At 44.4% G+C, this 116454-nt stretch overlaps 1 protein-coding gene and 1 long non-coding RNA gene across 2 annotated transcripts; one reads left to right on the top strand and one right to left on the bottom strand.

The window, feature by feature from the left end:
• Positions 1–2089: 2089 nt before the first annotated feature.
• SKI (SKI proto-oncogene) lies at positions 2090–105305 on the top strand. Its single transcript, XM_084274458.1, has 9 exons — positions 2090–2256; positions 2371–3292; positions 29422–29532; positions 95753–95878; positions 96370–96485; positions 97813–98087; positions 98388–98689; positions 101206–101436; positions 104818–105305. The coding sequence occupies exons 2-9, from the start codon at positions 2381–2383 to the stop codon at positions 105004–105006; spliced, it is 2262 nt and encodes a 753-aa protein (XP_084130584.1). The 5' UTR covers positions 2090–2256; positions 2371–2380; the 3' UTR covers positions 105007–105305.
• Positions 105306–106312: 1007 nt separating this feature from the next.
• LOC311200516 lies at positions 106313–109978 on the bottom strand. Its single transcript, XR_014617827.1, has 3 exons — positions 108225–109978; positions 107800–108076; positions 106313–106788 (listed from the first exon to the last, which is right to left on the bottom strand). It is a non-coding gene; the product is annotated as an uncharacterized lncRNA (long non-coding RNA).
• Positions 109979–116454: the final 6476 nt, after the last annotated feature.

Below are 116454 nucleotides of genomic sequence, written 5' to 3'. Positions count from 1 at the left end.
AACTGATGACTTGCAGCAACGTGCGTCTGGCTCTTGCCTTCTCTGAGCTCCCCTTTTGTACTGTAAAGCTCGATGCCTACAACAGGGTATGAGAGAGCAGGTTCCTCTCTGGAGAAACACTGAGTTCGTGGCGAGATCAGAGCTCTTTTGCAACTCTGTGACGCCTCTTTACTCTGAATAGGATTTCAGAATACAGAAATACAAGTAAGGGAGCTTGCTGTCTTCCCTGCCCGTCACGGTGATCCTGAGTAAACGGCAGCTTACGTTTTCTGCTTGCTCTTCGAAGCAGCGCTTGGCGAGTTGTGTTTGTTCCTCCCCTTTTGTCCCCATCTACCTGTTTTTTCTGGTTTATACTGGTAACCTCAGGGGAGACTGTCCATCCGAGCACTCGGTCTCTGCGCTGCTCAGCGTGGCAAGGTTCCCTCACGGTTGTTGGGGAGTGAAACCGCTTTCCACTGTCTCTTGGCAGGCGCAGCTGATGGAGCCAGAGACAACACACATACCCTTTTAAGGTTGTTTCTGACGTTTAGCACCCCGCGCTCGAGTTCCAGCTACGCAGCCCACGGGGAAAAAAAAAAGGGGCTGAAGCCAAATTCCTGCCTTTGAGGCGCGATACCGATGGAGGCTGCAGAGCGCCCGGTTCCCCATCGGCCCAGTCCCACCGGCAGAAGCTTCGCAGCGGGTGTCCGCGCCCCGCTCGCGGCTCTGCCTGGGCTACGAGCCGCCGACGCTCGGCAGAGGGCGCTCGTCTCCGGGGCCGCGCGGGTCCGTGCGCCCGCCGGCCCCGGCGCTCCCCCGGCGCCCCGCGTGGAAGCGGAGCTGCCGACTCGCCCGCGTCTGGGACAGGGAGGGGCGTTTCTTGTGACCCCGCGTCACAGCCTCAGCCGAGGGCTCGGCGAGTTCACCGACCTCCTGCGCACCCGCGCTGCAGTCGTGCCTCGCGCTCCTTCCACGTGGGAGCGGGACGCGTGACGTGCGCCGAACGCATGTGCGCGTCGCGCCGGGTGATTTCCGTGCGCGGCTCCTCGCCTTGAGCCTTCGAGGATGCGCTGCCGGGGTGTGCTGCTCTCGGCCATAAACCGCTTTCGTACACGAGCGACTTCTGCGCCTGGGGAGGGGCGTGTGCCCCGAGCCGAGTTGGGGCGCCGCGGGCCGGTTTCACAGCCGGCCGCTTTCTGCGGTGCGCTTGCCCGCCGCGTTTTCGCTTTGCTGCCTTTCTGCCGCCGCGCAGACAGCAAGCGGCGAGAGGAAAAAGCCCTTGCCCTACCGCCCCTCCTTGGCGGCGCGGCGGTCTGTGAACCAGCAGTTTACCCTCCCTCCTCCCTCCCTCCTCCCTCCCTCCCCGGCGCCGCCGCCCGGGGCAGTGCTGCGCGCTTGCCTGTGCAGAAGCTCGGCGCAGAGCGGAGGGGGGAGGCGGCCGCTGTTCCTGGAAGAGCCCGGCCTGGGGAGTTGGTCACATTCTTGGCTGGGATTCAATGACTGAGGCAGACACCAACAAACAGAGGGGGGGAGGAGGAGGAGTGAGGGAGGCTGAGCCAGCCCGCATTAGCTCAGCTCTCAGGCACTCTCAGTCTCTGCTGGAAAGAGGAGCTGGGAGGATGTGCGCTCTGTTACCGCGGCTCCCCACGGCACGCCGAGAAGACCGAGCGAAATAAGGGAAGAAAGGCGAACCGAGAGGCGAGGCGTCCTCCCAGACCGAGCTGAGGGACCACGAGGGGGAAGGGAGCCAGCTTTATCGCCGGTCCGAAGCCCCCGCGCCGTTTTGGAAGTGCCAGAGATTTGGGCCTTTTCCTTCTCTCCTGCGTTGTTCCCTTCCACAGACCAAGCTTTCTTTCTCCTCCTGCTTTTTACTTTCCTCCCCCGCGCCTTCCTTTCGGTGGATATGGACAGGAGGGTGATTACTGCAGAGAAGCAGCAGCCGCCAGAACATATTTGAGCCCCGGTGCTCGGAGCGTGGCACAGACTTTTTGTATTTCTGTGGGTGGCGTGTGTGTGTGTGAGTGTGTGTGTGTGGTGGAGGTGTGGGAGGCGGGATTGGTTTGCCTGGGGGGTTGGCTGAGGGGGTGAGTGCTCGGATGAAGACCTCTTTTTGGCGTGACTCTGTGCTCCATCGGGGCAGCTTGGAGACTTGGAGGTTTTGAAATTGTAACGAGCCAAGAGAAAAGAAAGAAGAGAGAGACACGCATACAAAAGGATTTATTTCCTATTCGTTACCGGATTGTTAAACCTGAGTGGGAAGGAGAAAAAAAACCAAGGGTGGGTTGTTTTATTTTGTTCGTAATTTTTTTTCTGAAAAAAAAAAATCCCATAAGTGGATTTGTACCAGGGTGGAAGATAACTGGGGATTTTTCTTGTTTGTTTTGGGAATAGAAACTAAAAAATGGAGACTGTAAGTAGAAGCAGCTTCCAGCCTCATCCAGGACTGCAGAAGACCTTGGAACAGTTTCATCTGAGCTCTATGAGCTCCCTGGGTGGCCCTGCTGCTTTCTCAGCACGATGGGCACAGGAGATGTACAAGAAAGACAATGGCAAAGACCCAGCAGAACCTGTACTGCATCTGCCCCCTATCCAGCCTCCTCCGGTAATGCCTGGTCCCTTCTTCATGCCCTCGGACAGATCCACAGAGAGGTGCGAGACCATCCTGGAAGGGGAAACCATCTCCTGCTTCGTGGTGGGTGGAGAGAAGCGGCTTTGCTTGCCCCAGATCCTGAACTCGGTGCTCAGGGACTTTTCCCTGCAGCAAATTAATTCGGTGTGCGACGAGCTACATATTTACTGCTCCAGATGCACTGCTGACCAGCTGGAAATCCTCAAAGTCATGGGCATTCTGCCCTTCTCCGCTCCTTCCTGCGGGCTCATCACTAAAACTGATGCCGAGAGGCTTTGTAACGCCTTGCTTTATGGTGGCACCTATCCTCCCCACTGCAAGAAGGAATTCTCTAGCACAATTGAGCTGGAGCTTACAGAGAAGAGCTTCAAGGTGTATCATGAGTGCTTTGGGAAGTGTAAGGGACTCTTGGTGCCAGAGCTTTACAGTAACCCCAGTGCAGCCTGCATCCAGTGCTTGGACTGCAGGCTTATGTATCCACCTCACAAATTTGTGGTCCACTCTCACAAATCTCTGGAAAATAGGACTTGCCATTGGGGCTTTGACTCTGCAAACTGGAGATCCTATATCCTCCTCAGCCAGGATTACACTGGGAAAGAGGAGAAAGCTAGACTGGGCCAGCTCTTAGATGAAATGAAAGAAAAATTTGACTATAACAACAAATACAAGAGGAAAGCCCCCAGGGTAAGTGATGCCTTTAATTTTAAATTTAAAGAGGGTGGGGGGAGAAAAGGAATTTTCTGTCGTTTCGGTAACATCCGTTGATATACCCAGTTGTAACCAGCTGCTTTTCCTTTGAGTCATTTAGCAGTCTAATCGTGTTCTTAATTCTCACCACGTGTGTGTTAATATAGACGAGCAGTGTTTGAGATGGCACCTTTTCCCCCCCGGTCGTTGGAGTTTGTGTAAATGCTGTATGTGTGTTTGTATACCTTACTGCAGATGGAACCTGCTCTTTGAAACCCACCACACTACCCAGACTTTAGCAGCGAGTATGTGATTTCGGGTCTTAAGAGCTTCAGTTAAGGGTCAAGGCAAGGAAGAAGTCAGAAAAAATAACGTTTACTGATGGCTCCAGACACAAATATATATACAATTTTCTGCTCAACTGCATGCCACCAGGGCTGGAGGTGGGGCTAAACTGTCTAAAGACTTTTAGTGCCATAAAATGTGGCTGCTAAGAAAATCCTGACAGTAAAGCAGGTTACTGGTGGTCAGATTACGCGTGTGGAACGTGAATGGCAAAGTCCCTGCTTTTAGTGTATCCCTGCGGAGTCTGAATCTCCCCACCAGACAGGCTTTTGTATATTGGATTATGTATACATTCAGTAAATGAATCAGTCTAGAGCCAGCTGCAGCAGTTCTCGAGGTATGCCACGCCGTGCTGAGCCAGACAGCTAAAGCACTTGTATTTAGGTGTCTTTTGTTTTTCTTACAGTCTGAGCTGCCTTTAGATCCCAGAATCCCTGGTGTGTGGGTGGGAGGCTGCCTGGCATCTGGCAGCAGTCCTGGTCAATGGGCACCAGTGCCACGAGGCCTTGAGAACTTGCTTGCAGACACCAGGATGTCTGGCTAGCTGGCAGTGGTGCGGTTGGCTGTGGGGTGAGCAATTTGCTTTACCCTCCTTCCCCCTCCCCAACGTAAGGTTAAAGCAAACTCTTCCCTGCGGAGTTTTTACCCTGCAGGTTTGTTGGTTGGATTCTGCCTCATCTGTTAGAGATTTCTGAACTTTTACTCGGGTTTACGTACCTGGAGTGGAAGGGCAATGACACAAGCTTCAGAAACAGCAGCAACATTTAAAGCCCACTGCGGCTGTTCGGTAAAATTCTTAATTAGCTTACCAAATACCTGTTAAAAGGGGCAGACGCACACTCAGCACTTAAATAGAGCTTTTATTTCTGAAATAGCCTGTGCAAACAATGCAGTGATTCCTACAGCTACTCTCGGAGGCCCAGTTAGCCCATTTGATTGGCATCTGTGTTTCTGGATTAAGGCGTGAGTCTCACTCGTTCAAGTTCCAGTTTTTCTCCTGGTCTTGTGCTTAGTCCCGGTTTCAATCCTTGCCCTTACCCCTCCTTTCCCTCCCGCCTGAGTGTCAGAATGCTGTGACAAAGCTAGGCTGTAATGAGCCACATTATCTCCGTGGTTGGAGGTGGATGTGTTTTTAATGGCTTGTCTATTCTCCGTCAGTCATGTGCTAAGATGGAATGGTGGGCTTGGATGTATATGAATGTCTCCGGGAAGAGAATATGGCTCTGAAAAGTGGAGGCAGTTTTCATCTTGGGAAATGAATTTTCTAGGGCATGATTCGTTTGGGAAGCAAAATTAAGAAATCTCCATATTCTTGCCAGGGAAATGTACTGTGTGTCTGTAGCTTGGTCATTTCTAGAGTTAATTAAAATGAATGCTAGCAGTTCTGTGCTTTGGTTTTCTTACAAGGTTTTTATGGCATTCTCTGCAATTCTGTGATTTATCCAGCACCCCAGGTGAGGTTACAGGTGGAGAGCAAGTAAAGACCTGTAAATCTTGGCTGTCCCTGACTTCTTTGGGTCACCTTTTTATAGGTCCTAGTACAGAATGTGGCAAGTGCTCTTGGCCCACCTTCCAAAATCTGCATGGTGCACTGCCTGCAGAACGAATTCAAGATGCCAAAATTAATATATGGAGACTGTGACCATCTACTTGTCAGAAAATGCTGCCTGAATTTCATTGTTGTAAAATGCTACGTTTCCTGCAGAGGTTAATTTGGGAGGTGGCAAGGAGTTTGATGGGGAAGAACAGAGTGGTAAGTGTGTGCTCAGACAATGGGGTAGGAAAAAACACTTTATCACACATCCTATGCAGAACTGGGCTTAAGTTTCAAGGCTTTGAGGCTGTCTTAGGGCTCTCCTGGTAGCGTGGTGCAGTCCTGAGGAGACCCTGGCAGTGCTGGCAGAGTTTTGTATGCTTATCCTTCCTTTTTCTGAAGTCTTTTTTCCACTGGGCTTATCCAACGGATATCATACGCTAAGGTCATTTGTGTTGTAGCAGTGTGTGCAGATAATTATGGAGAGATTTAATCAGGCTCTAAGATTGGTAGACTGTGGCCAGGGGCAAGTAACAGTGGAGTAAAGTTTAGATGCCTAGTAAGGAAACAAAAGGATGGGCCTATGTCTGCTGCTGTGTGTTTGCGTTAATTACTGTCAGTCTGTGTGGGTTTGTGTGTCTGTTGGGCTCTGTGTCTGTCTGTCTCGGTGGATGAAAGGGTGTAGCATATGTGTCTTTGTGGTGGTCTTCCTTTTTGATCTAGATCTTTGTGCAGCTTTGTTGTATTCTGTACAGAGGTGTTTGTGTGTTGTATGCTGTAATCTGCTGTGTCAGGTATTTGGTCTTATGCTTCCAAGAGTGGGCTTTTTAATCAGTTTCCCAATTTATTTATGTGTGTGTGTGCACACGTTGCTTTTGTGCTGTGTTTTCCCTGGGGCTCTGTCAGTATTGGTAGCATGGGATGCATATGACCATTTTAATGGCTGTTTAAGCAGCAGTGAATTTTTTGACCTTTTTTTTCACGTCTTTGAGGTTTATGTGATGAGGTATGTAGATTTCTGCCAGCACAGCTCTGCTGTTTAAGGGTCTGACTTAAATGGAGGAGCTGGGTTGGCACAGGCCCCCAGTGCAGATTCACTGTACTGGCAAAGCTGCCTTTTCTCCTTTTTTTTAATTTTCCTTTTTCTTCCTTTGTAGGGTTTTAAAACATTGCTACAATGCATAGCTTTACCTAGATACTTCATTTCCAACATATTTTTCTATATGCATCAAGTATCTCTTGTATATATGTATCCAGATAGCTATATTGAGAGGTGGATGCATAGATGGGGCTATATTGTCTCTGTCAGCCTGGCTGGCTGAAGGAGTGTTTCCTGGTCTTGCCACTTGGAGAAGCAGCTTTTCCCTAGGTCTGAATGAAGTTAGCAAAGGGTGCTAACCAAAAAACTGGTGAGACGTGATGATTGGGGTTCCCACTAGAGCAGGAACCATAGAACCTTCAGCCACTTTCCTTACTCTACTGTAAAACTTAAATTTTTATATCCTCCCTGTTCATCCTGAGATGAGTGATTGACCTCCATGAGCTTCTTCACCTTCCTGCCTCTTGCCAAAGCTCAGTCTTTTCCTTGAGCCACATAACATCTGTTTTCCTTTGTATCCTTCACTGGGTTCTCTACCTTTTTGCATGCTCAGGCAGTTTTTTTCCTGCTTAGTTCTGCTCTGGTCTTTCAGAGGCTCCATGCACCAACACAGCTTTTACTTGAGTGGGTGTCCTATTTCCCTACCTGTCTGTCGCTTCATCCACCATTACTGGCATGATTACTACCATTACTTTCTGGGGTATCTCTAGAAATGTGAATAACCTGACAGGGTTGCAAAACAGGGTCCTAGAAATCCATTGTTGGTGCCAAAGCGTTTTTCTTGAGCTCAGCAGCTGGTGCATGCTGAGTGTTCACTTGCTGGTGTAGATCTGGCCTCAGTGTCTCTCATGCTGTCTTTCCACTTGTGTGTGATGGGCAGCTCTCAGCTCTCAACATCAGTGTGCCTCCATTGTGACTGAACTAGTTCAGAAAGCAGGCCTGAAGGCTTTGTTGGTTGCTTTTCCAGTAAAGGAGGGTGGGTTTAAATGTCTCTCTCGAGCTCTTTTTTTAAATACTGAGGTGAGCAATGTTTGACAGTGCTTTGCTATTTCCTACCTGTGTGCCAGACATCTGTACTTGTAGCGAAGCTGTGTGTGACCAGACACTAAGAGAAGCAGCAAGCTTTACTTGCACACGTGTGAGCACACCCACACCCACTAGCACTGCAGTGTTCCCACGGTTCAAGTCCCAGCAGCACTTCTATGAAGTAGCTGGAAGCTAGAAGCAGCATTCTGGGTACTGACACACAAATGAGCACGTAAGGCCTCCCACTTTTATTTCACAATGCCAGCGCTGCCACAACATGCAGCTCTCAGCTGGAGTAAGGTTTAGCCAGGTCAAGTGTGCAGCCAAATCAAAGAACCAAAATTGCTGAAAGTAGTGCAGCACTGAGCTGTGTGGCCACCTGAAATGCTGCAGTAGTAGATCTAGAGTGTGTATCATTCTAACTCCTCAAGTTCTGCCTCCTGGCAGTAGTAATCTTTATTTGTTAATAATACATATACTCTGCTAGGTAGAGCAGAGAGCTTCTGAATTTATTCCCAGGTGATGGTGTTCAGACCACTGGATGGATTTATTCTTTTTGGTACAAACTGACTTGATAAATACACTTGGAGAATTTTGCCTAAGAATGAGTCTTCAATTATTTTTCCATGGAGCAATAAAGCAATTTGTTCTTCTATCTGATGTTCGATAGTTGTATTAGAGATGCTCAAGAGGAAGTTGTGAAGTCCCTAAAACAAAAATGTTGAAGTCTTGGGGAAGCAGTTTAGTTCAGAACCCTTTTACAGCTTAAAAGTTCAACTTCAAAAATGAAAACCGTGCTTCCAGAAGGTCCTGTGTACCTGAGGAGATGTCAGCATTTGAGCAGACATCAGCATTTTTTCCCAAGCGTGCAGTTTTACAGATGTAGATTGAGAACAAAGAAGCAGGTACGTGCATGTGTGTTAGACAAAGAATATGCTGAAAATAATGATCTAATGATGTTGAGTCAACTGTGGCTCTCTGTTGCCCCAGAATAGCTCCTAAGTTCCTGAATTCAGTCCTCTTGAATTAGGGAGGGAATTACATGCAATCTTCCCTTTTGAAAATCTCTGCCTAAAATGTTTAAACATCTGCCTCTCCCTTCATTGTCTGGGCTGTCTCCTTGCCTCTCCATTTCTGTGGTTTCAGGCTTGGGCGTATGTTCTGCCCCAACAGTAGCATGCTTTGAAGATGCATGTAAATAGAGTGTATTTTTGGGATGTCTTAGGAGCCTAACACCTGATCTCCCTGCCAGGTTATCCTGGATAACCGTGGTTATCACCAGCTTGAGCAGACTGACCCATGCGGGTGTGTTTTCACTTGCTGAGAGGTGCATTTAGATCAGTGTTGTAAAAGCATCTGGAGGCGTCTGAACGAGGCTGCTCAGAGCATGTCTAGACAACACGGCAGGTAAAATCCTGGCAGCCACTTGTTACCTTATCTACACCTTCCTTGATTCTCAAAGCTGCTACAACAGGGGAAACTTTGGGGCTACATCTAGGTGGTTGAGCCCAAGAAAATTTGGGTAGCTGAAGAGATGGTGCGTTGTCCATTCTTAGTGAGAACTCACGTTATTTTCATCCATAGGCAGAGTTGTTTTGCCAAAGGGAAGGGGGTTGGATGGTACTGACTGCAGAAAGGAGTGGGCTGGCTGGCTGTTACTGGTGATAACTGATGATTGGAACTCACATTGCTGGCTTAGCTGGCCAAACTGCTTTGCTATCGCACAAAGAGTTGTGTCTCAATGTGCATAGTACTTACACCAGAAAATATTTTAATCTTCGCATGTTTGTTTGTTTGTTTTCTTTTATTTGTTTGTTTTTAAAAAGGAAACTTTGAACTTGACACTGTAACTATTATTTAGAGGGAACTGTCATGGAACAGTTATGCTAAATCCAATGGGGGGTTCTTGGAAAGAAATTGGAGTTTCGACAAAAGTAACTTAGGCTGCATTGTGGACAATCTATCAATAGAATATTGTCAATTCCTGGGTTAATCTATTTTAGCTGAGTGGCCATAGAGCACTTAATTCAAATGGATCTTCATGTACAGGAAGCATTACTTTAAAATGTAGTAATTTAGTGTGGTTTTGGTTTAAATTTGTCAATTATAGTATGGGTGTTAATGATACATTTTTATGAGAGAATATCTAATTTGTTTACAGATTTTTCTGAATCTGGGTAATACAAATTAATAAATCTGCACCATGTTTAAAAATGCTCAGTCTTTAATACAGTCAGTATGTTTTATGGAGAAAACAGCAGCAGAGAAGGAGGTTTGCTCTGCAAAGATGTGCTCAAGTCCTTTACCTTCCTTTTTTACACCGTGTATAGTCTTGTATGTCTTCCATTGTTATTGTAGAGATTCAGATTATTACTAAAATCACCTGATCCCATCTCTTCTGGAACATACAAGGTTAATTTGAAGGTCTGGGGCTTGGGGGCTAGTTCTGCAGTTCTCACTCCAGGAATCAGCTGGCACAGTAATTGGAAGCAGTTCACCCACAAACCACAGAAGGCTTGTATGTGTATCAGACGTCTTCCTGTGTGTTGACTGGCAGGACTTGCACTCACGGAATAGAGGGACAGGCTCTGAAGCAGAAGATACTGCAGTTGAGACAGAGTGGCCTGGCTAAGCTTGTGGCCTTACCTGGCATTTACAGGGCTGTGCTAAAGCTGAGAGCAGAAGCTGTTTTTCTGCTACTGCAGTATTTTAATTTTGCTCGTTAATGAGGTTTTTGCTTTCATAGATGTTTGATGGTGCTTCTGATTCGGACAGATTGGTCTGGATGGGGCAATAGTTTCTGGAATTGGGAGCTGACTTCAGACTGAAAGGGCTTTCTCTGGTTGCTGTGTGCAAGTTAGCATTTTTAAGGTTGTGGTAGATACCTAACAGGGTGGGATTTTTTTGTTCCTGTACTTAGGATTTGTCAGTTTGGGGCAGGGGCGGGGGGGGGGGGGGGGGGCGGGTATTGATGAGGAAACATGCCTGAAGCTGGGATAAAGGCCAGCTGGTTTTTTGTTGTTTTTTTTTTTCCTGATGCAAATTCAAGGACCATAAACTCAGCTTCAGGATGGTATTGGGTGCAGTTCTTGCTGTTTTTTCAGCATTGGGCAAGCCTGCTGGCTCATAGAGATTGCCCCTCTGTGCAAATTATTTTGCTTTGACTTTTGGTTGGATGAGGTAAGAAAAACACTGGTACAAATTCAAGCTCTGATCCTGCCCATGTTTCATGGAGAGTGCTTTTCTAGAAGCCAATGGGAATTCCCATGAGTGGAGTTCTTATCATTGGCTCCATCTATGGTTTGGTTGCTATCATATGAAGTTGGGCTTCTCCAAACAGTGGATGCATATTAAAACAACCTGATAAGCTGCATAGTCGTATTTTCTGTTAAGTGAGACAGATCCTGCCACCCTTACTCATGTTAAGTAGTCTTTAGTTGTTTTAATGGTCTTAATTAAAAAGTCAGGGAAAACATACATGAGGATAGAGATTCTGTGCATATGTAAAAATTGCAGCATCATTTTGTATACTGGAGATAAACAGCAAATTTGCCAATCAATAACTCGGTTTCTGGCTTTGTTGTTTATTGATTTATGTGGGGTTACCTTTGCACATGCTTTGTAGGAAATGTGATAGTTGTGGCTGGGTCTCTCTTTAGGTGTGGGCTGTGTTTGCCTTATTTTTTTTAAATTGAAGCTGTTTCTTTTCTGGTGTGAGAATCAGTTGCACTGGAATCACAAGAATTGTTAGGTTTTAAGGATGAAAAGACAGCAGTGATATTAATGAAATAAGATGCAGCCTAGTGCTTGTCTTTTCCTGTGGAAGATTTCAGTGATAGATTCAGAAGACATGTACCCCTGTGCTTTGTTCTCCATCCTCTGTTCAGTCAATGGTATCATTTGATAGAATAAGGTCATTGACTTGGATTGCTCCTTGGTTTCTCAACCCTTTTCACCAGCCAGTTTGTGTAATGTCTGTCTGAAACATTGAGTAAGGGCATTGAAATAGCAGACAGGATATCAAGTGTTAGGAAGTCTGGGTTAAGTATAACAGACAGTTCTGGCTGGTGAAAGGGGAGCAGCCCCTTGAGCTCGGTTACAGATCAGTCTCTGTGGAAACAGCAGACTGGTCTTTGCATCCCTGCCACAGCTTTTCCCCTCTGCTCCTCCACGCCCAGATAATTAATTGTGTGTGGGTGCACCTCTTTTTCTAGAGATGTCTTCCTTGTTTCTTAGTGGCACAGAATTGTATGTAATAATGTCTCTTTCTAAGGATTACATAAGTTGGAGATGATTTCTCCACTGGGAGAATTATGCAAGTTTAAACTGAAATGTATTTAGAAAGCTTTTATGTATGTGTTTTCTGACTTGGAATGCAGAGGGTGATTTATTTGCATCCTTAATTGGACAACATCTGTTAGGGTTGGAAGAAAAAAAGGTTTCTTATCTTTTCACTGTCATAACCTTCATTTTTATGAAGTCCCCAGCCCCTTCTGCTCCCTACATTACCTGTGTTGCAGGCTCAGATTCTTCATGCCCAGGTACCATCAGTCAAGTTGGACACCCTTCTGGGGAGGCGCTTGGAGAATTTTTAATGCATATCTGTGTGGTGTTGTGAGCCAGTGGTACTGTTAGAATCAGAAATAATACCACCTCTTTTCATTCAATCTTTAGATTTTCTCCTTCTATAGCAAACTCTTGACTTTACTACCGTTTCACAGAAGATAGTGATGGCGAGGCTTCCCAATTCTGCCAGTGACGAAAAGTCTAAAATATTTCTGTAATCCTGCTCTTAATAATCTTATTACCATTTTGTAAAACTTTTCTTGCTGCTTTTCAGCAAAATTCAGCTGGTTTATGTCACAACTCAGGAGAAGAAAGCCGCTGTCAAGTGCGTTTATTGAACTTGAAGAGGCCAAAGTAACTCCTCGCTTAAACGTGCGCTTCTGCATGAGGCTGTTTATGTGACAGCATCCTGCAGCCCCAAATCCAGCAGCTGACCTGTGCACACAACCCTTATCGATTGCAGTGGGGGAGATGCACAGATCTAAAGAGCTGTCTGGGCAGTTCAGATGGCAGAAATGGGATCATGATAGTGATTTACTTTCTATTATTATGTAATACTGGAGTGCTCTGGATCTTGCACTGCATATGTAATGCAGAGATTGCAGTAGTACCTATTAGAAGCTGCCAATTACTTTAAATATTTTTTTAAAATCTCTTAAGTATTAAATTTCTCTAGGTCAAACATTTTTTGACAAATATCTTTGAAAAAGAACCCCAAAAAAGTCCCCAAGATTGTTGAAGTTTACATCTTTATAGCAGTAAAGGAAGCTTTTTATACAGAGTAATGGGCTAGAAAGGCAGATAATAGACAATATTAAGGCTACAATGTGGCCTGGTTTCAATAACCTTCGTTGACACAATGGATTTCTGATTTACACTTCTCCTGTTAAGAATTCCTTATGAAATTATATACTAAGCATGCTTTTCTAAAGTACTATCGTTCCACAGTTGAAAAACTTATATGAGTTGAAAGATAATGGAGTGTCATTCAAGAGAAAAAAAGAAAAAGAATTTGCCATTCCTAACTCCCCACGAGCAGTTTCGGTTTATTCAGTGGGTGTGAATTATCTCACCCATGCTGGTATGATTTAGAAATATTCCTTTGAAATAAATGTATTTTGAGTGGTGCAGAGCTGCTGTGAGAAGTAAATCAGATTCAAAGGAGTGCAGGCTGCAGCCTTAGGTCCATTATTGATATGTCTGTGTTCCCATTCATTCATCAGTAAGAAACATGCCATACAATGAGTCCTTGCACTAATATAGCCAGAGATTTCGTTTTGTTTGGCTTTTTGCCTTTTTCGTTTGCCACAACAGTGTAGTTTTTTGCAAAACTGGTGAAGTTAAATAGTCCTTGGACCATATTCAGCAGCAGATAGTGATGTAAGTGGTGTAAAGTGCTCCATTCTACCGTTCAGTGGTTATGCAGACCTACTCTTCGAAGGCCTTTGCCCTCACAGCATAGCAAATTAGGAGTTCCTTTTCAAAACCCTTGATTTCCAGAAACGTTTTTATGTGAAAAGCTTTTTTAATAATAGATTTATTGACTCTTCTTTACCCTTGTTGATTCTAGAGCAAAGATGGTGTGTGTAATACTAAATTCTGAAGAAGAAAATTAAATTACATATGTATTATTATATTTTAAATTATTATGTAATTTTATTATGTGCATTTATGTGCATACAAATAAAAGAAAAAGAGAAATTAGTAATTTGGATGGGAAAAGGGGTAGAGGGAGTTGGCGGCTCTGTAACTATTTGCTTTTGCTTGTATTTACCATATGACTTGCATCACTATTTGTAGCGTTAACTGCTCCATGTGTCTTTAGTAAATTGGGTCTTTTTGCAGTGTTTTAGCACTCGCCCTGGCTGCGATGAGCCTGGAATGGGTATCATCTGCACACCTGCTTAATATTAAAGATGGGGCATTCAGGGCTTTGTGGCTTTAGCTTGAAATTCAAGTTGCTTTGAGTCATCCGTTTCGTCTTTTGTTTGGGTGGAAAAAAGGAGTGGCAGTAAACGGCCTGCAGCTAAGAAATGAAAGAGTTGAATTAGGTTTTAGAAATGTTAGTCTTGGCATTTGGGGCATTTGCATTTGTACAGATTGTCACGCTTTGCTTTATTTTGAGTTTAGCAGTTCAGTGCTCAGGATGAAAAATGTTACATATCTCTTTCCCAGTTAGGAGGCACTTGCATGCTACACTGGAAGAGTAAAGGAGGAGCTGGAGTATGAGCTGTGCCTTTACATTTCGACCGGATTACTAGCAGTAGCAGCCTATGGATTATTGCCCCACCTGTAGTTTCCATGCTGGGCTGCACAAATGACTCGGGTTTTTTCTGACAGCAGCTTCAAATTCTATGAACCAGAGCACAATCCAGTCTTCACACACCGAAGTGAGTCACTGAGACAGAAACTGCAGAGGAACAATTGCAGTGGCCTCTGTTTCCCTTGGGTTTGGGTTAGTTGGTAAAGTTTCATCAGTTCAAGTGTAGCTGTAGGAGGGGATGGTGTGGGGGGGAGTTATGTCAGGAATATCTTCCCCTGGTACCATTGCTGAACGTTGTGCAGCCAGCCAGGGCTTGTGTTACGTTACTGAATTGTGTTAGTGGGTAGAGTTACATATTTATAAGTGTCCAGATGAGGTTTAACTTCTACCATTATAGAAAAGAGATAATATTTTAAGTGACTCTGTGGTCTAGACCTTGAGGGTTTATTTTGCCTGGTGTGCAGCAAGAATAATCCACTTGCCATCACTGTAGTTGTGCTGTCAGGCAAACCATGCCAGGAACTGCTTCGAGTAAATGGAAGAGATAGGAACTTCTTTGAAAAGGACCCTGAAGTGTAGTCATAATCAGACCTAATGCTTAGCTTTAATTCAGGGAAGTAAGGTTATTGAGGCAGTGCTCTGCGCTGTGGTTTGACTCCAGTGAAGTGAATGGACTTGGTCCAACTTTATCAAAAGGCATCTTAGTGTGGAAGTCACTTATTAGTGTCTGAAGCAGCTGTTTTTTTCTCACTGGTTACAATTTGTGGGTCAAATTTTGCTGAGAATTAGTATGTGAAAATGGTAGAGTAAAACCGGGATTTCAGTGGAAGTCATCATGTCAGGAGTCAGGTGGAAATCCTGCTCTTAGAAATTTACATACAAATTTATAGTCCAGGTTTCTAAAAATTTATCAAGTTTGCCCTTGTAAGCTGAAACTAAATAATATGGTTTTCTTATTATAACTTGAATCGATTTCCATAGATTCACACTAAATATCTTGTATTTCTTTGTTTCTAAGAGGGATGTTCATTCATGTTCTTAAAGAGCAGCTGGATCCCATCTTGACAGATGTGAAAACCCTTACACTGAAGTTTCTGGATGTTTGGGGGGTGTGGGATGATTCCTGGAAACAAAAATATCTTTTTTTTAATTAGACCCCCTCCCCCCTTTGAATGTTTTTACTCCCTTAGTCATAATCATAATCCCCTGTGACATCAGAATTAATTGCTATAGACAGTTTTGATGTCACAAAAGTGAGCTTTAGGTCTCAGGGAAGAGAAATACAGAGGTGCATAGATCTTGTTTCAAGCAAAGTTCATAATTAAGAAAAGGTTGTATGATTTTTGTTTTCATTTTAAAAACAGAAACATATTTTGTTTTAGATTGCAGTTGCAGAGTAACAATTGAGTTGCTCCAAATTCACCTTACTAAATCTGCCTCGGTGATCATGGAAAAGATTCTCTGAACCGGCAGTTTCTGTTCTGGCAGGGGAGAACTCTGCAGCCTGTGGGTTCTGTTACCGAGGGGCCAAGACTGAATTGCTACCCTGGAAAAACTTTTGAAATGCCTGGCATGGCAGATCCCTGTCCTGAAGTAGTAGTTTGCAGAAGCGAGTTCACATTACCAGCTCAGTTGCTCCTCTTCCTGCGCTTTTGGACACGCTGCTAGCTGCTCTTTCTTTTCGGGGGGTGGGGGTGGGTGGCTGGGTGTGTGTTTTGTTTTCTCGTTTGGGTTTGGGTGTGTTTTGTTTTGTTTTTTTTTTCTCCCCAAGTCCTTCTGTAGGCTTCTTGCCGAGTGCATCTCGGGATTTCCCTTTTGCTGAATGAGCTGCTTGTTTGAGAGGGAGGAAGTAAGGTCCCTTCTGGATTAGGAGGGAATGGGGGTGGAGGGTGGGGAAATGTCCTGTTTCAAATGCAAAGCACACTGAACTGAAAAAAAAAACCCACATGAAAACCTTTTAACAAAACCATCCATGTCACAGACTGGCAGAGCAGCTGCTGGCTTTGTTAGGGAGAATATTAATGTTTCAAAGACTTACAGAACCTTTAAAAATGAGATAAAGGATGGGTTGTTGTTTTTTTAAGATATGAACTGAAATTTAAAAACAAAAAGTCTTCTTGGTATCTGTGAATGGAATGTGCTGTCGACTTCCACAGCAGAGTCATGAGCTAAGGAGATGCGTTGTGAGGATCTGTGCTCATTTCTGAGATCTGAGTGTAGTATCAGCCCGATTCTTCAGTTGGTCACATCAGTAGTAGCTGTGGGTGATTAGATTGCAGTGAAGTTTCTCCTGCTTGGCCTAATAAGTGAGCTAGCAAAAGATCATTTCACTTAGTGTCTGCAGTCCTTATTCCCCTTCCTGGTCAGGTCAGCAGACGATCAATTTAAAACCAGTTTAGGGTAAAAACGACCAGACAACCAAAAAGCTGAACACTTGTTTGTAGTTGTCTTGTCAAAGATGTGTAATAATTATTTGTGTAGAATCCTGTTTAATACAATGCAGATGTAAACACACACACACAGCCCCTACCATTTTATTACTCTGTCTTATTTGTTAAATACTAATGCAGGGCACTGCAGTGGTTTAAGGCTGCTGTGCCTGTTGTAGTTGATGGCAGTTTGGAAGCGATACCAGCATCGTCTGTAGTAGCATGGATAATGTGAGGCTGACCCTGTGGCCATTCCTGTTGCTGATTGCATGGCTGTGTGTGTTGTAAGACATGACTGTTTCAATTTCTGGAATAAATGGGAGCTGCTGTTAGATTAAAAAGTTTGTTCTTGGATTATTGGCATAGGAAGCATCACTGTAAAAAGCAGACTATTAAACAGAACAACTAGAACTCGCCTTTATTTTCAGGATATTTACAAGTAGTAAATGTGATGGCAACCTCATGTAATCCTGTTTGAGTAATGGTGCAACTCTGACCATCAGAAATGTTCTGATGTTTTTATCAGTGCCTATGTAAAATCCTTTTGCCTTGGGATAAATAAGCTAAGTATCTTTTGTATTTTTATTTTTCTGATTTAGAAGATCAGAAATGACAGAAGTTGATAATGTAATTGCACCACCACCACTTTCCAGTCGCCAGTCTCTCTGCCACACAGCTAGAACATTCAGAGATAGAAGGAAGTGCTCTATTGCAGGCCTAGCAGATTTCTGGTTTGTGTGCTGAACTTGTTGTCTTGCACAACACTTTGAAGTCCTACAGTCTCATCTTTTTAAAAGGGAAGTGTGTTAGCATCATTTCTGCAGTGATAACCTTCCAAATGCGAGCAGGTATTGACCTGTGCAGTGGTGTTTGCCTGTGCCTGTTAACCAGCCTGAAACAATGAGTCTAGTTTATGTTGTGGGGAGGTTGTGTTTTTGAGTCCTTATCCACTTAAACAGCAAACTCATGTTCTGATATCCTTGGAGCAGGGCTTTTAACAGCCTGGTTTCACCCTGCATGCTTTGGGTCACATGTGAGCAGCGCAGGCTGGCAGGTAATTGTGTTTTCCTTGACTCCAGTTGATCTTGGTGTCAAAGGGCTTTTTCCTGCTACGTGTCTGAAAGTTTGCTCAAACCTTTTTTTAGATTTCTCTTAAATTTAGTGGTAGAGAGGGACAGACACTGATACTTTCTTGGTTTTTTGGATTTGAAATGGATTCTCTTGGATGCAAATGGTTCTTTGAGAGTGCCTGAGCACTGTATGTCTGAGCAGGCAGAAGTGAACCCAGGTTGAAGCAGGGCAGTAGTTAGCATGGATATAAAACACTTGCTGTAGTTCGGCTTATTACTATTGGAATAGTAACCGATTGGATTGGTTTTGTTCTTCAAAGTGTTGAAAATCTTAGTTGAAAATTTCTATTTCATTTAGAACTTGACACTGCTTTTCCTTATTACCTTTAGCTTATTTTCCTTGGATGCCTTCCTCACGAGGAAGCCCAAGCCATTCCCACCCCTCACTGAATGATATGCAAATCTAGTCAATTAAGCAGGGGGGATTTAATTAGCAGTTTAAGTTCATGTGTGAAGTGTCTTGCCTTAATTACTTAACAGTTTTGTTGCAAATTTGCTAAGTTTTTTTCCCCACAGAACTATCAAAACTGTGATTTGTTTTTGGTGGGTTTTTTGTAACATTTTCAAATACTCAGGGTTGCCTGGTACATTTGACCTTTGTTCTGCTTCTGTGTGTGTCCCCATCTACTTATAAAGCTCTTTTCAGAGCAGTGGGGACGAAGCAAAACTATGTTTATTGTCTCAGAGCACAACAATACATTTTAAAAAAAGAAAAATAGGGATTTTTATAGTTAAAATTTGGCGGGAAAGGCCATTTCTTTGTTGTTCTTTGTAGCTGGATGGCATCGATACAGTAGTATCACAACTGCGTGATGTGCATGTCAGGCATTACATTAAATGGTTGCTTTTGTTGCACGTTCTGCCTGGGCACGTTGCTTTCTGCACTGTCGGTATGTTGCTGTGTCAGTGGGGTTGCAGTGATGCAAGCAACTCAGTAATACAAACAAGAACACTTTGCTGTTGGTGCAGAGTGTGCATTTGGTTTCAGATCTTCTCATTTGGAATATCTGAGTGTGTGTGAGTGGCACCATTTAATTCTGTGCTACTCAGAAGGCCGTCCCTGCCATTCTGACTAGGGATGGTGGTGTCTTGTGGCCTTGTCTTTGGTTTCTTAAAACATTAGGGGTTGGAAGGTGTGCTATGGAATGACATGGTATTACCGCTCATATGACTTGTATGTTCATCAAGACTCTTAAGACAGCTTATTGATCGCTGAGGTTCAGATTTTATTACTACTTAGTTTCAAATTGATGGTTGCTTTCTATTCTTGAACTGGTATCCAAAGCAAGAGGACTATTTCTGAGAAAATGCTTTGCTCAAAAGGCCCTGTGTGTGTTTTAGATTGGCAGATCACAAGAGAAATACTTCAAGTTCAAATGGATCCCTCCAGAGTCTGGCCCAGGACCATCTGAATTAAAACATCTAGAATCCAGCTAAATTTGTTGGTGGTTCTCTTCCTTATTTTCTATACTTAATCCCCCTTCTCCCAGCCCACAGTGTGAGAATCTCTGGGAATAGTAGAATTAAGGCAAAAAACCTGAGAGACAGTAAACAAGATTAATTTTCTTTCATTGTAGATGTGTTTTTAGTGCAGCTTGACTCCCTTGCTGTAGGACTGAGCCATCGTGAACTCTGGTACATCAAAGAGCCATTCTCTGATAGACTGAGAGTGTCCATCTGTTTGTGTCCCAGCAATATGCTGATTGTGGGTCCTTTTACCATTTGTTGGCTACAGTTTTGGATTGGTACATGCATGAAGGAAAGGCCAGGAAGGAAAAAGAACATTTTCACTGGCCCACTGCATCACAGACTTACAGATATGTTACTCAGTGATTGTTTTAAAGGATCTTCTCTTTGGTATCTGACTTGACTTGGTGGCTTTCCATCATCAGTACAGTGAGAAATTTTGCTCATTTAACTTCCACAATAAACTACCTTTCACTTCACTGTGTGGTTGATGGTGTAATAGTGAGATGCACAGTTTAAAGATTTTAAACTTGAAAATGAGGTTTCTCTTAATGGTGAGTTTGAGACACGTGGATGAGGAAGCACTGCATTAGTGCTGGTGGCCAGTTTTGGCATCTGTGCATCTTGTAGGGTATAGATTTTAAATAATTCAGCACCGCGATTAGAGTCTCTGCAGTAGCAGTGTTAGAATCACTTTAGTCAGCAGACGCACAGTCTGGGCAGAGGGCTGGGATGCTCATGTTTCCTTCAGATCCTTTGATTAAAGGATCATGTTTAAAGATTTACTGTAGCACCATATGATGGGAAATTTACCTTATTAATAATTCTTTTTATGAAAACAGAAGAGACGTTTCTAAACTCGAACCCCTCATTTCATAGAACTGCTTTTTGTAAACAAAGCTGTGTTAGAAAGAAAAATCCCACTATCTTTCTTACACTTAGGATTTCAGTTCTTGCCATATTTCTACCATCCCACCCCCAATGTTAGTGGAAATGTCACAGAATACTGCAATAAAAAGTGCTCTCCCTTTCCACAGAGTTGCAGCACAGTTAATAGAATCCTGTTGAGGTTTTGCTTCCTAATCCCAATGTAAAGGGATCAGGAAAGGAAAACTTGACAAAAAACATGGCGTCAACTGACTTGTTTGGTTTCCAAATAGAAATGGAAATGCTGTGATTCAGAGTTTTCATTTTTTACTTCTAAATACCATACCACTTCTGAAACTGCAGTAATAAATAACATCCACCCCTTGGACATGTTCATGCCTTCATTTTTTCTGTGCTCTTCCAAGCTGGGTTCTGGAGGCGCTTTCTTGCAAATTTATTATTATTATTAATCTTATTAAAGTTCTGCATTGGTGCCAGGACATTTTTAAATAGAATTTCTTTCCAGTTCAGCCAGGGCAACCCTTTTGTTGAACCTTCTTTTGGATAGTGTTCCCATGTGCTGCGAAGGCGCTGACACATGACCTCGTTACACATAGAAAATCCTAAATGTCCTGCCCCTTGCCAAACCTATCACAAAACTACCCATCACCCCCTTTTCAGGATCCCAGATGGTAAATAGCAGCAGGAGGTGAAAGGGGAGCTTTGTCTCCATTCTGAGTCCTGTTTTAAGTATTCTGTGTCTGTCTGTATCCCTCTGCTTTTCCCACTCTGCCCATAAATTAGCAAGCCAGCTTTTCTGATGAGGGAAGACAAAATGTCCATAAGCTGCAGTAGCATCACCTACTTAAGATAACGTTTTTGAACAATCTTCAGTTTCATTTCATCTGACTGGTCTCTCTTCATTGGGGCAGAACTTCTGTCTGTTTAAGGACAGCAGATTTTACTGAGTATGCGGCTGTGGTTTGTAATTTTTGTGGCATCTTCAGAAAAAAAAAAGTATCCTCATGTGAAGTTTACCTAAACTCTGGGTGGCTGATGGATGAATATTAAAACCAAAACAAAACCAACAAGCAAGGAAAAACCCAAACCCCCAAAGGAAAAAAAAACAACCCAAAACACCCACACCAAAAACCCCAAACCCTACAAAGGAGGTCTGCTTGTCTTTGTAAAGCCAGAGTTGCAAGAGGAGCAGCAGTTGCGGGTGGATGGGGTGCCCTGGGGGCAGCTGCCTTTATGGAGGTATAAAGGGAATTATCAGACAGGCAGTGAAAGGAGCAGGGAGGGGACATGGTCAGTGGATGCAGCAAGGCAGATAGAGCTGCTGTGCAAATCTGTGACCATTTTTAGAAGCTGTGCTTTGCTCCAAGGATTTGCCAAGCAGGATATTGTCTCTGCACACTCTTCCCATGGAGTTCCCCTAAGTGGCAACAATTTCCTGCCACTTTGTGCAGGGAAGATGATGTGGGCTTTTGTGCAGGGAGGGGAGTTCTGTAGTGTGAACTGTGCTGGTGTTGCTTCTGGCATAATCCTGGCAGTGTCTGGTTGTATTGAGATGATAGCTAGGTGTTTGTGACCTGCTTTGGCTGGTAGCTGTGAAGGATGTGTAAAATTATTACACCCATCACCTCTCCAAATGAGTTATCAAATCCAAGTATATGTACAAGGAATGGACACTTGGTCATATTGTGTGGATCTAATGGCTTCTACTAAGAAACACTGATTTAGCCTAGTTAAGTGTATGTCCTTGCTTGTTGGAGTCAGGTTTTCCTTAATTAAGATACCTGCGTTCTCCTTAGCCCCTCATAAGTCCAAACCCAACCTGCGTTCATCCTGAACCTGGCAGCTTTGTGAGGTTAGTCTTTCCTCTGACCTGGGCTGCAGCTGAAGTAATGACTTTCCAGTTTCAGCTGATTGGAAATCAGCGACTAGTGAACTGAAATACTGAGGACTTAATGAATTCCCTGGATTCCCTGGTGGGTTTTTGGTACATCTTTATTTTAAACTGTTGAATATTAATGAGGAAAGGGGAGTGGGAGTGCAAGGACTGTTTACTGTCTAGTACTTGAAAGGGGTATTCATGTTTGTTTGTTTGTTTCGTTTTATGTTGCAAATATTGTAGAAATCCTGTGTAGTTGCCAAGTTCCTACCTAGCCTTTGGATGCCAAGTGAGTGTCAGCTGGAAAGCTTCTGGGACGGATTTAAAACAGTCTTGCCTTTTTTGTAAATGTCGTGGCTCTCAAACCTAGAGTGAATGCACCTTTGACCATTTTTTAATGAGCCTTCATTTTTAAGTGGTGAGAAGGATTATGATGAAGAGAGAGAACAGCTCATGTGTCTTTTGCTCTGCTTTCTGGGTAAAAATACTCTGCTTCCCACATTGTAAGTTAATTAGCAAAGGTTTTTTCCTCCTCTGGGATCTCCTGTGTTTCTCCTGACCTGTAATTCTATGTATAGTCATCAAGTAAAATAGATCTGATGGGCTCAGTTCTGACACGTTGTGTTTTGACAGCACATTTTGTTCATACTGAGTCAATACTTCTGAAGCTGTAGTTGCTTGGTCACTTTAATTTGACATATACCTAGTTACTGCCAAAACTCCGTTTGGCTTTTGCCCTAACACCAGCCCACTGTTCCTGTCACCTTCTTTGACTGTCACTACTGCTTTTATGGCTGCTCAATGTGCAACAGCTCACCAGGGAATCAATCTGCCTGAAAATTAGTCATTATATAAGGGAGAGTCACAAAAATTAACTGAACAAATGTGCTGTTGAGTGTACAGAAAAAGCAAGTCGGGTGGGTTGGGTGGGTTGTTCGCTGGCGTTACGTATTGTTACTTGAGGTTGTCAGAGGTAGGACAGTTTCGGTTAAAAGCATAGTTTGCATGTTGGTGCTTTGTCCTAAGAACAAACAACACAGAGAACAGGCTAGCCATGGTGGGAGTGTGAGTTAGAAGCAAATAGTACTTCTTCAGCCATGGCTTCTGTAATTTGTTAAACTTTTGTGTAGTAGATGTGGCTGCTAAAGATTAGGTCAGTATCTTTTATTTAACACCTTATTAGGCTGTTGCTCTAAACCATGAGCTGCTGGGAACGCATTTTTCATTTTTTTTAGTAAGGCTTTTGATGGATGAAGCTGTAAAATGAATAGAAACAGTGTCTCCCTCTTCCTTTTTCCTCCTACTCAACGCTCACACACAGTCAGCCCTGGGGTCTTTTCTTTCTGTGTGGTTGGCAGAACAGAGAAAGAGAGAGAGAGGGAAGGAGACTGTCTGGGCCCCCAGTGCCGTCATGAGAAGAATAGTGGTGCTGTTACCGCTAAATCTAAAGGGACAAGCTTGTGTATGTATGCTGCAGCAGCCAGCGGGCTGAATTAGTGGCATTTAGGCACTGCTAAGAGGCTAATTGAGTCGCTGGTACTTGCTGATTAAACCAGCAAATCCAATAATGTATGGATGCGCATGTTTGTGTTTGGTTCTGTGCTCTCTGAAAAATAAGCATGCTGGGTTTTCTTTAACTCTTTCCATTTTGGTCAAGTTACTCAGTAGCTTAAGGAATATCAAAGCTTCTAAATCAATGTTTTGGGGAGATGTGTCTTTATTGCGTTATTTTCCTCCTGGCCTATGCAGCAGGATAGGATGAGAAGGCATTGAGGCAGTTCCATTAACAGTTGCTGAACTCCACCAGTTTTAAAAATACTATCTTTTTGAGCCTTTGGTTTAGTAAGGGATAATCCAAATTGTGAGGTGACAGAAAGTAGAGAACTGAGGCTATCCATGATGGATGATACATCCGTGCTGCGTAGGTATGACAGATGAAGCCTGTGTTGGAATTTTGGTTGGCATCCATCTCAAACCACTCCACCTTACTCAGAATTGTGTTAGTAACACGCAGGTGGTGGTTGCACCACTGCTTCTGAATATCTAATCTAGTAGATGCATAAACAACTCAACTCTCATGTATAATGATGAGGGTTATAATGTAGGTAAAGAAGATTCTAGTTTTAAGTGGATTGTAAGAGGACTACAGAGAATCTGTAAAGCTGACCTAAACTTTGATACACCCTTGCAATACATGTTTTAATCCAGTGTCGCTCTTGAAATCTGCCCACAGGCAGGCCTGCTTTGCTTTTGCTCACAGTGTTTTTTATAATGATTGTGGCTTGATTGATTTCAGTAGAATTATTTCTAATTTACAGCACTAACTGGAGAGCAGAATTAGATTCTTGTGTGGTAGTGTGGGGTTTTTTTTGAAGGATGCAGTGCTCTCGGGGAGGCTGTAGTGCTGAGGGCATACTGCTTTCAGTGATTCTTTTTAATTTTGTTTTTAAGGTTTAAGAAGAATAAGACACCTCTCAATCTAAACCAGAAGGATATGTATAAAAAAATAGTAAAACTCATAGAGGCGAATGGTGGGTTCAGAACCTTGTGAGTCACTGCAGAGAGATTGACAGTTTGGGAACATGAACGCGGAGGAGTGAGGATGGGATGCTCAGGGGCTGATGAGATAAGGGAGTCTATAGAATGTCAGCAGAGGGGTCAGCAGCAGCGTGCATCTCATTCCAGAGTTAAACTCAGGCATTGGGAAATGGCATTCCTTGATGGCAAACACAATCTGACAGTTCTCAGCTAGCTACAGTATTCGCCGCCTCCTCTCCCCACTCCTCTCCCCACTCCCCCCCTCCCCAAATGCATATCAGTGGATGCTTTGGAGATCGTGTCTATTCTTGCCTTCAAAGCGGCAACAAGAAAATGCTTAAAGCCACAAGCACACCTTGGAGGCTCTGTGGGGTAGGTCAGGTTAGCAAGACACTGTGTACTTCAAAAATTGAGACCCTATTCAGGCAGCTGAGTTTGTGGGGCAGTCAGTCTGTTCTGTCTCCTATTCATGGATTACAAAACTTTGTATCTAGCACTTCACTTTTGTCTGTCTTCCTCTTCTTTCCTTCTTCATGTGCATGTGAAAGAATTTCCTTCTGTTCGTGGGCAGGCCTGGACTGGATCAGCCCCTGGAATTAACAACATAGGAGTTTGTTCGTTCCTCCTCTGAAATTACTTGGTGTTTGCTAGGTATAACTTGTTCATGGGTGGTGGGGAAGGACCTGTCCTCCCCTTGTTATTACCAGAGGTGCGGGGAGGTAACACTGCTTTAGTGGGTAGGGCAGAAGATTGAGTCAAGAGAACTTTTTTATGATTCCAGCTCTTGACATGGTTTAACTGGGTGACCTTGGGCAAGTTACTTCACTCCTCTCAAACAGGACTGGCAGTGTTTACCTCCCTGCCCAACAGGGGTGTTAAGGGGATTTTTGTCAAGCCTTTTACATATATACAGGATTGTATTATTGCTGAGTATTGTTGTTTCTTTATGAATATGTATGAAAGGTGCTAAGCTGTTACCTCACCTTGGCCTTCACATGCAACTTAATCCAGGCTAGAGGTTGCAGTGAATTTAGGTAATGGAAGAGACACAAGGAGTGTTGTCCGCAGAAGCTGTTGACATCCTCAGAAGAGAAAGTGGCAAACCCAATTTCTCCTTCCCTGAGCAGCACTGTGTTAAAAGAAAAATGTGGTCCTTTTGCCAGCATTTTGGGATGGGGCCTAGGAAGGCTCTTGTCTAAGGGTGTATTTTTTTTTTCTGAAGATATTTCTGTGGGATCCTATAATACACCCTTGCTGCTGAGGGAGAAGAGGAGAAAGAGTGATGAAACATTGTGCTATAGTTTAATTTTTGAATCCTGACAGCTGAGGTTGGACAGGGCAGTCAGCAGCACGGAGCCCCATGTGAAGGTTGCACAAGTGCCGTCTCCAGGGTGTCACTCTTGTGTCCAGGAAAACTTCCTCTTTTTATCAGCACCACAGTGCAGCTGTGCTACTTTGGAAGAGTGGTCATGGCTGGGAGGGTTTCCCGCTTGTACGGGAAGGAGAGATGTGGTCTTCCTCATTTACGGACTGGAGGAAGGGCAGTGGCATTGTGAAGGAGACCATAGCGACCTGTTTTGTTGGGGGAGAATTTTCTGTGGCAGAAACTGAAAAATATGGCCATAAACTTGGCTTATACACTCTTCTTGCAAACTACAATGTGCTGAGGATGGAATTGTGTCTCGGAGTGACTTGATACGGCCATGAGCTTAGTTTAAACCATTGCACTGATTTGTGCTGGTACCCATACAGCTGGACACCATTTGTTTTTGCAGATATTAGGTGTTCCCAGGTGCCAAGTGAAGAATTAGTGACATTTTTCTAAGCTTTTATGGATGCTACCCTTGATCTATGGCAGCATTTCATTCTGGTGTGGTTGTCCTGGTTGGTTGTAGTGGTTTGGGGGGGGGGTTATTGGTTTTTTTTAAGCCTTTTTGCATTGAGTTGTAACAGGGCTTTGTGTTTGGCTTGCAGTTGTTGACAGACAGATGTAGATGAGTACCCAGTGCTCTATAATAAATGTTCCCGCCCTGTAGTTTGTAGGTCTTCTCAGGTGGTGTGAGTTAATTGTGTAATGACAGCTATCAGATAACATCTCCTGTCCCTGCTCAAAGCCAGCAATCAGATTTCAGTCTACTGTGTTGGCAAGGCAAGTTTAGGTCAGATAGAAACTGTCGAAAGCTCCGCTCTGAATAAACAACTGTGCTTCCTCCTACTCTGATGTCTTGTCTGTGCTTTCTGCCCAGCGTGTTAACACTCATTTCTAAAACCTCATCGTATCCACTCAACACGTTGTGGGTACAATGTATTAAAAAGTGAACTCAGTCTCTTCTCTAAGTCCTATCTATTTGAATGGTTCAAGAGATGGAGTGGATTTTCACACGTTAGGGGAGCTCTGTGATAAAATAATTAGGTTTAATTACTCTAGTAAAACATCTGGTGCTTGTTCATCCCCAAAAAAACCTCCTGAAAGCTCCACATGAGTGGATTTCTGTGCTAGATGAAAATATTTGGGCATGCATGGCTACCCATCTCCCTGTCCTTTTTGTGGGACTCAGTCTTGCTTCATAGGATCAGGTAGTATCCAGCCTTCAGACGAATCCCCTGGAAGGTGCCTAGTTAGCATCTCTGTGTAGTGATTGCCTCATTTGCAGGGCATCCCTTGTGTGCTTGTGTCGTGGGTTCCTCAATGTCCTTAAGTCATATTTGTCTCACGTAAGTCTTTGAAAGAAATAATGGTATCATTAGTTAGGTGGCTCTGAGCAGATAGATGCCTGTATTCACAGCAGCATGCTTCCATATTTCACATGGGGTATTCAAAGTTGTGTGTGTGTGTGTGTTAACATCTGCAGGGATGGAGGTTCTGTGTGTGTTCTTATCAAGGGCTGCATTTTTATAGTGTAAGATGAATACTTTTTACCTTTTCAATGAATGAGTGTGCTGGTATCAATGGCTTGTGAATTATAAAACGTTCTTTATGTAACTCGCTATTTATAGTTTTGGCCCCGTACTCAGATTATTGTTCAGAGAAAGGAAAGTCAGTTGCAGTGATAGGGGATGGAATGAAATGAAAACTTCTTGCTAATTGTTGTTTTGAGGGAAGTGGATGTATTTCTTCGATACCACATAACCTTTCCCAGCTTACAAGGGATGTGGTACATACAAAACAGAAAAGTCCAGTTGATTTTCACTAGAGGCAGAAGTTGCTGCCCAAATTCTCTTCAATTAAGGTTGGGGAGGGCTTTGTTGTTTGTCATGGCTCTGTGTGCTCTTTTACCCCTGACGCAACCCTGGTCCTGTAAGGGTCGTGTGATCACAGTGGGGTGACCTGTACTAAACTGCCAGATGTTACATGGCTGGTGGTAACTACTTAAAGGAGTACAAAATTTTGCTTAACCTGTTCCTTTGTCATCCAAGCCTCCTCCTCTCCTCTCCTCCTCCTCTCTAGTTTGTATTGTAAGGATAGATTTGAAAAGTTTTTACACATCTAATTCATTTTAAAATTGCATTTTCAGTAGGATCCAGGTTGAGGATTTGTGTGGATCAGAATAATTCCATCACTACAGTAAATAAATTTCACATACAGCAAGTACTTCGCTTCTGTGTTATAAACAAGTCTTCTGTGTTCTAAACAAGTGTGCTGATGAGCACTTCCTCCCTGTATTTGTGGCTGACTCTGTTGTCAGATTTGTACTTGCAATAGGTAGTATGTCATTTAGCACCTGATTCTCCTGTGCAAAGGTCTTGGCAGACAGCCTTCATCAAAAGCATCTTCTTGTGAAGTACAAAAGATACTTTCCAATACACTGACATCCATTTCATGTCACTTGTGCATTACTGTTCTAGAGAAGTGACAATGGGAGTTTAATGTAAATACAAAATAGTTTGTACATCTCTTGCTAGGAGTGATACTGCCTTGAAAGCAGCGCTCCCAACAGTGCCTGTGGTTACTGGAATGGTCTAATTCTGGTTTGGGGTTGGAATTCTCACCTTTGAAAGCAAGAGGGTGGTGAACATGAATCTGGGCAATTATTCCATATTAAATGTGCTTTCTTAATTTGTGAAGCGCTTGAAGAAACACTGGTGTGGATGGTGGGATACAAGAGTAAGTCTGTGGCAATAAAAGGACTTCTGCAAATTTCTGTTCTGTGAGAAGGCGACTTCTGATGGAATTGAATTATTTAGTTGAAATAGTTCTTGTTCCAGAAAATTAGAAGGGCTTCATTCCCATCGTTACAAAATTGGGTCATTGTCTTCTTGAACTGGGTCATAGGAGTTTCCAGCAAGGGAGGCCTCTTACCACGTTTGATGAGGGTAATGTGTTACATCAGCCTGGTCCTGTTAACTCTCGCTGCAAGGCATTATGCTTTCTGCCTGCAGTAGTCACAAGGGAGCTTTATGCCCTCATAAATGCAAGGTACTGTCTGTTACAAATGTTTTCTGGTAAGTTAACTGGAGCCTGGTCCAGTTGATCTTTACTGGTATGCATCTGACCTGGGCTGGAGATGCGATGGTCCAGCCTTTCCAAGTTACCCCTGTGTTTCGACTTCTGTTTTGGCCAGAGGCTGTCATCTATTTCATCAGAGGGGAGGAAAGATACAAATGTATGGAACTGTGGCTTGGGTGCTCTGGGCTCTGTCAGTTCACTCACCTATTGAGTGAATCCTGCTTGAGAAATACCGTGTTACTGTAACACTGTGCGAGGGTGGCACCCGCCCGCAGACCACGTAAGAGTTACAGAGTAAACCCCATCTCCTTAGGGATAGAGAGAGTCTTCCCTGTTTGTCTGCTTTGTGTGAAAAGAAGCAGTGTCTAAAAACCAAAACAAAACCCCCATAGCACAACAACTGGCCTCTTTCCATGAACTAGCCCTATTTCCAGCCTGTCCGCCACGGTACCAGGGGCACAGTCTGTTATTGAGAGGCTGCTCTTGTATGTACATAAAGCCTTGTGATTTGTGTTCAGAGCCCAGAGTCTCCTAGAGTTCAGCTCTGCTGGAACAAAATGTTCAAGACAATACTGTGGGATCCAGCTGGAGGTTTAGCATTAATGCAGTGTCAGCCAGATGGAAATGAGGTGGAGAGGCTTGCAGAGGGCTGGGGGATGGGGAATCTCTTCTCTTCGGAGGGAAAACAATAGTAACTCTGAAATACATATACACATGTATCTACAGTGCTGAATGCTAGCTATGATAGGCATGTTCTCATTCAGCTTGGTGCCAGTAAGATGTCAGTTGTGGTTTGTGTGTTGTTGATACAGTAAATAGGGCAGAGACTGCTCTCAGTAAAAGCCAGCATAACTCTGCTGATTTTTGGATGTACATCGACATAACTAGAGTATAATTTGCTCGTTGCCTCTGATTTTTCAAAAGGCAGTAGTGAGTTTTGCGTACTTCTGGACATGCCTACTGGCCTGCTTTTCAGAAAGTACCAAGCATATACATTCTAAAATTACCAATATTGAAAGATACAAATAACTTTTTAAAACTTTAGATTTGTTTCTAGATGTAACATGCAGCTGGTAGGCAGTGAAAGCCTAAATTTGTCCTTTCTGACACCTTTTATTTCTGCTGATGGGAATGGACCTTGTTGTGCCCTCTGCTATCCATGAGCATGTCCATCAAGTTTTTCAGCCTCTTTTTACAGGCTTGCTGTGTTAAGTCCTAGTGGTTCTGTCCAGGAGGGTTGAAAGAAAAGGCAAAAGAAAAAGGAAACCCAAGGCAGCAGCAGTTGGGGAATGCAAGGTAACTTTATTTTGTGTTTCTTGGACATGGAGCCTTCTGCTGCTCTCCTGAGATAAAATATTCAGCAACCTGCTCTCCTCCATGTCTTGTTCCAAATGAGCCAAAATCCATGGTGTGCATCTAAGGATATTTAAAGGAGCTTGGTAGGTGGTGGATCTTTTATGGAGCCACAGAGACTGTTCATATTGCTTCTCTTTTTCTACTGGTTTCCCATTTGAACTGAGGAAAAGCAGAACTACCTGAATGCAGAGCCTAAGAGCCAGTTCTGCTTTCGCAGAAAAAGGATTTAGCAAGAAAGCTATGCCCTCTTTTATTGGCATATTTTCTCTTTCCTCTTTAAGAGGGGAGGTCACCAGCGTCTAGTGAAATCTGCTTGAAAAGACTGAGAAATAATTCATGCCCCGTTCCTGTAAGCTATTTTGGTTCAGCTGTAGCTTCTAGAAGATCTCTGGAAGTGCCCATGTTTCAGGGCCCCTCTGAGTGACATCAGGTATTAATTGAACATCACAGAGCCTCGATGGCTGCTGCTGGGTGGGCAGTAGTTCAGCATTGCATTTAGTCCTCTGAGGAACATCTTTGGGAAGAGAAAATTTCCTTTGTGTAATAAAGGAAAAACTTTAGAATGAGGAGAGGAAACACAGTGGTATTCCCCTTAGTGACCTTGTCTGGGAGCTATCAGTAAGCGAGAGGAGACATCTTCTCTTTTCTGGGATATTCATAGGTCATTCTCAAAGGGACTGAAGACCTGCAGTATCAGTTGGCTGTGGTCACGAGTTGGATGCTGAACTAGTAGTTGAATTACCCACAGCACGGGGTAAAGCCTTGAAAAGTGTGTTTAGCATGTTCATCTGTGCCCTGGTATCTTCTGGGAGCAGCTTGCAATTAAATTTAGATACAGGTAAAAACTGTCGAGGTTCTCAAACAGGGCGACACTAGTAGTAGCAAAAAGCCAGGAAAGTCAGTGATTTACTGGTGGTGAGTCAGTTTTGGGGAAGCCTGTGCTCCCTCCTTAAAAATCCCCCTTTTAAAATTATCCCAAGCATGCAGTTCCCAGGCTCCCATTCACTACTCATTTAGAGAGTGAATGTCTCTCTTTTCTCCTCTTTTGTATGTTCCTGTGGTCTGTGCCATCAGAAGCTGCATTGCTGTGCTCCATTTTCCACTGCCTGTGGCTTCTAGGCTTTTGTGCGGCTTCTTTAGAATTTCACAAGTACATCACAAGATGCTATTTTGGGTCGCTACAGGATAAAGAGCATTTAAGATCTTCAGGGTGCCCTTTGCCACTTTCCATTAAGACTCTGTAGATACTCAGAAAACAAAATGAATAAATGAACCTCGTGGTAGATCTTAGTCCAGCCTGTTCACTTTTACTCGTATGATCAGTTCAAAAGGTGTAACTTGATTTATTTTTTTTCCCCAAAGTTAATTTTGATCCTGACATACAGTTTTTCCAGAGGCAGTTCTCTTACTCCCTGAGTCAGGACCATATGCTTGATCAACCCCAGAACTGAAGATACACACAGTCCCTCAGACAGCATTCCTTAAACACTGTCCTTAGGCAAAGGAGTTGGACCAACCAGGAACAAACATGCTGCAGGTATTTTTACTGTCTGTGGCTTCTGGTGGCTGTGAATGAGGGATACAGTCGGCTGTATTTTGTGATGGTGTAACTTCTCAGGTCTAATACACGGGAAAGGCTGTACTTTGCTTTGAAATGTTTCCCTTCTATTTGTGGTGTCACTTCTTTGGAGTAGGGTGGCCAACTGATAATTAGTGTTGCTGTTAAAGGGCAGGCTGGTGCCATCAGAGTGTGTTGGAGAAGTACCTGCCTGTAAGCAGCCAAAAGGAGCCTGTTGGCAAGAGAGCTCTGTGTTGTGCCGTGCCGCGCTCCTGTCGGCTCCCACTCCTGCATGAAGCTTATGTAACTGTCTCTGAAGCAGGAGAGGTCACCTCAGGTGGCTGTTTAGAGCTGGTCATGTCTCCTCTCTAATGCTGTCTGGAAGGATTTGTTAGATTCTGTTTTCAAAAGGAGAGGCCAGGCATGCATGCACTTCCCTTCCACACACCGTGCCGCCGCTGGGATTGAAGGGCAATGGGAAGCCAGGGCTGTGACAGGAGGCGTGATGAGGAATACAATCCTTTCACAGTGCTTTGCTTTTGCATTTAAAGAAACTTCTGTGTGCTCAGCATTCAGATTTGCTGGCCCAGTGACATCACACGGTGTCGGGACTGCAGTTACAGCCGTACCACCAGCAGTGCTTTGCCTTTCCTGCTTAGTTTGCCCGAGACTATTAGAATCATTTACATATGTTAAACAGCTATTGTGTGACCCTGTGACAAAGAGTTTTATTTTATCTGCTCCTTCGCGGAGTAAACTGAGATAGAGAACGACCTGATGGCTTGTCTGTGGCCACACAAGAAGTTATCTGGTGGACCTGCAATTAGAACCCCGGAGTCCAGGCTCTGCTGCGTTCTGATGACTTGATAAGCTCTTCCTCCTGGCGTGCAGCCTAGGAGCAGTGAGTCTTCACCTCCAGTGTGGTGTTCTGACCTCCCTATTGTATCTCCAGACCTGGGAAGAAAAGCTGGGTGTCATGACTACCAGTTTCTTGTTTTAAGCAGAAAGCTGCAGAATGAGTGCCCAGAGGAAAGAGTGTAGTCAATGAGGAGGTTGACCTGCCAGCTTCCACTGAACCAGTGCAGCCTTGAATAAACTGAGCTGAGGCTTGGTAGCTGCCCTGCGACTTGAATCCCTACCTAGACACTGCTAGAACTTTGTATTTCTTTGGTCAGTACTGCTCTAGATAACAACAGGTACTCTCCCTTCCATTTATTTTAAAATAAACATGGGTTCTGTGTTGCAGGCAATGTTACTTTCGACTCATCTTCACGTGCTGTGCTGGTGTGTTTGATAATTATCTAAATTTTAAAATAATATCTTAATTTCTCGGTGCTAACTTTGAATAAATGCTGCAATTTTAATGGAAAAAGAAATGTGCAAATGCTTTAGAGATTCACCAAGATAAGAGAACCCATGATAACACACGTTATTTACACAATTTAGATAAATATATGCTTTGTTGAAATGCACATGATGGGAGAAGAAGAAAAAAGGATATTTTTAAGAGTTGGTTTTTGTAATGCACAACTAGATGCCATTTATTTAATCTCTGGTTTGTCTTTGTTTCTCCCTTCTTCCTCTCAGTCATTTCCCGGGGATAAAAATAGATGTTAGGCCATTTCACTTTGGAGATCCCAGTTAATGAGGATATAAAGGAAGCTTTGTGTCTGAGATCTTGTCTGTTGCAGTGTAGGGTTTTCTCTTAATGGGCCACACACTTTAAGTTACTGCTCTTCCTTAGAAGGCTTTTGGGACTGGTCAAAAGTTAGTGTGAAACACCATGCATGTATAGTTTCAGGTTATAAATGAACAGTATGTAAGAACCCTGCTCTTTTTGTGGTTCCTCACCATATAAATTGGCACATGAGATTCTGACTGATGTCAGTTGAATTTCTGAGTCAAATTTTGGTTTGTTATAGGTGATACCATTAATGTAACTCAAGGAACACATAGGCCACAGTGTAATCTTCAGACCTGTATTGTTCCACTGCCCTCTCAGCGTGCCTTTGCCTTGACTGATGTGCAGCTATAACCAGTAACCTGTTAACCAGCGAGCATAATTCTCAAGAAATGTAGAATTTACGTGTATCGGATCAGTTTTAGGTAATGTACAGCTCTGGTTTTGTGTGAAGCAATCGTTTCTCTCCCCTCTGTGGCACATTTGATGTCTTGCCTCTGAGCCTGCCAGTTTTCCCAGTAAGTGCTGGATCTGTGTGCTGCTCTTGGTGATGGTTTGGTCACTTGTTTTTCTTCTACTCAACGAAGAGAACACCCAAGGGAGAGGGGAGAACAGTAAAATCCAACTGAAGTATGGGAGGTGAATCCATCCCCTAATTAAATCTAGGTGGCAAAAATTAACATACCTTCTGAGCTCCTGTCTGTGCATTTCCTAGTAAAGTTCATGAGAAGTTAAAGATGTGCGTAATTGAGAGGAGGGAGTTGAGGCTTTCTCTGGCTTTGAAAGGCTGAATTCTTTTCTTTTTCATTTTCTTTCTTTCTCCCCCTTCTCTGCTCATTAAAAAGGTGCTATTCGTGGTCATTAAGAGGCACCCAGAGCAATTAGGTCCAACTGACCTTCGTGATAGCTATTCAAGACAGAAGCTAAAGCAGGACTGTATTGTAAACAACAACAGAAAGGGGGTCACACTAAACTTTATGGCTTGTTGGTATGTCGGGGAGGGGGGGAGATTAGAGGATGATGCAGTCGGCATCCCTGTAAATCTTGTTTATCACTGATGTGGGGGAGGGTACCATATCTGAGGCGAATCCTAGGACAGTGAGGTTGTGAACTTTGGGGCTTTATCAGTTAAAATGGCAGAGGGAGTAATGGAAGAAGGGATGAAATAACAGAATAAAGGGAAGTGATTCAGCTCTGAGTGTGAGCTGCTTGTGGGCTGGAGTTAGAAGGAAAAAGTACATTATTAGCTGTGGTGTGTAAGAATGACCATTCTGTGCATCCATCTAACCCAGTATTCTGTCTCACAAAGTGGACAACAGTAAGTGCTGAAGGGAAGAGATCCCTAGTCCTATAAACAGATCTTAAACAAAACCTACTGGCTTATATCACTCCCATGGCGTTTGCACTGGGATAGCAGTGTACCCACCAGCTGCAGTGCAGAGTAATTGGTGATAGTAGTTCCCTTAGCTTCATAATCCTGTCTGTTCCTGTTAGGACAACTTTGGTGTCCATGCTTTTTTAGCAATAAAGATCTATGCAGCTGCATCGCTGGGAAGAAGTTGTGCTGATTTACAGCAGCCCTTGAAGCAGAAGCAGCATATGACATTGCTCAGCCAAGCAAGTGTCTAGAGAAACATGGTTGGGGTATACCAGTAATCAGATTTGTTAATACCAGTCATAGATGGGTCTGCTGCCTCCCCAGTAGCAATTCCTACTTCTCTGGAAAATGAGTCCATGAGATTTTTGGGAGTTTTGGGGGGGTGGGGGATGTGTCCCAGTTTCTTTGGTATCTGCTTGGGAGAGATGAAAGTTCTTTGTAGTGTATTCCCAATTTGAATGGTTGCAGTGGTGGGTTAGAGTGAGAGGAATAAAAGGACTCAAGGATCTTCCCTGTCTGCCTGGGCTCTGCAGTATTGCTTAGTTTTAGCACCAGCATCTCCAGTTGGAAGTCCCAAACCCACCCATGCGGGGCAACTTGGATGCGATGGAAAGACAAGTTGAGAGTCCTGCACTGCACCTTCCTGCTCTGCATTAAAAGGAGTGTGTCCAGAGCTCTGCTGGGGAAGTCACTACAGTATAAAATGGCTTTTATTCTAGAGCATATCTGCATGGGAGCTGTTCTGGAATAGGCAGTGTCAAAGTTTAAATCTCCTTCTCAGGGCAAGGAGAAACTCCTCTTGTGTTGGCCTCTTAAACATGTTCTCTGCTCTGGGTATAACGTCAGAGTTTGACGAACAGCTAACGCGCTGCTGGCTCTAAATCTGGGCACGCATTCCTCGCGCAGAATTGGAAACACATTGGTACGGGTGGGATCAGCTGCTTTAAGGTTTGAAGGTCTCTGCATCCTCCCATGGCGGCATGGGTAGGGAAAGGTTTGGCTCCTTCCAGTTTTTATGTGGGGTCAGGCAGTCACCGTGGATGGAAGAAGGTTCTCAGTGGAGTCCACCATCTGGCAATCATAAAAAGAGCAATCAACATTTTTTTGAGGAGGATGGTGAGGAAACAAGCTGCAGACGATTGTCGTGAGATCGCAGCCCTGCACAGACACCTTTATGACTCTTCTCTGTTCTGGTTGGGTGTCTGCACTACAGGTCAAAAGTTCAGGCTGTCCTCTCCCCCTTCTTTTTTTTTTTTCTTCCAAAGATGGGAATTAGGCTGGGACTGGAATGTGAGAGACTGTAAAATGGCTTGTCCTGGGAGCCCCTCCTACCCTGTCTTTGTGTGCAGCCTGCCTTGTGGGTGGAGGCTGGGCATGCCGCTCGCTTGCTGGAGCACTTGGGCAGCCCAGAAATTAAACACAGCTTGAACTTTGTAAAATGCTCTGGTTAGATGAAGCGACCAGGCAGCCTCCCAAACAATGGACTGGCAAGTTCAGGCTTTTTGGGTACACTTTTTTTCTTTTTTCCCCCCTGAACACAATTAATAGCTTATAAACTGTTATGTTGCTGTACCAGACCTTGGAGACAAACGAGAAGATGAAGGATTGGGAGACTGCTGTTTAGAACAGCATGCAAGATCTTTTCAAAAGAGGGGATGCGTTGTCAGTAGAGCCCCTCCAGGCAATGCTATCGCAGAAGCAGATGACTTCAAAGGGGAAAACAGGTCAATGATTGGGCAGATCTGGTACTTCTTTGAGTTATACTTTAGAACAGTGAAAGTTGGAATGACTAGGTGGGGTTTTCTCTTCCTCTGACTCGTGTGTTGTGTAGAATTATAGCTCCTCCCACTCAGCCACTTCCCCTGGGATGTACCACCCTCACTGTAAGGGTGAAAATTCCAGGTTCCCAGATGTGACAGGAGTAACATCTGAGAGATATGCTTTGTGCCTTAAATGCCATAAATGTTTGGCATGATCCTCCTTCGGGATGAAAATAAAGGAGCATGAATGCAGAACCAGCAGGCAGGCAGAATGGGGCTCCGGTATTGGAACAAGAAGATTGAGAGAAATGTCTGAAACTAGGAGCAAATGCAAAATATCAAGTAGGTTAAACTGTGAATAAGGGATTTCTTTAAGGTGATAGTTGAGCTTAGCCCTAAACAAGAGAGCTCAATTTCTTTTTCCGAAGAGCAAAGACCATTTTAAGACAGCCATACCTGGTTACTGGGAGCTGTTCTGTAAACTGTTCTTTCACTGCACAGCGCAGAACCTCCAGATTAGCAAATACACTGGAATGCAGAATGCACATCTGGTCTGCATTACCGTGGACCTGGCTGTAATCACAGGGAAAAGCTACCTTGGGTTTTATGTAGAAATGTTTGTATTATACAAACCCCTGTTGCCAAGCAATTTTTATTAAAACGGCCAGTTTATGCTCAATATAGTGTCCTGCTGAGGAGCTCAGAATACCATGAAAATCTATGCACAGCTTCATTCCTGCTGTTAAAGTTCCAGGGACTGAGTGTCACTAGTGTACTAGGTGATGGGTGAACGCTGTCTTGAGTTTTTGTCTACACTAACACTTTTCCTTTTGGAATACCCAGTTGTTACTGCCATCTTGACAGCCTTCCCTAGCCCAGTCATGGAGATTGCTAAGGAAGCTGGAGTTGTAACCACTGCTTTGCCTGAATGCTGCAGCGGGTCTGAACGACACAGAAATTAAAATATCACTACCTAGACTGAGCTAGTACTCCTGGTGGACCTCTACTCTGAAAGTCAGGAATTAAACCAAAACGTATAGTAGCCGAGGGGAGCGTGTCAGGGGTTAGTTTTGAGGGCTGGAGGGTTTCTAATGATGCATGGAAGATTAGAAATGCTTACTCTGAAATCCCAATTCTCAGGACATAATTTTAGAAGTTGCTTAGGATAATTCTCTTAGGGACTTAAAATGATTAAGATTTATCATGTGCTTTAAAGATGCTTCACATAAGAATACTGATCTGACCTGACTAGCAGTGCTTTCCAGAACTTGAGTCTGAAAGTGTTACTCTAAATCTAGAAGTTTGGCTCAGTGAAACTTCGGTTAATAAATATCTGTGAAACTTCACACACACAACACACGTTCATCTAGACATACTGGGGGGAGGTGTCTAGTGGTAGAAATTCAGAAGTAATACTAGCAAAACTCTGTACTACTTTTATTACCATCCAGAAGGAGTTAGAGTTGGTTCTCTTGGTAGATTAAACTTGGTTTTGACTGCATTTTTTGAAAAACCATCCTCATCTTAAGGGTGGTGTTTTGCATTTCCAACTAGAAGTCTGCTTCATGAACTCTTACAGACAGTAAACCTTAACAAGTGGCACAAAGGTCATAAGACAGGAAGAGGAAGGAGGAGGGCTGGTTTCTTAGCATTGTGTCAGTCACAACTGTCTACCGGAAAACCACAGAAACCTACCTTAATCTATGTAGACGTCCAGTCACAACATACTTTGTTGGCCAAGTGGTTTTTTCCTGTCCAACAATTCTGTGTGTCCTCATACAAAGTCTGTTCTTCTTGCAGCCAGCGTGTCCACTGGGAAGTGGAGGAGCTGTAACAGAACATGTGCGAGTTTGTCCCCTGCTCTGGCACAAATTGTCTGCTTTTAATTTGGTTTAAAAGGCTGTTACATAGAGAAGCAAAGACTCTGATGGACAGAGAGGCTACAGGTAGTTCTTCTTCCAGTGCCATTTTCCTCATTACATAAGAGGCAAATTTGCATGCAGACAAATGAAAACTTACGTAGTTCTCGTCCAGAAGATGATCCTTGAAGGTTTTTGTCACTGTTGTGACTTGTGTCAGTATTTTTTTTCTGGTGCACAGAGGTTTGCCCACCCTGGAAATCAGTTTGATCTTGAGGTGCTCTGCTCACTTGCACAAGTGTGCATAGGTGATGCAGCAGTGCCGGGCGTGCAGGGTGTCACTGCGCCTAGAAGCGGGTGGCGAGCATGCTGGTAGCTTGGCAAAAGCATCTGTGGTTGAACAACAGTGGAATATGGCATGTTAAGTGCCTGGAGGGCAGTGCTGGGGTCATGTGCCTGAGCATCTTCAGAAAAAGGAGCATTACCCTGCTGTAACTGCTGTGCCTGAGGAGGAAAAGCCTGCAGCTGTGTTCTTCTTGTTCAGCAATGGCCAAAGAACTGGCTTAGTAGACTAGATTGAGACCTTAGTAGACCTTTTGTAGATACTGCATGCAGATCCAGAAGTTCCAGGCCCTTTTTATTATGTCTCACTAATATTTTCTTCTTCAACAATTTCCTCTGCCTGTGGAGCTTTTATCAAGCTTTTGGCATCCACCATATTTGGTGGCAGTGAATTCCCCTATATTTTCTATGGGATGTGTACTTGGGATATGGCAGAACATCCCCTTTGCTTCTTCCCTGCGCATCTTGGAGAACCAAGTAATAAGGGAGTCTTGTCTCCTTCACCTTATAAAAGAAAAACTGCATTTTCTTCACAAAGTAGCCTTTGCAGGCCCTTGCTTATTGTGCTTATAAAAGTTGCTTTGTTAATATTATCTTTTCAAGTGGTGGTTGAAATAAGAGAAGTGCAAGCGAGGAAAAGAAAGTATATTGTGAGCTGTTTAGCATAACAGCTAGTGGCAACAAACTTCCATGAAGCCTTCCTTAAATAAAGGAAGGGGTCAGAATTTTTCTTTTTCCTTTTTTTTTTTCTGATTTTTTTTTTTTCTTGACCCAAGAGGAGAAAATAGTATAGTTAAGCATCCCAGCTAGCCCTGGAGCTCAGAGTGGGCTCTGGACATACATAAAGTGTGGAGCAGTTCGTAGAATCAGGTCCTAAGATTTTATGCGTCTGGGATCCACAACATGCTGTGTCCACATGGAAAATCTGCGTAGTACTTTAACCTAATGGGGGAATTTAAGCTCATGAAGCTAAGTCAGTGCAGCTGTACTTGGTATGTGTGCAAACAGACCTGGTAAGAATGGTCTTTTTGTTTAGATTTGTCACTTAGGAACATCTTAAAATCAAGTATAACCAACCCAGAATACCTTTCTGTTGCAGTTGACACCAGTTTAGTTTGAAACTAGTGCCGTTTTTCAGTGCAGAAATGATGCTGTTCCTTTCCTCATGCACAATTTAATTGCTCTCCTTTAAAGAGGAAGTTTAAAACTCCAACTGAGTCTATGCCAGACTCCTGACATGCATGACAATTGAACTGTGTCTTTTTCTGCCGGCTATTTAACAACACTATTGGCATATAAAAATCACTTAAATTGAATGCTTTGGCCTAGCTGAAAGTGATGCTGGGTGCAAAGATAAAAAGGAGGTAATGTGAAGTTGTCTTGTTAGCATAAAACTGAATTTTGTCCTGACAGTCATATTAGAGTGGTGATTTAAAAATAAGAAAAAAACCCCTCTGTCCTGTAACAGTATTTTGTGCAGCTGATTAAATCCATATACATCCATGCCATGAGGTGCTACTTTCCATTTATTTATACTGAACTTGCTCATTATATTTAAATTTTTTTTGTTATTGCAGGAGCCCTGTTAGAGCTTTAGATGTACCACCTTTTTTTAACACATTTTCCTGGCACAAATTGGTGTGTTTTGTTGGTCTGTCACATCAAGCAATATCCTTGTCAGTGCCAACTAATTGCTATCAATCAACTGCTGAGCATGAAAGGCTGGTCTGAATGTTTATTAAAGCATGTTAAAAAGCACAGGACACATGATTTCTTGTAAAATATGAGGCTAGAAGGGTGTTTCTGTAGGAAACAGGCTGACACATCTACATTTCTGCGTTTAGGAATTGCCATGCAGGTGGGTAGATGGAGCAGGCGTGAGTGATTTATGTCAGGATTTAGTGCCTGTCACTTGGGAGTGAGTGTGAAAGTGGTCAGGAAGAAACCGTTCCTCCTTGATTGCTGCAGGGACCATCAGGGACCATCTGCTTGCTTACAAACTCTGCTGGCACAGTTGTTACTGATAGAATGATAGGATAGGGCAGCAGAGGAATGCAGGTGATACCTCACATAATACAGCTAAAATGCTCCACTAGCATCCTATTTAGATAATTTAAGGGATAATCGACATGAGTCTGAATTTCCCCCTCTCGTTAATTCATTTGTTTGCAGGCTGTTCATTCCAGCCTATGCGTGCCTCTCTGATTGTTTTGGCATCCAGCTTGGCATTTAAATGGCTTGTAATTTAGGGAGATAGCAGCACTTTGTAGCCTCAGTGTCCGGGGCTGCTGTTTTTTTCTACCTTGCTCCTGGGTTCAAACCCAGTGATCTCTGAAGAGGCTTGCAAGCTAGGAGTAAGGAGCTGTAGGCACTGCCACCACCAGGTATCTTCCCTCCCAGTGCAGCTGTCATGTCTAGTACCTTTGTGTAGATCCAAAGCCCAAAAGGTCATAGATCTTCTGTGCATGTGTTTATTACCTTCCGTTTAGTTCTCAAGAGTCCCATTTCATGACCATCATCAGGCCTGGCCAGGGCATCAGGCAGGTCAGGGCTGTTATCTCCTTTTTTATGACTCTTAGATGTTTTGGGGTTTTTTTTAGGAGTAGTCGTCATTCTTCTGACTTCTGAAAAGCTCATTGGAAAGTTCAAGAAATAATGTTGTCTGTCAATGTTTAAAACAGGATTATTCTCTGAGAAGCTAAATGTTTCTGTCCATTTAAAAACAAGACAAAAATTCAAACCCAGAAGCAATTGTGAGATGTCGCAGCTGCCTGGAGCAGCAGCCTCAGTGTAGGAGAAATTGGGGAGAACCAGCTCTGCATCATTTTGCCTCTCTTCTAACAGCAAGAATCCTACCTCTTCCCAGGAAGGACTTGCACGCTGCTGCCAGTACATTCATAAACCATTTCAAGGGCCTTCAGGATTTGAGGGTTTTTTCCCTTTGAAAATGTTAAACAATTCTGGGAGATGTGAGTTGCTATGACAGGAGGCACAAGGCAAACACACCCAAATTCTGACAGACTTGGGGAGAAGGAACAAGAATCACATGTATGTGCAGCCCTCGCACACACACACCCTTTATTGCTCTCTGTGCTGCATGGTGGAGTAGGTAAGTAATGCATAATTTGCCTTGTATTTAAATGGAGATGTTAGCTTTGGAAGCTTCTTCCCAGATAAATGTCTTGCCTTCTGACTGGAGGACATGTTTTGTCCTTAGTGTGACCTTCGCAAGGTGGAGCCATATCTGTTGTTGTGTCCCAGGTTCCTTGTGGATTTGGGACTTTTATTCTGTCATAGCAGGAGGTTACTTCTGCCCCTCCCAATTTATTTAAAGCAAGCAAACAAGCAGAATGTAAACAAATGATCATGAAAGCACTCCAACACCAGAGCTATGTATTATTCCTTCTTGTTAGAAGACATCTGTCTTACCATTTCTATGCATTGTGATCAAATTACATTTTAATTTCCTTGTAAACAGTATAGGAAAATATTTCCCAAACAGATTCCTCTAGGGCTTTGTTGATAGAAGACAGTAATGGGGCATTTTGTTACAGAAGTGTGGTGAAGCTGCTGTTCTCTATTACAGAATTTGTGTGTATCTTCAGAGAAATATCAAAGAGCACTGATTACTCTGCCCAGGTGGACTGTTTGAGAAGTCCATTTTCCCCAATTACATATTAGCTTTCATAAGTCACTGGGATCTTTTCTAATCCATCGCAGACACCATCTAAGAAAAATAGCTGAACAGTGAGTAGAAGGAGATCTGGTCTGTCACTGGGGTAGCTGAACTAAATATGGAATGGAAAATAGCCTAAATATTGAAATAGGTCTTTTAATTTCATGGGCTACATTAAAACCAGGCTAATGTTTTGGAATAGTTAGGTTTTTTCCTCCTTAAAAATAAAAAAATAGAGGAAACATTGGCTTATCAAATTGTGAAAAAAATAAGACTATGAATAGACAAAAAAATATGGTTAGTTAAGAGAAGGATCTCTATAGGAAAAGCAGGAGGGATTGTACTACAGTTCCAGTTACAGTTTTTGCTTTCTCTTCTCATGCTTCTAGGGAAACCTCAGACATCTCGATTAGAAGTGGTTGGCTTTCTGTTTCAGTGGAGTTGTGCTTTGCAGGTAGTGTTGAAATACAGTGTTTTGCTGAGGCACTGTTTTAGAAGCTGTCCAGGAGGGGTAAGAAGCACATACTATATTAGTCCATACAACGTTAGTGTTGTGGTATTTTGGTTTTTCATTGTAACCCGTTTTCTTGAGGAACAAGGCTTCAAGTCGGTTGACTTCAGGCCACAGGGCTTGTAATATGGGTTTCTCTGGGGTTTACCACTACCAGATAAAGCTTTGTTCTCTGCAGGCTCGAACTTCATATTTTTAAAGATGCTAATTCAGAAGTATTTACAATACACATTTTTTTCTTCATAAGGAAAATTAAACCACCTTAAAATTTGTCTGAGCTCAACGGCCTTCATTAGATAGCCTGTCCACCTGGAGCTGAGCTAGATCTCCCCCAGAAGTTCCATGCTGCTCCTTGATAGTGTTTTAGTGGAATGTGATGCTGCCCTTGCTTAGCCACTCACAATCAAAGTTCAGCATCTTGGCTGCTGTTGAACTTTTCCCTTTTTGTCAAAAAATGTTGAAAGTGAGGAAGTGAGTGTTTGTTTTTGGCTGTCGGAACCAAAACCACCTCATAAGGGTTCCATTTCTGGGAAGCAGTGAGCCCTTCTGTAGGTTTCTAGTTATGCCACACAGCATTCCACAAACTGTTATTCACTCATTGCATGTATTTTTAGTTAGTTTATTTGTATTCTGGTAGAAACTGGAGGTACTAAAGACAGAGATGATGTTCCTGCTCCTGAGAAATTTAGTATGTAAACCCAAAGAAAACTAATTGGATGCAGTAGAGAGGTGGAGGAAGAAAGCTGAGCTCCCAATACACAGTGTATATGTCAAAACCAACCAGAAATACTCGCCAGCTTCCATTTGGCTCTCAGGCTGGAGCTGCTTCTGAACTGGAGGAAGCAGAAGTGCCATTGTGAGCGCGCGGGCATTGTGTCCCGGGAAGCAGTGATACTGCAACATTCAGATCACATCAGATCCGCCTGTCACTCTTTGAATGTGGAATAGAGCTGATTCCCAGCTGCACTTTCAGAGGAGATGGGACAAAGGAGGGGGGGTCGGGGGAGGTGTCCCTGTTGGATGCATAACTAGTTAGGAGATAATCTGCTTTTTTGGTGTGTCCAGTGACAAGTGCCTGGTCCGTATTCATATCCAGCTTGAAAGCAGAATGATTTACATTAGCACAGACACAGGAATGGACATATGGATTGTTTTCAAGGAAGTCAAAATTGTTTTGTTTCTGCAAACTGGTGCATTTAAGAATATGTTCTTCAAAAAATTCCAAACCTGCTTTTCCTTCAAACAGTTCTGTGAAAGCTGGTTTAGGGGTTAATATTACAGGCTTGAGTGACTTGGATGGCTTGAGGTTGTAAGAACCCTTGGAATGTGTAAAGAGGGGAAGGATTCCGCAGATAAGGCTGAACTCTGAACTCGGGGCACAATCCAGTTTATACTTTAATCTCCACCAATAAAAGCAGCATCAGCTGTCTGACTGAGTCAGGACAGTACTCCTCCCTTTAAAGTTGTTCAAATAAAGAAAGTAGGGTATTACACCTGAGAAGAGGGCAAAGAAGGTGTGTTGTGTTATTCTTGAGCTTTGAAACACATAAAGCAGTAGTATAAAAAAATAAAATAGAGGAAGTGTTCTCCTGAGGTTGCATAGTCGATTCAGTCTGGTGAAACTTGGTCCTTTGTTTGTTTGGGTTGTTTTAATTAGCTCATTGCTTTGACACCACTACCACTCCCCCCAGCCCATTTCTATTCCTGTATAGCTCAGCATTTGCAGCACTGCAGATGGACAAACAGTTGTGTTAAAAACAGCATGAAGAGAATCAGGTACTTTAAAAAAAAACCCCACAAAAAAACCCCAAGCAAAATAAAATGAAATGTGGAATTACTACCTATTTCAAAATCTGCAAGAAAAAAAATGAAATCACATAGACTTTAAAGCTGGGTATTTACACTGTCTTCTAAGAGATCCTTGTGAATTTGGGTGGACTAGTGACAGTAATGACTGGGCAGCTGTTGAAAATTAGTTCTCTTATCTTCATTTTAGGACCTGATTTTAGTTAAACTTCACTCTTGCCACTCAGAAGTGTGGGAATGTAAAAAATAATTTGTTCTCAAATTTTAAACTGGTAGAAAATTGGTTTTGGTTATTCCAGCTGGAGCAACATCCCGTGACCTTATGAAAACCAGGAGGTGCTATGTCATTCTAGTTCTCGTTTACTCACTCTCTTTCCTCTCTACATCATTCCAAATGATTTTCCTACCTTGGCCATCCTTTATTTTCTTACAGTCAGAGTATGTTGTGATCTTAGGAACTGGGTGCAGGCGTGAAGGTCAGAACAATTGGTTTCTATTTCCGTCTCCTTCCGAGTGATGGATTCAAAATCCTTTCCCTCTGTTAACCTATCTGCAGAAATGGAGATAATGCTGCTTATAGACTTATATGAAGCACTTAGAGGGTTATCTTTTTTGATAGGCTGCTTGTTAGGGAAGGATAAAATGGCTTGAGTGCTTGTGCCAAAACTAGACTGCACTGAACATTTGGAGAAATTGATTTTAATGTAAATTTTCACTCTTGCTGCTAGTGAAAGCCAGAAGGGAAGAAGTACTTCAAACTGCAAGTCTGTTTTTTACTCTTTTAGGGCTCATGCAAAGCAGGAAGTGCAGCAACTCCCATGAAAAAGGTGCAACCCATGTTTTTAATGAATAAGGTAGGAGTATCACTGACAATACTGCATTCTGATGTAAAATACGTTTCAAACCCCACTACTAGTGTTGACCAACACAGTCTTGAGGTGCAAAAAACACTCTTTTTCTCCATACCTTTTCAAATAGGGACTGCTCAGCACGCTGCTAACTTGAGCTTAGGCTCTTGCTTAGAAGATTCCTGGTTAAGAGATTGGATGTTGAAGCGAAGACCAGAAAAAAATACTCTAAACTATACAGTGCTTTTAAAGGGTGTGGGGCAGTGCTGGTAAAACTCTCTATTGTCAGATGGAAAAGCTACTCTTAAGAGATTATTAGTAGGAGTACCAGCTTCTTTTTAGTGCTAAACTTGGTGGTGGTGTTGAGGGTTCACTGTTCTCTTGAAATGACACATTTCTGAGAAGACTCCTGTACCACGCTGGAATTGATGTTCATAGTTACTGTGTTATGGGGATGTGGGTAAAGTCTGCTTTACCAGTGGCTATTTTGCCCTGCCTACTTCCTGCTTTGCCCTTAAGAGCTCTTGTAGACAGTTGAGAGTTAGAAAGGAGTAGCAGTTGAGGTAAGGGAGTGTCTGCTTGGTTACACAGAAACCTGTCCCTTATCACCTGCCACCACTTCTTTGAGAGGTTGCTCAAGGTTTAAAGTTCTGGCTTTGAGTAATCAGTCCAGCATAAGACTTTACAAAGGGAAACAATGGCTGAATACAGAGCTATAAATGCTGCACTAAGGAAGTGGCTCCGTTTGTCTGAATTTACAACCTTCCTGAGACAATCCAAAATCTACTGCTTAGATTCTGCCTTTAAAAGAAAAGTGTCCTCTTGGCTCTATTTTTCAGCCCAGCATCTGCCTCCTCTCCTGTATGTGTGTGTGTGTATGGGTGTATAAGCCACCATCTTCTTCCTATCCTTGTTCTCCAGGGTTTTTTCCCCCATTATATCATGTTTCTCAGTAGAGATGCTCCCCCACCCCTCAAAAAAAAGAAAAAAAAGCAGCCTCTTGTCAGAGAAATGTGCAAGTAGAGTACATTTAAGAGCCACATTCTGTGCTGCCATGGCAACCAGAGTTTTAAAAATGATACCGTCGGTGTTCCAAAATGATTCAACCTACAATGAACATCAGGAATAATTAAGAGAAGTCGAGTGTGCTCTGTGCACAAGGGAACATGCAGTGGGGAGGGGAGGGGCATTTTTCTGTTGCCCCAGAGTGACATCTCTGTTGTTTTTGAGGGTTTTTTGTACTGGCAGTACTCTGACAGTGCTCAGTGACAGGTTTGTTGGAGACCATAACGTTTTGTCCCTGAGTGGCTTTAGGAGGTGGCCTGCTGGTGATGCTGCTGAATCGATTTATTTTAGTAACTGCAGTTCGGGGACGCAGCCCTGCTTGGTAATAAGGGCTTGACCCCAGGGCCCACTGCTAGCTGCCTTCCAGGCAGTCGTGGTATCAACAGCAAGGTATTCTTGTCACAACATGCAAGTTCTGTCATAATATAAAGACCACACATTTGGTGTCGTCCTTTTTTGTGCTTTGTTTCCATCTTTACTACTGGTGATGCAGAGTGAGCAGTAAAAAATGGAAGTCCCAGGGGTGGGTGGATGATGGTGCATGTGCATGGAGGAGTCAGGATGGCTTGGAAATGGCAAAGGTCACAGGTTAAGTGTGACCTTTACTGAGGAAAAAACAGAAGCAGTCTGAACTTGTTAATGAAATGACTGGGATTTTTTAGCATTGGGTAGAGAAAGTGAGGAGGCTGGGAAAGAGCAGCAGCCCAAGCCTCCTGTGAAGGTTCCTGAAACCTAATTGTGAATACTGCTGCTAATCCAAGGAACCAGGTACCTTCCAGCTCATCTTTTTCCAAACCAGAAATTAGCTTTTTTCCAGATAAACTGTTCAGTCTGTTGGGGTGAATAAGATTGAATCCTTCTGTTTCCCAGACACCAAAGAAGAAATCATATCTGCTAATCAAATTACTAAAATCCAAATAGCCATGAAACTTCCCAACCAGGATTGCTTACTGTGGAGAAAACTACTACATCTCCAGTTTGAGGGCAAACATTCCTTTAATGGACAGTGGAAGGTTCTGCTCTTCTCCTGGTACATCAAGATCTTCATTACCAGCCAAACTATCTTATGTGTAGGTTTGTACCTGAAGGTGCATAAAACAATGGAATTGCCCCCAACTTCAACTTCTTCAAAAGCTGTTCACTTTGTCTTTCCTTTTCCTGCCATGTGCCTGCTTTCTGTGCCTGGCAGCCCAAAGACAGAGGAGCCTTCAGAAACAGACTCTGTATTCTTTCAAGGCTGTTTAATGATGTTTCTGAAGAGCAATAATAATAATAATAATAATAAAAAAAACCCAACCAGCCAGAAGTGAATAGTACAAGGACAGCTCACTCCCCTATGTAAGAGAATTAGTGCGATTACACATCCCAGCAGTGTAATTGCCACCCGCAGCTGTACCTCCACACCCCCACCCTCCCTTCCCCCTACTTCCAGCACCCCCACCTGGGAAGTAAGCAATGCATGTCTTCATGGTAACGTGGGGTTTCTTGCTCTTAACTGTTCGAGGTGAATCCGTGAAAGAACACGCGAGTTCATGCCCCAACCACTTCCCAAGAGTCTGGTATTATAAGAATCTGATTTTTCTGTTTTGCTGACAAGACAGGTTGGAAGTGTGTTTTACAGGCACACCCTTTCAGGTTTCTCTATCTCATAGCTTGCATTAATTTTTAATCACTTCCTCCAGTTGGTATGCAACAACGCCTCTAAGGACTGGCTGGATTTATTCTCAGGCAAGCACTACTCAGCCTTTATCAAAAAATCTAAGGTGACATGACCTTAAAAACTTCAGAAAATGGATTCTAATTTCAGATATGCTGGTATGCCTTGGCTTCAGGGGAGCAATACGAGCCTCTCTGAGATTGGAATCTGTCCACCAAAAAAAAAGCCCCTTGCATTGTAGAGCAAATTCAGGCCTCTGGATTCTCTGGGCTATCGTGTGTGTCTGTCTGTTAGTAGAGGATTTGTTGTGAGGTTATGGAGTTACAGAGCTGCTGCCCAGTTTTCAGGCAAGAGAGAAGGTTCTGGCAGTCATTAACCCTGTTGTATTTATGTTTTAAACTCAGCATACTTCTGCAAACAAAGTAAATACTTAGGAGGATGCAAATGTCTGCGTATGGGTACATATTCAAAAGGTCTATGTGTGCAGTACTAGGTAGATGATCAAAGATACTGTTTCATTTCCCAGGTGATGTGCCAAATTGATTCCAATTAGAATGTGTAACTAGAAAACCAACATGAGGGAAGAAGGATCTATAGGTATTGAGTGTGAGAAACCCTTCCATGTGAAGTAGATGTCCGTGGTGCTTTGAAGAGTAGCAGGCACTATGTTTGTATTTTTTTAATATTCTTTTCCCAGGTGCTGTGGTGGCAGCTTTTTGTGCTAGAACCTGGCTGGCTGTCTAACAGCCTCTGCTGCAGGTTCGTAGGCTGAGAATTGGGGTCAGAATCCTGAAGGAAGCTGAAGGTGGTGTTTAGGGTGGAGCACGTGGGCACGTGCGCGTGCACACACAGCAACACAGAAAGCAGCAAGCTGCTTCCATGCAAATACTTCTTTAAACCACTGGTAGGGGGTTGCCTGTCCTGGAGGCATAAGAGGAAGTCATGCGGTGCTGGTGAATGGATTCGCCTTGGACATAGTCCCAGCCAGGGAAATTGTGTGACAATTTTAGGGCAAAGGTTCCCCTTGGGTGACATTCGACAGTATTTCAAACGCACTGTGAGCGTTACTGAGCCTGGGCGCGTTACTCCTCTGCCCTGAGACAAATAAGGCTTCGGAGAATTAATGATCTGTTCGCTGGGGATGACCCTGCTTGTCTCTGAATGACAAAGGAGTGGCTTATGTCTGCGGGCTGGGTCAGCGGATGCCGTCAGCGCAGGGCCGTGCTGTTAGACTCGCAGCCAGGTCTGCAGGTTTCAGGCAGCTTGCCCTCAAAGGTTGCGTTTACCCAGACGCGCCTCCAGGTACGCACGGGCAGAGCAAGCTCCGCGTGGAGCCTGTGTAGCGCAAATGCCTATTAAAGGACATGCGACACGCATCTTGCAGGCCGGTATGTCATGCCGGAAAACCACATATGGATTCACTAGGCCATCGAGGGAAAACAGCGTCTCTTTCCCGGGCCTCCCTGCTGCGGCTTCGAGAATGCCTGCGAAATGCGTCAGTCCTGGCGCGGCGACGGCGAGCCGGGCAGACAGGGCGTGCGATCGCAGGACGGAACAGCCGCAGTCTGGGCTCCCAGCCTCCTGGCTAGACTGGAGAAACTTATAATTGAGTTCCTGAGCCTCCCCTCCCCTCCCTGCAGCTCGGCTGAAAAACACCCTGGCTCCCAGCCATGCCCTTTCACAGTGACCTTGCCCGCAAATAGCGAGCAGGAATTTTTACAGGCACTGTGCACTTGGAAAAAAGGCTGGGGGGCGGGGGGGGTGTGTGTCAGTAGGGAGCTGCGAAGGGGGCATGCTGGTCCCTTCGGCTTAAAAACCCAACCTCATCAGCTTCCCTTGTCCCTCGCCCCCCACGCGCCCTCCCCCGAAAACCGCGGAGCTCATGAATTGCAAATTTCCCTTCCTTGTGCTTGTTCTTTTTACAATGCTATAGATTAATTTCTCTCTTCTGATGGTATGACAAATTATAAGTCTCTGAAGATTGATGTAATTGATTGGTTTAAAGGAAATTTTTTAACATAGTGGCAGGAAGAGACACTATATGCTTAGGTTCCTTGCACATATAATTATTCTTTGGCATATATATATAAATTCTGTACATAAAACACAGGGAGAGTATGTATGAATGTGTAAAAATGTTCATACATCCAGTTATGCATGAACATAACGTAAAATGATACTGGTAATGTCTGTCTACTTAGTATATATACATAAAAAGCAGCAGCAGCCACTGGCTAAAAATAACCCCAAATTCTTCTCTCAGGTTACATCAACTAAGCTGAGGACATTTGATGTAAAAAGTTGGGCTGTTGAATTCTGTTTAAGAATTACTGGTTCTTCTGGGGCACTGCGGTGTGGGCTGTAGAAATCACTGGGCGAGGGACACAGGAGCCATGTCTACTTTTGCCTCTGACCAGCTGTGTGACATTGAACAAGCTGCCTTGACTCCTCCACTGTCTGTCACCAATATTATTTCAAATTATAAGCTTTTCTGAGAGGGGTGAGTAGGGCCAATGCCAGCCTAGGCATCCCCCAAACCCTTGTGGGGGCCTTTGGAGGTGCTGCTTTAGCACTGTTACCACCGGTGCATTGTCACTGAGAGCTCCCAAAGTACCGGGGAGCTCCTTGTGCTGCTCTCCTTTGGTGTCCTGAGAGATCCTGCTGTAGCTGCCTTGTGCAGTCTTGGACTTAAAGGTGTTCAGCACTTCTCAGGGTCGTGCTTTTAACGCGTTGCCACCTTGCTCTCCATCACTGACTCACCTTCTGTAATGTGTCAGTTGTATCACGGTCTTCAGACAGATATTAGAACTTGATGATACAAAAGGGAAAATTGATTATCTAGAAGTGGCTTCAATTAAAACTTGTTTTTCTTGTCTACTCTCCTGTGTTTCTGTCTGTGGCAGCCCACTCCCTGTAGTCAGCGAGGAGCTGCTTTTCACCGCTCTCTAAAGTTCAGCTGTTGCAATCAAAGGTAATTTTGTTTGTGCAAGATACTCATCTCCAAAGGAAGGGCCAAAAATAGGGGTGAAAGAGAGGACAGAAGGCAGATGACTTAAGTGTTTCTATTAGGCCTTTCTGACAACCCCAATAATTCTTTAATGGCTTCCTAATACAGTGTAACATCATTATGTCTGAGAGGTTTTTTGGACTGCTTTTCTACTCATTCACTGAGGGGTATGAAAAAAAAGCAGTGGCAATCAGAAGACCTCTGTGTGTGTGTCTGAGCTGTGCTGATACAATGCTGCAACAGTGTCCAAGATTTTTATCATTATACAGAAAGGGAGTAACAAGCTAAGTGTTGTCACAGGTAAATTCAAATGTGAGATTCATCAGTACGTTTTATACTCCTGGCACCATTCACATGAGCAACCCAGAGTCTCCCCAGGGGGTTGATACCTGGGGGATCAAAAAAAAGAACCCCAGACCAAAAAAGGGATTCTTCTGTTGCAGGGTAGAATTTGCCTAGTGTGACTTTCTCTGAGACATATGGTGCAGCAGCACCTGTTTTGTAAGTATGATCTCAGTGCAGAGAGAGCAGATCCTCGAGAATAGAGGAAATTTCATATCTCCTTCTCATAATTCCACCTGGCTGCCACCTGCTCCCACATTTAATTGGCCCGGGTCCCTTGGCTCCCCACATCGACCGCAGGGTAAGCAGGAGGAAGCAGAGACAGACAGTGAGTATGCAAAGTGTTGTGGGGAAACAAAAGGGACTTCGAAAGAGCAGCTCAGCTAGAAGCAGGGCTGGTTCATGTCAGGCTTGTCAGTCACCGTGGGGCGGTGACTGGCCGAAGTGCCTCAGCCTGTCACTTGGTGTGAAGACACAGCACAGTCTCTTGTCTGCCTGGGCCCAGTAATCTCAATGACTGGGTGTAAAATGTGTGGCAATTCACGCTGGATGAGAGAACCCTGCCATTCGATACTGGACGGAAGTTTCCATCCTTCTAGATTTGTAGCACAAAATAATGGTGATAACAGCTGGAAGTATCCAAATGTAGTTGGCAGCGATATCCACACACCAGGGATAAACATCCTGACAGAACTCAAGTGTTTATTTGCATGTGGATGTCACTGCTTGGTAAATTCCAACACATCTGGTTATCACCGCTGAGATTTGCCAATGAAAAGGAGGGTGTTTTGCCTCATTTCTCCCAGAACAAAGTGAGCACGGCTGCTCATGTAAAGAAGGCTTGAGAAGCTGATAGGTAACAGATTTCTTTCCTCCTTGTCTGTGTTTACCCCATCCTCTACTGAGTTCAACCACCTTCTTTCACTTGCTTAGTATGACCACAAATATATAACCACGATTTCTTAACTTAATCTAACCACACTGGTAACCGTGGTAAAGACTAGCAACTTCGGAAGGAAAAAGCTGTAACAGTTGAATGTACCTGTGTAGGTCTGTTTTGTGAGCTGAGCTCTTGTTTTGAAACACTCAGACTCCGCTCATGTTGGGGTAAGCTATGAACTGGGCCTGTGTGCTTCATTACTCAGAAGTGACTTTGTAGATTGTGGAATGTCTGACTCTGAAACGAGTTAACAAAGCAAGTTGTTTAGTAATAATTTTAAAGCCTTGTATGTTTCACAGGTCAGTGTTTTATAATGGCAGGTCACTATTTCTCCTTTGGGAAAACTAAGGCAGAGAGGAACAGCTCGTGGTCTTTCACTGAATTGATGTATATGGAAGAAAGACCCCCTCGTTACTACTGCTGTGGCTGTAGGACAACCTGTTCGTGCTGTTTTGTTGTTATAGATCATAGAATCCTGGAATGGTTTGGGTGGGAAAGGACCCCAGCCCCCCCTTCCACGAGCGGGGGCACCCCCGACAACCCAGGGTGCCCAGAGCTCCATTCAACCTGGCCTTGAACTCTGCCAGGGATCCCAGCTTCTCCGGGCACCCTGTGCCACGGCCTCCCCACCCTCACATGGAAGGGTTTCTTCCTTATATCTAATCTAAATCTACCCTCCTTCTATTTTAAACCATTACTCTTATCACTACGTGCCATAGCAAGATCATTTCTCTTCTCTGCACGTGCACAGGACAGCAAGGTGGAGCCACAGGCTCGCAACGTGTGTAATAAGGACTTTCTCTGCAGATGGGCCATGAGTTACTGGCATAGCTGGTATGGCTCAAGTACTAATTTTCTTGGTAACAATTATACAGCTTACCAGGAACTGTCTTGGTAAAGTCAAGATTTGCATCAGTATTGTGCTGTAAAGTGAGCAAGGTTTCCCGTTCTGAGTGAGGCCTACGGCTCCTCACTGCCCCACAGCAGCTTTCTGAAGTGTTCTCCATCCATTTCTGACGCTGAAAATAAGTAGGGCTGAACTAGTCTCACTTCTTGAAGGCCAGAATTTCCCTGACACGTGTCAGGAGGTGCTTCTCATACAGCTCAGGGGAGCCGACATAGTATTTTTCTTTTGCTGTGCAACAGAACTCTGGATTTCATTTTGGCCCCTGGTTGGTGGCTTGTGGATGGACACCTTCTCTTCTCAACACAGGAAAAGGGAGCAGAAGATCACCCAGGGGAAAAAAAAAGTTGCTTATGTGGTCATGGCATGACTGAGCACTGTCTGCAAAGAGTTTGCTTGATAATACTGTGTGCTGAGGCTACAGGAGACAGTGGGGTGTAGCTCTTGCTGATTTGCAGCATTAATTTAGGCTGCTTTCTGTGTTACTGCGTTTTCACTTCCTTTTCTAGACAAGTGGCAAACTGTAGATGCAGCAGCAGTGGGGAGAATCAGTGGAAGGGGGAGATAAGAAAACCCCCTCTGTTTAATGACAATGCTTTTGCTTTGGTTCCAGAGTGTTCCTTTCCTGTGTACAAGGCTCTAACAGTGACTGTGATACGTAGGGCAACTTAGGAAATTGTCTTTTACCTTATACTCTGGGAAGGTTTGAGTGCTCTGTAGTGCATGCCTACATGAGATGTCAGAAAAATGCAGGAAGCAGCCCTTACTAAGCTTTCCTGTAATTTGTACTGCTTGCGTGCACTGTTCCTTCAAGTGCAGTGCCCTGTTGCCAGTGTTTGGGACACCGTTGAGTTTAGTGGAGGGAAGCAGAGGCCAAGATGAACCTTGTTCAGCTGTCCCTCAGTATTCCATCTTGTAGCTTTTGCCTCTCACCTCTCAGTTCTGAATTTACTTTAAAACATTGTAAATATTCAGAAGTGGGGGCTCAGATGTCTGTATGTCAACGAGTGGACATCTACAAAGACCATCCTTGGATGTCATTCCAAGGACAGCTCTCTTTCTTGGTCAATTAGAACTTCAGAGCAGCCTCAGGGGTGCTCTGTCTTACTGTTTCTGGGTATAGGCATATCTTTGAAGCATGCAAACACAAACACAGTGCCTTGTTACACCTGTGGTTGGGCTGAAGCAGAACTTGCAGCATTACAGGAACCATTTGTATGAAATCTGTTCTTACAGGGCCTTTTTGTTTACTTTGAGGCTCCTTTATGCTGCTGTAAAGAGGTTTTAATGCCATTTTGAATGCACTGCACAGTCCGTCACCCGCTTCCCAGCACACAAATGGGAAAATTAACAGCTGTTTTCAAGTGTGGCTGGTTTCCTGAGGACCACCTCTCCCCCACTCTAATAGAACACAGAGGTGACAGTGAAATGCAGTAGCAGGATAGAACGGCAGGAGCTGACCCTCTAAATCATCTTGAAGTCAAACAGCATTAAACAGTTCCTGATGCCGCCTGCCAAGTGCATATTATCACCGTGTCTGAGTAGTGCAGCCATTTGCAGATAAGAAGAGGTTAGTGCCCTTGGAGGAGGGGGATAGTGCTTACAGAGGTGTGGGTACCGATTTAGCAAATCAGTGCAGTTTCTGCTGCTTTGCCTTTTTTTCACCATTAAGGGACAGTCCAGCTCCAGGTAGAACATCTCTTCTGAACAGCGACCTGTGGGCAGCCAGGCAACGTGTCTTGAGTGTTGTAGATGACCCATGCACAGTGCTTATACCATATGTCTCCTCCTGGTATCTAGATACAATTTTCAGTGTGGTGTTACCCTGCAGTGAAGTTTTGTAGTTGCTCCAGCGGAAGGTGGGACTGAGGATCTATAAATTTAATTCCTTTGCCACGTAAATCCTCTGTAAGCATGATCCAAATCGTGTTAATCCAGATTTGTTAAAAGGAGCTTTCCTTTTCTGCCTCTTTAGGTTGTAAACTCTTTGGGTTAGGAATTGCTTGTACATGGGTGTGTTTGTAGCACCGTGCTCTTGTTTGAGTTATGTAAAAACTTTTGCAATGTTTATACCGGAAGAGTGGGATCAGTTGAAAGTTTTTATAGAGAGCAAGGTCTGGTCAGCAAACTGAGAATTCTTCCCCTCTGCCAAGGAGGAAGCAAGGGTATAGATAGCCTAGTACTGTTATTTGATTGCTGAACAAAGAAGGAAGTAATTAGACCACACCCTTTATATGTTCCCTTCCCCTGCACGGATGTGAATTTCGGACTGAGACTTAGAGGTAGGGGTGTACTTGTTACCTCAAAAACCAGTCAAGATGGTACAGAGTCCATTGAGCTGTTGTGCACCAGCCTAAGAAGGTTTGGCTGCCAGCTGAAACAAGAAGTTACGTATGATTCTGTTTTTCTCCTTTCCATATTTCTTCTTTCCATTAGCTTTAGAGTCAGTTAATGTTTATACAGACTGAGTCACCCCATCCCTACCCAGGCACCAAAGAATACATTTAATTCACATCTCAAAGCAGCAAGCTGAATGTTTAAATTGACTCAACCTTTGTGGAGGCTTTGATCCATTCTGCAGAAGAGTGACTAAATGAAACCAGGGGAAGTCGGCTTGCGATACCCCAGCGTACGGCTTTTGCCGTAGGATTGCTTTCACAAAGAACACTGAGTGTTACAAGCAGTTTGGGAGTGGCATTGGGAATTCTGGAGCTGGGACAATGGCTGCTTTTTGCAGTGCACAACAGTGCAAAATGACTGGGCAGCAGCCAGTGTCACAAAACGTTTGGGCTTCTTCAGGCTGTTTTTAGAAGTGCCAGTCCCTTTGAGTGTTGGGATTTGGATGCCTTAGAAGGATTTAATTTTCACAAAGTCCTGAATACACATGCTCTGAAAAATCAGGGCGCTGGAAGCTTGTCCTGTGAAAAGCCTTGCTTGTCCTTTTTAAAACCTGTGCTCTTCGGTCAGTTTTTCAAAGGCCAAACCAATGGTACTCAAAAAGTTGATCATATACAGCCTGAGACCATAGTGCTAAAAGAGGCCTTTTTTCTCTGTTGTGTGCCTTCTTCATGTGGGGGGTGTGGGGGTGTGTCGATTGTGTTGTGTCCAACCCCCTGTGTTATTTGCTATATTTTGGAGCTCTGAAGGATTTTAACATAGCTGGGTTTAAGGTGCAGATACCTAAGCTGTGTGTGGCTGGTTCTGGGAAGTATCCTTCATCTCTCCTCTAGAGCCTCTCCAGTATCTGGAAAGTATCCTTTCCAGGACCTAGTGCCATGCTCATGTCTGACCTCTAGTCCATCCCTAACCAAGTGCTTCATCAGCTTGGTTTCGGGGTCCTGGAGAAAGGAGGTAGGTTGTGTCTTTGGAGTCATGCAATTCCTGTTGTATGTTTCTGGTGAGTAGCCAGCAATCCCTGCACACTGCCTCTCTCTTCTCCCTCTTATGCACGCTCTGTCTCTCTAGCTTTTCCCTTGCCTTTTGTGCCAAGAATGTGGTGGGGGAAGGGGGAACCGCACAGGAAATGCCTCTTCTTTTCTCTAACGACATTTCCAGCTGCATTTGGATGGGAGAATTCGAGGAGGGGGAAAGCATCAAATCAGTGGAAAATTGTTCAGCTGCCAAGTCAAACTGGTACATTTTAGCTCTGGAGACAGTAGAGCCTTTTCTCCTGAATTTTGGCCCATTTTTAAAGTTCCGTTTTTGGAAAAGCAGGGGGAAAGAAGTCAGTGACATCAGTGCTCCTGGGTTTTATTTATATGCATATTTTTTTCAGTAAAATTGAAGCTAAATTGTAGCTTCACTTTTAAAGGCTGTAAGCACAATTAGTTCAGGAGGGCTCAAGAAGGGTGATGCCTTTTTCTTTCATAGCATGGAGTATCTGCCTGCTTATCCATCTCTTGTTTATCTATCCACCCACCCACCCACCCACCCACCCACACACAGTGCTGGAACCTCCTGCTTACCACCCTCCATCCTTCTCCTTGGTATTATTGTTTAGTACAGTGCGTGTCAATACATTGCAACGCAGGATCAGCCCTTTTTAACTGGATTGATCAGTACGGGGATAGCCTTACAATTTATGAGGTGCCAAGGAAGCAGGGGCGTTAGTTGCAACATAAAGAGATGGCAGAGATGGAGATAGGACAGATGAAAGGTGTTTGAACCAGATAGCATGATTTCTTTTCTTCATCTCAGTCCAACAAGAGGGAGTTCTCTGCAGATTGTTCAAGTGTTGCAGGAAGAGATGGGCTTTGCCTGTGGCATGCTAAATTTGGAGTTCTCCTTCTCATTTAGTTCAGCACCCAGCATCTGAGATCTTTTGTTCAATTCATGTCCAGATAGCGTGTTTCTTGTGCCCTAGAAGAGTGTAATTTGTGGTGGTCCTAACAGAAGTGGCAAGCAAGCGCTGGAATCTTTCTGATGGTGAATGTTTCAGTCGTAAGAGTTCAAGTGCTGTGTATTTTGCAATTGTTTGCCATATAAACTGTGTTCCTTTGAGTAAGGTGTAGTGAGACATCAAAGCTCTGCAGCAGCTTTACCTTGTGGGGAATAAAAAAGGAGGAAAGAAGGGGGGGAAGGTTGTTATTAGCAGCCTGGTTGTCTGCATTTAGAAAACCTATTAAAAATGCATCATGCTGAGGAGACAGTCTGCACAGTGTGTAAAAAAGATGGGTTGCAATAATTCTGTCTGGGTGTTTTCAACCACAGCCTCAGACAAAATACACAGGATGGGAAAGGGGGGTTGGGAATAAAATTCTGAGAAAAGTTGTTTATTGCTAGTGCAGTGGCATTCTGGAGTCAGCCCAGAGATTTGACTGTGGGGGTCACAGAGGAGCTGCAGCAGGCAAGAGGAAACATGGGAGCGGGCTGGTGAGAGTGCAGGAGGAGATCTCTCTTGTGATGCTGAGATGAGATACTGACGAAGTTACAGAATGAGAGCTGGACTTCTGCTCAGCTGGACTGAGCCCAATCTCCTGAGCTAGGGTAAATGAAGGATGGCTTTCTGGAAGTCACATGGCAGTACGTTGATGGGAATCTCCAATATGACTAAACCAAAACACAGGAGTTGTTTGGTTCTTCTCTTTCCATTTGTTAAGGTTAAAAGGAGTGCTCAGAGGTAGCAGAGCGTCCTGAGGAAGCGCACGGGGGCAATGGAGAGTCCAGTCTTTTAATTCTCTGCATTGGAGTGAGTCTGCTTGTCTCTGCTTTCCACAGCAGATCACAATTCGTGTCCTGGCACAAAGTTTCAGGTCCCCACAGCATGGAAATCGAGTCCCTCACTTGCGTATGCATCCTCGTGCATGTGAGCGCTCTAACTGCCATCAGAGACACGGTGTCCTGTGGGGCTGGCCAAGTTACAGGCACAGTGTGCAGCATCTCTCAGAATCCAGCTGTTGGTCCGAGGGCTTTCCCTCCCCCCCCCCAAGTTCTGCGGTTGTTGCATTTACCACATAACCATACTCCTTCTCTGACAGCATGGAAGAGCAGATGGGGTCTAGTATAATGCCAGCTTCTCAGGTGGTGCTCTACAACCTTCTGTCTCACTATCCTTAAAGAGAGGAGAGGGGAGGGAGTGTTGGAGCTTCCTTCTCTCCAGGGTTGAATCACCATGTGCCTTGAGGGGACCCCACAAAAGCAGGGCTCACCCGACTTGCCCGGCACGTGCTGTTTTCACAGCCTACAGGATAATGTCATTTGCTGTAAGCAGCCTCTGCCCTTTTTCTTCTCTCTGAAAAGCTGGATTCCTTTAGCTTGCTCCCAAGCCTTCTGCAGCCTGTTCTGTTGTCCATTACAGCTTTCTGAGGGCACATGGGAGGCCAGCGAGTTCACTGGGGAGGCTAGTGTTTCCTGCAGATTGGGAGGGAAGGAGCAGCCAGGGAGCTTTGAGCCTGCCTCTTTTGATAGCAGGAATTGTTTTCAGTTGGCATTTCCATACTCTGGAGCTATGTTGTTTTTCTTACCTAATGTTGCAGAAGAATAACTGTAATTCTGCAAGGCTGGAAGTTTGCTCACACTGACCTTCTGGAATTCTTTTTCTTCAGAGGTTTGAGGCTTCTAGCATTGAACATAGTGAAATAGTGCACAGACTCCTGAACTGTGATAAATAATTTCTTCCATTTATTGCTCCTTTGTCCTCTCATGTCTCTGTTTTTTGAGGGATTTTTGAGTGAAATGTTGTGCAATGCTGAAGCAGATCAGTACACAGCAAGGTATTGTCTCACAGTTCCTCCACTCGGAACTTCATTTTAACACTAGAAAGAGTCTTCTCCTTTTGCAAGCCTAAGTCCTTGTATGCATTTGTGAGGTCTACAAACTCATACAGGAGTGACCTATGCTGCGATGCTGTCAACTGTCATGACAAACTCAGTGTGATTCTGTGCACATTGGGTTTTTCTGCTGTGTTTGAGTTAGTCCTTGATGATCTGTGCTAGGCACTGTTTCATATTATTATTACTATGCTTATTTCATATATGCATGAGAACATGCTAGATAGGTTCAGAGCTCTGTCATACATCAGGGTGGGTGGAAAAAGAACTCCAGAGTCCTAATTTGCAGTATTGCACACTAGTCTGAAGATGGTGGACCTTTTCGTGTATCCTTCTGGCCATCCTTGGTTTCCGCTCATAAAGTGTTGTGGTTTAAGGTGTGAAGCCTTCTATGTCCCCGCCTTCTGCTGCTACTTGTTAGCTGCAGCCGTTGACTTGGTGTATTAGAAGGATGTGACCCAAATAAAACAACAATTTAAGGTCAGTTGGTGCTTTTCAAGTGTCTTTTTTGATACTTAGCTTAAAGGGATTTGTGAAAGGCTGGGGCAGCATGTGTCGTGCTGTGTGCCGGCTCTGACAGTGGTCCTTCAGAAATGCTTCAAAGGCACTGGAGCGGTGGCTAGTGGGGTTTGCTGTGACATACACCCTGGGCCAGTGAGCACTGAGGAGCTGGAACAGAGCAGCAAATAGCCAAAAAGACTTAATTTTCATTTGCTTTCTGTTTTCTTCCATATGTCTCAACTTTGGAGTGAGCTGTTATTTTTATTGGCACATGGAGATTGATGAGGCTCGAATAGTTGTATGGTTATGTGAAAGGTGATGAGGCTATTCTTTTAATTGCAAAATTGTTCTTAAGATGACTTGAGGCAGTAAAAGTTCCAAAATAAGATACTGTGCTTGTGTCAGTGGAGCATGATGCACATTAAAACCTTTGACCTCCCTCATTAAGTTCACCTCAATACTCTAAGGGAAAGTGAGAAAGGAAAAGACAATATTTACTATAAGAGATAAATATTTACCGTGTTTGGGTTGGCACATGGTGCTGATAGAACCTTCAGAGCTGCGTAAGCATCTTCCAGAGCAAGGGCAGTGCCAGTCGGTATCAGGCTTCTTGTTGCTCACTGGTATAAAGACCTCTCAGGGCTGGTTTTACACACGGGAGTCAGCCCATCCCAGGGAAATCTCCCATGGCTTCTAAAGGCCACCTCATTCAGGCAGCCCTGCCCCATCCAAGAGGAAGACAAAGTAGCTGTACTAGCTCACCACTGTACGAAACAGCCTTGTGGAGCTGCTGGCATTGATAATCCTTTTCCAGAAACATGGGTGTTTTGCTGTGGATGGGAAGAGGACTGAAGGCATGGCTCATGGATGGATCTCTGCAGATACTCCCTGGTGATTTTGCTTTCGTTGTGTTATCACTCAGAACCAGGAAAGATAACTCCTGTGAATTAGTGGTTCCCCTGAAGGGTTGTTGTGTGGAGCAGAGTTTGGGGGAGAAATGTTACTTTTAGAACAGTCTCATGCTGAAAATCTCTGGTCTACTATTGCCACTAATGTTATTTCTCTTTGGAAACCAGCATAACCTTTTTGAGAGTTGTCTTCGTATTTAGCCCATGTCACAGATGTCTTTTTAATAGGGAACAGAATGTATTTAGGTCGATGTTTTGAGCAAATACCATTTGCACAGAAATGTGAATGAGGTGTTTGGGTTTTATTCAAGGGTCTTGGGATTATGCAGTGTGGTTAGTGTTCTGGAAGACACTATGAGCCTGGTACAATCTGCATCCGGATACCTGATCCTTCCTCTCCTTCTAAGGGTTCATTCCCCTGCTAACTGCTGGGGAGGGGGGAGTGTGTGTGTGAAGAAAAGGAAGCAGATAAAGAGCAAGAAGTTAGAAAAACCTTTGTTGCTGTAAAACCGTATCTATGGTGCTGCATAGTGGGCACAACATTCCATTACTTTCCTGGACAGGCATCACAGTACTGGATAGATGGGACTGATGCCTTTAGCCGAGCAGTTTAGAACAGTCCCTTGAAGGATCAGATGTGCTTGGCAGCCTGCGGGTATCCTGGACATTTCTTTCCATGTCTCTGTGTTTCTCTTGAGTCTGCCTTGGGCCAGGCTGTGTTTGTGGAGCTGGAGGCTGGCTCAAACTTGCTGTTATGTCGGTTTCTATGGAGGAAAAAAAAACATAGGGGTTGCCAGACCTTGAAGAGTATTAAAAAAGGAGAAGGAGGAAGGGGTGGGGGAGGGTGGTGAGGGGAGTATGAGGTGGAGAAGAAATGCGATCCTCGTGTGCTCTGAAGGTGAAATCTTGATTTCACTCCTCTTTCCCCATTTGTGAGTTGTACACGGTGGTTTTTGACTTCCCAGGCTTGCAAAGTCAAACTGAAATACATGTATCTGTGGGCTTGCAGCAAGAGTGGTTTCTGACCCTGCAGCCGGTCAGAGCTGAAGCCAGCTGGTATGTCCAGCGGTATGGGAAGCAGCTCAGGGCTCACCCATGGTAGATCAGAGGTGCTTTAGGTTGTGTTTCTGTCAAAGCCTCTGGATGATTTGCAGAATTAGATGTTAATGGAGCGAGTGTTTCATGCAAGTGGTTCCAAACTCTCCCTTGCCTCTGTTAGATTTTTAAGTCAATCTCTGCAAGCTTTGTGCCCTGCTTTTACCCTTTGCTTTCCATCTACATGGTAGGTTGCATTTCAGTTGGTGTGTTTCCTCTGGCATCCGATAAAAGCCCCTGCAGCTTTGCCGTTAATGGAAGCGAATGGGTTTTATCATCTTGTGCTCCATCTGCCTGGTACAGGAGGCGTCTCTTAAGATCCTGACTCCAGGGAGTTCTTGTAGCTTCCTGTAAAGTGGCAAGGCATTACGTGTTCTGATCGGGATGCAGAAGGAACCAAAACAAATCAAGAAGAAATTATCTGCCCTCAGATTAATATAATACTCTGGGCTCCATCCTCATGAGAGACGTCAGCCTTTAAATATATCGCTTCATAGTTGTGTGTTGGGATGACTTCTGAAATTACTTGCATCTCTGTCCCTTTTAAACAGACCAACTCCATCCAGCTGACCTGTCCTTGTAAACCCTTTACATGTGGTCTGTGTGCAGTGGGAATCCGTGAGTCTGGCAGGATTTGGTCCTCTGTTTTGTAATTTTGGGCTGTTGTACAACTGGAGCTGAGACCCTCACCCTCATTTTGCTCACGACAAACTCAAGCAGTCTTAAGCAAGAGCTGGTGGTGTCTCTCTGCAGTGTCCCAGACCTCAAACTAGAAGCAAATTTAGGGTCTTCAGCTGTAATAATTGAAACTTGGACCGAGGACACTGACATTTGGCAGCTAGTTTTCTGACCAGACCTGGAGCTGGGTTTCAGGGAAGCTGGGAGCAATTTATGGTTTGGTGTAGAAACCAGACACAATTTCTGGGTTTTTTCCCCCGATGGTTGGTTTTATTGCCTTCAGAAATAGTCAAAGGACATATATAGGCATATATAGCTGAAGTAAAAAAAAACATCAATGCAATTTCTCACGGTAGAATATCGAGTTGTTCCTCATTATAAGGAATTTCCCTCTTTTTCAGACCTAAAGGTACCTCCCTCAGCAGTGCTGAGTCATACAACTCAGTATCATTGTCTTTAAAAAGAAATCATTAGTTCTTGGTTGTGTGAACTTTCCTGTGGTGACAAAAGTGTGTCACATTTTGGTCTCTTCTTGCGTCCGCATTTTACATTCGAAATCAAGGAAAAATTCCCTACTCCGTGGGCATCGATATTTGCACCTTAGGGCTCAGTATAATTGCTTTTACAGGTAGATAATATTCTCAAAAATATTCAGAAAGCATTATTTATATTCTATATTGTTTTTACAGATAAAAGATTGTTTTTTAAAAAAGCAAAGCAACCCACCAGTGTTGCACATCGAAGGCAATCTCAAGATAATTGCATATGTGCTTCAGGCACTCCAGTGTATCTTTCTTTTTTTATTAAACAGAGATAGTTTTCTTCTCAAACAATGTTGTGGCTGCCTGTTGTATGCTGCTAATTTTACCTGGGGTAAGACAGGCAAACGTACAGGACAGTGCACAGACAGAGGCAGCGGATCACCATCGTGTCTGGCCAAGGTTAGACAGGGATGGACATGGGGCTTTGTTAGAGTTCAAGTTGGTTTTAATCATCCATACATACCTTTCTTAAATCTGGCTGTTCCTGGTGGATGAGCTGATGTCCTGTAGGATGCCCTGACATATTTGCACAGTGTCAATCTGAAGAGCGTTTTAGCTGGGGACCAAAGGTCAGCATTGAAAAGAGCGTAGGAAATGAGGATTTTCTCCAAATAGTTGTTGGTTTTAGAACAAAGCCGAGAACACTTGGGAAACTTAACCACATTTGCCCTTTTTATTTTGACAGGGCAGACACTGACTACAGGAAAGGCAGTTTCAAATATCTTAATTGCAACATGGGCTGGAGGGTGAGACATTTCTGTTGTAATCCTCCTTATTTCAACAGCCTGGCCCGAAGGATGACGGCCGAATGGTCTTGTGCCATTGCGCACAGAAGGATGTGTCTCAGCGCTGTGCTTGGGCTGGGGGGGTTGAACGTGAACAGACCCTAACATACCAGCCAGGCTGCTCCAGTTACCCTTGTATATGACCACAATAAATACATTTCTCTGTAATAACTCTGCTGATAATGTGAAGCTGGAAGCATGATAAGGAGGCATGCACGTGCAGAGAAAAGCAGCGGTGGGTCCAAGCTGCTTGCTTGGAAACTCTGTGTGGTGGGGGGGCACAGGCCAGCAAGTCGGCTGGAGCTCTTCCACCCTAAAATCTCCTTGGTTCCTAGCACTCCCCTCAGTAAACATTGGCCTCAGCTGGCAGCCAAAGCAGGGCAAGAGTTTATTTTTATTTCTTGGAATTCGGTAGACCTGAAATCTCTGTTAAATGTTAACTTTCAAAAGACACATGCATCAGCATTCTGAGCCACCGCTGGGATGGAAGGAGGAGAGATTTAAGGCAGTAGAAATAGAGCTAGATTTTGTCCCTTCCCAGTCCTCCGTCTCTTCCTTTCCTCTCTATGCATTTATTTCTGTGACCTGTAGAAGAGTCTGCAGACAGCTGTGCACCACCTACTAACTCTGATTTTTTACTTTTATTTTGATCACAGAAGAAACTGAACTGGCAAGGAACTTGCAAGGATTTAATCCCATTCCCCTTTCTTGTTTTCCCTTAAAGAATGTTTTCATTTAAGTGATTATGGTGGTTGCTATAGGAAGAAAACCAGCCGTTTAGAGAGACAGTTGCTGAAGTGTTGACTCATAGATTGAGTGCTAAATAGGTGTTTAAATCTTCGCTGAACTGTTATCAAAAATGGCACAAAATGTCTTTCTCCACTCAGTTTGTAAACTGCATATGCATATATAATTAACAAAGAGACCCTGTTAAATAGGCAGTTTTGACCTTAGAAAGAGGAAAAAACCATATAGAATTTTACTTTAAGCAGTTTCTTATCGAGATTAAGCTTCATTCTACAAAGACCTGAGGGAAGAAATGTCTTCCTATTGCGTTAGTTAATTTGTTACTTTGAAGAGTTTTCAGCCAGTCATTTTAAATTTTTTCTCCTCATTCTTCCCAACAACCATTTGGAATTACTCCAGGTTTGTGTCAAACTAGGACATTGCATAGACAATTGAAAGAATTGAACTTACGTTGAATCCTCTCCCACTTTGGAGTATTCATGGTGCAGGGGGATATTCTGTGTGAGTGAATGGGCTGATTTTTTCCCCCCAAGTTTCAGGTTTGATTTTCTATGACAGCTCTGTAAATCAGGAATGGCTCTGCTTACATCCCCTTGGCATTCATGTGTTGACGTTTGTTTCTTTCTATGCTAATAGTAGTATGTCACTTTCTGCTCTTACCTCCTGATTACAGGCTCCATTTCACAGTCATACCAAGACCAGATTCATTATTATTCCTACTGTAGTGGGGGCTGGAAACCAGACTCATGACCTTCCGTGCTTAGCGCTCTGTGAACACAGAGAGAGACATTTACTTCCTTACTTCTTGAAATCTAATTTAGTAGAAAATGAAGCAAATGAATGAGACTGTTCAGAGGAGGACATAGGTAATGAGGAGGTGTAGCAGTGGTCAAGAGAGCTGTTGTGCAACCTGATTGTGTCCTCGCAATACAACCTATATGTTTATAATGTAAACCATATCAACTCTATTCACTCAGTATAGTCTTCCAGTTTACTGAAATCATACTAGGCATAAGAGCAGGAAAGCGTTTAAAATCAAGGGATACAGAGGTTTCATGGCTAGTAAACTCAATCAGGAGAATTCCATCCTGGGAACATCTTGCATGCAGAGATGGCATGTCCCTGCAACGTCAGTTCACACATACCGGTTCTGTCCCCTTTCCCCAAAGATTCCTCCACAGGTCACAGACTGTGCCCCAGATGTTCTCTATGCTAGATACTTTGTGAAATAAAGTTGTTTGTATTTGGGGAAGAACAGAAGTGATGGGATAAGCAGAGTTTTGGAGTTTGGGGTTTTTTGCTGCTGTTAATGTTTTGAAGCTGAATTCCAAAGCACATCAGCCATGTAGCAGAAATAACAATACCTACTTTGCCCTCTCTTGCTTCTCATGGTATCTGTGTGTTCCATCCTTCCAGCTGTTCGCATCCAGTCTGGGCAAAAACATTTGCTTCTCAAAAAGCCTGTTTATACTAAAAGCATTTCCTACCTTACTGTAAGGCTAAATAGCAACAGTAAACTAGATTGGCAAAATATAAATGCAGAACAGCTGTCTTGAAGTTAGCCCAAACTATAGGAGTGCTGCCTTGAGTGTTTATAGTGCACCCTGAGATCTCAAGTAAGGCTCCTCTGGCTGTAAGTATCCTTTTAATTTACACAGATGTTTCTTCATCATCTATTCTTTTCAGGCTGTTGGAATGATCAACAATTTAGTCTAATTGTGCTGGATGTTTGGGTTGTAAGGCTGTTTATTTTGTCTTTATGTCTGGAATATTCACTCTTTCAAGGACTTGACTCCACTCCACAGACCGCACATGATTTAAAGAGGAATGGGTTGTGTGTTTGTTAAACCTTGAGGATGATGTTACCAGGGTTGGTGGTTTCAAGCACTGTTCTTCTGTTCCTTCTCTGCCACGTGGCAGGTTGCTTCACTCTCCGTATGCCACGTGTGTAAAACGTAGCGGTGATAATAATTACCTGTTGGGATAATGGCTTGAGATCTGGGGATAAGAAAGTGCTGCTGTTCTGCTCACGGAGAGTCATTTCCCTTCTCTGGAGACTAAAATGCCTGTAGTCAATTCCTGACTTCTGGGCCTGATTTTCATAAATGAAGCCCAAATTTGGCAAAATAACGAACTGAGCTCGTTTTGCCAAGCCATGATCATGTTTGTTGTTGAACAAATGAATGATGGTGCAGATAATGGAGGAGCTGGAGCGTTTTACTGGCCCAGCCCAGCACTGAGAACATGGGCATCAGGGCTCAGGGCTGTCAGTGGCAGGTCTTGCACAGGAAAGGTGTGAAGGCTTTCCTTGAAGACAGTCATGGCATGATTTTTCCTACTGCTTGATGAGTTTATACTGAACTAACTCTTCATGAAGGGGATTTATAGAACATTTTGCCTGCTCTGATTGAATTTGTTTTCCACATTAGTTTGTTTTCATGCTGTAAATAACTTCTGTATACCATGCAAATACCTAGAAGTTTACAGAGGTAAATATTTGACTTTTGTGTTGTTCTTGAATCCTTTATGCATAGTACACATGGGAAATCATTTTAACATCTCCAGTCTGTGTATGTCTGGCCAGAACAGTTATGTCTCAAGTAATCCAGTACAGCTGCCCCCAGGTTTTGTGTTAGCCTTGACTTCATGGCTGTTACGTTTTAAGGACATATCCTTTCAGGTGCATTAGCTGCAGTGAGGTGGGTGCGTTTGGGTTTTCTTTTCTCTTTTTTTTCCCCCAATAAAACATACATTATTATAGTATGTTCTTTGTTTCATAATTAACATATTGATTATAAGTAAAACCAGCTTGGTGGGGATGGGTGGTTGTTCTTGGCAAATCCAGCCTGGCATGCCACAGTCAGTGATGGAAGCTGTGGGAGATCCTGGCTGGTGCCTGTGAGCCCTGATAGAAATAAGCTTTCTTCTAACCAAGGAAGGCAGGGTGAAGAGAAACTAAAAAAACAATGGAGTAATTATTCCCTTTTTAACAAATCCTATGGATCTTTAATAGCTGTAGTCAAACAACCCTTCTTCACCTCCCTTGATCATGATAGATAATCAATTGTCTAGGACAACTGATGTGTAATAAAATACCAGTTAGTGCAAGAAAACTCAATGCATGGAGAAGCAAAGAGCCTTTAATGACTATAAGACTATTATTTAATCCCAGTATGTTCCTTGGAGAGTTCCTGTGTTTATAGAAGTGTTTCAGTCTACAATACATTAGGTTTGCAATTAATAGCTAGTTTTCACTGATTAAAAGTATTTATCAAGTGATTCAAGTATTGCATTCTAACACAATGAGTGAGTGTGTGTGGCATCTTGTGTTTATAAGGGTAGTGGTTTTGTTGTGGAGTTACTAGTGTTTGTAGTGTACACACAGTTGCACTGGTGGAGATGGGGCAGAGGTGAGCAGAATGTACGTTTTTTAGGCGTGCAGTCTCAATTCTTCCCTCGATATGACAACTTTATCCAGTAAAAGTCTTGGGTTTCATTATTACCAGCAATTATAATTTGAAAGGCTGCAGACAACCCGATACAAGCTGTCCAGTAAGTACCATTTGGAGTGCATAAAGCCAGTGGGTGGTTTGCCACTCGGTGGGTTCTGCAGAGTCAGCGATGGGCCTTTGGGAGCTTCTGGTGAGATGCAGAGCTGTGTGTGTGGTGTGTATGCTTCCCACCACAGAGCTGCCCAGTTGCTTACATGTTTTCCGAGTTATTTTCAGAGTAAATCCATTACCTTGGTTTGTGTTTTATTTCTGACAAGTACTTAGACCAGATTTTCTTGGTAATATTGTGGAAGTGATTGATGGTTGTGTAGGTTGCAGTTAGGTCTGATTACTGGAGCACAAGGAGAGTTGTGTACTACATGTTTACTGTTGGGACTTGGGGCTCTCCAGCCAATGTAAGCAGGGAACATAAAGAGTGATCAGTAATGAGGCTTGACCTTTTCAAGACGAGGGCAGTCATGAAGCGTTACTGCAGCCGGATATTCCAAGTCAGGCAGCACAGGACTGTGGGCAGTGAATAATGATGGTGTGGTACATGGCTCTGTGCAAGAGGGGCAGCCAGTAATGTTAGTGTAAGCAATGCTTTTCTGATATTGCAGCTCTCCACCCCCCAGTTGCCAGTTGTACATCTGCGAGCTGGCAGCTGCTATTAGCTCTTCTCATTACATGACCTGTTTTGTGAACTGATCTGGTTTTTAGGTAAAACCCTTAGAACAAAAGCGCTAAACCAGCCTGTAAAAATTAGGTTGTCTCTTTACTAATGGTTTTTGGTTGGGTTTTTTTTGGTTCTTTTCTGGGGGTGAAGTAGGCAAGGCAATGCTTTAGTGGAACATCACAGAGTCTCATTGCCTCCAATTGTGTGTGCTTCTGTGGCTTCTGATACGTAACATTTTGGAGAAGAGTTAAAAACTGGTAGCTAAGCAGTAGATCTGTGAAGGGGGCAATCTTTGTACGAGATGTTTGTGGGAGGAGGAAATCACAGCCCTCCACCCCACGCCCCCCCACCCTCCATGCCCTGGGTAATTAATGTAACTGCAATTATGTCATACAGTGTCCATGTGGAGAAGAATCCTCAGTGCCATAATGAGTATTGTGGTGTTACCAAGTGTTTCTGAATCTCTTCTCGCATGGATCCATCAGCACTCCCATGGCTGGGACACGTGCCTTTCCATGGACAGCAGGCAGTTCCTATGGAAAGGGAAGTGATGGAACACAGTAACTGGCATTTTCATCTCCCACTGCAGATAACTTCCATTTCAGATTGAGGTTTGGTAGTGAAGTTAAACAGCCACTTCCCCAGGGGCTGCACATGCTCCCAATGAGCTGGGTGGGACTTGAGTAACCTGTAGGGTAAGCACGGCTCTGGATGCATTTTGATGTCTGACTGAGGACTGGTATTGGACATCTTTGAAATCTTTCGTTCCCTATTCTGTTTTATTTGGCTTTTCTTCTAAAACTGTGAGCAGTAGCACGTCCTACCCTTTCTTAGCTTTCCAAAAGTTCCTTGAGTTCCCTTTTCTTCTTACTTTACCTAATGTACTCTTCCTTCTTTCCTTCCCCCCTTTGATCCCTCCTTAGCATATTTCAGCATAATTAAACTCTAATGTAATTCATCCTTCCATGCCAAACCATGAATCTTTCACATGGGGAGGGGGGGAAAGAGAGAGAGAGAAAATTTGAACAAATAAAAGGTTTTATTTTGCATGGAAACTTGGCAGGCTTTCACGTGCCAGCTTCCAGACACAACTAATACTGGGCTTATTTTGCACAGGGGGGTGATTTAAAGAAATACACCTCTCGCTAGAAACAACAGAACATATTTTCTTCTTGTTACTCCTTCTCCTTTACCACCTTCAAAACTGTATTTTGCAACAGATTACTTTTACTAACATTCCTCTTGCAGCTCTTTAAGCAGTTGCTCTTTTTTCTGTGTGTGCAAATAGCGATAATGCTTTGCAGTTCTACCTATGGATCTGGAGCCCTTTGCAAATATGTGTTAATTACAGGCTCCTCACGGGTGGTCTTAAAATGTTGCTGCCATAAACAGAAAATACTGGCAGTGCCATTCAGCATGTGGCTCTCCTCCTGCTTTATAAACCCTGTTCACAGTACAGTCTTCAGCTCTGATTGCGTACTGCCCAGAAGTTGCCCTCTTGCTCTGGTGCATGGCCTCTTCAGACAGAAACCTGGGTTTCTGGATGGGTACATCTGTACCCACCCTGCAGCCTGTCAGTATTCACATCCCATCAAAACGTGGCCAGCTGTCCCACAGCAGGGTAATTCCAGACCTCAGGAGGAACAGCACTTTAAAATGCCTAATGTTACTTTGCTGATTGTTAAGGTGCTGTAGTATAAAACACAACATCTTGTGGTTTCAGATCTTTCTGTTTTTCTCTGTTGGTCTCCCATAACTCTGAAACGGCTCGGTTTAAAAATGTTTTGCAGGCCCCTTATGTATTTCATTTCATTGAAGGTGGGAAAATGTCCAGCCAGTGACTGACATTTTTTTGGAACTTGTTCAGACATTTTACTTAGCTGGGATGGAGAGGGTTCTTACATTTGAATCGGATCCAGCATTCCCTGTGCTGCAAAGCTCCTGCTGGCTTCTTACTGACTTTTTACTCTTAAATTGATAATGAAAAAAGAGAGAAAAAGAAAAAGCACCCAAAAGTATGGCAGACCTGAAGTATTTTGGTTGATTCTGTGTTGAAGCTGAAAGTTAGAACTTAAGAACAGGTAGGTTTCCACTTTCTGGCTTCCCTTTTGCCATTGTCTGGTTGCAGTGCGTGGATTCCTGCGTGTTGCCTGGGTTTTCCTTCCGCAGCACAGTGCTGCTGGATTGGGTCATTCAGATAGGAGCAGTCGAATGTCAGGGCACAATTCCTTCTGTGAAGCTTTCAGTGACAGTGAGGAAACTTCCCAATCTCAGGGTTTCAGAGGACCCTGTTAAGCCGTGTTCTGGAGTTGGTGTTAAATGCTGAGCCTGAATTGGGACCTCATTCCAGGAAAAAGAGATGTGAACATCCCGGAGGGAGCTTGGGTGTGTCCCAGAAGCAGCAGATTTTCAACAGCGTAGCAAAAATGATGGCAAAACCCCTCCCCATATCTTTGCAGAATGGGGCTTGGAAAAATGACTTAGAATGCAGGCCTGGTTGCATCCTTAATGCTGGAGCAGCTTTCAAGCAGCTCTATAATTTGGAATGTGAGTGACGTCAGTTCTTCTGGCCATCTGGTTAGAAAATCTAGTTGTAACTGAAAATATCCAGCCCTTTTTTCTTCATTGCTAGGTGGTGACTACACACTTATGTAATTTAACAGCTCAAATTCTTTTCCATTCTGGTGATCTCTTCACAAAGTCATAACAGAGTGGATGCTACTGAAAGGATATCATCAACTTATTCAACATTAGCAATTTGTCAGCTAAAGGGTAACCACTTCGGAGGAGAGTACAAGGCTGGGGGTTAGGAGATAGGATCCTCTGGTTGTTCTGGTACTGCTGTGGTATGTGACATTGGACAAGTACATTCCCATTTTTCTACCTCAGTTTCCCCCACTTAGAGTGATAGTGACACTTCCTATCTTACAGGCATTGTTAGGATCTCATGAGTCATGCTATGAGACACTTAGAGAGGCAGTGAGGTATTGTTATAATTACTGCCTGCAGTGTTCTGCTCATTCCCCACTTTTTTTTTTCCCTTTTTTTTTCTGCTTGGCACATCCAAACATCCCATTTTAATGCTGTTCTTTAAATACCTTTAGAGCCTGACTGCTCCTCCTGCAGAGGTTGCAGGCTGGGTTATAATTGTATCGATGAAAAATATGCATGAAAATGCACCCTGGTAGCGTGTGGGAAATAAAGGGATGAGAACCCAACCCGCAGCCATTTTGTAGAACCCTTTGCATGGCAAAGCTCTGAAGGGCCTGAGAACAGGCTGTGCACTCAGAACATCACTGTACAAACTCAGTATTCATGTAAAACATTCTTTTCTGATTTATATACATTCTTCATTGGTAAATTTCCCAAGAAGAATAATGACAACAACCCCTGTTCCATTTTAAGTTTAGTGTTTCATCTTAATTCTTGATGGAAGAGCTAAATAGTTTTGTCATATTGATCTTTAACACCAGCAGAGTCCTGAAACAAACATGCCTTTATCCACACACACCCCAGGCCCCCAGCGCAGCCCAGGCATCCAGCTGAACTGTCTGATGCTGTTAGTGACCATGGAAAGAGAACTGATGTTACTAGGGAAAACTATGATGGAGAACTCGCTGGGGAGAAGCTGATGGTTTAGGATCTAGGGGGAAAAAATTACATATTTTTTGAGAATCTCAGGTTATGTGTGTAAAATCAACTTGGGACAGAGGGAACTGCTTGGTTTTATTGTTCCAAAGGGGAGTTTGCAGGGTTGGCATGATAAATAAAACAGAAAGCAACTTGCTCGATGGAAGTAAGAAACGTCCGCATTGTTCTGCTCACTCTGCTTTGTATAAAGCAAACAAACTCTTTGGGTTGAGGTAGAGGGATTCAGAAATGAAGAGTGGCATGAAAGACTAGTCAGCAGTAGTACTAAAGGAGTAACAGGCACCCAGACACTTCACCCAGGTAGGCTGGGATCTGAACTAATTTGATAAAAGACTGTAAACACAGTGTAGCTCACCCTTCAGTGGTGAGGGGAAAGCTGTGTCACTGAACGGAAAGCTACCCAGGGTTTACTCTGGCTTTATGGGAATATCTGTCTGTTGCCATAGAGGAGTTCAGGTACTGTATGTTTGCTCCCAACATAGTTATGTGCCATCACCCCTGTGCTCCTAAAGAAATAAATGAGAAGGATCAGTTGTCAATGAACATGTAGCAAAGAGAAAAACTCCTGGTCTTAAGGAAGGTTGTGTAGCCAGGAAATGTCCTCATTTGTATAATATCAAAAACATTCCCTATACAGTAATCCTTTTCTTTCCCAAAAGCTTTTCCACCTCTCATGCCTAGATGAAAACTTTAAATGCCTGTCGAACTGGCCATAGCACCCACTACCATGGAACAATACATCTTTGTGTTGCATCTCCTGTTATAAAGCTCCATTTTCATAAATTAATACCGAGTTGGAGCTCCAGAGCTTACATTTATTTTCCTAAAGCACTAGAAAGAGTGATTTCATATTGGGGGGGGGGGGGGGGGGAAGGAGTGGGAATTACTCAGTGGTTGGGTTTAATTGTTCTGAATCCTTACAGTGTTTCATGAGAAAATGTACTGAGGAGATGTGCAGTGCAGTGGGAAATGTGATGGAAAGGTATAATTTGACCACCTACCACTAGCAGCTGAAAAGTAATTCTACAGGCTGCATGCCTATCAGGATTAATCACTATTTCATTATTGAAAATACCTTCTTTTTCACCCCTGTAATCCTTCATGATGGGCTCTACGCATCGGAAGGTGTTTGCTTGAGGTAAATAGGAGTTACAGCCCAGCTCTGTGCCCCTGAGCACCTTTTGTTTAGTGCAATTTTGGAGTCTTTTGCTGTGGAAATTGCCTTGGTAGAAGAATGGGGAGAAGGGCTGGAAGGGCAAGCCTCACCCATGGCAGAGCAGCATCCCATCTCTAGACAGTTTATGGCCCCCCTGTCTCGTCATTTACCTCCAACTGAACTCTGGCGATGGACGTGGCCAAGTGTTTCATTTGGACAAGAGAAAAAGAGCATTATTGAAAGGGGCTGACCTTTCCATCACCCCTCTCTGTCGTCATGGTGCTTTTATAGCATTTCTCTCTACCACCCCCTTCCCTTTTTTAAACCACAGTAATTCCCCTCCTCCTCTCCCTCCATCCTCCCAGGAGACTCCGTGGTTTCTCTTTATTTTCACAGACACCTGCACTGCTGCACTTGTCCCCTAATATCCCACGAGCTTCTGGCTGAAGCTGAAAGAATCAGTTTTGGTCCATCAGTAAAGCTTGGAGCCTGTGGGTTTCCTTCTCTTCTGGGCACACACACAGGGCCTTGCTGAGCATGCTTAGGAGAGACACCCAGACCAAACGAGCCTTGGAAATTGATTTCCTTTTTCGCTCCGAAAGGAGTAGCTGAGGGTATTTTGCATGGCATTTGTGCTGCTGGAACATTTGTTTTATAGATACAGGGGCTTTTCCTTTATAGAGCAGGGAGTCTAGTGCCTTTCCTCTGATCTTAAATCCTTTTTGGTAGTGGGAACTAATCCCGTTGAGCCCAGCATTCTTTTTCAGTTTGACTGGTAACTGTATTAAGGCGCAAGGCTGTCAGCACTGGTGTAATAACTCAGGCAGAACAGATCTCTCCTGGACACCTGTCTGTATGTAAGCGATGGACAGACAACCTGTGGCCGTGGTAAATGTGTTTGTTCTTCCAAGTGAAAAGCTGAGGCTGAAGATGAGATTGCTTGTTCTCCTTAAGCACGGGGTAAATGCCTTGGGTGTTGTCAGTGCAGTGGTAGCAGTGAAAACGTCAAGTTATTGTATTTCCTTTTTGTTGTCTTTATCAAAAGTCCTAGAAATCCCTAGGTGATGTAGAAGTTGAATAGCTGTCTTGTTTTAAACTCCAGATTTACAGATATTTGGGAGGGTGGTGTTTCCCTAAATCACTGTTGATGTGAACAGAGTATGCCAGCTGTGCAGAGCAGCATGTCAGCCATTTCAGGGGAAACTGAGGTGCATCGGGCAGGACAATTGGTGTTAAAGAGTTTTGGTTGTTCCTGGATTCCAGGGATTATTCTGTGTTCCACATGCAGCAACTTTACCTGTCCTGTGTGGTGTAAGTTGCACAACCAGGACCTTCTGTGCATATTTGTTCAGCCAGTTACAATCACCTAGACTGTTCCTCCTGGGACCCAGAAGCAATGTGTGCATAAACTCAGGGGATCTTTGTGTCACCCTCCTTCTTGTGCAGTCAGTGTTCACAGTGCTGAAAAACACCTTGAGCACAACTTTGGGAGACCTGGTCGTCTATGAGCAGCCCCATTCTGAGTCACACTGGTTCTTCCTGACTGGTGTCCATCTGAGCGAGTGGAGGGCTCAGGATTCAAACTCCCCCTGTACCTCTGCTGTGACTGAGGGGCAGTAGTGGAACCTTCCCGAATTCAGGGTAGAATTCAGACTTAGCAGTTTGCACAGGACTCAAGTCAAGACACAGGCTCGGAGGTATGGATGTTTGAATACTGATGAAATATTTGAGAACCTGGCATAGCTGTGCTACAGGGAGAAGTGCAGTGAAAGCACCGTGCTTGTGCAGTCCTTAGGTGAAGATTGTTCCCTGACAGTTCTGTGTAGGGCCCCTTTGACAATTTGAAATTTTTCTATTTAAAGGAAGTATGATGCTGGAGTCACAGGGGAGGGGTTAGTGTTGTTGAGTCGCTCAGGGGGAACCCGGGCTGGTGAGACAGCTGTGCCCTTGCCCAGGTTGCGTCCCCGCTATTTTTATTTTGCACCTCTGCAAATCTTAATCTCTGTGGTAATCACACTCAGGAGGCATGAGGCTTGAATGTAAGCCAATAAAAAGAAGAAAGAAGACAAACTGCTGCCAGGTTATTCCACCAGCCCTGTAGATGGTTATTGATAAGCCAGGGGCTGTAAGCCAAGTTTCCCCAGCCTCTGACAGATAAGCGGGCGGAGGGGCTGGAGAGGGGTGGTGCTTGTGCTGTGCGGGAAAGAGCCAGACAGGAAAATTGATTGTTGCTTTAATGTGATCTGACATAAGGGAAAGTGGAAGTAGAGGACAGAGAAAAACTGCAACCTCAGCAGTACATTAGAAGCACTTTGACTTTATAGAACATAGTGGTGTCCTTTTTCTCTCCCGGAGATGAATTTGTTGAATCCTTTCTGGGGAAAAGAAAACAATGGAGTATGTGTAGGTAAGTTGCACAGTGTCTTACTAGGACTGTATGTACAGAGGTGACATTAGTCAGACTGTTGATTCGTGCAGAATTGTAACCTCCTCTTAATAATGCTGTAAATAAACCCAGCAGGATGGGTACAATCAGCTATAGCAGGTAAATGATTCAGGCATGCAGCTGGCGTGGTAAAAACCTTCAAAACTGCATAACTTGTGTATGATGGCTAAACTGCTTTTACACAGGGATAACGTAGTTTACTTGTGATCTGCATTTTGGGTGCAGTTTCAGGCATTTACAGGTAAGACATCTTTGCCAACAGGAAGGACTTATCTTGCGCTATCTGATTGCTACCCCAAGGGAGGAATGCACATCGATTGCTTTGCTCTTCTGAACCAGAAAATTGTCCTACTAAAAAATATAATAATTAAGAGAGCCATTCACTACAGTAATTTTTTAGCCCCATCATTTCATACGGAGGATAAAATCCTTCAAAACTAAATTTGATTTATGCATGAGGCGTAGAAGTGTTGTCTAAGATGTTACCAAATCTTGGTCAGCTGGTGTGATCAAGCTGGGAGAAAAGATGCTCAAACATTGCCCCTTTGGACAGGGACCAGTCTTATAGAGGGTTTTGACCAGATTTTTGAGGATATTTATTCCTTCTCTCTGTGGAAGTCTTGTCCATGAACGTGAATAAACTTAGGAAAGTTACTGGTTGCCTACAGTGTAGGCGTCCCAGTCTGTGCTAAGTGATAGATTATCTGGTGTGTTTTAAAGCCTGTACTTTAGGATGATTTGCCATCTAAAAGTGCCTTTCTGTTGACTGCAAGGGAATCTAGACAACTCTCTCAAATGTAAGCAAGTCCATTGTAAGTATCTAAAAGCAGATGGCATCTCCTCTATGGTGAACCCAACTCTTAAGTAACCGTACTCCGCATATAGGTACTCGGGTTAGAACTTGGCACATAAAGTTTGAGACCATAATGAAGAGATCTGGCACACTGGGACAGGCTACAGGTATGTTTGGTGCAGGATCTTGTGGTGAGCTGGGCCAGGAAAAGGAGCAAAAAAAGAGCAGGTCTTGTGGAAAGTCCAGCTTTGGAGAACTTTATTGTAGGTTAACTTAAATCTTCTCTTTTCTTGAACTGTGTGCTCTTGTTCAGAGTGATAAACCAGGGCATTTGGAGGTGCCAGGAGTTACCACAACTATTTCCTGCAATAGTTTTCTGCAACTATTTGCAAGTTGCAGAAAAAAAAAGTTTTAAAACCTGAATGCTCAGTGTGTAGAAGAAAAAAATTTATGAGCTCCATCTTGAATTGTTTCCCAGCTGGAATTAATGGTGATTAACCCTATTAAATACTTAGGAAAATTAAATTCTTTGGGTTTTGTTTGCTATGAAAACATTAGTCTCATTTCTGTAGTGCCTTTTATTTGAAAATCTCAAACTCCTTTAGAAATTCTGATACTGTTTACACTAATATAGTTTAATGAAACGTATGTGTTATTTGATTCACCTAGAGCCATTCAAATAACATCAGTAGCAGAGCCAGGAATAAAATACAGTAATCCTGACCTTCAGGGCTTTGTAGCTATTACTCTTGCCCTAAAGCAGACAAACAGATCATTCTCCAAACGTCAGAGGGGGGAGGAGGGGAGGTGCTCTCTTCTTCTGTTTTAATGTTCTTCCTGTGAAAACAAGAACCTGTTATTGGCAATACGAGGAGAAGGACGTGTGCCCTGCACGTTAGCTGGAACCAGTGAATTTTGCATAAACCCTAGATGTGTGAGCCCAGGTTTAAAAAACAAGAATGCCTGGTTTAATTTGGTAGATCTTAAAATTAGGGTTTTGGTATTTATCTCTTCAGCATCCCTACTCGCTCCTAGCAGTGCTTTAAGACCACTTCGCCACCTCTTGTTGGGAAATTTGGGGTGAGATGCTATGCAAAGTAAAGGAATTGAGTATGAAAAGACTGAAGTTGAGGGTTTGGTGGGATTTTGTCCAGCTTTAATATTAATTACAATTAAAAAGGGGAAGAAAGCATTAACATGAATGCTTTCCCACCCACCTGAAAGCTACCCCAGCTAGCATTCCACACCAGTGCCGTTAGCTCTACAGTGACTCCTGCACATGCTTTCAGCATCTAATCCTATTAGTCATGACCCAAATCAGCTTTAAAATGGTTAAATTCATAGAAGAGGAGTAGAAGTGTCAGGAATAGCTTGGAAGAAGATGTTATCCCACATACCAAGGAGTCAGTATCTCAAAGGTGTCACAGCGATGGAAGTGAGGAGAGGGGTAAACTGCCAAGCAGCCTTACCAAACAAACACGGGCTTCCAATGGAACATGCATGTCTCATTAAAATATCCCTTGGTGCTCCTGATGCAGAGCTTCCATGAAGCTCAGGAGAAGCTGCTCTTGTTGTACATCATTGAAAATAATACCCATCACAACTGCCAGTGATTTCTTGTGGTTTGAGAGAACCACAGCAGCCAGAATCCAGCAGCCTTCATCCTCAGCTCTGGCATTCACTGGAGTGAGTCACTTGGCCTGCTTTTGTTGTGCAGTATGAAGATGGGGACAGGGCTTATGCGTTTGATGGCACAGCTTGTTGGCTCTCTATACAGGTCATGATTGAAGTGGCTGTAAAATTAGGCCTAATTTCTGATTTGTCACTAAAAAAGCATTTTTGGCCTTAATGTTTGGTTCACTCTGCGTAGAGCTGTGGAAATGCTGCTCCATTTACATTTTTTATACTCCTGTTTCTCACCACTCCAAACATGCTATCGTGCTGTCTTTGGAGGGATGAAAAGAACCACAGACCTACAAAGTAGCAAGCGGAAAACTGTAGGAAAGAATGTCAGGAGCACTGACAGGGTCTGAGGTAGCTGTGCTGGAAGTTGGCAGTGTATGTGTTGGAGTCGAGGAGTGTCAGAAAACCCACCTTCAGGGATGTCTGGGTGGTGTTAATGCATTCACATTAAGTGCAGCCCTTCAGTCATTTGCATTTCTTAGGTTCTTGGTACTTACCCATAGCTTCACACCCTATCTAGAGGAAAAGTGACCCAGAAGGTAGCAAACTTTCAAGATATTTTAAAAGCATACATTTGCCAGAGATAGACACCACTTCACTTCTGATTTCAAAGAGGAAAGGTGGAGGGCTATACATTGCAGCTATCCCTTTAAGGCTTGTGGTTATGGTCCATGTTTTAATCGCTACTTTGATCTGATTAAATCCTCAGCCACAGAGAAATCAGCTTAGAGAAACATGTCTCCTGTTGAACCTGAGAGCAGCAGCAGTTCAGAAAAACAAGCCAAGCCAAATACCATTAAAAAAAAATAGAAGTGTTAGCTCTCAGAACGAGTATGGAGATGTTGTAAATCACATAGCACTGCTTTACAACAGGATACTTCAAGTCTACTGATGGTGGGTGTCCAAAATGAAGATCACTTGACTGTACCATGGTTTCATCTCTTGTGCAAACAGATTAAACCTGTCCCAAACATAAAATGAAAACCTGGATATCGTTGGGGTTTTGTATTCCTGTGCCTTCTGCCTCTTCATATAGTGTCAGGAATCAGGTATGTGGAGGATAGAGAAAGGGGAGGAGTTACCATGCTTTGCCTGGGAGATAGAGATCAAATGAAGTTTTAATCTTCTTTCAGTCTGTCTGCCTTCTTACTACACTCAATCTCCTTTCAAGATGTTTATCAAATCCATACATGGGTCTCTTTACCAAGATTATAACACAAGAAGTATCTGGTTAAACAGTTCAGGTGGCACCCAACAAAAAACCTTTATCTCAGAATCAATATTAAACCTGCATGGAGGAAAAAAAAAGGTGGGAAACCCCACTTAAAACAAGAAGTGTTTTTTCTCTGATATTAGATTTACCCTAATATTACTTGCTGAGTAGCTTTCAGCAGGCTCTGGGTTCATCCTTAGTACTGTTGGCAAGGAATGTCTGCCATGGACTGCTAATCCTAAATGAAAGGTACTGCATTTTTAATCCTGTTTCACCTTTTCTTTGGAGTTGGCAGATCTACAACAGTTTCATCCAGTAGTGAAAATTAAGAATTGTTTCTCTCCAAACTCAGATGAAATAGGAGCCCAGGGATGTGAGGCTTGGGTATAAAAATTCATCAGGAGAAGCCAGTCTTTTCTGCTTGTATCTTTATCTGAAATGCCAAAGAAGCATTCTGCAGTTAAGTCCTTGATAACACTCTCAGTTCAGCTCTACGAAGCCAGAGTGGTTACACTACACTGTTATGTGAGGACTACCAAGTTAAAGCTCCTCTGCAAATTAACGAGCTTCCCAGCGTTCCTGGGTGACAGCAGCATTAATTTGATGAGGGTTAAGTGACTTGCCCAAGGTCGTGCAAGTCTCCAGTGTGAGAGGCAGGACAAGAATCGTGTTTACCATGGTGCCCAAAATCTCAGCAAGCCAATTTTTGGACCAGTTTTATTTGGAAGACGTTGTGAACCATTTACAAGCCCTGTTAGATGGGTTCAAGCCCTGTTATGCTCTATGCAGGCAGAATTAGGGTCTCCACAACCTTTTCCCCTCTCTGTGAAGTTCCTTGGTGATAAGTTGTGCAAGGGCAGTATTCCTTCCTGCGGGCAGAGGTTTTGTAGTGGTCACGTCGGTGCAGCATGACATGAGCTTTGCTCTAGGAGAGAAACGAGAGGCATCTGCAAGAAAGAAATTTCATGGGAGCTGTCTCTGTTTTGAGGTGAGTTACAGCACCCATGGCTGAAGAGTTTAAATCTCCAACTCTCTCCTCAGCCAGCTGAAGGTAATGGCAAGAGGTGCAGCCAGTCAGATGCATAAATAGGGGGGTGGGTGGGCATCACTTTTCTTTTTGTAAATGATGAAGCTGCAGGGGAGAAAAGACACGTACAAAACCAAACCTAGCTCCTCCTAGAATACAGCCTGCCAGCTATTCTGGGAAGGCAACATCTAACAAAGGACATGAGAAAGGCAAGAAGACAGAGGGCCCCAACCTATTGTTTCCCCTCTTCATTCTAAATAGTCATGACTTCCATGACCTCCTGGCTTGCTCCCTCCAATGCGGATTTCGGGACAGCTGCTCCCCCGAACAGCTGAGCCAGGCATTATTTGCCTGGTTTCCCGCAGTTCCTTCCTCCCACTTCAGCAGCAGAAGCAGTTGAGATGATAAACTCCTCCCCCACAAAATTAGTCTGGATTCTTTATACGGGGTTGGGATTTTATTTGGTATTTCAAATAATTTTTCCTTCCCTCCTCCTGAAATGTGCAGCTTTACCTCCATTCCCAGTTCTCATTTGTAGAACTGTGCTCCTGTACAGTAATGGTTCAGCCAGCTCCTTGCAGAAGCTGACTAAACTTGGCCTTGTCGAGCACAGGATTGCAGGTTTGTTGGAGGGTTTAGCAAGGGTGGTAAATTTGCAGAATAGTTCTTTCCCCTCTTCAGCAGAAGTCTGACTGTGGTGCTTGGAAGAACCTGCCCAAATTCCATGGAAAGTAATCCTCAAGTCACAGGTGTGGGAGAGCTTAAGTGGCTGAAGGATTTTTGCCTTCCTGTGTTTGAGGATGTTGAAACTTTTGGCTGCTGCACCCACTAAGTTCAGTTTTACATCTACCTAAGGGTGCTGGCACAAGGAGTGTGGCACAGGGATGGATTGTTTGCTTGGGTTTTCAGTACTAGTCTGTTACCTGCTGCATTTAAGTCAGACTCCTGAAGGTTACACAGTAAGTAGCCTTCTACAGATTTGTTTCCTTTGGAGTCGGGGGTGTGTGTGACTGTGCATCACCATAGAGAAAGAATAAAGCAAATTGTCTTCCAGACCTACAGAAGAGGAGTTTCTCTTAGCTAAAGCAAAATGGTTGTGGTCCCTTCTGAACCATTTTTTCCACATGATTGTCTTCCTGGTCTTCATCCTTGTCTCTTTATAGTAACACTAAAATGTGTGTGCTACAAGTGCAGGCATCCATCGGGGTGCCTCAGTCTGTGTGGTGCACTTAACGTACCGAGTTGTCCTCTTGATAATGGCCGGTGGTTCTCTTCTTCCGCCCATCCTTCCTTTCAGAAGCAGGGCAGCATGTGCCTGAGCACAGATGTTCTCATGCCACCCCACTGATCTCAGCTCCTCATCTGGCCTGTCACCATTTCCTGTGTAGGGCTCAGCCGATGGTTATTTAGTTCCTTTCGGTGCTTGAACCACGGTCACTTCAGCTTCTGTCATTAGAGATTTCCTGTCCCTGCTCTAGATGGACACACTATCTTTTTCTCTGGTGTTTTTTAAAATATGATGATTTTGTTGCATAGTAGATGTATAAAAACAGCACAGACGTGTTCCCTGTGGAACTACCTGTGTCACTGAGCAGTTACAGTCCCTTCATACGGCTCTGATCTGACTCCTGCTCATCCTGATGTTACAGTGTTTGCGCTCATGGAAGGAGGGATTGAATCAGTCTTTTCCTTATCCCAAGACTTTTGAGTCAGGCTCTTGCTGCTAATTTATACCACAGCTTTGGCAAGAACACAGCATGGCTTGACTCTGCCCAGAATACAGAAGGCCACAAACCTATGCTTATGTAAGGCTTTGCTGGCTTTGTTTTGGCTGGACTGCTCTGGGTGGTTTTAACATATAATAACGCTCAAGGCCCTGTGCCTTTCAGTCTCTGCATTATAGGCTTCATTAGAAAAGTTCAACCCACAACTGGTTTTCAGGCTTCAAAGTTTCAGACAAAAGAAGAAAATAAAGTATGAGACTTTGAAGCTGTCACCATACCGGGGCTGAATTTCAGTCCTGTGCTGATTCCCATGATGCATTTGATGCAGTGTCAGAGCCTTGCAATAGCATAATTCCATAGGAAGAAAGGCAGGCACAGACTGTTACCTTGCAAATCTTGCTTACTTTGCAGTTTGTAAGTCAGGTGTGTTGACAACAAGGAAAGAAAAAAAAAATCCATCCCCTGGTTTTAGAAAAGGAAAGTGGGGGAAGGGAAGTTGGCGTTTATAGCTCCAAACTTTCTCTCAACGCCTTTCTTTGTATTTCTGATCTCAAGCTGCAGTCCAGACTCCATGGTGGTTTGTAATTAAACCCAAATTTTGAAGGTTCTGCGGAGCTCTCGTTGCCTACCAGGTCAAACTGAATCTGGTTTCCATCATGGAATATTTCAGTTCAGTTACCCCTTGAGGAAGTATGGGAACAGACAGTCCATTCATATTGAACAGATGACCGAGGCTTAAAAAAACCCTTTTTGTCTATTAAGCTTATGGCTAAGATATTATGAAAACGGCTTAATAATGTGCCCTAACATTTATACCACACTATTTTCTTACTTTAATTTTCCAGGCAATTAAAAATAATTGAAAGTTACTGCCAAACCCCCTGAAGATATACTTTTTCTTTCATATAAGCTTATTTTCATACTTGTGAGGTCACCAGATATTTATTTGACCATCTTTATAGGGGTCAGGCACATTACACACACAGAACGGGGCTGTGGAATAGAACTTGCATTGTAAGAAGAAAGTGAGAAATAAGAGGGAAAACCCAGTGCATGTCATGCCCGGTGGGTGTTCGTATTCATTATCTGGGCACCACAAACAGAACTCATTATACCCATACCAACCCAGGCCTAAGTTCTGCAATTCACTTAAGTACTGAAAGTGTGTTTAAAGCCTGTTACTTTTGAATAGATGGAAACAAAAGTTTGAATGTTTTGTCAGATTTGAAGGATGAATTGGGGCCAGCAAATAACTTAAGGGGGTTACTCAACTGAGGAAGGTCCACTCTGGGGTGGCAGTCTGCTCCCCTTGGGTGCTGTTCACATTCCAGCATCCCCAGGAGTCTCTACGGCAACGAGAAGAAAAGCAGCAGGGAGAGAAAGCGGGAATTATATTGGTGGATATAGACTGTCTATAGTCAAACCTCTCTAATCTTCTTTCCTATTAATAGAGTTGTAGCAGACACAACCCATGTGGCTGTGCAGTCACGCTGCACTGGAATATTGCTTAGCCAGTTCTCCCCCTAAAGGCTTAAAATCTATCACGTTATACAAGAGCTGAAAGCCTTCTTGTAGTGTCCCAGATTCCCCTTCCTGTCCAGCCCATTCCCCTTTCAGTTTTCCCTTCAAATTATCTTTTGCTGCCCCATTTGATTTATGCAAAACAGGGTGTTTCTTTTAAATATGTTGTGTATCTCACTCCATATTCACCTGCATTTTCATGGTGTTTCCTCTTACGTCTCTTTGCTGTGGTCAAAAGGTGAGTTTATGTTGGGAAAAAAATAACGTGGCCTTCTTATCTGTATTTTGTATATTGAATGAGGGAATTTGCTAAAGGCTGCTTCTTTTGCATTGGTGTTCATCTTGCTGGTCCCTGTGGAGGGGTAATATTTTGTGTAATTACTTCATTTTGTTTTGTAACTGTTGCACGTGTTTCTCTTCTCTCCAGCCCTTTTGAAGGACAAAAGTCCTTTTGGAAGTGTCTCACTCCTGCACAGTAAATGTCCTTGCTAAAAACAGTGCTCTTTAGCCTGGTGGCTCACTGGAAGGGAAAAGTTCTTCCAACACATCCCCCTCTCTGACAGGACTGATCTGCTTCATGGCTTTGCTGGAAAGAGTAAACCTATCCTTCCTCCTCCCTCCTTCCTTCTCCCCTCTTATACCACCACCCCCCTTAACTCAGCATCTGGTGGAAAGAGCATGTGATGCTTATTTCTAAAGGCAGCAAAAGAAGCTTTGAAAGTCTAAGACTGTAATTGGTTGTCTGCCTTTATCCTTGGAGCTCTGGGGAGGTTTCAGAAGTAATAACTGTTACTTAAAGTAGATGAGCTTCTTGTGGCTTTCTTAGAATCAGAGAGCACATTAGTTGTCGGGTGCTTAAGGAAGCATCTGTCTGTCTGTAGCTTTCAAAACATTTTGTAAACAAAGAATTTAGGTTTTTCCTGACTTCTAAATGGAGGTAGGGAAGTTACTCCTCAAAAACTGTGTTCTTACAGCAATGGCCTGCCTTGGCTGAGAAGGTATGAAGGAAAACCAAGGTCCTTTTAATGATACTAAACTTGCTCCGTGTCTTATTAAAGCTATTGGCACCTGGAATACCTTTAACTATATGGTTACTACTCTTCTCCTTCAGCCAAAATTGTAGTCCTCTTTTGCTCAAAAGACTCAAAGTGGTAGTTCCCACTAGAATGGGGTAGATATACAAGCCTTGCACTGCTCTGTTTCACCAGGACTGGAGGTTTGCCATTGCACTTTTAACCTTAATAGGATTGTAACTCCTAATCCACAGCCAGAGCACTGACAGTATACTTTCACCCATATATATTTAAAGCAGTCTTGAATTTGAAAATTCTGCTGTCCACTGATTTGAGCAAGTAGTTCAGACTCGCTGGTGACACTTTATACTCAGTGACTTTGTGACTATATTTGAGCTAATTGCCATCAGTTCCCTGTACCTCGTTGTACTTGGGCTTCAACGGTGATCAGACACGTAGACTGTATTTTCCAGACTAGTCCCAAGCTTTCCTGTAGCCATCTCAAGTACATTAAATGCAAGTGCAGAATGCCCCTTGGGCAGTGCTGCTTTCCTGCAGCCTTGAGTTGTTCCACAGAGTTTTTATTCTGGTCCATTGTTCGTTACCAATGTGACGCTACAACCAAACCAGATCTGCTGATAAAACGCTCTTTTATTAAGTAGAAGGGTGGGGATGCAGAGGAGGTTGTCAGAAAGAGTACTCTAAATACGTCCAGGGAAGTGTGGATCACTGTGCAGGCAGGTGGGGGGGTTGTATCTGCTGTGCTCCACTGGCTCCTCAGACTTTGAAGTAATGCGTCATGATGTCCTTAGACTGCTGTCCCTGGCTTAGGCTGACTGAAGACTGGTCCCTTGCCCTCAGCCCTCAGTGTCACGTGCGTACACACATGTGCCAGGCGTCTGGCAGAGGTCTTGAAAGCAAACCAGCCTGCCACAAGTATTGGATTAGGGGTCGAGAGGAAGAGTGGGACGAGGAGCGAAGACCTTATTTTCCAACTGGATTGTGAGAGATCGTTAAATATACACTGCTTATTGACTTTGCTATTTTATATGCTATTTTCTTTTCCTCCCATGATTACTCTGATTCAGAACTAAACACAGACCTTTGAGCTTTATCTTTAGAAATGCACAGCCAATTAAATATACAGAGTTATTCAAGAAACTATAGATTTGGTAACTGTCCTTAAGTAGATTCATATGGTCTTGTTTGTGGTTTTGCCTGATGTGTGCTGCTCTAAGAGTGGTAGGGCTTTGGAGTAACATCAAGGTGCCTAACAAAGTTTGGCACGGAAGGCTATAGATGGGAGACAGTTGCCCTGACAGCTCACCAGTGTGGTTGTTAACTGCTCTGGAGGTGGGATGGCTTCAGATGTGCGCTCAGACATGAACTGTTGGTTGCTGAAGTTCGTTACGTGTTAGTTGGTGTTGGGGGAAGAATACTGTGCCTGGAGGAGAGCTGCTGTTAGTGGAGATCACAAGGGGAATACTTGTCCTTTTATGTAACATTTGAAAATAAAATGAAGTTCTTGGCTGACAGAGTGGACATGTCTCCACCATACAGGAACTGATGCCTTGGAGAGAGTTTGAAGCTGGAACTTGAGGGCAGTTGCAGCAGGAGAGCCTGGTTCCATTTCAAAGGAAATGTGAGGAGAAAATTTCGGCCACAAAGAGCTTTTTAATTTCCAGAACCGTGACCCCACAAACAATTCAGCAGAGATTGGGCAAAGCAAATCTGTACATAAGAGGAAATTTTGATTTTCCTTGATGAATCTGGGATGGCATAACTTCCCTCAGCTTGGGTTACAGAGGAGCCGAGCCCTTAGTTCCTTCCAGCTGCCAAACCTGCTTTCGGTTTTCCTGGAACACCCACGGCTGCGTGTGCAGGCGCATGTGCCTGCTGCAGTTGCTCTCCTCAGGCAGTCGTGTTCCCTTCCCTTCATACTGACAGGGCATCACAGCGTTCCCAGGCAGCTTCTTGCCAATACCAGCAACCAGAGGAACAGGGACCCTTCGTTCTTCTTAGCCCCTCTGGCTGGGTTCATATTGGTCGGTCCCCATCACTGGCCTGTGCTCAGTCAGTGGGAAGTGCAAGTTGAACTTTTTTTGTTTTCCTTCAGTTCAGACCACAGGGAAGGGATTTCTTTTCAAGCTGTAGCTTTTAGTTTCCACTGGAAGGGCAAACCAGACTCGTAGCCAGTGGAAAAGAGGCTTCCAGTTGCATCAGCCAAGATCCAAAACGCAAGCACATTGCATAACAAATAGTCAGCTATCGTTTCAGACGTGTCTTTAAAAGACAGATAGAACCAGGGGTACCTTATTGGAGAGATTTAACACTGACAGTGGGATGGCTGACACATTCGTACATGACTTTGACTTTGTTTTTGGCCCTGTGTGGTTTGTTCCAGTTTTCCCATTCTGTGCAGCAGGTATCATACTTGGGATGGCTTTGTGCTGCTTGTGCTGGCCCATAGCAGGAGGATGTCAGCTAGAACCAGAGAAGCAGGAGAACTTCAAATGGGAAATTCTGTGATTCTGTGAAATAATCACTAAAGATTCATAGAACTTTGAGACTAAAAGAATAGCTATTAAAATTACAGTGTTTGTAAGAGATTTGGAGAGTTGTAAGGATTTACAGGATCAGATCTATATCAAAGAGTAATTTTATATGATAGATGTGCAAGCAAAACAGTAAAATAAAAGGGTAATAATTGAGATCAGGGATTAAACATGTAGTTGAACTTGCAGTACAGTTTCCAGGTTTGCTGGTCTTTGTGAAGTAGAGAAGCAGTGAGGTTATTTGCATCTCCTCTCCTCCTCAAAATCAAGTTCTGGATTTGTGGTTTATCTGGGAGGCTGTGGCTGGGTTTGCCCTACCACAGCTTCCTAGAACTGCCTTTCTCTTTGCTCCTTGGGCAGTCACCAGGTGTCACCTGGACTAAGTTTTGTACTAAGAGAGTAAAAGGAAAGAAATGTAGAAACAGGAGAGAAAACTTCTTCCTTTCTCTTATGCTAGCCAGGAAGCTTTGAAAACGGACAATGCCTTACACCAGAAAAGAATTTCTAGAAAACAGTTTAAATTTGCCTTTACGTGATAAATTCATCAAAGGGTAGTCTGCAGGAATATGTATAAACTGGGATAGTGTCTGAAATACAATAATCCAGTCTCTTTTCATTTGGGTTGTAAATTTTGGATGTGATTCCATAGAAATTAAAGAGTATTGCACAGATGTGAGGAAAAGCTCAGTTCCCAGATTTTTAAGATGAGCATCCTATACTGCCACAGGACTGAGACATTACCTCTTCACATAGCATTCTTTGAGACTAGCGGGGAAGTGGCATTTACACTGCTGCCAGTGAAGTAAAATCAGGCTTTTACATGGCCAGAGAGAGGATCCCCTCTCAGGAAGAGACAAAGCAAAGCCTCGTGGGCTCTTCAGTAGGAAGGGAGAGCAGGTTAGCTCCAGGGAGGGTTTTTTCACAGCTCCTTTTTATGCCTGTGCGTAGCAGGCGCTCTCCGAAGCGCTCTCAACTGTGGTTTGTGAAGATTCCCCACAGGTCAGACTTGGGGGACACACTGGCAGCCAGCATGTGTGCTGTGAAGGCAAGAATAGAAAGCAAATACTTCCCGTAATCACACGTCCCAAAATGACAGGGTAAAATGAGTACTTATGCTTCCACCAGAGCAGTGAAAAATGGGAAGATGGAAAGTCTGGACTCCTGCCCAATGAAACCAAAATTGTAAAAAAAAAAAAAAGAAAAAAAGAATCAAACAAATGCTACATACACTGCCTAGAACTGACACTGCAGAGTGGTAGGTTTTTTTCTCTTTTAAATATATACAGTAGACAAGCAGTAAATCTTCTTACAGCTCCGTAGAACAGCATTATTTTTAGCTTTATTATCAAGACAGCCCTTCATAGCTTTCAATCTGTAGCTGAATATATATGTATTTTAATCCATGGGAAAGTGCAGTCCTTATAAAGACCTCTAATACCTTATTAATCATTCCTGGACCACGTCACAAAGAGGCTTTAGGAAGCAAGTGTTCTGTCCATCAGTTGATGTGTTCGTGAAGGCTTAAAGGATGCAGATAAAGGGCCCTTTCCCCTGCATTGAAACTACCTCTCATTGTGACCTTTTTTTAGATTGATTTTAATTAGAAATCTGCAAGAAATCTTAAGGCAACCAGAGAAGCACAGAGCACACCCCGTTCTCATGTGGTTCAGACTGTTCTTAGACAGGCTGCAGGTCATGGATGCTTCATGTGGAGAACTCTTGAGTTCAGTTCCCGAGTTCAGGAATTGTGGTCTCGGTAACCTCTAGGAATAGCTTTGAATACTGGTCACTGGTAAAGGTACATCTCTTCTGAAGGGCCATTTCACACAATGCCAGCAGTGTGCCAGCGAGAGCCTGAACCAGTCTTGGCACTCTGAGGAAAAAAAATTGACATGGGTACTAGAGAGGAGGAGTTAGCACACAGTGCCATGGCTTCCTGGGGCTTAGAATAAACCTTTGCATCCTTTTCTTCCAAGTACAAGTAGAAGATAAAACTCTCAGCACCTTTTAAAGATGGGTAACTAATACTGCCCATGTCATACTGACAGGTCAGCTGAGTTTACTTAACTGCTCCCTGGTCCCGCAAGTGAAGCCCTTTAGAACAGAACCTCAAAGTTCTGTCTTTCAGTTCCCATTTGCATTACTCAATTTGGTCTTCATGGACTGGGAACTGAACTTACATACTCTGATTTCACAGCAACTGTCTATGCAGATATTTTCAGGAGACTTCCCTAGGGCTCTTCAGGCAATACTAGTGGCATGAAATACAGAGGTTGGGGTAGTTGCCTAGATTTCCTTTCCATCACTGAGTAAGAAGCAGCCATCAGTTCCTGTAGAAAGGTGCTTTCAGAGCTTTTCATATGTAGTTTATTTTATTGAATAGTTGTGCAGGTAATGAAAGCAATAAGCCCTATACGTTTCTTTCCTTGCTGTGCTTTTACTCCCAATGTTTTAATAGTGCTTTTCATGCAAGGAAACCTTACTAAAAGTATTAAAAGCTTTGTCTCAGTAATGGTTAACAGCTAAATTGCCAAGTGAAATGAGAAGCACTAGCAGCATTCTCTCATGATTCACTTGCAGATGCCATAAGTGAATGCAGGGCAGTTGTCATATTAAATAATATTAATAACATTAGATAATAACCAGATAATTTATAAGCAAAATCTCTCTTAAGTTAGTGGGAAGACCCAGCTCACTTAAGTAAACCTCGGGTCCAGACCAGTTGTGTCCGTGGTGCTGTACTCCAGCAGCACAGCCTGGATTGTAGCTGTAGCACTGAATGCCAGCCTGGGCGTTGGGTGCTGGTGGTGAAGTGTGCTCACTATCAGTGTTCTGCTCTTTCAGTGTATTTTTATCTTCTGATGTCTGACACGTTGTGAACCCAAGTAGTCTCTCTCTGGGGTTTCTCCATGCTTACTTCAGACTGGCGTCTGGTCTTGTGGTTTGTGCCCCTAATGAGAAAGCTGCTTAATTTTCACACCCAGAGAGTATCGGATGAGACAGGAAGCCCCACCCTTTCTCATGGTGTAACTGAACTCAGCTGTTTGCATGAGCTAACAGCACAGGCTGAACAAAACGATAGCATGCTGTCTATAGATTTACAGCCCCCTGGATTTTTAATTGTTTTTTGCCTACTCTGATTATACATGCTCTTCTTGCTGCAGTTTTCTATGGAGGCATTTCAGAGTTAATTTCATGTTCCTAATTCTGGTTTGAGTTCTTCAGCCTCCCAGTGTTTTCCCAAATCTCAGATATTTTCAGCTCCTTTCACCTCGTGTTTTCCACTCTTAACAAGGCAAAAGCAGCCCCTTTGTCACTGCCATGTGCACACCACAGTAGCTGAGCAACATGGTAAAAACCTGGGTTGACAAAGAGCATGCTGTGGTTTGAAGGATTCAGACAGAGCCCCTGGTGTTGTGTGAAGGTGGGGTTGCACTGAGTTTTCACCTCGTTCAGTAGTGCTTTCTACACAAGGTGGACACTCACACATTGGGCAATATGCACCTTTGTGTGTGCTTAGACTGACGATTGGGTAAGATTAGCTGCAGCTCCCTTGACGTTACCGTCTTGCAGGATTTGGCCTGTACTAGTGTCCTGTCTTTCCCAAAGGAAGTGCTGTCCTGTCTTAGCTTGTCACCTAGCGCATCGCTGCTCCTCTCACAGAGCATCCAAGATGCAGCAGGCATTGTGTGGGCTACCAGAGCGACGCAGACGGCATCATCTCTGCCCATGTACCTAGGTTGGAAATAAGGCAGGGAGAAGAAAGTGAACCACTCCAGGAAATGTGTTTTGGTAGCCCCTCAGGCATTGAGAATCCTATCAGTGAGCACTCCCAAATCATAAAACTGAGATTTCTCCTCGTTGCAAAGAAAAGCATTCAGGTGTCAGGCTGTCCTGGTGCTGCCCAGCGTGTTGGTTCTGTTTGTGGTACTGAGCACTAGGGATGGCTTGTCTTTTTGAGATGTAGAAGGTAAAAATTTCTTCCTATTCATTTCATGGTTTATTACTGTAATACTTAATTGAAGTAGAAAATCTGATCAGACATGTCAAATGTGGCCCTGGTTGGCTAGAGGCCAGGTTGGGCTGCTGCATTTTGGGTTGCCTTAAAATGGCTGCCATTGAAGTGCCCGAATTTCCCTTTGGAATCCTCTCCTAAAAATCTTTTTTTAGTAACTTTATAAAGCTTTCTGTATCTGTTTTTCCTCAAAAATCAATTGCTACAGAAAGCAACAGTCCAAAACCTTAAGTGGATGTTTCATATAGCTCTTCTGGACCCTCTTTGAGTCATGAAGCTTTTACATCTCTGGTTGGAGAAAACATTTATTAACAAATCACCTTGCCCAGCACAAAGCCTGTTTGACAACAAATTATTAAGTTGTCTGGAATGGAATTAAAACTGAACAGGAAATATTTATTTCAGCCTTCTAGGGTTTGGGTTCATGGTTTTTGGAAGTCATTTATGAAGATGGCAAAAAAGTTAGATCAGATTTTCAGTATTTCTTTTGCAACTTTGAATGTTTCATTATTTGGCAAAGAGAGAACACGAAATAAAATCACCCCATACTTGAGGCAAGACCAAGGTTTGCTGGCTGCTGGTCTGGGTTGGAAGTGTCAAAGTGGGGTATATTGTTGCCTGGAATCTGTCCTAGAGTGGGATGTAATCGGTGAGTCATGAAGAGAGAAGATTCGGTGTTGAGTATCTTGCCCTGTTCCGCATGGAAGCGCCTTCCTATAGCTGTGAGCAGTTCGCTTCTGCCTCTCGCCGCGTCAGAGGGCTGCACGGCCAGAGTGAGGAGCAGGGTGCTAACCTGCTTCCTGGGACACCTGCACCTGGGATTTTGGATGCCACAGGATTTCTGTGCAGGGGGACAAAGTGTGTTCAGTGGGATGTCCCTGCGGACAGTAACATACATGGGCAAAAGTTCAATGAAGTGACTACAGGTTGTAGTTGGAACATGTCTGCTCAATGAGTTTCAGAGGTGAACCTCCATTTCTTCATTCACCATGTAGTGCCTCAGTGTTTCCCAGACCAGGTGGGGAGGTACTGGCCCTCCTGCAGCTCTGTGTTGTTACAATGGGGAGTAAAGCAGGTCCTGAGAGGCAGGTCCAGCCTCAGCCAGCACCATGTGTGTACTGGGAGCAGGGTGGCAGAGGGGGAGAGAAGTGCCAGGGGTGGTCAGAGCAGCTCAGAACTTGGGCTGTGAGCAGTCAGTGCTCCTGTTGTGAGACAGCTGAAGTGCTTTACCAGCACTGGTTTGTTAGCAATGCTGCAGGGTCCTGTGGCAGGAGGAGCTGAACTTTTGGAAGAGTCTACACATCCCATTTTGTACCTGCTTTTCTCTCCCCTTCTTTTACCCCATTTCCGTTTGTAGGGAAGGCAAACCTATTTCTCCCCTATGCACACACCTTGCTTACTGCTTTTGCCTATGTTTTCAGATCAATACTGGCTCCTGGCAACAAAAGTTTAAGCATCCTTTCCAGGTCTACTGAAATGTGTCAGCCTTGGTTTAAAGGGGAAAGATGGGGGGGACACACCAGAGAAAACTGGAGATGAGATGTGATGTCTTTAAAAATGCAAATGAGATCATTCCATTGAAATATCTCTCCTTGCATCTTTCTCAAACCTGACACTTGCTCTCCTTTTCCCAAAGCTGCTTGTTTTTACGTGCCCTGTGGTACTGATCCCAGTCTGGTTGGGCAGAGGGTACCGGCCCCGGGGGCCGTCTCCACGCCTGCCTGAACAGAGCCTTGTGCAGAGCGCGGATGGTCGGAGGGAGGAACGGGTTTCCATGCTGAGTCTTGCCACCTGTTGCCTTTTTCATTCCAAGCCCCCCTTCCTCCCCACCCTCCACCCCAAGTTCCCCTCCCCACGCAGCTTAGCATCCCCAGTGGATAGGGTTGGGATCAGTAGTCACTTGCCAAATACCTTCCTAATGCTGTCACTAATTCTGCACAGACAGCATCTCCTGAAAGCAAAAACAAATCTTTTCCAGCGCATTGTCCTGCGTTCTCTACACGAAGCAGTTGGAAATGCCTCCTCTTAGCTGAGTTAGGTGGGAGGGACCATGCCCTACCCACTGCAGGAGTCAGCCCTAGGGAAGCCCAAAGCTGTGCCCAAAGAATCCTCCGCAAATCCACCGGCGCTGGCATTTGGCACTGGCACAGGCTAATTTTATACTTGGGGTTACACATCTACACACCCGTGTCATTCTTCTTTATCTGCTACATATGGAAAGCTGCCCCAGGCTCCAGAGTGCCAGGGAATGTCTTCCTAAAACCTCCAGCCGTGGTTGATGCGAGGGTGGGTGCTGGGCTGTGGAATCGGTGAGGGGGGGGGGTGCTGCCAGAGGAACTGGCACTAGCAACTCAGCCCTTGGCTGGGCTGTGGGTCCACACTGCTGCCCTGCTCCCCTGAGAGCACCAGGCTGTTGGTGGGCTGAGGTCATGGGTTCCTCCTAATTCAGGTGTGCAGAAGTGACAGCATTGCTCTAGTTGGGTCTGCCTGGAGAAGTGTAGCTTAACAGTACCCCTTCCAGTTCCTCCCATGCTCTTCCAGTCCAGTCACTTCAGGGACAATTTTCAGGAGTGAATAATCACTGGAAGAGGCAATCTCTTAAGTTCACAGCTTGGGATGCCTCAGAGGGGGCTGGACACTGCCAAATCAGACCCTTTCTTTCATTGGCAAACAGACCTGGTTTTGCAGCCTTTCCAAACGTTGCTGTGCTGGTGTTTTACAGACACACCTGTATAAATACTTGTTTGCCCACAAAAATCACAGGAAGGTGTAAGGTGAAGAAATGTAACGCAAATAGGAGCGATGGCTGGTGACTGCAGCGTGGGTCTGCCACCCCACTTGGCACCAAGCTGCCTGGGCATAGGGAAGGGGAGAGAGTTGGGAACTGCAGAATGAAGGGAAAGGAAGAAAGAAAAGGAATAGAAACTGAGGTGGTGTGTTGCTTTTATTATTTCTAGTCATAATGCAGCATAAGGTCCAGAACCTTCTCCCTCCCTGCTGATAGACGTGTTTGTACTGGCAGGGCTTCAAGCTGGTATCCCCACTGCACCAGTTAAACCAGTAGTTACCAATTTTTTTGCAAGCCACGCTGGGACTATAGGAATTTTATTCCTTCACAGTGTTGAAGGAAAGGGGTTTTGCTTGCCAAAGGGCTTTCTTATGCTTGAGGATGATTTATGGGCCAAGCTGAGCCACTTGTGGAAAAGGCAAAGCAGCTCTTGGCAGCACCCCCAGAATCCACTGCAGCTGTGGGGTAGTGAAGTCATCGGCATAACAACCACTGCAAACAGAATAACAAAGTCTGTTCTGTTCTCGTTTAAAATAATCTTTCCAGTTCAGCAACCACATTAAACCTTACCTTTCTGCATACAAAAATATTAAAAGGCAGATAGTTCTCTGCAACATGGTGTGAATGTCTCACTTGTATCACTGCCTATCACTCCTGCACCATCCACACTTTATCTGAGTGTTTCTAACGAAGGAATGAAGCCGCCTTGTCTCAGAGCTTGTGTCTGTCCCTTGTTTTCACTCCTCTGTTTTCCCTTAGGTTTAAAACCATAGAAAAATCCCCAGTGTTTCTCTCTTTTAAATGCAGGATCTGCTTTTGCCTTATAACCTGTTTCTAAGCTGATTGCAAAATGAGTAATTCTGCTGCCTGTCTTTGTTTCAGGTCTCTTCAGATCCTCCTGCTTCCAAAAAGCCCAAAATAGATGACTCTGCTTCCCAATCTCCAGCTTCTACTGAGAAGGAAAAACAGTCCAGTTGGTTACGGTCCTTATCCAGTTCATCTAATAAGGTGATTGCTGAATATGTTGTAATCAAAAGAGTGATCAAATTAGCATGTAGCATCCCTCTGTGAAACCAGAAGAGAAAATGAGAGAAAGAGCTTGGCCCCGTTTTCTAAAGTAATAACATCTCTATCCTTTTCCTAGTAAACATTGAGCTATACAGTCCTCCCTGTTCCCTTGCCATCTTCCAGCGTTCAGACCTTGGTTGTGACAATGAAGTAAGCAATTCCTTCGTGCCTTTGAGGTACAAGAATCCTGAAAGACTTGTGAGCCTTTTGGGGTCCTTGCAAGCTACATAACTTATGGGCAAAGAAAAGCACGTGAGGTTTTACATTAGCTTGGTTCACTTCTTCTGGTGGAGGTTACTAAGGACATAGCTCCTAGCCAGTGGGGAGTAGTTGTAGAGAGAGCAGAATGTGTACTGAATGTGTACTCCATTGTGACTTGGAGTTTGAAAGGTTGGTTGTAATTACTTATTTCTCTTTGCCTTCCTTCCCAGAGTATTGGTTGTGTCCATCCCCGTCAGCGTCTCTCAGCTTTCCGGCCCTGGTCCCCCGCTGTATCGGCAAATGAGAAGGAGCTCTCAACCCATCTTCCTGCATTGATCCGAGACAGGTAAGGAGGGGAGAACAGGGCTGTGGAGAGCTGTTTGACAGCAAGTTGCTTTGTATTTGTTCCCTTGCCCTGCTAACTGGTGACTTTGTAATTCAGGCTGTCAGTCCACTAGTATCAGATGAGAAGAGACTTGCAGCTGAAGGGAAACAAAAAGGGTCCTGGTGTTCTGTGCGGTCATAACGTGGGTTTTCTTAGGTGGAACATGCCATAAGAGTCTGAAATGAAGGCTGCCTCTCTGCACTTCCCATCATTTCGGGGTGCAGTCATCTGAAGTCCTGGGGCATCGCTGTTTAAAGGAAGGTTGAGCTGCTCTCGTAGAGCAGGTGGTCAGGGACCAGCCAGCTGTTTCCAGGCAACTGCACTTGGTAACTGCAGCAGCTCCGTACGCTGGCCGGTCAGCGTGTTGCCAGCACAGCCCGTGTGAAATCCCACACTGACAGTGCTGCAGGAGGGCGAAGGGCTGAATGGACAGCACAGGCTGCCCCATTGCCTCTTGCAGGGCAGCAGTCAGGGAGTCGTGCTGGATCACACTGGGCAGGACAGCCTGCAGGAGACTTCCCAGTTTCTGAGACCTATCAGCCTCCCAGTCTGTCCTTGCTTTTAAACAGACTTCCCAGTTAGGTAGGGAGAGCTGGGTTAAACTGGTGTGCGGGTACGCTCTTGGCATCCCTGTGAGGAGTTTGGCCAATTTAAATCTTGGAAAAAAACCACCATCAGCATGTTCAGGAGCAATTTTGATTTGTGACTGAAGATGCATCAGGTAGTAGATTCTGAGTGGAAGTTGCAAAGGCAGACTGCGATGCTGCCTGCAGTTCTCTGGGCGTTTGACATTACAATATTACTGCTGTCCTTAAGCACCCCTTTGTTTGGGGTTTTTAGCTGTGGCTTTGCATACATGCACTCAGATGTGTGCTGTGTCAAAAAATTAAATGCTTTTAACACTCCTGTGGCCTTTCTTAAGGAAGAGCCAGTTCCAAGTTTACCAGACATTTATGGAATTCAAACTGTGCAGTTAGGTAAAACAATAATGTATGAACATCATGATGAAACATCAGGGTAATTTTTAGACTCTGGGAGATCTCGTCTCTTTGGTGCTCTTAGAATATGTGGCACTTCAAATATGATCCCTTCTGAATTGGATGGAGATTAGCTGTGTAAATCATCTCTGTGTTTAAATGAGTGCGAAACGCTGAGCAGAGCTGTGTGGCTCCATGGGACTTCGCTGTCGTTGCAGTGTCTTGCAGCCTCAGTGTGACTCATGGACTGGGAAGCGTTTTAAAGCCAGGAATATGACCACTTTCTCCTTTTGCCTCCCTCTCTAAACCAGTTTTTACTCGTACAAGAGCTTTGAGAATGCTGTGGCCCCCAACGTGGCACTTGCGCCTCCAGCCCAACAGAAAATTGTCAGCAACCCGCCCTGCGCCACCGTGGTGTCGCGGAGCAGCGAGCCCCTGAGCAGCGCTGCCCAGCCACGGAAAAGAAAACTCGCTGCAGAGCACACGGCTGTCCCAGAGGCAGCGGCCACTGCTGCAGCCACTGCTCCTGCCACCGAGGAGGATAAGGAATCAGAAGCAGAAATCGAAGTAGAAACCAGGGAAGAATGTAAGTGACAGCTGTATCTGCCTGTATTGCTTGCTTTGTGCTGGGGTTTCCTCAGCCATCCGCTGCTGCGGTGGTTATATATGTTTCTGGAAGTCTAATACCTCAGCTGGGTGTCCCACCAGTCAGTGAGATTTGTGTTTTCATCCCATTCCAAGCAGCAGAGTATAAAAGGATTATTTTCTTTCCTCCTTTTTTAATTCAACGTTGAGTATCTCCTCTGTACAAAAGGCCTCAGCATACTCTTGAGTGATACTCATTTTATACTTTTTTCAATTAATTGTGGCTGTTTCTCTTTTCCAGTCACCTCCTCCTTATCCTCGCTCTCCTCCCCATCATTCACTTCATCCAGCTCTGCGAAGGACGTGAGCTCACCTGGGATGCAAGCCCCAGTCACAGTCAGCAGTTCATACGAGGTTGCGACACATTCTGACTCTCACAGCAGTGGCTTGGAAGCTGAGCTGGAGCACCTAAGGCAGGCCCTGGACAGTGGCCTAGATACAAAAGAAGCCAAAGAAAAATTCCTCCATGAAGTTGTTAAAATGAGAGTGAAGCAGGAAGAGAAGCTAAACGCTGCCTTGCAAGCCAAACGCAGTCTACACCAGGTAATGCTGGAGAAAAGCTTTCTCTTCCTGCCGTCTGTAGGTACTTCTCCAGGTAGAAACCATTAGGTGGTCTCATGTAGAGAGGAATTGTCTTGTTTTTCCCAAATAGCAACAGCCTCTGCTGGGGTACTGTTTGTAAATTCAGCTGGGAAACCGCAGTACACGGGGCCCATTCCTACTTTTTTAAGCTGGCCACCTGTTGCTGCCTTGGGGTGTGAATCCATGGTTACCAAAATCAACATCTTCTCATTACTGACAAAATCTTCTAGTCCAGCAGAGTTTATTTTGTTTTCATTTCGCTGAACTCAAAGCATTTCTGTCCTTGGGGAGGCTTTAGCTGTAGGTTTGAAAGATTTGCAAAGCTCCTGCCATCACACAGCTAAGGGGGGGTATTCTGGGGACTCAGGGACTTTCTGAAGCTCTGGTGAAGAGCTGAGCTCTCTATGAGCTGTGCTCCACCAAACGTTTCTTGCTCCAGATATCTGGGAAGCCTTGGTACTTGGGTGGTATCACTCAAAGAGTGGTCAGACAAAGAGGGCTGTGGGGATGTTCTGGCCCTTAGCAAAGCGGCTGGACAGACGGTGGGTGAACTTTGGGTTTATTTGAGCTGGGGCAAAAGTCATCCATAGAATGGGAAGATAGAGCCAGATTTGCATGTCCTCTTTGAATAGTGTGTGCAGAGCTGTAAACGAGCTACAAGTGTCCTGACATGTTTGGGGTGCCAGCTGTGAAATAAGGGCCCAGTTCTGTCTCGCAGGCAAGATGGAAAACTAGTCCTTGCACTGGTGATGAGAGGCGGGTGGATGGGCACAATGCACTTTGCTTCTGTGGGAACAAAACAAAGAACAGGGACTCACTGATGTGGTTGGTGTCGCAGCAATAGGACTGCTGTGATCTAAGAACCCACCAAAAGCCCCCAGTCCTCAGAGCCCTGGTTGCAGATTCGAGCTGGTGGGAGGAGGTGCAGAGAGATGGTGCTAAGTGCGTTGATATGATCACATAGAATTGTAACCAGCATTTGGCAGCTCAGCCTTCTGCAAGTCCTGCAGCAGAGCAGCCAGTGCCTGGCTGCAGAGCTGGTTCTGGGGCAGCTCGGATCCAGGGCCTGGAGAAGGGAGCCCGAGACCTGTTGTATCCAGCTGAACTGCTCGTTCATTGTCACCTTGAGCGAATCCCTCCTCCCCTGTGTCCTCCCCTGTGTTCCAGTAACATTTTATTTTATGCATTTAAAAGTAAATGTTTATGCACTGTATATTTACAGCTGATTTTTAAACAGTGAAATGCACAGCCTGGACTAAAGCAGGAGTGACATGCAGTAGTCGATGGAGCAGGGTTGAGTGCTGAGGCATTAAATCAAGCAGCATGTCAGAGGGAATATGGTATCTGGCCATCGTTTTCCACTGGGGCAGCTCTGGGTTTCCAGTTCTGTGCAGCGTGTGTGTGTGTGTGTGTGTGTGTGCCCTTCCAGAGCCTGAGCTGACAGTGGCCTGGCTGGGAAGTGAGATTGTCAGAAGAGAGAATTTCCCATGACCCGACTGCAGTGTTACTGAGCAGAGACAGGCTGCTGTGAGGGGCTGTGTCTGACCGAGAGGAAATGCTGCTTCTGGGGCCGAAATTGAGCTTTAGTTTCTAATTTAACTGTTGAGGAGACGGGCGTTCAGTGAGCCATGTTTCCGTGCTCACAGTGACCATGTCTTTTCACAACAGCTGTTCAGGGACCTCTGAGTTTGTCTCCCTGTACCTTTTGGGTCTCTATCGTTACCACTTCAGTTAACAGCTCCCTGGGGCTTGAGATTTCCAGGTAGCAGGAACCTGGTCAGTGAGAGGGGTGGTTTCCAGAGCGCCACAGGCTTTTAGCCAGGAAATCTCCAGGTGCTGTGACAGAGCAGCCATGGCCTGGCCACCCAGAGCCTTGGGGCTGCACCTCTTACCTGCAGCAAACCCAGGTGGCCTCGAGTTAGAAGGAAGAGACGGGGTTTGTTTTATTCTCATACTTTAAAGTGTGATTTTGGGGGCTTCGTAAAATGGAGCTGCTTCCTGATTTCTTCAGCAAGTAGGAAACTTTCTGTTCAGCTTTGCTGTACACAAAGGGCATTGAGAAACAGCATTTGTCACAGTGTAGTGTATCTTCAGCAGCTTCAATTAAAGTGCAGGCATTACAGTTGGTTTGTTTGAAACTTTGAGCTAGCGCAGAGCACATTGCGAGTAGCTCTCTCCAACTGCAGTTCATCTTTATTCAGGCCCAGATGGTCACAGCTATTTTGCTTGACAAAGCAAAATGTGGCTGTAGCATATAGCTTTTTATTATCCAAGAATTCAGGGTATCTTGAGTGTAGGATCTCACGTTGCCTTAAAGGAGAAAAGCTTGTACAAAGTTCAGAACAGGGTTTAGACGTGAGGCCTCATGGCCGTGCCCCGCAGAAGGTGGGAGTGCAGCTTGGATCGCTTCCTGTGCAGCTCTGTTCTCTGCTGGCTCTGCCCCCAGTCCTCACCCCTTACCTGCTTTCCTGTTGTAGGAGCTGGAGTTCCTACGAGTGGCCAAGAAGGAGAAACTGAGAGAAGCAACAGAGGCCAAGCGCAACTTACGGAAAGAGATTGAACGTCTGAGAGCTGAGAATGAGAAGAAGATGAAGGAAGCCAACGAGTCTCGGATACGACTGAAGAGGGAACTGGAACAAGCCAGGCAGATCCGGGTGTGCGACAAGGGCTGTGAAGCAGGCAGGCTTCGGGCCAAGTACTCAGCCCAGGTAAGACCCGCGCGCTGAAACCTGTAACAGCTCACTAGTTGTGCAGTGTTCAGGGTTAGTTCTGGTGTCTCTCTGTCCGCCAATGCCAGCGGCCTTGATCCAAGCCCAGCTCCTGTCTGTCAAATGCCTGTGCCCCCATCGTGCCAGTTTCCAGGTGTTCCCAGCTTGCCTGTGCTCTGACCACATTTGTCAGTTGGAAATCACCATTTACAGGGACATAGGACAATCACCAGGCTTGATTTCAGTTCCACTACCGCTCTGCTGGCACTGCCAGTGCATAAGGATCTAGTTCAGTACCTTAAACTCTAGGCAGAGCCCCTTTGTCCCCTGGTGCTTTTCCTTGCAGATCAGCCTGGACCTATAGGAACTATTTAAACTGAGAAGAAGCCACAGCCCATCCATAAGCAAACAGCAGTGCTGGGAAGGAGGGATGTTTACAGCTGTGAGGCACAAGAGCAAACTGTCAGGTCTAAGAAAAGCCTTCCAGTTTGATCACAGGGAAAGTTCTAGGAATGCAGGAACATGTTGTCACAAGCAGCATGTGTGCTTTAAGCTTTCGAACTAAAAACCCCTCCCCGCCCTCTCCACATCAGATTCTCATGTAATGGAAGGTTTTGAAGTTTGTTTAAACCATCCAAAGCCAAGAGCTGCACATCCTTAAGTCGCCTTGTTGTCTTGGTGGTGCAGGGTATGTGGAATGCAAGGCCATCCACTGCTTGAGGCCCCTGAAACAACCCAGCATAGCAGACTGAAGGGCAGCCTCATGGATTTCCATGAGAAGCAGCCCTGAAGTGGAATTCATTGCCTGCCCTGCCTTCCCCATCCTCCAATAAAGCAATCCCAGTCACCCAGTAATACATTTCCTATAAAAAGGCCTTGTCCTGCAGCCATTGTTCACCCCCCACCCCATGGAGCAGCTCCCAGACCCCCCTCTCCCTAAGAGAGCTGTAGCTGCTGCCCTGTGTGCTCGCTCTGACCCGCTCCCACCTGAGCATCCCTCTGCCCAACCACTGTCCCCATCTTGGGTTCCTGAGCCAGAAGCCTGGCTGAGAAATGCACAAATGAGAGGTGCTGGCCAGCAGGCATTGGCAATGGAAGGACTCTGAGAAGTGGGGGCAGACAGACTAAATTTAATCTCCTACCAAAGGGCTACACCCCTCACATTGAAATGCCAGAAAGGTGTCATGCATTTGCAGGGTTAATTTGTGTGTTGTAACATCCCTGACTCAATCCTGATACAGGGAACTCTTCTAGAGCATGTTTCCTGTGGCAGCTTTTCTGCCACGTGTATTGTTAAATACACATGTAGTTCAACACACGTGGTGTTTGCAACACCTTGTTAGGCCTAACACACAAGCTGTGAGTGTTGGTGTGGCCACTTTAAGGGAGGGGAGAGAAGGAAAAGAAAAAAACAACAGCAATCAGAAATTCTTCTGACCTCAGGCTCTCAATAACGGGAAGGGGAGTGGTCCGCTCCTACCACTCTGAGACACGTCTAACCAGGAGACCAGAAGCAGGAAATGATGTGGGCTTCCTCTCTAGCATCACAGGATGTCTCACTGATAAGAGGTGTCCAGACTAAACATAACCAGATTGAGGGCTGCTGCGCTGGGCGTAACCGGCAGTTGACTTCCACTTGAGCAGAAAGGCAACAAGTGCAGATAACAGTAAATGCCCTGAGCAGCCTGAGCGTCGCCGGGTCCCTCCCGGCTTTGAGAAAGGCAGGAATGTTTCTGGTGATGTGGCTTTTCACCCCTGCTGCCAGGCAGCCCCTCGCTGGGAGGGAACAGTCGGGGTTCCCCAATGCCAGAGGCTAAAATCACCTCAAAAAAATAAAGCATTCACCCAGCGGAAGCTTCTGCAGGGTTGTCCTTCCTAAGAAAGGCACCGAGGGCACAGCTGCAGCGTCACCCGCAGCGTCAGGCTGGCTGCTGGAGCCCAGGGCGCGGGGCAGGGACTTGAGGACACCGGCAAGACCGATGCCCTCAGTGACAGCCAAGGCCGATTTTAAAAGCCGACCCTGTGAGCTCAGTTATGTAAGAAATTTCAAAATACAGTTCTTTAGGTCCTTTTATCTTTCATTTGGAGTGCACACAGGAAGTTTGCCACTTCTGTTGTGTTTGTCACTTCTTATTATTTTTGAGGAAACCACAATTCTCTAGACAGGCTGAGTCTGAGGGAAGCAGCATCAGGCAGGCATGAGAGGCACCCAGCCGACAGCTGCAGGAGGGGAACATCCCCATGTAAGCGTGTTGACTGCGTCACGCCCGTGGAATATCAGTGTGGTTTAGGCCTTGCTATTTTCTTACCTTGATACTGAGATCCAAACATGGGGGGAAGGGGTGGGAGCCTTCGTTTTTAGCCTACAGTATAAGTTTTCCTTTGTTAAATGCAGGCATGATAGCTGCTAATCTTATCTGTTTGGGGCCTAAAATGGTGTATTTCAAACCTGTGCAGCTTTTCTAATAGTTACACCCTCAGATACCAGGGCTTTTCTTTGCCTTGGTTAGGAGGCCTGTGGGGAGTCCGAGGGCACCTGTGTGTCTCGCTCTGAGCTGGCAAAAGGGGCTCAGCTCCCTTCTGAGGCCACTTGGGACATGATTTCTGTGCAGGGTTGCTGCGAGAGGCCCTGCTCAGTCCCGGTCCCACCTGCCAAAGTCCAGCTTCGTAGTCACGAGTTAAACAGGGCTCGTTCTCGCGGGCGCTTGGAGAGTTTCTGCTCGCTCGGCCCTCCCTGGCCCAGCTTTCTCCCCTCACAGTCACCACCCTGTTGAGGCCACCCCTGGGCCTCACCACCACAGCCACCGCGTCTCTGCACAGTTCCTGACTCTTAGCAGAAGCGATGTGAGGGTGGCTGTGCCTGAGAGGACGCTGCAGTTGCTGGTGTTGGACATAATCTTGAGCTGTGACTTGGCCCTTGTCCCTGTGCAGCTGAGGATTGTGTTCCTGGTCACTCTGGTTAATAACTGTTGTAAAAGATCAGAAAGTCAATTACTTTACCTGTGCAAACTCTGTGTGTAGTTTACTTTGCTGAATTGCTTTCTGCCTACAGAAGGAGTAGCAATGGGAAGAGTAAACAGTGAACTGTGCTGGTGTTCACCCTCCTGGCTGGAACTGAAGCCACGGGCAGTATTTTAGAATTCCAAAGCTAAAGGGTTCATGCAGCATTTGCGTAACTGTACAGTGGTGTGTGGCAAAAGGGACCAGGGAATTCCTTCCCCCCCCCCCCCTTCCTGCTTCCCTTGGGATAATTTGCTGTCTGGAAGTTGTGGGTCTGTTGCTCTGGTGTTAAGGTGCCAGGCTGGGTTAAAGGCTACAAAACCGCACCAGACCTGAAGTACAAGAAGAGTTTATTGTGTTTCTTTATATGCTTCTCTCTAGATTGAGGACCTACAGGTAAAGCTTCAGCACGCAGAGGCCGACAGGGAACAGCTCCGAGCTGACCTGATCCATGAACGGGAGGCTCGAGAACACTTGGAGAAAGTAGTCAAGGAGCTTCAGGAGCAACTGTGGCCTAAATCAAGCAGTCAGCCCAGCAGTGACAACACGACGAGCAACATTGAGAACTAAGCGACCACCACATCAATTACTACACCTACAGAACGAATAGATGCACAGTAAGGGAGGATGTGTGGGGTACGTGTGTAAGTGCATGTGTGAGTAGTTGTGTCTTGGCACACAGATCTATGACTATGGATTCTTACTAGATGGAAGGCAAATGTTACCCTATAACAGAAGCACTGAATTACGCCTCTTTTTTTTTCCGATCCATATAGCACAACATCTTACTGTGCCTCTAAAACACAAAGTGTTTATAAATGAAATACTTTAAGTCCACAGCAAATTTTCTACCGGCAAACTCCAAGGAAGCAGCATCGTCCAACTAAAATCAGAGCAAAAGGCACGCATGGCAGTGTTTTTATGTTGCCCTTCTGCCTGTTGGAACATTTTGGGATTTAAAAACAAACTTTTCTTATAAGCTATTTAAAATAATTCAGTACACAGACTTGGTATTAAAAAATTAACAAGATTTTTATAATGAACCTTTAAAAGCAAAACAAAAAAAAATCAACCTTCGATGCACAATTTTTAATGACTTGTTCTAGGCTTTGGGATTCTGAAGGTAGAAGCCCTCTGGCAATGATGCCATTTCATTAGCAGTTCTCCAGCCATCCAGGAAGCCATCGCAGTTTTAATCCCGTCACGTGGTTGTACGAGAATTTCAGAGTTGATTTTTTCCTTAGGAAGAATTCTCTTCATTTCCTGTCCTGAACACACGCAGAGAGGGAGACGTGGGATTGGGAAGGGGTGAGGGGGGTGGGGGGGAAGGGGAGGGGAAGAGGTGTGCTTTAGTTATGACCCCAGCCTTACAGACTTCAGTGTTCACGATCCACCCCATCCTTTCTGAAGACATCGTCATTAATCGATGTGTTCAAAGACTCGCTTCGTCCAAGAGCACTTCAGCTTTGGGAAGAGGAAAGAGGAAACACAGGGAGGAGCCAGGTGATCACCTGTCCAGTCGGTTGAGAGGTAGAGCAGAAGACGCACGCGGTTTGAAGTCATTCTGAAATCTTCAGCTTTCAGTTCTCTGGAAATCTCCCCTTCGTTGCACCATCCTACCCTACACTCAGTATTTACCTGCTTTTATTGTGAACTGTCAGTCAGGATTTCTGTGCCCAAGGAGAGTGCAACATTACCAGATACTACACAAAAGGAAACAATGTTTTTGCTGCTGTGAATAAGCCTACATCAGCTGGGGTTTATGTTTTTTTTTAAAACAATTTTGTTTAAAAAGAAAAAAAATTACTTTAATTTTGGGATCCAAGCCGCAGCCCGGGAATGGAGATGCAGCCTGTGCTGGCACCTCAGCGTGCTGGTCAGTTTTAGTTTAATTTTTTTAAAAAAACTGCACTTTGTCAGAACTTTTACTCTGCATTTTATTCCATGTCTCTGAAGTTTACACTTGGAGCGTTCTAGACCCTCCCCTGCCCAGCAGCTGCGAGAATCCTCCGCCCAGTTGGGCACCGTATCGCCATGAACCTGTAGGCAGAACGAGGAGCCAGCAGGTCCAGAATGTTCCCACCATGAATGCACCAGAGCAGCGGGCTCCTGGTTGGTGTTCAGACCCGGTTTTCGTCTGATAGAAGTTGGGAAGCAGCAGAGGTGCTCCTGGAAGTGCTTAACAAATACAGTCGGTGCTTTACTGAACCAGAGGAAAGTTATTTCACCCGTAAACACTCACCTCTTACACACTCGAGCTTATCAGCAGGAAGTGAAAATTTGATCTGGGGCTTGCAGATGTGCCTTCCAGTTCATTGTTCCTCGTGGCATCTTCTCCAGGCAACGCTGACACTTTTGTACCATAAAGAATAAAAAGAAAAAAAAAAGAGAAAAAAAAGCCCCCCCTATGCATCCTCATACACAGAGTTACTCTAAACAAACCAACGTATTTCCAGCAATCTTTATTTGCTTTTGGACATTCATGCAAACTGTGTTAGCTGAAAATTATTTCCCAGTAGACAGAAAGCGGCTTCCAATCCTAAAATTACAGTATTTACCTACCCTACATTAGAGTCTTGGGGTTTTTTAAACAAGAGCTGTTTGCTTGAAACCGTTATAACCATTGTAATAACTGTGAGCATTAAGAAAGACGTTCATGTATATGTCTTAGGTACAATACGAAAGGAGTAGAATTCCTGGGACACTGTCAAACTGTTGGGGAAACAGTTCCACCGAGTCTATACACAAACCTGTCTGTTTACACAGGGGTGTAAAGGCCCTTGTGCGTTTGGGATGCTGGAGACTGAGTCTAGGTGCAGATCTCCTCTTCTAAAGTGCAATGCAAAAGGAATTTTGATTATGCTTAAGCAGGTTTTTTATGTGGTTTTGTTTTTTCTGGCTTTTTTTTTTTGCTTCTTTGTATGTTGTTTCTGTGATTATTAAATCATATGCATGGAATTAAACCTCTGCCATACGTATATTCATTAATGGGCATTATTACTGTCTTATGTAAAGGGTTTATTTTGTTATGCAGTATGCATAAAAATGTTCTCAGCCTTATGATTTCCAGATCTGTATTATTCATTTATTTCTTCAAGGGAAACTAAATAATTTTAGCTGTAGCTGATCATTGTGCATTTCAGTGTCTCACACGCTCTGCTTTCCTGCCATGTCAAGAAATTACACAGAGAACAAATGTAGTCCCACCCCACTGTCAGCTGCTTTGAAGCCTTAATTTTTCAATTTTTCTTTGTTTGTGGAGTTTTTCCCACTGATCTTTGTGTCTCTCCCCTTACGACTCCACAAAAAATGGCAACGTGTCCATCCCGCCCTGGTTTGTCACAGGAGAAGCACCCAGCTTACCTGCAGCACCTGCTACAGTTCCTCCCTCGTGTGCCTAGGGCAGCATTCCAGATCACCGGCCCAGTTTCTTCTGGGCAGATCCTGCTTTTAACCTCCAAGTGTAATGAAATCTGCATTTTTCAAAGGAGGCCATGGCTGCCCCCTCCCGAGCAGGGTTCAAGACCAGGTTGAATCAGACCTTGAGCAGCCTGGTTGAGTGAGGGTGTCCCTGCCTATGGCAGGGGGTTGGAGCTCGAGGATCTTTAAGGTCCCTTCCAGCCCAAACAAGTCTGGGATTCTATGGAAAAAAAGTCAAACAGGATCTAGTCTTATCAGTAGTAAACAGTCTTGTCAAACAAGCAGCATCACCTGTGCTCCACAGGTAAATGGTGTGAGGTTTACAGGAAAGAGGTCTCCAAAGTGAAGTTCCAGCTGTTCTTACAAACCTGTGACTTCTTCCTTTGCCCCATGGTGCCACTGAGCCATGAAGCGTAACATCTGACATAAAACTTGAGGAGGTTTGAGGGGAAGACTCGTGTCCTGGCAGCGCCACACTGGCCCCTGGAAAGAAAATGATGTTAAAATTTAATCTGTCTCAGATGGAACTGGGGAACTCAATAGGGTTTGATCCTTGGGAGCAAAACCATCCCACTATAAAACCTTTCTAGGAGTTAAGGTCATTAAAGAAGGTGCAAGATGACTGCGAACACCCGTGCTACGCCAGCAGTTAATCAGCAGGAGAGGTGTACAGGGCAGGAGTCTTTCTTACCTTAACCAATTCTGCCTTTCCTAGATATATTTTGCTTTCCTAGATACAATGAAACCCTTAGCATTGCTGCAGAACATGTCATTGACTTCTAACTCAGAGATCTGGGGTGTGTCATTCATCTTCCAGTTGCCAGAAGGCAGCCACAGCGACACTAATCCTAGAGAAGGGCTGTCGAACCAGTGGGAAGCCAGAGCGAACCATTGTGTGAGGTGCTTGAGGTGAGGGAGTTCTGTGTGTAATTTCTGTGCCTGCACCACTTCAGGAAAACAATCGTTACCGTTCAGATGGCATCACTTTCCTTTCCACTTCCTGTTGAGTCCCTGCTGCATTCCATTGGCACTCCAGCGTGAGTGTAGGAATTAGAGTCACATCTTCTCGTTTCATCTGCTCTTTAGTTTCCTTTAAGAAGTTAAAAGGGAGAAGAGGTGTTTCATACAGGCTGTTGACTCTCCCTATACTTAAAAATATATTACTTAATACTTGTATATTCAGTTTAATTACTCATTGTTTCTATTACTGAAAGAAGACTTAACGAAGGGAAAAAAACCAACAGCAATAACATTCATATCTATGGAGCAGCTAACTAGTATACATAATATTCTGCTTTTCAAACAGAACTAGCCAATGTAAAAAAAAAAAAGTTACAAGTAAATTCAACATGTAAATACTTGTTTTCATTTTACACTGTTGTATTATAAGTGTATATGGTGTTTACTTTTTCAAAACTTTCTTACCTGGTAGTCGTCTTGTTTTATGAGTTGTGTTTTTAACGAAGAGGAACCTTTGCTGTCTGTTAGGAAAAACAAAACAAAATCTTTTTGCAAGTTTTAAATGTAGGTTAAACCTTTCTCCATCATTTGCATTTTATTTGTCCTTATTTTCACTGTAAAGTATTTTATTACCGAAAGGTTGATTTTCTTTCCATTCTGCCCTTGCATCAGTCCATGTGTTTTAGAGCGAAGTTTTTTTGTTGGTTTGGTGGTTGTTTTTTTATTTTTTTTTAATCAAAAGAACTCACAGAAATGACATTTTTTCAATTGAAGAAAAATAAATCTTTACATTTATAATAGCCAATAGCATTTCAGCACATTTTTGTTATCCTGGTCTCTCCTATGCTGCTGCTAATGACAATATTATGACTTACTCTACTATTCTAGAACTATTTTTATGTAAGTAATGTATGCTTTCTTGTTTATAAATGCCTGATTTAAAAAAAATAAGAAAAAAGCTTGGCATATTTATCTATTTCGCTGTGTACCTTGATAGTCCTTTTCCACCCCCTTTTCCACATCCCCTCCCCTCGAAGCAGATAATATTGTAAAATAAAGGACTTTATGAGATTATGTATGAAAATAGCTATGCTTATATACCACAGTGACTGAATGTACAGTGTATAGACGCATTACCTAAAATAAAATTGTTTGTCCAGAAAACCACAACAGCTGTGGGATGGTTCTTGAGGTCCCTGTGCTGGTGGCTGCAGCCTGAGGGGCGCTCGGTACTGCTGTTGGCCAAGCCAGGACCTCCAGAAAGTGAGTGAAGCCCCCACGGACTTGCACTCTGCTGCACACACACCTCCACACACACAGACCTGCCTGACGCTGCCTGTTGCCCGCCATTGAATCCCCTGTGACACATAGCTGAAGCCAGGAGAGGTGACAGCACCCCGGCCCTGCTGCAGTGCTGGAGGGAAACCCAGTGCCCACTGCGGTCTTCAGGCTGGGACACAGACAGACGTGAGGCATCAGGGACATGGTCCAAGCCCCTCCCAAAAAGGTTTGGGACAGGGCACTGCTCAGCCCACTGTGGGCTGCTGGCCTCAGATGAGTGGAAGGGCTGCTGCTGTGGGGGCACACACACACAGATGCACACACAGACACACAGCGACACACTTGAAGGGCAGATGTCTCCACCTAACACGTGCCACCACAGCCATCTGACACCAGGGAAGGTGGTTACGTGCCAATGCTCCCGATGCGTAGTTACTGCATGTGTATCCCAGCCCTATTCTATACGGCGTCCAACCAATCTCAGCTTGCAGCTCGTGCCACGTACCAATATCTCCCTATCCTCACACCCCTCCACCAGCATCCAACGCCCTTTTGTCAGGAGGTGGAAGCAGCATTACTTTCTCTTGGAGGGAAGCTCAGCTCGCCTCCCATGTTTTAGCTTCCCTGGCACAGCAACCTGCATCTCCCACCCCTAAAAGTCTGCCTTCTCACCTTAAGTGCGTGGCTGAACGTGAACCCAGCACCTTCTGCACATCATTCCCAGGCTGGCTCCTGGTAAGTCACGCTGAGGCACCAGTTAAAGGGCCATTCCCAGGTCTGCACGTGCCAACACTGTAAGGAGAAAGGCATTTTGTTGGAAGAGACATGTACCCCTTCGTGGTGAAATGCTAACAGCAACCTGAAGTTTCTTCTGACCAGTGACACTTGTAGGCATTTACATAGAAAAGTGTGTACCAGGTCAAAGAGAAATATGAGAGGGGAAAGATACAAAAAGCAGAAGATGGAAACATATGTTAGAGTACTTCTCTCATGGTTTTCTGAGAAACGGCTGCAGAATTTCCACAGCTCTGGTACATTTCTTAACATGCCCTTGTAAAACAGTGGAAAAGCCAGAGAATGATCGAACAGCTTAAGAAAAAAACCACCCAAAAATCCTTCATATTTCTGACTCACTGCAGCCTTGATTTCTAAGGGGCTGCCTTTTCCTCCTGTTTCTAGCACCTGGATATTATGCGTGGGCAAAACCAAGCTGGGCTGCTGCCTCTTCCTCTAGGGAAGGTGGAAGTTGTACAAGGTTCCCGTCACCTGACGCAAAGCCCCAGCTGTGTTCCCCCTGCACCCTTCAACAGCACTCCTCTCCGGGCTTTTCCTTCTCCCCCACCCCCCTTGCTGACAGAAGGAGCAGACACAAAAGCTTTTGGTTTTTGTGACTCTGTAGTGAACCAACCACTCTTGCTCTCATCTGTGTGCATGAAGCTACAGGGCCTTTGCTCACAAACGATGCTGGAGCTACAGGCTGAGAGCCTCAAGCCGCCTGTTGAGTGACCTTGGATAAGCATCAGCACACACTGCATTCTGTACAGAGCCCTCAGAGCAGTGTCCCTCTTGTTCTGGGTTTTGCTAGAACAGCCTGCGACAGTGTTCAGTTACTGTACCTTATGAGTGACTCCAACAGGGACACACCCAAAGCACAGGGAAGCGCTCAGGATCACAGCTCAGCCTAGAACCACAGAGATGTCAGACCCTCTCTCCATCCTTTCCAGCTCCAGCCAGGCAGAGCAGAGCTGTCACAGTGCGGCTTTGGCTCCATCTCTTCTGCTCCAGGCCTCCTGTTCCGATGCTGAAGAGTCTCTTTGGCCAAAGTCTCACTTCGAAGCACAACTGCAGCCCACAAGGTTCTGGCACCTGCACTGCTTTCCCCAACACGCTGCTCCAATTCCTGCCGACACGTAGCACAGAGCTGCCCTGCAAGCAGAGGTCACTGCCAAGAATGCTTCCTCACATCAGTGACTCCAATGGACACTTGGGAATCAAACATCATTTCATTCTTCTGGTCCCAAAAGGCACAAAGAAAAATAAAAAGAAGAAACCAAAAATTAACCCCACCCGGTGTGTTTCCTGGAAATGAAGCAGCTTGTGCAAGCCACAACAGCCCAGGAAGTGTTGTGGGGACTGGTTTGGTTTTGGAGTAAAGGCTTCCTACAATAGCTTGATGACAAAACCTTACCTCGGAAAAAATTAAAGACAGTAATAAGATAATGTCGAAGTCTTATCATTAGCTTCATGCACAGGGAATGTAACATCTTCTGCCATGATTAATCAGAACACATACAAAGAACAGTGTCGTGGTTTAACCCAGCAGGCAGCCGAACACCACAGAACCACTCACTCACTCTCCCCACAGTGAGATGGAGGAATCAGGGTGGGGGGGAAGTAAAATTTGTGGGTTGAGACAAAAACAGTTTAATAAGACAGCAAAGGAAGATCATAAAAAAGAAGAATGCCCAGAACAAGTGATTGCTCACCAATGGGCAGCCCCTTCCCAAGCAGCACCCAGCCAACTCCTCCAGTGTACAGACGGAACATGACATCATACTGGGGGGAACATCCCTTCCCCAGCCTGCGTCACAGCCCAGCTCCTGCGGCACCTCCTTACTGGCAGAGCCTGGGAAGCTGAAAGTCCTTCACTGAGTACAAGCATTACTTAGCAACAACTAAAAACATCGATGTGTTATCAACATCACTCACATCCTAAATCCAAACCACAGCCCTACACCAGCTGCTCGGAAGAAAATTAACTCTACCCCAGCCGACACCAGCACGCTCTGCGGACGGGCCGCAGGGGAACTGACCCATCAGCATTTACAGAACTTCAGAACCAATGCAGGGTCAATTCCTGGAGGTCATAAATGAAGAGAGCTTAAGGCTGGAATCTGCAAACACTAACTGATGTGTCCCAGTCAGTGCACAGAAGCTGTCTGGCTTTTTCAACTGGTGCTCCTGTACTTGGCATGTCTAAAGCCTTAAAGAATGGGATGCAACAGCGTAAGAAATTCCTGCCCCAAATAACTAGCAGCAAAACAGTGTTTTCACCCATTTTTGGTACCAAGAGGAATCAGAAAGGTTCTAAGTCCAAACACTGGCCCATATCCTTCATTAGTAAGATCTTGTGTCCCCACGTACAGTTCATACACAGGTCCTTTCACCTATACACCTCTTACTGTGATTTAGGTTTCTACAATCCAAAGCAAGTCAGTAAATGAACTCAAATTCACACCAATAAAGATCCTACCGCCCCAAAGCTGACAAAAGAACACCCCACAAGCACAATGTCAGGATGCAAAGACAAGACTCAAATCTGTCCAGCCCACAAAAACAGCTTCAAGCTCACAGTGCTGAAACAGCACCGTTTTGTATGAAAGAACCCATCCTGGTAGGGCAACAACTGCTCCTCCATAAGAATGGGGTTTGTTTTTGCCATCAGAAACAGAACTGCATCCGGATCAGCCCTGGGTTAGTGCCAGCTGCCAACTCAGGTAAGGAGGACACAGCATTTCCAGAGCTTTCAAATTAATTTAGGAGTCAACCTTGTTTGTTTTCATTTCTGCCTGAAGTTAGCTGAGGCTAACTTGGAAAAAAGGCTTGGCCCCACGTATGGAAATCTCTGCTGCCTGAACCAAGCTCTCCAGCCCCATTGGACACCTTCTTTTTCTTGGCCAGTCCCTCCGCAGCTATCCCAAATGCATCTGGCTACTCTGCATTCTAGGAGCTCTCACTTCACTGACCCAGATTACAAGCACAAACACATAAAGCAAAAACCCTACCTACCATTTGCCTCTCTCCAAGCACAACAGAAGTGCTTTGAGATCAGTTGATACTTTAGGCTGAAGGGGGCAATGCACACTGGAACCTGACCCACAGAACTTGGCATGCTTAAGCATCCCTTGAGTTCAACTTAGTTTCACAAAGGAAAACCAGTTAACAACCTAACAGAGACCCCAGCCCCCTTTGTGCTCAGGTTCTCTACAACTGCTTCCCAAGTCCCTACCCTGGAGAGTTTTCATTCAAACAGCAACAACAAAGCGTGAGGAGTGGGAAAATCAATAGCAAAATGAGAGGAACTGACCCAAGCTCAAACCCACTGCTGGAGATCAGAAATAAAAATCAGTTCCCAAGGCCTGAAGTAGAAAGTCTTCATGTCTTACTCAACAGCTTATGTCACTCAGCCACCAGGAAAAAAACCCCAAAGCACCAAAACCCAAACCCCAAACCACCCCACACAAACACACAAAGAGCTGCTCCCTCTGAACACGGTTTATACACGGTACATTAAAATGTTTGCAAGGAGCTCACGTGAAAGAACCAGCTATAAAAAATCCACACTCAGATTAAAGAACAGCTCAGAGCAGCACCTCAGACATTTCCTTTTCACTGTAAGCAGCACCCATATTTATACCCAACAGATGGAGCAAAGGGAAAACTTAACACATACGTAAAGGAGTGGAGTTTGACAGGGATTTTGGGTAGAAATTATGAGAAGCCCTGTTACTGCCCATGGTATCCAAGCCATACTTTTTACGTGCTCCCACGTTCATTTGCTGAAGAGATATTAAAGAAATACATCTTGGCACATCTGCAAGGAAGGGATAAAACTTGCAGAAGATGATAGGAACCAGGGAAGCAGTAAAAACCCAGGAGTGTCAGAGTTAATGATGATATGTGAGTAATCCAGTTATAAAGGCACTGTCAGTAGGAAGAGAGCACAAATATAATAAAACACAGCTGTATGACGTGCACTCCAGTGGAATTTTTATTAGATGGCTTATGTGAACTTTAAGTCTACCTGACTGCAATGCAAATTCCCACACACTTTTATTTCGGAGGGGAAAAAGTTTCCACTGGTCTCTGTGCTGAGCTGATTGAGTTGAGTTGTCCTGTACAGTATCTGTGGGGTTTCTGGCTCATCTTTTCTGATTTACTTTTGTATTTGTTTTCTGCTGAGTCAGCTCCTTAATCTGGAACCTTGATAATTTAATGCTTTTAAGTACTTCCCCAGAGCCTATTCTGGCCCAGCTATCCTTGTCCTCTGGCCCTTCTACCTCTCAGCCTGAACGACCACTCTTGTATCTCCCACATGTATGAACTATGAGTGAAAAACCCTCCAGGACAAGAGGGTCAAAGGTAAAGGAGATTTTACTGCCTCAAAGGAGCTCAGATTTGTTCCAAAACCTGCTCAGTTTCTGGAAGGACCATAAAGACTATGAGCTTGTGCTACCATCATTACCTTGGGCAGAAAGCTTACAAACAAATGTATAAACAGAGTTTACCTACATCCTAGACCTGTATCTTTTGAGCTGCAGAAACTCCTTTATGGCTTGTAGTCATTAAACCCCACCTTCATGTGGCCACAGAACGAGCACAGGTACTACAGAAGCACAAAGCTGCTGGCCCCACAGCCCACAGAGGAAACCCATTTGACCAGCACAAGTGGATTCTTTTTTGTAGTATTCCAAGTGACAATCTCCCTCCTGTTGTCTCTATGGATCTACATTCTTATTTCTTCACACACTAGGTAGGAAGCACCTACCAAACAGAGGTACTGGTGGGTTCACAGCTGGAACCGGTGCTGTTAAAGGCTCCGCATGCTGTTAAGTCCTGAACTCCTCCTGCACACACGAGTATCACTGACATTAGCGGATGCCCCAGAAACTGCAAGTGACTAGTGACAAAGCAGAGCTCCCCCACCTGCCTTGCCCCTGAACTGAGCTTCGTATAAACAGGTTCTTTAAGCTCTGACTCTCACCGTGTGTAAAGCAGGGATCCCATGCTGCTTAATTCAATTTGGCAGATAACATTGGTGAAAGGCATTGATTTCTTCCCTCGCTCCCCCTTTCTCTTCCATCAATTTTCCCAGATAAGAAGCCTGTGGCTCAGACCCTGCTGGTGACGGATGCCTTGTAATTGCTTTGAATGGATTATCACCAGACATCTAGCAGGCATTTACAGTGCTACAGCTGTAATAAGAAACAGTCTCACCCAGAAGAAGGGCTCTGAGGAAGACACAGCTGTTGCTGGTGCCTCTGCCTTGTTTCTCTGTTCTCATATTAAGCCTGACTTTATTTATTTATACTTTTTATTAGACTAATATCTAGGACATCCAACTGAAATCAGAGCCCAGGTGGGCTAAGAGCCACTCAAACCCTAGGAACCTCTCTCTGCTTCCGACAGCGTATGACACAACTCAGCCTACCAGAGGACTGTCCTTCCATACTGCTGAAGTCCTGCATTTGACTAAAAATTACCTGCCTGTTTCAGAGGGAAACACTGGCAAAAAATTGGGAAATCAAAGAAGACATTCTGGTTTGGCAATTATTGGCTAAAAGACATTGGAAAGAC

Source organism: Gallinula chloropus (assembly GCF_964237585.1).
Source record: "Gallinula chloropus genome assembly, chromosome: 23".
Classification (NCBI taxonomy): domain Eukaryota; kingdom Metazoa; phylum Chordata; class Aves; order Gruiformes; family Rallidae; genus Gallinula; species Gallinula chloropus.
Note: the sequence above shows the minus strand (reverse complement) of the source record. Positions and strands in the feature narration are given on the sequence as shown.

Bases quoted from the DNA above. Each gene is read 5' to 3' on its own strand.
- SKI (XM_084274458.1), top strand. From the start codon at position 2,381: ATGGAGACTGTAAGTAGAAGCAGCTTCCAGCCTCATCCAGGACTGCAG. The intron at 96,486-97,812 runs GTAAGGAGGGGA...TCTCTAAACCAG, and splicing joins CCTGCATTGATCCGAGACAG to TTTTTACTCGTACAAGAGCT. The intron at 98,088-98,387 runs GTAAGTGACAGC...TCTCTTTTCCAG, and splicing joins AGTAGAAACCAGGGAAGAAT to TCACCTCCTCCTTATCCTCG.